The sequence below is a fragment of the Corapipo altera genome, unplaced genomic scaffold (assembly GCF_003945725.1).
Source record: "Corapipo altera isolate COAL_440 unplaced genomic scaffold, ASM394572v1 52b, whole genome shotgun sequence".
NCBI classification, from domain to species: Eukaryota; Metazoa; Chordata; class Aves; order Passeriformes; family Pipridae; genus Corapipo; species Corapipo altera.
The window spans coordinates 57,306-172,515 of record NW_020884922.1 but is presented as its reverse complement, the minus strand read 5'-3'; the positions used below and the strand labels follow the sequence as shown (position 1 = coordinate 172,515).

The following is a 115,210-nucleotide window of genomic DNA, read 5'->3' as shown; positions in this document are numbered from 1 at the left end:
CCTTTCCCTTTCCCTTTTATATTTAGTTCAATTCCAGTGAGGAAGGCTGGAAACAATTGAACTATGAAAAAGGAGAGTGGTATAAAAGGGTCCACCCATGTCCTGAATAGCAATAAAACATACCTGTCCTGGGTCACAAGGAACATTGTGGGTATGAATTGCTAAAACAATTCAAGCCAAAAAGATATTGGGGCCCATCTGTTGTGCTAGCTGAATGTGGGTACCACACATCACCAATCTCCTGAGAACAGGAGGACACAGTGACACAGCTGTCTGCACTCTTGGCACCCAGAGTATCCAGCCAGGTGCTCCACTCCAGGGTTGCTGAGGTAAGCTAAAATTCTTAATCGCTCTGTTTTTGCAAAAGAGTTTTTCCCCCATTGTACATTGGAAATCCCTCCTAAAACCTGGAGGACGTTACTTCTTTATAAAGAATATGTTTGTAAAGTGGATAATTTCCAGATGTGAAATTGTTTGGCAGACCTTGCAATAACAATTCGCTACTCTGGGTTCTCAGCCAGTGCTGGGCATGTGGTTACCTTGGGTATTTTCAGGATCCATAGTAGGGAAAATGACACCTTTAAATAGGGGGAAAACAAACAGCCTAATAGGCACCTCGTGGCAGAGAGCACCTCATCAGGTTTGTCCCAGTACATTCTCACGTCATTGTTCAATAGGGTAACAGGCCATAAAAGAATGAAGCAGCTACTTTCCTTTTCTGTCAGATGTTGCAAGTTACTCATATTTCCTGTTCTGCTATTTAAAGGACTAAGGGCTGAAAATGGGAGTTCATTAACTTGTCTGAAATGAAATATTTTCCTGTCTTTCTACAGCCAAGCTCAAATGAGTGACACTAACACAGGGCTGGAAGGCATCTCTGAGTAGCAGGTGGTGCCTTCTGCCCTGAGACAGGACTACCCCTATGAGAAACTTAGGCTAAAACCAGGTGTAGGTTGCCACCAGAAATCTCCCTTCAGTCTGTAGGGGAGCTGGATAGAGTACACATCAAAGAAAGAGAGACCACATGTTTCCATGCCAGCTGTCCAGTGTGTCCCAGGAGGAGCAGAAGGAACACCTCTCTCTCCTTGCAGCCTGATGGGTTAATGGCTGTATTTTAGCCAAGAACAGAATTACGTGAGAGAACACAGGAGAATTGCAATAAGCTTACAACAGTGGGATTTAGGCACTTGGTGGTATTTTTGACAGTTGTACTTCAACTGAGCACATTCACACTTCAACCATTTAAAAATAAAACATTGCTTCCCACACTTCTTTTCTTTCCTATTGGCTGTTGTTTTCTTTACAGACTTCAAACTATGCTTATTCATCCTTCAGAAAAAATCTTATCTCTGTCTGGGTGGCCTGGGAAAAGCTCAGGGCACGCTTGCAATGCAAACTTTGAGGAAGTAAATTTAGTTTCTCAATGAGTTTAGCCAATTTAACTGTTGTTTCTGACAACCAACCTTCTATACTTTTGATGGAGAAAGAGCTCTTCTCTGGGGTGTGCAGTCTAGTGGTGTGGGTCTTAATGTAGCCTTGGGCCCCAGGAGGTCACAGGCCATATCTAAGGGGCCTAAGAAGGGTAACTAAGAGCAATTCTGTTGTCAGCAGCCTTAAATTTTCTGTGCTGGAGACTGTACTGCTGGGAGAAAAAAAAGCGCAAGTTTGCAGATTGAAAGAAAAGTCCAAGATAAAGGCCACAAGTGGGGCAGCAGCAGCTGTGTTTTTCAAAATACAGAGGCAAATTCTTCCTGAAATGCAAAGATGCTTTCAGGAAAACCTTTTCACTCTGATATATTCTGATTCAGCACCAGTATGTAAACTATAGACTACTAACATACTTGTGTACAAACATCCTCACATGAGTTGCTGCCCTCACTCTGCTAATTATACTCTAGGAAATTTTAACATATGGCACTAACCCATCCTGCCAACTATGGAACTTCATTTTTCTTTCAAGCACCTTAAATGCAAAGAAAGGGGCTCCCAGCAAGAGCTCCAGTGGTTGCGTCCAAAAGAGTAGCAGTGGGTTTGACGAGTGAAGGACATGGAGGATGCTGCCTGTGAGATGAAGGCCCTTCCACACCTCCTCCTCCTCTAAATCCCACAGTGGGAGCAGGGTTTTGGGGCTCTACTATGTAAGAAAAAGGAGTCTGTCAAGGCACAAGTGTGCTGTGCCTCGGGAAGGCAGATGTCAGCAGCCAGAGAGCAGGGGAAGATGAAAGAGAGGAGGCAGGCTTCCCTTTTTTGGAAGTTTGTGGAGTTCAGACAGTGAGTATTCACAGGCATTGCTTGCCTTTTAAAATATCTCCATAAACTGCTAGCTGTTAAAAAAACAAAATTAAAAATCATGCCTCTTAATGAGAAAAGAAAAAAAAAAAAATAAAGGATGTAAGAGTTAGAATAAGCTACAACCAAAGCCTTAAATCAGTGTAAATAAAATGTGGTCCTGACCTAGAGATTTTTACATCTTACAGCCTCGAGAAATTATCTCCCTTTGATTCATAAAATAAATCAACGTGATGCAAACAGCATCAGGAACTTAATAGTTTTGAGAGGAGTTGATGCTAAAATAAGGTATGCCAGGCCCAAAATGCCTCCTAACTGTGGTTGTGTAATAGGGATAAGTACAGTACTTCTTTGGAGCATTAAGCTGAATTAAAGGATGAAAGGACTGGGCAACTGGGCAGGGATCAAGTGACACTCCTGGTCACTGCTGAAGCCTTGATAGAAGGATTAGAAAAACTACAAGATGGTCATTTAAATATGGAAACTCCCACTGAGGAGTACAACAGTTTTCTTAAAAGGGATTTCTGGTCTCTGCAGGAGAAGACTGGCTCTCAGGCAACTGCAGCCGGGGAGGAAGAGATTCGAGGAGGGGTCCAGCATCCACACTCCATCACATCTGCACCCAGTGCTTGGAGGGCACAGCTCCAGTCTGGCCCTGCTCACCCCACAGGTTGCAATGACTCTCCACAGAACACAAAACACAGAAGGCAGATGGATGAAGTATTAGGGACTGATGCAAAACCAGTTTATTTTGTCTATTATGCAGCTGCATAGGTAGTTACAAACCTAAATCCCTCTGCATCACAGTGCTGCTCGTCAGTAATCCTCTCAACTCGCTCTTCAGAATACAGCACACAGCAGTTGCTGCCGTGCCATGGAAAAAACGTGATGTGCTCCAAAGTCACATAGAGCCTGATCTTCAGCTGGGGTCAGGCCGTGTAAACCAGGGCAATGCCTGCCACAGCTGGTCCATCCCACTGGAGGCATTCCTTCCTGTGAGAGCAGAGGCAAGGCCACACACACCAACAGGAGGCTCTGCTTTAAATCCTGAGCCCTCCAATTGAATTATTCCAGAATATTCTTGAGAATCTAAAATCTGAGTTTAGGCAACAGCACACAGATAAATACCATTTGCTTGAGTTAAATCCACCAGCTTTGCTCCAGTTTGCGAGATACCTTGAAGGAACAAACCTCTCCATGTGCATTGCAACTTTGGAATGGGTTTTAAGATGCTGTTGCCTGCATAGGGCCTGTAACACACTATGCCCTTGCAGACCTACCTTATATGTGGCACACAGGACAATCTTAAACCTTTCATCTCCATGATAACACACTAGATACGTTTACTGCAGGGGAAGCCCACTGGGCTAGTATTAGCCTTCAGTAGAGGGAAGACTGGTCCCCATGTAAGTGCATTATATCTGGAGTTAAGAAGGGCAGTCAAAGGTCTTGCCCACTGAATGAGGCTTTTGAGGTTCCCAAGTGTTAGCTCGCTCTTTTTCCTTACTGCACTGCCAGCTCTCCCCTACTGCTGATGTTAAAGCAGCTCCATGGTTTTGTTGCAGTGACTTTCATGCTTAAAACATCTTGATGGGATGAACACACACATATCCCCTCAACCATCACCACTGCTCACTTCTGGGGGCTTCCTCTCTCAAAACCAGCTCCCAGCATTGCAACAGAATATGATCTGAGTCAAATGGTGTTAACAGATAATTGCACACCAGCAAAAGTCTTCCTTGCCACTGATTAAAGGCAACATGAAGACGTTTGGCTGTTGTGTTCCCCTAAACTGAGCTTTAGCACCTGAGCACTAAAACATGCTATAACTAGGCAAGGCAAGCTGACTCTGAAACAGCTCCCTGCTAAGACCGGTTTAACGTGTACTGATGAACAAGTGACAGTGCCTTTGCTTGGTTTCGACCTTGGTGGTTACATCAAACCAGCTAGGATAATTTTGCATCATTCCTTTTAGCTCTGTCTGTTATAGTTATAAAGCCAAAACTAGGAACAGTCAGCCAGACTTTGAGAAAACTAGTTTAAGAGTCATACCTCACGAGCTTATCTAAATGTAGGATTGCATTAATTCAGCAGAAACAAACTAACTGAAGCCTTTGCAAAACACTGTGCACATACTCCCACTTGCATTTTTACCAGGTGTCTTCACACCTGCCCCCACCATTGCTTGCTCCAGTGGTTTTCAGTGTGTGCTTCCTCCACCTTCATACAGGTCACAAAAAGCAGCTGAGAAAAGCAGTTTGGCAGCAGGTTTGAATTCCTCTTGGGTAAGCACTGGAAAGTATCTGGGCAAACGACAAATTTTAAAAGATAAAAAGAAATTGGCTTTTTTGGTTAGCCAAATGTGTATATGGCCAAAGCCTGGGGATGAAATCCACTGCTTCCTCAGATAATGATGCCTCAGGAGTAATCTGTCTGTTTAGATATTACAGCATGGAGCACGAATGCTACAGCAGGGTACTCAGTGGTGTAGCTGCAAAGTGGAATCCCACTCTGTTACTTATTTTCCCCCTGCTGGGTACTTCAAAAATAAAAAAATCACAGCCTCTCATCGCCTCACCTCTGTCAAGCCCAGTGCTCAGGTCTGCTGTGATTTCCAGAGTATCGCTGTCCAGCTGCAAACCTGGGTCACCAACCCCCTGAACACACAAGGCACTCCATGGCACTGCCCTTCCCACTGTCCCCTGTCAACAGATGTGGTTTTACACGTAGGAGTGCAGGGATGTCCCCACACAGCAGTGGTTTCCCATTACAGAGAGCCCTCAGTCTTGCTGGCAGGTGGTGAGTTGAACTGAGCTGGCTCTTCAGGAGAGGTTTTGCCTGTGTTATTTCCAGTTCTGCCACAGCTAAAATACAAAACATTGAGGCTGAAGGGTTTTAAGTCTGTAGCCATGCTAAAATGCATTGATTATTTTATAGAATTATTACTGTATGAAAGTGTACACTTAGATCCCCTCTGAGAAAAATTCTGGGGTAGTGACACAAGGTGGGACAGAGAAAGGCTCATGGAGGTTTCACCCCTTTTCATTCTTTAAATCCTATTTTCAAATTATAGTAATCACAGTATCTGATCATTTTCCAGACTGGCAGAACCATTCCCAACAGAGCTGTTTGCCTTGAAGTCTTTAACCTTTAAAAATAAATAGATTACTTGTAGATAACTTCTGTAATTATAGATAACTTCTGCCCACTGAAATGTCCATTCACTCACTGTACACTCACCACTTTTTCAGTTTGGCATTTTTTTTAGGAACTGTTTTTGCAGAAGTAAGAAAGTAGCATAAAGAATCAAGTACAACATGTTTAACAACCATGACTCCTAGATTCATCAGTTGTAGCAGAACCAATTGATGTGCTTAAATGTAGCTAAGGAATATGGGAAATATAGAGAGAAAAATCTATGAAGTTAGAGAAACTTTGGGATGCTTGTGTATGTATATGTTCAAAACAGTGTTGAGATATTTCATAAAATTTAGAATCTGGAGCAAGGAGCTCACCTATTTCTGCAGTTCTTTTACATTCATTTAAAGCATTATGCACTTAAAATGGAAGAGGATCATCTTTATACAATAGCAGATATTAACCTGCAGATATTTCCTCTGGTCAGTGAAGAAGCCTGAAGCTCACAAACTTTTCTCTTGCTATCAGAGCAGATGGGCATTAAGGCAGGTGAGAAATTGCTTATTTGACACAGAAATAATCTATCAGGACTGTGCTGCCACTGCCACTCCCATTTCAACCTCAGGCACTTGGTGGGGGAAAATAAGAGATGCTGCAATGAGGAAAGATGTCGCTGAGGAGGGCAGGGCATGACTAGCAGCTGTGTAGGTGACAGGAGACTGAATATAAATGATGAAGAAGCTTAAGGAGGCAGCACACAGCAGAGGACCTGAAGTGGGTTTGGAAAGTGCAGGACCCATTCATCTTTTCAGAGGAAACACAGGGAGGGATGGAGAGATATTTGTGCAAAGGAAACCACAAAGGACAGCAACAGATGCAGCACAGCAAAGGGTGACATTAATGCCCTTGGAGAGGACCACCATGCCAACAGCACGGGCCAGAGGAGGAGGTGCTTCATGCCCACAGTGGCATCTTGGGAAAGGTGTGTGAAATGCTGAAGGACTCTGTGAGGGCTCTTGCTGGCTGTTCCACAGTACTTCCTCACCACACGGAGGTCCCTCAGCCCTCGGCCAACAGTTCCCTCCTCTCATCCTGGGCAGGACTGTTCATTTGTAGGAGCAGCATTTGAGCCTTTTACTATCCTTCGTCTCATTTTTCTTCTGCCAGGAATGCCACAGCACTGCCAAATACTTGCCTGTACAACACTGTTTTCTTTCCTTTTTTTTTTTTTTTAATTTATTCAAAACCTAAGCTCTTTTCTGAAACATCAGCCTGCTGAAACACACCCTCTAGTCCCACAGAGTATTCACGACCAGGCAGGTGGGTGTAAAATGGCACTGTGGAGCCTGAAGTGCCCTTCTCTGGTAGACACTGCCTGCCTGCCAGATCAAAATCAACCCCAGATGAGGTGCCATGAAATTGGGTAAAATCACCTGCTGAGCTGGATTACGCTCCAATTCTGCCAGAGATGCTCATTAGTGCCTCTTTCAGAACAGCAAGTTTAGCACAAAACACCTGAGCAAACATCGCTACATTCCCAACCTATTTGCATGTCCCAGGTTTCCAGATGTCACTCCTGTGCCTCTGCGGATGCCTCCGGCTTGGCAGCTTCCCCCTGCGCACACTGCAGAAGAAGGACCCAATCTTCAACCAAATCTACGTGCTTTAGAGTGGTTTTGAAGCAGGTTTAGCCTGACTGTGCTGGTCTTTGATGTTTTGACTGCTCTGCACAGAGACATAAGCACTGCTTTTATTCATCAGGGAAGTGGCTGTAGCAAAAGAAAAAAGATAGCATTTCTTTGGTTTTCTTCCCTTCTCAGGAAGACTTTTAAAAAGTAGAATTTCTGTGGCTTCAGCCTCTAGCCCTTCTAAAGTATCTTACAGTCCCAGTTTCCACAGTGGCTTGCACGCATCACAGGCACCGCAGGGTGGTGTTAATTGGTCTGTGTAAGCAGAACATGAGTTGCTGTATTTAGATTCCATTTTTTGGGTAAGTAGACATGGTGAACAAGGAACATTCCTCTGACCTAGCAGGACCTTCCCTTCATCCCCATCAGTGAGCCACTCAACCCATGCCCTGCACTGCCTCAAAGCTTTGCTAAATCTTGTGCCTTTACTGGTGTGGGGCATCACCAGTGTAAATATTAAAAGAGCCACTCTGGCCTGCCAGGAAGTTCTGCAAAGCATGTGTAGAACACAGCTGCCATGGGTGGGCTACACTTAAAGATCTGCAGAATTGATTTTTCTTGTGCTAATATGACTTGGAGGGGGTAATACAGGTGTCCAAAAGACAGGTCCATACTAGCCCTTGGGAAGAAAATTACCTCAGCTGAAATCAGCACAACTGGGGAGGAAATTCTGTGTGTTTGGAGACAACTGTAAAATCGGATGAGCCTCTGACATATGTCCAAAGTGAGTTTGGCCCAGAGAGGCCCAAGCACCCATACAGACCAAGATGGGGGACCTTCTTTCCCTCACTAGAGAAACTCATTTGGGAGGGGGCAGGAGATGCCAGTGAGGAGCAGGAGGCTGCAGCCAGACACTGCTCCCCATGCCAAGAGTTTAATAATCTCTTTTTCTGTAAGTGCTTTGAAAGACTAAAGATGGGAGATATGCACTTGCTGCGCAGCTGCATGGGTATTTCAAGCTCAGGGGGTCAAAATGCACCCTAGCCTGGTTCTCCTGCCCATGGTTCACAGCAGTGCACCCAGGCAGTGCCCACCTGGGGCTCAGCACAGTCCCTCTGCCCTGAGGGGATGGGATGGGGACAGGGAGCTGGCACTGGTGTCATGCAGCTCCTCATCCCAAAGTGCATAGAGAAGAGTGACATGGGCTGGCCCTGTGGCACCACAAAACTGCCTGGACAGCTCAAGCTCTCAGTCAGTCCCCGTGTCACACATCCCTGGCTTGATGGCCATGATATTTAAAATTACCACTTCCTTCATGCTGACACCACAGGATCTTCCCTGACATCCAGCAGCATCGCTTGCATTTATAGGTCCATCTGAATGTGAGCTCCATGAAGTGCACATCGTGCCAATTAGTACTAATCACTGTTTACTCCCTGCATCCCTCCCCGTCTGCCCACTTGCAGCAAGTTGAAATAAATTAATAATATTTAAATGAACAGTGCATTAGTGATCCCTAATAATTTTTCTTGAAGTAGTTATGATGAGTATATTAACTGGTACTAATTCATCATGCTGCTTGTAATTTGGCCAGGATTCAGAGGGGAGAACCTGTTTTCCTAGCAGCTAATAAATGGTGGTTTATTGCTGCCCTACCAGGTGTCCTGGAGCTCCAGCCACCTTCCCAGCACAGCAGCCATGAGCATCTGCTTCTCTTGGCACGTGCTTCTGGTTAGAGACATGATACTTTACAAATAGGCCAGGTTGATTATGACTCAGCTCTAACCACAAACAGTCCTTTTGTTTCACCAAGGGGAAACCGGATGGAGCAAACATCTACTGGGCGCCGTGCAGCTCAGGTGCATTACACACACCTGGAGCCTAGGGATGAGTTCATAGGCCTTGCCTTAAAATGCAGTGGAGGCTAAGGAAACAAAATTATACCATGCATCATGCTTACAGCTGTTTCAGGTTATGCAGGTGCCTGATGCTCCTGGGGTTCCTAGTGAGGGTGGACTTGCAGCCGGGACTGGCCCAGCAGCACTGTGGACTCCAACCCACGCCCAGGAGCTGATTCCAAAATGGGAAGCTGAGGAAAAAGGGCTGCAACAGGTTAGCAGGATCCCTGGGGTCAGGGAACACTGACAGTTGAGCTCTGCACTTTCCCCACCTCAGCAAGTCAGGAATTAAGTTAAAATCTGGCTTTTGAAGGCTGTCTGAGCTCTGCTGACTCACACCAGAATGTCAGATGAGGGGCCTCATCTTGTAAGCCAGAGAAATAGCAAGGCTGGGAATGGAAGCCAGGGCTGAGATTTCCATCCCACTCTTGCCAACACATCCAAATGCTGTAAGGGACTGCACTCATCTAGTGACCGAGTGGGAACTGGTGACAGGAACAGGGAGGGAATTCATTTTTCAATGAGCCCCTGTAAGCTGAAAGTGTTTATCCCAGTCAGGGCAAGGACAGAGGGCACATACCCCTAGAAGATGCAGGAGGGTTTGCCAAATGCCTCCTTATGGCTAAATATGCTAAGCTTCTGTTAAACCCATCACATAGTAATAGCTCACAGCTAAAAGGGAAAGAAAGAGAATTGTGTTTGGGTGTCCTGGTCAAGGCCATATCAAGACCTGATCCATGGTAGCCCCCAAGCCAGCAATATCCTGGAGTTGCTAGTAGTGTCACTGCATGGCAGCACTGCCCCTACCCCGCTAGGTGCTGGAGCATCCCTGTCCTACTCCTCTACTTGCAGCAGACAACTGTGCTTCATCCCATGACATTGCGCTGCCAGGATGGGGGCAAACCAGTCCAGCCAGGAGCAGGAGGCATCACAGGGTCCTCAGGTTAGGTCTGGCTCTCCTTCCACGCACAGACAGTCTGTCTCATCAGTGTAAAGGGCTTCTGCTGTCTAAGTGAAAGGCAAGTCCTGGTCCATCTGCTTTTGCTCACTGCTGATGATGTACCACCTGTGTAGTGATGGCAAATCTTGTGGGTGTTGACTCCAAGTTAAAAAACGCCTCACAGCTGCATGGCCACAGCAGTGAGCACAACTCTCCCCATGTTCCATCTGACGAGGAGCCACCACCACGCATGGGCAGCATGTGGGGATTGTCCCTAAGGAGCTGATATTTGCAGCAGTGCTTTGCTCTCCAGCATTTCAGAAGATGCATCATGAAAGAAGGTGATTTTTGGATATGGGCTGATTTTACTCACTCAATACTCCTTTAGGAAGATTGCAACCAGGTAAGGGATTGCTGGGGCATGACAACACACATCTAACTTTGCCTCATAAAAGGACAGTTGCTCCATGTCCTTAAGAAGTTATTTTGCTTGGTATCTCCCTACTCAATCTGGGCAAGCAGCAGTGCAAAGCAGGCTGTAGACACTGAGGGGTGATGCAAAGCTATTTGGCATTTAGCCATGTACCAGCTTGCCTTTCATCAGTGATCAGTCCCATAAGAAGGAGGCTAAGTCAGGCCTGGATGTTAGAAACTGCATTTTGATTCCCTATATGCTTTGCCACACCATCAGCAACCATATCTTCATGTTTTAAAAAAACTCAGAAGCAAATCACAAACACAACTGGTAGTTTTAAAGTGGGTGGGGGTGGTTTATCACATATTAATGCAGACTCAGATTCTTTCTCCAAGATGGAGCTAATTTCACATTCATTATACTTGGGCATCTCCCCAATTTGCCAGGTGCAGGTCTCATCTAAACCGCTGTTTTCTCTGTTGGCAACACAAGAGCAGGGCTGGCACTATGCTGAGGGGTGAAAGGGACGTTTTATAGTCTGAAAGGCTACAGAAACTAAAAGCTTGAAGCATTTTCTACCACATTATCCTGATTTTCTGCTGTTAACTCTGGAGACACCTCACCCCTGCAACCTCTTCTGTGAGCCAAGTAATCACAGCAGATAACTTGCTTGGCCATATGACTGACTCATCAGTACTTTATCCCACAGGCAAGGGTAGGAAGGCAATCCTGTGCCTCTCCAAGGGGCAGGCAGTGCTTGCTCCCTTCTCCAACACCTTCCTTCCCCTTGGGCTGGGCTGTGCCAATCAGTAACTCCATGCCCACAGCAGCCATATCCCCAGCTACTTCCTCCCCCCATCACCTCAACCAGCAAAGGGCTGGTTGCAAGCAGCAGCTCCTGGCCCAAGGCTGGCCAGACACTGGCACACACTCCAAAATCATACATGATGAAGGGCTAAAATACATGTCTTACCTTAGCAAGGGAGTTCCCACTGAGGTGATGTAGGGTGCAAGGAGTCACATCTGAGTGGTCAGAATTCCATGCTTAAAAAGCAAGAATTTACATATAATACACTTGGGCTTTTTATTTCTCCTTCACTTTGGGAGCCTTTAGGGTTCTGTTTCACTTTTCCTCCCAAACCACTTACTGCATAATGAAACCTGACATTTTGATGTAGTTCATGTTACCCCAGGGAGGTGGAGCTTTAGAAAAACACCTAATACATCAAGAGCCAGCAGTACTGTTTTCATGGCCCTCTGCAGCTGGCTGCCATGCTAACAGCCAGCAAACGGGTTCCTCTGCTGTGGGCTGCAGGATCAGCTTAACCCTCCTGACTTCTCTGCTGAAGGGGAAAGCTGTGTCGTGTTACCAACCCAAAAGAAATGACAGCAAAATGTGAGAGGGGCAGAATCTCATTGGGAAGGCAACATCACTTGTTCCCAACTGCTTTTTGGGAGGAGTCACTAAAGTAGCACACTGGTCTCACACCGGGTAATGATACAGCATCATCCTGCCAGCCTGCGGACAGGCACCCAGCCTTGCTCTGCATCAGGAAAACAGCACTGTATTGGTACCCAGAAATAAATGCATGGTACTGCTGGGGCTTCCCCCCTGCATGGTCTCCAGCCAAACTCTTTGTGGTGGTTTGGCTTTCTTATAAGAAGAAAGGAAAGAGAGCGAAGGCCTCTCCTCCTTTCTTCTTATAATCTGGCTTACATAAAAATCGTAGGGAATACTGGGTAAATCTGGACCCTTCCTTGGTTACAAACTGGTCACCAAGGAAGGCCTAGCCCAAACCACCACACTCTTGCCTTCTCCAAGGGCTCTTCTCATTCTTGGATTCTCATCCAGTTTGTGTTGCAACATTCAGAAGTACGGCTCTAGTTGGGTCTTCTGAGTAAAGCAACCCTTCTCTCTTACACCATACATGCACGTGCCTAAACAGCTTTTGAATCTGTTCACCATATTTTAACATAATTTGATAAGGAAAAAAAAGTAAAGTAAAAGCCTTGAAGCCTACAGAAGTCTTGGAAAGACAGAAATAGCAAATAAAGACCTTGCCATCAACCTTATGGCAGAACAGGTTGATAAACAGGGCCTTTGTGCTACAGAAAGGACAATGTAAGTGAGGCTATGGCAATGAGCAGGTTTCTCTGCATGCAGCATGGTCTCCCCAAGATGTTCTCAATGTCTAGGTGCCCTCTGAGTATTTGAATCACGAGCCTTCTCTCTGATTTCCTTCCATGATAAGGCTTTCAATAACTAACTGCATATACAACAAAGTAAATATTCAACCAACTCTGAGCTAGATTGCAGATCAAATATCTTTACATCTTTCTTCTTTCCCTTTTAAAAGCAAAAATCCACACATGCAGCCTGCAGGGGAAAAGATCGCTCACTTAGCACTTCCCTCAGATCATCAGATAAATAAGCAGCTCCCAGGTTTGTACCTGGCAAAAGACTAGATGAGGCAGCTGCTGCACTGCATATCATGGTAATGTGATGGGAAAGAGCCAGATGCCTGTTAAAGTCTGGCTTCTCTTCTGCACATGCTCTGTTCTCCACATTGGTGCACTGGTGTCCCAGCATGGGCTGCCCAAGCTGTCTCTGACAAGGAGAGGAGGTGGGTTCCATCTCCTGTGTCCCTGGGAAGACCAGCCAGAGGCCAATGTCAACCTGTTTCTGCAAACCACCAGGGTTTGTTGGAAGCCCCTTCTGCTGGGCAAGGCAGTGGCTTTTGGTAAGAAGGGGTAAACTCTCCTTCCCCAACTACTGGAGTCATTTCACCTAAGGAGGGACACAGTCCCTCGTGTAAAACATCTGCATGCAGAACAGCAAAGAAATCATAACTTCATCGGTGTCCCCACCCTGAGCAAAATGATACCCAGCACACTCTGCAAAGTGCTTTGGAACTGCTGGAAGGTTACTTTACTTTTCCCCAGATGAGAAAACTTCTATTTGTAAGAGTGAGCAACCCGGATCCACGAATGGCAGATGTTTGGTGCTAAGCAGTGCTGCTCTATTTTGAGCAGTGCTTTGTCACAAGTAGCAAAAGTCTTAAAGCTTAAAGAACAAAGTCTTAAAGCTTCTCATCTGTGAAGAGTTGAAACTTGAGAGACAGAGAAAAAAACAAAAATTAACCACATGCTGCTTAAGCATAGGTTTGGCTGCCCACCGAGTGTGAGTGTGGTGACTGTACTCTGGTGGAGTAACACAGCCCGCAGCTGGGTCTCACCAGCAGCTTGGCATCTCCTCTGGTAACACCAGGTCACTGAAAAACTTCCCCATGGGACAAGTATCAAGTGACCATCACTTACCCCAAATGTTTTATCAGGCGGGAGCTCATATCATAAAATTTCATAGAATCATTAAGGTTGGAAAAGATTGCTAAGCTTTCAAGTGAATTGTGCATCTGTATTCACACTAGTTGCACTGCTACCTTACTGTTGGACCCACATGGATAAGGGCTCCCTAAAAGGGCTTTCATTGTTACTTGCAGTAACAATTGTGTTGCAAATCAACTGGCAGCACCTAAAACCTGAAGTTTTCCTCTTTACCTTCAGTTTACAGGCAAACAGCAGAAACTGGCTGCCTTTCCTGTCCCACTCCATACCTTTCCTGCTTTCCACTGCTGCATGCTAGGGAGAAGGGAAAGGGCAGCCAATGTTCTTTCACAGGTGCTCCTCCATGAACCCCTTGGGAAGGAGCCTCCATTTACACACCAGATGCAAGTGTTCCCTTACCTGTGTTGCTCCCCAGGCTGAAGAGCTGCCCTCCTTCACAGTCACAAGGAGTTTCATGCCTTGGTATCAGTGGAGCACATCGAAGCAGCAGCATTGCACGGCCCTCACCTCGGCACAAAGAGAGGGCAGAAAACGGCCCTAGCTCAGCCACCAGGGAGCTCCCCACTTACAAGGGCTGACCAGAGCAGCTCCTGCAGCCCACCATGCTCTTAAGACAAGCTGTACTGGAAATCTATTAAGCACAGCTCCAGTTACTGACAGTGCAAGCCAAGGCACAGGGGATCGCAGCACGTGCGAAGGGAAAGGGAGATCAATGGCATCTTTGATAGATGAGTGAATCCAAGCAGAGCGAGGGACTTAAAGATTTCAGAGAGGCTTTCTGAAGGCACTGAATAGGTCCCTTGAAGGCTGCATCGCACGATGAACTGTGAACTAGGCTCCACTGAATCCCAGCCACGCTGCTGGGAATGGCCTGTGCTCGACCCCACAACACGGCCACTGCCGGGCAGGCGGCTGAGCTCGGCAGATGCCGTCTGGGGACAGGCGGGCTCTGACGCAGCGGGGATTTAGAACATCTAGAGCTTTGCAGAGCATAAGCTGCACCCTTACATCCACCTGCTAAAAACGCCCTGGCAGCTGCTAGCAGCCAGTGCAGCAAGGGCAGGCACAGCCTAGGAAACCCTCTCTTTCCCCCTCCAGGCCTCTGCAACTCCCAGCACAAGCAGTCACGCAAATTACAAGAGGAAAATCCGATCTGCAGCATTACTTCATTACTTAACTTTGGTTCAGCTCCTGCCATGCCATTACATGCAAAACATGCCTGTAATTCTGCATTGACTTCTCCACACATAAAGACAGCCCTGGTTGCTTGGCCACTAACAGGCATTCCCTTTAAATTCTACACACACTACCCTCTCTCCACATCCAAATAACCACAAAATGCAGCTCTTAACGTCCAGATAGCACCATTGTATGTGTCATGTCCAACGTACAGCGGAGGACTGAGGCAAGGAGGAGCCTGGTGCAACCTTCCTGGAACCACAGCAGTGTTGAGGTTGCTTCCAGTGCTAAGCATGATACAGGTGGGGTGGCTTTCCACCCAGATCTCCAGCACTGTCCTCCCTCCCCCTGAGATAGCTGAGGGTGCTGCTTCTGTGAGAAATCGGAGGTCGGGCTTGACTGCCAAGAGAGGAAGAAACTGCACGCGGCAGAGAAGGAGAGCCGGGAGGAAAACAGCACACCAACCTCTCCAAACTCTGCCCTGGGCTTCTCTTGCATTGCCTTGAACCAGTTCTTTCTCTGTGACTCATCTCACTTTTCTCCTTTATCTGCCCTTTTTTATTCCAAACTTGTTAAGAGAAAGCAGGTCTAGGCATTCTTACAAAGTACAGCAACACGGAAGCCCTTATCTCAGCAGGGTTGCAGGGCCATTTCTGTAGCAGCCAGGATGTTGCCTTGCAGAGGCATTACAGCCCCACGGGAGAAGCAGCACTCCCTGCTCCCAGCCTCCCTGCCCACAAGCTGGGTGATGCCTGCACTGGGAGACGCTTCTTCTCCAGGGCAGAGATGAGTGTTTAATGCCAAGGCAAACGTCCATCCCAGTTTGCTTGGTGGTTTCATGCTCTGAGCACCACATCCTCTCCCCAGCTTCTGGATGGTTGAAAATGTGGCAGCTGTGGCAACTGTCTGCACTAGGTTGCTTTGGGTGGTAAGGACAAACACTGAGGTGAGGGAAGCCTCTTCCCACTTCCATAGGCTGTCATGGGACCAACACCCACAGATGTGCTATTTTAGTCATAGGTGGACCCACAGCTGGGGCAAGATGCACCAGGGGCCACACATCATCTGGGACACAACCATCCCAATCGCAGCAGGCTACGTCAAGATGTCTGGCATGTGAACTCGCTGGAGCAAATCAAATCATCGCGCTGTGCTGGCAAGGCCAAATCAAAACAGTGTCAGCACTCCTGCTAGAGAATTACTTAAGAGGTTGGATAATAGTTCCCCCACCTAGAAAGAAACACGGTATGAGTGGGAATGCACAGCAGAGCAAAGGGATGACAACGCTAGGGAAACATCCTTGGATGAAAAACCTGGGTACAAATAAAGAAAATACCAGCAACTTTTAAAATCCCTTCCTTCCTCTTTCAAAACCCATAAAAATTTACCTGGGGGTGGGGGGAGGGCAGAAGGAGAGGAGGAAGGGGGGACACAGGGTGGATCAACAAAACTGAACTAAAGAATCAAGTTACCAAAAGTATAGATGTGTCTGGTACTTTATGATCCAACTTACATGAGGAGCAGCAAAGGCAGAAAACTACCTTCAGCTGCATGAGGGAAAAAATTGCCAGCAAGAGGAGTGAGGCCCTCTGCTTGGCACAAGTGAGGCCACAACTGGATCCAATACTGAGTCCAGTTCTGGGTTCCCCAGTACAAAAGAGACACGAACATACTGAAGAGAATCCAGTGAAGGGCCACAAGGATCATTAAGGGTCTGGAGCATCTCTCCTATGAATAAAGGCTGAGAGAGCTGGAAATGTCCAGCCTGGAGAAGTGTAGGCTCAAGGGGCACCTCATCAATGTGTGTACATACCTGAGAGAGGGCACAAAGAGAAGGGAGCCAGGCTCTTTCCAGTGGTGCCCACTGACAGGACCAGAGGCAATGGGCACACACTGAAACACAGGAGGTTCCCTCTTGATATCAGGAAACACTTACTCACTGTGGAGGCAACCAAGCACTGGAATAGGTTGCCCAGTAAGACCATGTAGTCTCCATCCTTGGGGATATTAAAAAGCCAACTGGACATATTCCTGGGCAACCAGCTCCAGGTGGCCCTGCTTGAGCAGGGGATTGGACCAGATGACCTCCAGAGGTCCTGCCAGCCTCAGCCATCCCATAACTTCACATAGGAAGCAGTAGACAGACACCGTTTTCTTTTTCGTCACGGTTTACACAAGTACAGCAAAACCAAGAGAACAGGTCACAGATTTTTCTACATCCAAGGAGTCAGGTCAATCCCTGGGCTGAGAGCATACAGGACAGAGGAGCAGAAGGGACCTTGTGTGGCACTGCTGGTCCCTTGCTCTTGCCACATTCATCCTGTGGACCAAGAAGCTCCCTGTTAATCCCACCTAGGTTGCCACTGCGTGCTGTGATGAATACCATCAAACCTGGTAGGGGCAGAAACTGGCCTCAGGCATTAGTCACCTGCACACCAGCACTGACACTTGCACAAGCAGGACAACTACCTGCACCCCTGACGCTCTTGTGACACAACCGTAACAGCCACTTAACACAGGCACTGCCAGAGAACACTAGATCCAGGACAGAAACTGCAGATAAAGCCTCTCAGGCAGCAGCTCCAGCGCCAGGTATTTATTGCTGAGCCCCACCTACCCAACAAAGCCAGGTGACACACACGAGACATGCTGATGCTTGCTGCACTCGCTCTACTAACCAACTGCAAACTTCACCCAAACCCCTCTGTACCCTGAGGTGATCCTCCCCACACCCCCTCTGAGCTACCCAGCCCACTCAGGTGAGGTCTGCAGAGGCACAGTTGGGCAGAAAGAGCTCCCCACAATTTTGAAGAGCTGCTGTAGAACAGCCAACAGTGCTGGGCCCTTCCAGGGCAAAACAGGCACACAGAACTTCAGATGAGGCATGGTTCCTTCCTCGTGTGTAGTTTTGGGACAGCATGAAGTTCCTTGTCTCCAAAAGTACACCTAAAGAGCCTCAAGTGTTTGCATCCACTAAGGATCACACATTGCACTTCTCAGCATTAGTTTCTGCATGCTGACCAGCAACAGCAGTAGCTGTTTCTCCTTCCCAAATTGTTCCTGTCCCTTGGAAAAAGGGTGACAGGGTCCATGTTCACACTGTACCCATGTGCTGCTCAAGACCTGCTGTCATCACCTGTAAACCTGAAGCCACCAGCTTCCCCTACACACCACAGTGGGACTGCTTTGTTTCAGGTATGAGCAGAACTGCACTGCGCTGTGCATGTCTGAATCATGCTAAATATCTCCTGCAACACACCAAATGGGTTTAATTCACAGAACGATGCTTTTTTTTTTTTTGACTTATCACATTTAGCTTCCATTAAGGGAGGTAATAAACCCTTTTATCATGTGCATTATAAACACTAGGAAGCAAATACCCCAGCAGAGGGTAACTTTCTTCTGCCTCCAGAGATCTCATGTGAGACAAACTATATGTATCGCTAAAAGCCAAAGAGAGCAATATTCAAAATAGACTTTTTCATGCCCTCCTCCTCTCATACACTATCGTTTCAATGCTGTTAAAAGCATTAAACAACACTCCTCTTTAAAAGCCAGGTCGATCCTTCCAACCTTTAAGCCCATCTATTCAAAATGCCAAGTTATTACACATAACTGTCAGGTCAGATGCACCCAATGAGTAATATTTTTACAGACTTTTTTTTTAAACAGTATCTTTAGCTTCCAGAGTACAGGCCCTCTAAGGCTGGTTGCCTTTCCTTCTGCATCTGGCAGTATGTGCCAGCACTTTGCATGCTCACAATAGGCTGAGAGGTCAGATCTTTCCTCACATACAATGTTAATTTACCAGTGTGTTTGTTTTCTCAGCGTAGCAGTTACCTCTGTTGCCTTCCTTATTCCCGGAGAGTGTACACATCCCACAACCCACCATAACATCACAACAGCACTCACACCATCCATGTCACACCAGAGAGGCAGGATTACCCCTCAGTTATTCATGTTTGAGGGCAATGCCCTGATAAAGCAAATATGAAGCAAGCCAGGTGGGGAAGGAAGGAAATTGCTATACCTATATATTTATAGAGACAGAAGCGGATAACCCAGCTCATTTTGGAGTTGCCATTCTGGAGACAGAACAGACCTGGAGTGAGGCAAACAGATGCCAGAAGGGACTGACTATTTCAAACAGACCAAGCACGTCCCCTTCCTTCGCTGCTATACACCCTTCTCAGGGACTGCTGATGTTATGCAAACCTGATACAAGCTCACAGGATAGAAGTGCTCAACAGCAGCACCAGGCTCTATAAATAAAGTAGCCAGCAAAGCCCTAACTCTTACTACAACACAGCCTCTGTTTAAATTTGCATACTGGTAACAGCTTTTGGAGAGAAAAATCTAAATAGCAAGTCTAGTCAGAAACTAAAATGCATTGATAGCGAGCCACTCACACCTGTAAAAGAGCTGACCACATCTACTTTTCATGAGAAAAAAAACTACCTAAGAAAGGTCAATAGATGCTCTTGAAGGTCTGACTGTTGAAAGATTTAAGCCCTTCAACTCATTAGCATTATGCCTCAGAATATCTGAATAAACGGAACTCTTGCTTTCTGCCTGAACACTATTTAGGTTGGGGGCATCATCTTGTGTAAAAGGATTTGTAAAGGAGGTTTCTTTTAGAGAAGTTCTTACCATTTAAGCCAGTTACCCTCTCTGTTACTGAGAATGACCCTGAAAAGGGCTGGGGGTAGCAGGGAGGTTGAATGTGGAATCAGGTCTCTTGGCATCACCTTGGCTTTTTCTGCTGCTGCTGCTATGTCGTAGCCTGTTATGTTTGCAGAAAATACTAGTAACTGCAAGCTTTATAAAGGTAAAACTTCATCCCAGGGCACAGATTCTCCCACTTACACAAGCTAAACAAGTCAGATGCACTAAGTGACCCTGAAATGCCTTCTGCTCCTTAGCATATTATTTCACTGTCAACTTAACCTATTTACATTTTTAGTTTTAACCCTAAATGTGTCCAAGTGCAGCTGAAGCATTTTGATTGTTACTCTGGGCACATGGTAGTATTTCATAGATAATTAAAAATTTAGAATGCAATGAATCTCTGTTCTGAAGACTGATGTTCAGATTTCTTATTCCTGACTGAATTAAAAAAACCCTGCAGGTAGAAGCAGTACAGCAGAGCTGTCTATCACTGCACAGCAGACCAATGGTCACTGTGCTGTGCTTCACAGCAGCTCCAGACTCTATCCCGGCACGGGAACAGAGCAGAGATTCTTCACAGCGAGAGTGCCAGGAGAGACCCAATGAGTCACAGGAGCCAGCACGGGCAAGAGAGCAGCTGCAGCACAAACAAGTAGCTCAGATTTCATCAAATCAAAGGCAGTAAAGAGCCAAAAGACTTTCTAATATTTACTACAATAATTTGCTATCGGAGGGGAGAGGGGGGACATCTGAGTCTTTTCTGACTGCATCTGCTAACAGAACCAGGCATTCTTCAGGGATTACAGGAAAATACAAAAATCACAACAATACAATCCATAATCTGCTTCCACTCAAACATTAACCAGGAACTACGACAACCACTGTTTCATTTGCATTAAGCCATCAGCTAAAGCCTATCCTCCCCCAGGGGGAAAGCCCCACAGAAATACAATGTTTCTGCAAGTCATTTTCATAATCTGCCTATTAGAGATGAGACCTTAAAACCCCTGCTGCAAACTCACAACTCATTAATCTACCCCCCCATTTTATTAAACTTTTCTTCAACTGAGTAGCAGTGCTTGACCCTCAGATTATGGCTACAGCAAATTCAGCTGCATCAAATCTGAAAGGGAAACAGCTTAATTTGTCTTAACGGCAGTTTAGGTGCAGAGGCTAAAATTAGTAGACTTCAATTAAAACCTTTAAAACAAAGAATCTTTCCTTTCCTTTGATATTTCCAGCAAGTGAACTATGAAGTACTGGTAAACACTGTGCAAACTGTGAATTCAGCTAAAGCAAACATGTACTTATTTCTCCAATACAGAATCTTCTACAAAGCAGAAGCTGACTGCAGAGCCTTACATGAGAGACACACAGGCTGCTGCTTTTATTCCATTGAATTTGGAAAGCTTATAGAAGAAGAGCAGGTTAAATCTACCACAAACCAAAAGTACACAAAATACGCAGAGACTGTCCATACTTAATCACTATTTTAGCATCCAAAGAGTGCAGAAGCTCTGAGAAAAGTACCAAGTTATTCTCCAGTTTGATACCACAAGAAGTTTTGTCCCCAGTGGTGGTTTGACAGGGCTGACAGTCAAGACCTGTAACACTGGAGCTGGGCTGCTCAGCACCCTCTGACATGAAGGGCTGGCCCTCCAGCCTCTTCCAGTGGCTCAACCGTCACTGGTCCAACAAAAGCCAAACTTTGCAACACGTTTGGTCATCCTTGTTTTAAAACGTTACTTAAACGTGCAAGTGGCTTCTAAGTCCATAACCACATTTAGTTCTAAATTAGTCTTAAAACTCCTCCTGTATGCTCATGCTCCCAGCTTATTAATCCCTCCTGACAGCGAATAAACCTGCTGCTAACTTACTTGTCAATATAAAAACCAGCTGCCCTCTTTTCTCTCACCTTCGAAGGCCCACAGTTAAAGAAAATTAAACACATAGGCTTGAAGCTACACCATATATTTGTAAATAAAATAATTTGACAGAACAAAATTACAAAGTACGAAATGAGCCCTTTCAGGAATTCTTAACTACAACAGAAGTCAATGTTAAGTCCATCTTGTAAAGTTTTAAACAAGTATTACTGAGGAAAAAGAGTATTACCATAAAACACCTTTTTTTAATGCTTTTTAAGAAAGCTCTAACCATATACAACAATTTCAGATGAAAAATTCCACACACACTCATTGGTTTGGTTACAGCTTCAGGGATCAGTGCAGCACAGTGCAAGTTTCATTCACAGATAAAAATATATCTGAAGTAGGTACAAGTACATTCTCAAAAAATACAGGATGTGATCTAAATCTCAGCAACTCTTTTCTCACCCCTAAAAGGTGCTGAAGATAAGCATAAGGTATGGAAACAAAGGGGAAAGTAAACAAGGAGATGGACTCATTAACAAGACAAGTTAATATTTGACAGCTTAAGAAAGAGGAAACAATTGCATCAGGAAGAAAATGATTGTTAGTCATTAGAAGGTATGTACAAGGGAGGTTTGTACTTTGATTCTCTAGAAAAACTGAAGCTGACAAGTCTCCACTCCTGAAATAGAAATATCGAGAGGTACAAAAAGTAAGCACTATTAACTCAAAGTGCATTCTCAGAATAGCCCATTTTTCCCTGCTGCAGGTCACCATTCCCCCATCTTTCAAGAAAAAAGTATGCATATTTCAGCTAGCCTTTCAATACATACAATCTAGCAATTTTACAGAATCTTCCTGGTCCCAAGTCTGCATCAGAAAGTGTTTTCCCCTTTGTTTATTTATTTCCAAGTAGAACAAATACTCTTCAGTGCTTTTATAAAAAGCCTTATTTTTAGAAATTGTCTAAGCTAGAAATATTAATGCAATTTTCACCTGAAGCAATGTCTTGCAAACTATGAATGTAGAGTGCCTCTCTAAAGATGCTAAGTGCATCTTTAGCCACCAGAAATCTCATGGAGGGGTACAGCTTTGAAGTGCTCTGCTAATTTCTATTTAAAAATATGACTGACACTTTCAGCGTACAGAATGGGAGACTAGTGCAACATGCAGCATTGATTGTTTATTCAATAAATACTTAACCCAATTATTGCCAACCAAGGCAAACAGTGCAGAAATTGTCATTCAGAGATACAAAAGTTTAACATTTTTTTGTATAAAGTCAGTTGCTATTATATTCAGACAACTATTTCAAAGAGGTCTTTCTGCTTCAAAATTGATGCTATCAGTATAAAAATACAGAAACATATATTTGGGGGTTTAACGTGTCTTTACAAGTCTAACTTTTACATTTATATGGGAACATGATGCTTCGGTACTCAAGAAATAAAAACGAATACTATGATAGAGACATTTTCTGCACTGATGATTCCATTACAGTCCTTAAATACATCTTTCTTGGTCCTGGGTATACATTTAGAATGAAATAACTTGCATCTCACATTTATCCTGAGGTCAGCTGTGTAAAAAGGAAAGCCAGTTTTATAAGGATACTTGCAGACTTTTTGTTGAAAATATGAGGTTATTTTTAAATGAGCCAATAAAATTCCTGGGGAGAAAAACGCAATCTTCTCACTAACGTTTTAAGAAAAAAATCTAGGGTCATTTTTGGGAATTATTTCCAAAAATATACAGGCTATCACATCCAAACACTGTATCACCAAACTAAAATTCCAGTATGCATTTGCCAAATTTGAAACGTAGTAACTGTTCTGAAAAGAAAACGTGTAAATCCCCACAAAGAGTCTCCCTAAGCTTCTCATCTCAAGACCCTGACCCACAACACAACTTCTGCAAGGAGAACCCTGCTGAAGCCTGTGGGAACCTGCAGAGTCTTCAGGTCTGCCTGCACAGGTGAGGACATGTGATTTGGGTCTCCATCGCCCACCACGAGGTACAGTTATGACCTTATCAAAGCTCCACTTTGAACACAGCAGTTATTTTCAATAGCACCAACAATCTCTCAGATACCAGCACTAGGCGACATAAAATAGGTTTGTTTCTTCCTGAATCAGCACAATTGATACAAGGCACTGCTTGGCATAGGAAGTCATAAGAGCAAAACAAGAGTATCCAAGTTTTGTGACATTTAGGTTTGTAAATTACATCACCTTTCAACTTATTATATCCCATGGCAAGAAAAACAACATAGTCTAAAGGATTAACAAAAACATCACCATCCCATGCATGCTCACAGTTTTCCTTCCCATATCCAAAAAACCTCCACATAACATATCAATATGAAACATTAGAAAGTATGGGTTGTTAAATTAAGAAAGTACATTTTATTCTCCGGTCTTCCACAAAAGCCTAACCTAGACACAACTCAAGTATATGAGGTTGGAAAATATTCTGATAACATTTGCACCAGTCTATCCCTGCAGAGGAGAAAAAACCAACTATTGTCTAGAGAATTCATAGATTGAGGCACATTGCAATTGAAGATATTCAGGCATATTTTATGGCTAGAACAGGATTTTTCTGAGGAACCTCACTACAGACTCCCCCAAAAGCAGCTCCATATGGTTTGAAACAACTTGCAACACTTGGAAAAAAACGTTTTGTCCTTAATCGCTACTGTCTTCATCATCATCATCATCAGATACATCGTTTAAAGATGACTTAGGTGACTGGCTGTAGGAGTCTGATCTAGCAGACTGACATGCAGTCATCTCCCCGGTAGAAAGAAGATCATAGCAGAAGTCGCAGATTCTCACTGGCTTGGAAGACTGGCTCGGGAGAAGAAACCTCTTTTCAGAGCAAGGCCCACACACAACAAAGCCACACTTGCGACAGTGATGACGACGGTTGACGGGCGTAAATTTTGCTTTCTGACAGCGCATGCACACCGTGGCTTCCGAGTCCGGTACCCAGACAGCTGCATGTTCATTGCTAGGAGTCTTCCCACTTTTGGAAAGCAAATCAGAAACACACTTATTTATGTGATTCATCCACTCAGATTTCTCTGTAGCAGTGGCAGCGTAAACCGCAAAAGACTTCGTGGGAGTCTTGATGAGCCACCCGTTCCGTAAGTCTCCCTCATCCTGGATGGAATCAATAGTGACGTTTTCCAGTGGGATTATGTGCTGCTTATTGTATTTCTTCTTCTGGATGACAATGTTACCATAAACAAGAATGTCATTGAACAGAAAGAACTGCCTTGCTTTGGGCTTCTTCCTACACAGCTTTGTTAGTACTCCCTCTCCAATGAGAACACGACCAGGAATAGTCAGAGGTTGACCAGCTGCTCCAAAGCAGTTTTCCACTATACTTATTCTTCTAGTATTTGCCTCACTGTTTGCCAAGCGATCCACCATCTTTCACAAGTATCCTAAAATTAGAAAAAAGTCTGTTATTAGAACAGGACTGATTCAACAGCAAGCAGCCTTCCCCAAGGAAGGTACCAACCCCGCATTTCTCAAAATATCTAACAGCATCCGCTGGCTCAGAGGAATCGACTTGGGCTAGATCTAAATAAGTGTTAACACCTAAGAATTTTTAGCAACCAATTAGTCTTTTTTCCAAAAGCAAAAATGTTCCATGCAGCTGACAGCTATCTTTATCACACAGACAGCACCTACGGCACCGCCTCTGAAAGCCTCTGGCAACAAACCAGTTCCTCTCTAGTAAGGCTACTGCATCCTGGTTTAATGCTCATATTTCTCTGCATATCCTCCTATACCTACTCTCCAGACAGCAACAAGAAGTATCATCCATCATTCCAAATTCTAATGCTGCAGAAACATCAACTTAACTGAGCAACCTGAAGACCCACGTTAATTTTAACACAACAAACAAATTACTTAATTGACGTTGACATAGGAAATCACACTCCCCAAGCTCAGTACTGTTCTTTTTTTCCAGTATGTAAACCTCAAATCATGGGCCAAACTCCCGAATCTACCTTCTAGAAACATTTTGTACAGGCCACAACTTGCACCCCCCCACCTGCTTTCACAGCAAACTCTGGAGCCAGGAGCAGGGAGTGAGTCATGCCTGGTGGCTCACCACCCGCCTGCTGCTGCCCTGTTTTTGCAGGAGCCCCACAGTGCCTCCCTTCTCACCTACTCAAACCACATCTGCATCTGTCACACTCAGGCAATGTACACAGGCAGACCTACTCAGAGGACAAGCCACACAGCTCACAACTGCTCTTGAGAAAGACTAGGTGACCTGCACCAGCCCAAAGTTTAGAAAAGAAGACTTCATATTTCACGAAGTGCTAATGAATTGAAGAGTACATATGTTCCAATTAGGGATTAAAACCCCACCTTGTCATTCCCCAAGTAGCAAATAAGATTTTCTCTTGTAAGGGTGAGATATCTAAGGCATCCAACAGTGAAGTAAAAATAAGAAGTCACTATAGTGATTCATACCTTGGCAAATCACTCTTTGGCCTATCTTTTACCCTAGAGTTTCCCAGGCAGAAGTCTGCAGAGGAAACTCTTGCCAGTCTGACCCAGATCCGCTCCCCCCAAACTCCTTGTGATACAGCCAGGAACCTGAACTGTGTGCTTGGTGGAGAGCAGCAAGGCATCTGGCAGAGGCAAGTAGTATGGACAGATGTTTGTCCCAGCATGCAAAAGACACTCTCCAGTGCCATCCACAGGGCTGATGCTCACAACACCCTTTGCTACAAGCACCACTTTGGACAGGTCTGAAGGAGAGCTGAGCAGCAAATACTCCGTTCCCTACTTCCTGCACATCACAACACGATCCCCGTTTGGGAAGTCCTCTACATTACCTACCTTTTCTTTTAGATCTACATTGCCTGACATTAATATAGCATCAGCCTACAACAGAGAGGAAACTGGGCTGAAACAAGGCTCAGACTTGATGCTGCTCAAACTCCCTTGCTCTGCCGCAACCTGATCCAATCAACTTTCTTCCTATGTATCAAAGCACAGATACTTCCTTACAAAATAGGGATGAAACCTCTCATCAGGCCTCATCTAAATAAGTATGTTACTGTGATTATGCAAATCCACATGCCCAATGTTAAGTATGGTCATCGTAAGTTACTGCTTTAAAGGTTTAATTATTTTTACACTAAAAGAGTTTGACAAGTGAGCTTGCACAGATATAACTATCTTTTTTAAGCCCTGCACACAACATCATCTTGTATCAAAGTCTGACACTGAAGAGAGAAGAATCTCTAAAAGTCATTTCTCAGCACTATTTTTGAACTTTCTTTACATGCCTTACAGCTTTAGTTACAATATGTGAATACTGTGTTAACTAGTTTTATGGTTAGGGGAATTACAAAGCTACCGATTCCAAAAGTATTTTGATCTGCAGAAAGTGAAGACAAAACAAAAACTGCCAAGCAGAAAGTAATAAGAAGAGAAGGCAAAAGATAAACTAGCAGCCTTTTTAGGTGTACTTGCTATACTCCTAGTTTTCAAAATCAAATTCAGGTGCCTGACTGCTGAAGCCCAGGACTTCAAATGAGAGTTAATTGCCATTAACTGTCAGGTAAACATGCCCATCTAACAACATACTAGCAATAAACAGCCTTTGCAAGTGTCAAAGCTGAACCAACAGCCCTTCAAACTTAGAAAGCAAAGAGTCAGTCACAGGGTTAGTCTAAAGTTATTTAGTAATCCCATGTTCCCTGTAAAGTGCAGAAGGACATCAGTCAGAGTGCAAAGAGGACAGACCAGAAGAATACACTTTCTGCAGGTACAAAGCAATATACACTACTTCTAAACGTACCCTTTCATACAAGTTATCTACAAATTACAGCAAGTTGAATGTTTTTGGTAGTGCACAAGGGGGAACACCACCCCTGCCCCACCCCTCCCAAAAGAAAACCACAGCCATACCAATGAGTTTCAGCGAAGAGAGCTCTTGGTGTGAAATTACAGCAACCTGTAGGAAGCAGTTGCTGCTCCACAGCTCTAACTCAGTCATTCTGCACTCCTTGCCAATAATCTGCAAACTCAGTCCAAGGTCACCACAAAAGCTTTCAAAATACAAGCCACTGGGAGAAGAAAACAGGGGAGAAAAAGCTAAAAGGTTTTAATTAACTGTTCCCTAGGAGGACCTAAGAGAAAACAACTCTAACCAAGATTGTTTAATAATCATCATGGCTTGAAACCAAGACGGATGACTCCAGAATTTGTGCTGAAGGCTGTACTTTGAGCTTGTTGTGAAAATAATCACTTGCTGGACTTAAAGCAAGAATCCAGGGCAAGTTAAGGACTATTAAGGAAGACAAGATAATCGCATGTCTTCCAAACTGAAACTTTTTGCTATAATATTTAACATTGTCAGCAGCCAGCCTCAATTAAGGCAGTAAATGCCACAGACTGCTGATGGATACTGATTCCACTTTTCCAGGGCATGAATTGTATTTTCCCACACTAACAGATAAGACCTTTTAAAATAAGCACTCTGCCTTTCTTCTCATAAGTCTTTAAAGAATCAAAAATTAAAAATCCATCTGAAATCCTATGCAGGCTAATGTTCATTCATCTTCACTAGGTTTTTCTGAGAAAGAAAGTTCAGAAATGGATACAAAACCACCCAAAACGCATCATGGCTACAAGTAAGAATGAAACATGGAAAAAATAGACCAGAAATACAAAAGAGAAGCCATCTCTAAGCCACAAAAGCTAAAGTTAGGAGAAATGCACCTCTTCCTCTCAAGAGCACCCTGATCAAAAAGATACTAAATTAAAATTGTCTGGACACACAAAGAACTTTTAATCCCAAAATGTCACAGTCCAAAAGCAAAGTTATCAACTACCAGTATTTAAAGACTACATTAATCTTGTCTTAAAGCATATTTAAGATATATTGTAAGAGATAACAGATCATACCCTGGAACTGGGTAGCAATACCCTCCTCTCTTCCAGCTAAGATTTTCTTCTGAAGCTGTTGGCCACCATAAGCAGCAAATACTGGATTACTGTCTTCAAGATGCAGGATCTCAAGAGCTGATCAAACAAAGCAATTCCTAAGTGACAGCAAATTGCTGAAAACATGCCCCATCCTTCCCTAACCAGTGAAGGATAAACCAGAGCCATGAGCTTCGAAATAAGGTTAGACAACTCCACTTAAGGGACAGCATCTTACACATAGTCTCAGTTTACGGGTGCTATGTAGTCAAAAACCTCAAACCTATTGTTCAGACCTTTATCACATTTGATTCCAGTTTCACACATCTGGCATTTGAATTCCCAAAGGTCCCCAGGCCCTTATGCAAGGGCGACTCCATTTGTGATGGACTGATAGTGTTCACAGACATCAGATTCAGTTTTTGTGTCCAGACTGCAGTGTAGTACTAGCTTCTAGACATAACATTGCAAAAAAAAAAAAATCACTTTGTAAGAAAAATTAGCTACATAGAGAAATAAATGTCAACTATCAGAATGCTGCAATACCTTCAGTTTGCCCTCCTCACACACACACTCTCAGTAAGTACATTTCATGATGAAAATGCTGGGCAAAGGCTTTCATCTCCACAGCATAATATGCTATTTAAAGGTGACAAAATATCTCATGACACAAAAAGCCCTAATTCCACTACAACACACAGAATTGTGTTTTACACTAAGTTATTTCTACTTTTATTCAAAAGAAGCTTCTACAGAAAGAACAGTTCTGTTACCAAGATATCAAGATCATCTTGCTCCCATTTCACTCCAGTTTTACACTTGTATCTTGTTGGTGAGAATGGTCACCTTCAAAGTGAGCAAACAGATGCCACTGAAACCTCTAAGAAGAACTAACAAGTTACCTACTTACCTAAAACAGAATCCATGTTGAGGAAATCACATATTTACTACAGTTATTAACTGTCTATACTACTGCAGCAGGAAAACAATTCTGTTAGAGTTGCTGTGCACTGACAAGTCATGTTCCACATAATCCTTTCTTTCTGCCACTGTATCCTGGTGATGATACCAGGATGATGATCTCCCAGGACTGAATGCTTTTTAAGGTCATATTTAAAATAGGAGAAGGTTTATTTTATATGCTAGTTCTGCTCTTGATAGAGGCCAGACTAAACTGCACAGAAGAATAGCTGCAGCTGAAGATAGACATAAGGAAGCAAGTAAAAACAACACGAACCTGACTGACAGTTCCATCTAACTCAATACTGACAGAAAACTTTTCTTCTGCTACTACTACTTTAGCACTGTAGCAGCTGACATTAGCACCACATAGCAGAACAACAAATAACACAGGTGGTGAAGGGGAGAAATGAGATTTAAAAAGCTATTACGGCACAGTGATGCAGACTGCATACAAACTCAGCACAAAACCATTTCCCCACCCCAGCTCAGGGCGTACTACCATGACTACCAGCATTCCCTTCAGCCTGCAGGAGAGGCACAAAGGGTACGAAGCAGAGGGACACAACCCAAATTCCCAAGTTTTTTCAGCAATAGAGCAGAACCAGCAGTGTTCCATTATTTCTTGTTTGGGCCAGTCTAGTGGACAGTCCCTATGTTACACCACATACATTCAAATTAAAGCATTTTCCTTCTTGCCTAATGATAACATACATGCTTCATAAAAGTTTGTGCTTAGAGTCACTTAATAGAAGGCAAAAGTTAAAGGTTTTATCATGTTTGACTCCACAACTTGAGGGCTCTGAATAAAACAAATTTCAAACAGAAATGCATTTTGCTTTATTATACTTAATCACACAAGTGAAACAAACATGAAAGGTACAGAAGATCAAAAAACCCCAAACTTTTACAAGACAAAACCAAGCAAATTGTAAACCAAAGACAAAGGCTATCTGCTGACCAGGTATCTAATGTACATTAAATGACTGGGTTGTAAGATGACTCATTTTTTGGATCTACAGAGGAAAATATCACACTCTCCCTAAAAAGAGTTCATCAGACAGAATCAGTCACTGGTAGTTATGTGGGAGTTTTTCAGTATCAGGTTTCAAATAATTGTTATAAATTACATTATCACAACAGACTCACACAGCTTTCCTCTCACGCTTTGCTACACAAGAAAGACACTGTGTTTATGCAACTCTAACTGAAATTACAGTTGCATAAACACAAACAATCAAGTTACCCAGAACCAATGTACATCCCTCATTTAAAGCTCTGTCTGAAATGGTAATATCACTACTTTTTGTAGACAAACTTCCAGCTATGAAGGCATCTCAGTATTGTAACACATTATGTTAATCTCTATAAATATTAGATGTATTGCTCTTAAGAGCAACACTTGACTTTTTGCACCACTGCCAAGTAAAACAGTAAATTTCTGAAGTGCAACCTGTTTAAAGATTAAACTTATCTACATCTAATGCTTTGAAAATAGTTTTAATGTAGAAAATTGCTGAACTAAACTCATGCACAGCAGATACTCTAAGTTTTTGATACAAGTCAGAAGAAAAATTAGCATAAAGATTAAATCTTACTTTGGCCTCACTAGGTACACCTCCTACACTTCTTCCTTCAGTACATACAGAGAAGGATGATACCATTGCTTGTCCTGGTTGGCAAAATTACCCTTTCTATTACACTTTCTATGCACTTACATCTGATTAGCTGTAATCAGAATCCAAGCATTCATGCACAAGTCACTTTTTGGTCCTTGTTGCTTTGTATTAAATAGTCAAAAGACAAATTTGTGTATAAAGTTAAGTGAAATTAAAAAAATTTCACCCCCAAAAATATTGAGAGGAGATGCAAACATGACAAATGTTTTCTAAGGGTCCTTATTACTGCTAAAAGCTGACATGACAGTAACAACTAAACACCTGTCCTGTGCTGGAGTTAGCTGTCCTGGATGCTATTTAAAACATAAGACGACTACTGTCACTTATAGAGAAATAAAGCCTTCTAATAACCAATTCTCTAATGCTTCTCTTCACAAAAATATTCCCAAAATTGTAATATTTAATGAACTGTCTTGGCATCACTATCAGCTGGTAAGGATACAGAGGATAACCCTGATAATATCTGGTAGATGCAAGTATAAAGAATGACAAAAAGCTTCATCATAATCCTGAAAAGAAAGAAGAAAAGACAACAGATTAAAGAGATTATATCAAGGTAGTAGGAAATGAGGCATAAGGTTCCTCTGAACTTCAGCATAGCCTTTATCCATATGATCATTTTTTACTAACTTGGTTATTGGCTGCAGCATTCAGAAAGGTACTGACAGTGGTACAGAAATTTTGACTTGATTTACAGACACAAAAAAATTTACCTTTTCCTTAAGGCAATGTAAGCTGTTGACTCTTTGCACCATTTTTCACATCCTTTAATAATAACTGGCATTGGATAAAGTCAAAAAAGCTGCAAGATAGAACACTGGAAAAGACGATGGCAATACCAGGACTGCTTTGGATTACTCTGTGGATGCAAAGATGCTTGCAACATTTTCATCCTAACACTATAAAGAAACACAGTATAAGCATCAACCAGTAGGATACCAGCAGGGAAGTGGAACGATACTGTGGATCTCTCCCAAGTCTCATTTTTATGATTCTAAGTGTAGTGTTTTCTACCTGAATGCAATTTTTTCTTCTCCCCCACTGTGAAGACACAGCTTCCTGCATTGTGCAAGCCTGTGGAGCAATGGCTGCAGTGTGGAGAAACACAGATCAGCTCACTCCCTTACTGGTACATCCAGTACCAACCAGCAGGCTTAACCCTTCATTCATCTCAGCCTGTTAGCTAATGTTCTGGCATCAACCACAGACCTGCAGAAACCACGCTGGAAATATGTTAACAGCAACAACATTACTTCATACTGTGCAACCTGTGAATACTCTGCCCTGCCAATATTTTCGAAATATTTAGATTATTTCTCAGTCCATTTATTCACATCCAAATATATCATGAAAGTAAATCCATGCATTGTCTACTTGGATGTCATCATAAACCTATAATTACTATCACAAACCAGACAGATCTGTTTTGCTTTTTAACTGCTGCAAATGATGTCATAAGTCAAATCCCACTAAAGCTCTTCTTGAAAGTACAATGTAGAAATTCCTGTTTCAACTCCCTGACATCTTACAGTTTAGTAATTCTTTTCATACATCACAGTTAAATTTTAGTATACTCTAATTTCCAACTTACAAGCAGGGATTGCTGTTTCACTTTAATTGACCAGTTGTGTTAGAATTTCTCATAGAATGTAAATGATTCTAAATCCGTAACAAAACCAACAAAAAAACCCCTTATTATCAAACCTGCATGGCAAATGGATCGCTCTTCAAATTTGCAATAGCCATTATCCAACTGAGTTAGGAATGCCTGGAAAGGCCAGTTCCATCTTGGGGATGGAAATCATTTCTATGTAGAACTTTCAAGATAAATGACCTTATATTGCCTAACCCACTCAGAAGCTAGTTTGGGTACAGAAAGCTATTTTTAGCAACAGCCTATCTGTTTAGCCAAACAGCATATGCATTACACAGCAAGAACAGAGCAATGCTGTTTTACTATCCAGGCTACTCTGCTGAACAGCTAACACACTGCCCGAGCTGCTGTATGCAGGCAAACCCATCCAAGTTCTGCACTTCAGTTTCTCAGCTGGAAAAAGAACACCAATTTAACCAGCCTGTAAACAGAAACACTACCTCCCACATTCCCAACAAGTTGTAATGCTAAATAATAATAGAGGACGCACAAAGAAAACAAAGGCATGCGGAAGAGGGCTTCCCACCAGACGTGATGGGCTTGTTTTAGCTTGTTTTAAACCAGCCCTGCACGGATGGTGAGAGGAACCACCCTGGCCGTAATGCCACGTGCAGTAACGCCAGCACCCCTGCTCCAAGCAAGGAACACGTGGCACCCATGAAAGACACAGAGAAATCCAGAACTGCTGAGTCCGAAGCTGTTCCCACTACCTTTTCCTGCTTGGTAGTAACAGAAAGTACGAAAGATGGAAACATAGTCGGTACTAAAGGGTTTGTACCACAGGGAAGTACAAGACCAGGAGGGCTTCAATGCACTCCCCTACACCAATTGGAAGGGGTCGTATTTCTCTTCTGTCCTCAACTGCACTGGAAGAAGTTCCTGAATATCTCTTAGGGGAGAAGAGACCTCACTGCAGAGCTCCAGGAGGAACATTCTTGTAAAAAGGCCAGCTTTTTAATGAAGTCAGCTGCTTATTACCACTGTCAGGCTTCTATTTACAATAAACCATGGTAGCTGATATTGTTTTTGTCTTCTGGCATGACAGAGACAGAGCTGCTGCTGCGAAGAAACACGGAGTTCTCCATTCCACACCTGGCAGTCAAGAGTTGGAGCAAACAAAGCATCTATTTACACTAAATTTTCTCTGTGTCCTTACCCATCTGCAGATAAACTGAGCATTTCCCAAGCACCTACACCGACTTACATGGCTTTGAGTAGCACTTGTGAAACACAGTACTGCCAGCTGAAGTGTTGCCATTTAGATGAGAAAATTCTTAACACTGTTCAAGATGTGAAAGAGGAGGTAGCCAGTACATACATGTGCAAACCAAGTGGCTAGAACTAAAGAAAATATTAAAAGGAAATATTAAAACAAACAAACAAAAAAACCCAAACCACAGTACACAGCCACACAACCCTGAAAACTCGAGTTCTGCACAGGTAAAAAGACAGGCCTGATCCCTCATGAACAGCATTTCAAATCTGACAAACTCATCTGCAAGCAGAGGCAACTGTGGGCATATCAAATACTTGCAGCTGACAGCATACTGAAATGGGGATAAGTAAAAAGGCTGATGTTTTGTATATATAAAACTATCTATTTATAAACTACAGAACACATGTACCCTTCAAAAATTAATCAACAAACAAGTGACTAAATAAGCCCAATATTCAGACCACATCTTTGCTGTCATGGGGAAACACCCTAGTATTTTGAGTTGCCACTTGTATGTATTTAGGAATACTAGCAGTGGTTTAGTTTAACCTCTGATGCTAGCAAACTGCATCTTTCATCTTAATCAAAGCACTGGGAACGTACACCAGAATATGGTTTCAAAACCAGTTTCCACAGATCTTAAGCCCAAAAAAGCTCAAGTTCCTTCTGAAGTTCTGCATAGTTCTGGGTACCTAAAAGCCGTCAGAAGAAAAGCAGACAACAAACCAACACCTTAGAAACGTGCATGAAGAGTCAAGGGCAGAGAACAGCAGTACTGGGATCCTGCTCTGCCGCAAGAAGCTCCGACAGACATGAACTCCATGTGCTAGGCCAGTACCTAAACGATCACTTGACCAGGCTGCAATACCAAATACTGGAATACATTCTTCTGTTTACAATTTAGTGTTTCCCTACTCCACTGTTTAGCTGTTTAAGAGTCTCTCTCAGCAAACATTATTTTGCAGTTTGGCGGCAACAGCAGCTTACCCCTCCCTTCCAGGCTGCCTGGACAGGCGCCCGGTGTGTCCTTCCCATCCGATACACTGCGTGCCAAGGAACAGCTTAACTGGTCACAGCCCACTTGGGCAGCACCAGGGCACACATCTGGACATCTGGGCCAGCAAATAACTTGACAGATACAAATACTACCCTGCTAAACATAAATGGACATTGGGTGAGGGACGTGAGCAATCGATCAGAGGGATCTGACCAATTTCAGAGCAAGCTATATCCTGCTGAAGTTTTTCCAACCCAGCACAATGAAGAGAATCCACAGCATCAACATTTAAAATCAAGAAGCAGATCTTCTTAGACTGTTTTGGGGAGGGCACACAGCATCATTAGAATTTAGAAAAACAGATCCAGATGCAGCTGTTCTATAAGAACTATTGCCAAATCCATCTTGCAAGCGATTCTCCAAAACCAGACTGGCCGTGTGGTTTGTTGTTGTTATGGATTATTACAGCACACACGGAGGCAGCTTGCTAATGGTTAGTTAGACCGTCTCTCAGTCAGTGTGAAAAAAGGGATTTGGTTTTCAGTGACTGAAATAAATAGTATTTTTCAGCATGCTTCTTGCAACACACAACGCTTCTTAACCTACAAGTGGAGGATATTTACAACAGGATTTTCGATGTGTATCGCTTACATGCAAGTATACACTAAAAACAGCACCTCCTGCATTTCAGGGCACCTGTTTGTTTTAGCATTTGAGAGCTCAGAACAGCTACATGCTCAAAACAGCTTTCTCAAGTTAACAGAATTTTATTTTCCCTTTTTTCATGAACACAAACCTATGACACAAGTGCTTGTTCACTGGCTTATGTCTTTTTATTATGCACAGGTATTTAAACCAGTTTGTTAAAAAAAAAACAACAACAAATAAACAAAAACCAAAAAGAAAAGCTTTCTGTTTTTCTTTAGTTCACTTTTATTACCATTATGAGAGAAGTTACTGCACTTCACAAACAGTCTAACAAGGACTAGACTATAAGTAAACAATTATAGCATGACCAAGCTAGAGAGTTACCAAATAGTCAAAGCTAGGCAAAAGCCAGAGCCATTAACTTCCTACAAACAACTGCAACACAAAAGGACTTTCACTTCTAGTAGCCATGTTTGAAACAGAGCAAAGTTTTCACATGCAGTTTCACAATTTACAAGCACAGCACCATAACCACATCATTGTTATTTCATTATTATTACTTTTTTTTTTTTCTCGGGCATGTGCTCTTTTAAGTTCAGATATTGTGTTCTAGGAAAAGAAGCTGCACAAAAAAGAGGTTTCTTTCACCAGTTCAGTAATTCTAAGCATTTCTACAAAACTAAACAGGACACAAGCCAAGTAACAACACTCAACCTCCTTCTCCTGTCCTACATAAGTTAAGAAATCTCCACTTTAGGGGGCAACCCTAATACCATATTATACTGTAGAAATACTTTCAGGAGGCCAGGCAGCTGGTCACTACCCAACAGGGTCAGACAAAACACTGCTGGAGCACGTTTTCAATATTGTAGTAAGAAAAACAAAATATACAGACATATTGACCCCCTTAAAATTCTTAACTCCTTAATAAAATAAAAAAAAATTCCAAATAATTTCTACCATTAGTTCACCAGTAATAATAGACTAAGGGCAAACATGGTTGGCTGTAGGGAATCTTCTTCCTACCATTTAAACCTGCTGAAAGAAGTTGCTCGAGTTGGTACCAAAAATGGCTCATGCCCCAGTAACCATGTGCACAGCAGGACTGGCACCAGGATGAAACCCCCAGCCCAGCAGAACCAGGGGCTCACAGGCAGCTGAAACACAGTTTGGGGCTTGAAATTCAACCATATGTGATTTTCAGGAGCTTGACAAGACTACTGCAGTGCTGCAAGCAAGGACCTCTCACTGTCAACCCTCAGAAATATTTAAAATTTATTTATCCAGTATTATTTAAAAACACATAAGCCAATAAGTCAAGTGTTGAATTCTCTTTCTGAGCAAGGGACATAATCCCTTTTTTAGATCAAATGCTGCTACCTAGTGACACATGGGTGAGCGGTAAAGGCCTAGAAAACTGACATCTGACAGCTATTAACAAAAGCCAAAAGGAAAGCTTTAACAATGATACCATAAATAAAATGTCAGTCTTCAATGTAACCAGTTTTTAAACCATACTCTGGGTGTTAAAAGGGCAGTTCACTTGCCTCCATGGTGTTAACCTAGATCAGAGCGGGGGAGCAGGAAATCACTGTCACACGCAGCTTTCAGAAGAGAAGTACACCCAAAATCACTCTCAGAAGTTTTACATTACCAAGTATTGACAGCTAAGTCAGGAGAAATTTAAAGCAGAAGGTTAAAAAAGAAAAGGAGTCATTTCCTGAAAGAATCTAGTAATCACAGCAACTTACTGTAGATGCCTTCTTGGGAAATGCACTCACTGGCCCTTTTCCCTTTTACTGCTTGTCAAATGCTTTTGATGCATTTTAGTTACATGGAAAGCACTCGGAGTACAGACTATCTAGCACACAAAGGTTTGCACTGAAGTTAACCTGCACAGCTCACCGTTCCAAAAAAGATGCTGACAACCTGAACGGCTGTGTGTACAATCCACTGTTAACTTCCATTAACAAATTACGTCTACACTTTAGAAATGCAAATGTCAAAGAACATGCTGTAACTTTTCCTTTTTCAGAAGGCATACTAAGTACTTAAAAGCAAAACGGTTACCTTTAGATGATATGAGATACAAGAAGCATTTAATGAAAGCTTAAGCTGCTGATAAAAAGATCATATACATCAATCTCTACCGACCCCCTTGTATCTGTTTGAGTCAGTAAAACTTCTCAACAGATTGCCTCTCAACACAGTAACTAACAGCCTGCATGGCATCTTACTACCTTCAGGTATTGGAGGGGGAGGATGTAACGAGAACATTCTTGTATTTGAAATCCTTAAGTTTCAACTGTTTTTTCTTCTTTTACACTTGGACAAAATGCCAAAATCCTGCTATATTACATACACAATATGCTTAACACTGTTTTATTGTAAAGCACAATGATGCAAAGAGGAAAAAAAAATAGAGAGCCACTCCCACTTAATTTTTAAAATCCTTAAATTATTTACAATTAATAAGAGGCTAAAACAAAAAGCCAACAAAACCAAAACCCCGAAACCCCACATCATTATGTCTAAGGCAGCAGCACTCTTATCTATTTATGCAACTAAAGTAAATGTATAAGTGTGGTTTTGACTGCGTAGTATTAAAGTAGTAGGCTGAAAAACATGAAATATTCTTCTGTTCAATAATACTTCTGCACTATAACATTTTTTTTTGTAAAAGGAGAATCTTTGTCCCACAACTCTCAGTCAAGTCACTTCTCAAGTGAGCAGATAATATATTTCAACAGCACTGATTATGTGGCCCAGAATTTGCAGGACACTACTTGCTAACACAGTTGTCACCACATTTTGTAACTTTGATAACAATAATCTTCAGCATTGTAAACAGGTTCTACCACACCTATCTGTAGAGCAGTTTTTCATCCCCCCCGAACTGTCCTCTGCTGAACCATGGAGACAAAAGTTATTGTACAACAGCAAACTTGGCATTTGCTGCATAGGGAGAAAGTTTTAAATATATGTTTCTATTTCAAAACCCTGTATTTGCCCTTATGTTTTCTCTTTTGGAACAATCCCCAGATTATCAAGCTTCATTCAACTACTGACTTAATTCTTCAAAGTTTAAAATATACATCTGTAACTTTTTTAAAAAATACTTAAACTAAATGCAAAAGTAAGCTTAAACATTAACAGAGTTTGGAATAAGTCACAATGTACCTTTAGAATCTGAGGTTGTACAGAATAAGGTTTCATTTCTTAATTCAAAAATCAAGAATTTAACTTCCTTATCTACCATCACCTAAGAATCGTATCCACTGTTAAAGCTGGGGTGTCCTTATTTGACATCCCCTGCTAATAAATGCCCTTTAAGAACAAAAACTTGCATGCCATTTGTTTGCTTGGACACCAATTCCAACATTTTCTTACAGATACCTTTCCAGAAAATTAGATCTGCAAGTGCTAAACACTTCAACTCTACCTCAGCTATGTGCCATGCCTTGACCCTAAGCTTTCCCTTTAACACCTCTAGTCCTCTCTGGTGAAGGCAAGCCCCCAAAAATGCTGCAAGGGTACGAAACCAGTGTTTGTACCCTACCTTTATTGATCTCACAGGGTTTTTGGGAAGATAAACAAGATGAGCCAAGCTATATCATATCACACCTCACCTGAGATTGCAGTTCCATCTCTTCACTGCTCTGAAGCCTTCCTGCATCCACCAACCCCAACAGTGAAACCTAAAAGTCATCCTACCTTTTGAGTATAACAATCATTTTGACAATGATAATTTTTGTAAACTAAAGGGCTTTATGATACTATGGACAGATCTTCTTTTAGGCCAGAGACACGTCTAACTACTACAGTTAAGGCTCAGACCATGATTTAAGGGAAATAGAATGGAGATCTTGCTGAAGAATGATGTCAACACTGCATCTAATGAAAACTTGCTTCTAGGTGAAAAGATGCTACTCTCTCTCTTTCTAGAGAATACAACAGAGGAAACTGAACCAGCTTTTCCAGCTCCAAATTTCTATTCACAGGCTTTTATTTATCGTTTTAGGGACTTCCTCTATATGGGTTTCCATGCAGAGTAAAACTCAAGACACTCCAAAAGGCACAGAGCCAACCTGCATTCAGAAGTAAGAATTTGGGACTCAGGCTCACAACACTTCGCTTTCACCATTGTTTTCAACATACTTGGCATGGCACTAAAACACTTGGGAAAATATTATTTAACAAACTGAGCTGATATACAACACATTTAACAACACAGGAACTCTTATCTCCCACGGAATTAGTTAAAAGTATTTAGATTATCAAGGTTAAAAACTGCCTTCTGAGCTAAAGAATCAATTCCATTCTGCACGTTGATGGCTGCATACAAAGCAATTAATCCGTAGGATCTCAGCACTGATTGCACTGCCGTTCTTAAGTACTTCCCTTCTTTCAGCCATCTCTAAAATAGTTCAATATACAAGTAACTTGAGATCTGAGTATTTAAGTTCTTCTTATTTCAAGAGAAAAAGGAATTTGCAATCTCAGTTCTGAAACAGATTCCTGTGTTGTGGGTTTGAGTTTAGACTCACTTTTCTTACTCTACTAATCTCATCTGAACTTAAACTGTCAGGCACATCCCAGCCTCAGATACAGTGTTTCTCAGATACACATTAACACTTACAGTAACTCTTAGCACAGCCTGAGTTAGAACTTAATGATGCTTTCGGAACCACTTGCATCAATTCAGCCAAAAGACAGTCCTTGACCTCTGGTTAAGGATACAACAGGTCGTTTTGGTTATCAACAACTATTGTACTGATGCTTCACGTCAAAACTCGAGTTACAGTTGTTTCCCTTAGCAGGGACAAAGCCGATGCCAGGACGCGCTGCTCAGCAGACTCACCCATCACTTTCTTGCCGTGATGAGCAGTTTTGCCTTTTATAAAAACCGGTGCCCATGCACTAAGTATTTCAAGCGAGGCGAGAGGAAAAACATGCGGCTGTCTTCTCCCGAGCTGCTTTCAGACAACAGCTTATGTGCCACACGTATCTCTGGCAGACCAGTCACATTCTCCTCCAAAATACAAAATATGCGAATTTCACAGGAAAAAAAAAAAAAATAGCACCTTATGCTCGCAGCCGCCAACACTCGCGGTTCCGCTGGTTTTTTTACCACAGCATCAAGACTTCCCAGGCGACTCGCTCCGAGAACGACGAGGAGTTTCACGGGGCGAGCGAAGGCTCAGGCGGAGGGCGGCCCCGCCGGGGCAGGAAGCGCCCTCCACCCGCCCGCCCGCCTGCCTGTCCCGTCCCGCCGCCTCACGGCGCCCCGGCGGAGTCACGAGTCGGGGAGTTTCGGGCACTTACGTAACGCCGCGGAGCCGCCGCCGCTGCTTCTCCCCCTTCCCGAAGTCAAAGTCGCTTCCGAGGCCCCCCAAGTCCCTCAACGCCCTGGGACAAGCCAGCGCCCGCCACCGCCGCTTCCTTCCCCAGATCCTTCCCACCCCGCTGCCTCCCTCCCTCCCGGCGGGACGCGGCGCTGCCCCAGCCCCGCAGCGGGACAGCGGAGCTCGACGCCGCCTCTCGCCGGAGGAGCTCCATCTCCGCCAGGCAGCCCCCAGCTCCCAACATGGCCGCGGGAAAGCGGCCGGAGCCCCGGCGGAGAAGGGCTCTGTGAAGAAAGTTTCCCTCTCGCTCCCCCGGCCGGACCGAGCTCCCCACCCCCGCCCGTAACACGGCCAGCCCGCGCTGCTCACCCAGAGTACCCCACTCCGACCGCCGCCTGCCCCGCTCCCCGCACGGCCGCGGTCATACACCCCGGGCCGGGGGACGGCCTGCAGGACACCGCCCGGCGGGGCGGGGCCACCGCCATCTTGGGCGGGAAGGGCTGAGGCGGCACCGCCCTCCCTCCATTCCCTCAGGATCGGGCTGGCCCCGAGGGCCGTCCTGCGTGGGGAGGGCAGAGAGGAGCGGGGCTCGGCCGTTCCTAACCCTCGAGTGGCACCTCGTGGAGCAGGGATACTCCAGACACGAGACTATTGCCTCACGGGTTTTTTTTTTGGTTTTGTTTTTGGGTTTTTTTTAAACCAACACGTTTCCATTCTTTGTGTACTATCCCGTGTTTATGCTCGTGGTCGTGGCTGTTAAGTACGCTCTCCCAACTGAAATTCAGTGTGGGCACGTTTTTAACTACCTCTCTGTACTTAAAGTTTTATACAGCGCATGGGAGGGAATTAGCAACATTTTTCAGTCTGAAGAGTTGCCTGGTCAGCATGGAGAAAGTGTGGCAGGTCTGCCAGAACGGCTCCCACCAGAAACGCTGTCAACACGAGGAGCCCCTTCCATCTTCTGTGTTAGCATTTTTAATGTCTACACATCAATAGAGCAAAATCCAGACCAATATTTTCCAAATCTAGCCAACTACTCCGTAGCTAACCTGATCCTTCTACGATTTCCGGCCACTGATGGATGGTACAGAGGGGAAAGGTGGCTGGGGTGTTCTGGGGAGCTGCGGAGAAGAGGGCACAGCACCATGCTCTTTGTAGTGCCACGCTGGTGCCAAAATCTGTGCTCTGGAAAATGGCCCAAGGGGCTTTCTTTTTTAAGAAAGTTTCACTTACATGCAATATACCAGTTTCATTTCCCAGATTTCACATTATTGAGCAATAATGTGATTGGCTTTTTTGGGGAATAAAAAGTTTGGTGCTGGAGTAATAATGAACCCAGTGAACTTTCTGAATTTCATCTGAATTTTCTGTCCCTGTTCAGACAGGAACACAGATAGATATGAGCCATATCACTGAGCTGGGTCTCTCCTGGTATGGAAGATGGGCACAGGGAAGGGACCAGGACATGGAGGGCTGAGCAAGTGTGTCCACCCCCCCTACAGCATGGCAGCCTGGTCATCTGCTTCTCCCCAAATCCACCTGGTGTTCAGCCCGAGTTGTCCTGTGATTATTTTTAGTGTACTAATTTATATAAGGTGTGGACCAAGCTGTTCAACCCAAGGTTTTTAGAAACAGGTGCTTGCGGCAGTTTAAGAATTCCAGGTCTGAGAGTGTGTGCAGGATGTATTTGTCAGGTGCTTCACACGTAAAGAATTTTGGCACACCTAATGTTTAAATTGGCCACCAGTGCCTTCATGTTGGGATTGCCAGCTGCACAGAGATCTTCACACCAGAGCATCTTTTATTTATGGGTTGGGCTGGTTCTTGTGAATCAAAATGATCAGTTTATGTTGTGACCTGTGGTAGATTTAATTTGCCCTCTAAATCAATTTTTCTTGACATCAGAAGCAGCTTCATGGTTAATTAACTTTTCTTTCATGCTTACAAAATAATTTTATAACATCAGCTTAAGATACAGCAGAAGGTTGGATGCAGGCAGAGTGAAACAGTCCTAGTGTTTCTGCCTGTGTGTCCACGTCTTAATTCTCTTCGTGAAGTCCAAATTGACATTGTTTTCTGAAAGGTTTGCAAAGCATTACAGCAGTGACATGCTTTTTCTAGCACATATAGTCGCGGAATATCAGCACAAGACTTTAACTCCAATTCATAGAAGAATGAGCAACCTGTTGTCTGAAGAAGATTGTGAACTAAAAATGACTTAATGCTATCATGCAGAGCAACTTCAGTGCTATGAAAGACTGCCATAATTTCTTTCTATTATCTTCCTATAATCTTCAGAATTCTTTTTTTCCTCATAAATGAAGTATTTTTTTTACTGTGTTCAGCAAGAGGGGAAGATAAACCTGATAACAGTGTATGTTTGCAAACCCTCAAACACTTTTTCTTAAATCTCTCTATAAAAAAGTAAATATTTGACCTAATTTTTAAGTACTGTTGAAAAACTTGGCTAAGGGTCAGTGACTCTTGCTTTCTGCTCACTGTACTGAAATGGCATAATGATCATGTGTGCTGGTTTCAATGGAGTTTTTTGTTCTTATCTATCTTTGCTCTTACATATTAACTCTGTATCTTAGTACTGCAGATGCAGTCTTGCAAAAAAAATAGATTCTACACAGAAGACACATAGAAGGCAAAGGGTAGGAGACTGTGGGATGTCCCACTAAACAGAGTATATACTAATTTATTTTACTATTTTGTATAAGTAGGGTATTTCACATAAATTATTTAATTGCCATCTTAATTTAGCTGAAAAAACTTATCTCAAAGCATAGTGTCATCTAAAATAACATTTATTTTTGCTGTTTAATTATAACCTTACTGTTACGGCTTTGCCACAGCTACACTTTAAGGGTGGAGGAAATATATTCTTCAGAAGACATGATATAGCAATGATGTACTGCAATACATGTCCTGTACTATGCTTTCTGAATTGCCTTATGATTTTTGAATGGACACTGTTTACAAAGAGCTGTTTCAGGGCTTGCATTTTCACTTCAGATCTTCACAAGGATCACATGAAAATTGGAGCAAGTCTGTCTGGTGTTGAGCCAATGCAAATAGATGGTTCAGTAAGCATTTTTACTTCATTGTGTCAGTGAGACATTTGCATTATTTATGAAAGCTTCCAGTAATGGGCTGTCTACAACTCTCTTGGCTTACAGGTTTCTCTCAAGCAATTTGAAAATTGCTGTGAACTTTTCCTTTGTGCTGGCATATAATTTCTGATGGAACCTACTGAAGTTATAGCTTTCTTTAACATAAAAAAATGTTTAAATATTGTCGGCAGTGTTGACGGTTTTTTTTAGCAGCACTAAAAAGTAATTTTTAAAAATGTATAGAAGCCAGGATATCTGTAGGTTCAGAGATTTACTGCGTCACAAGACTATCCTTTAAAAGTGTCTTGGCTTTAAAAGCTGGAGGTGGCGATTTTTTTCAAGTTTTCTGTACAAGTGGACTTGGTTAATTTGTAAGTGGGACGGAATTATCTACTGGTAGTCAACTGTAGTTTGTTCCATGGAAGTCAGTTCTCTCTCCCACCAACTCTCTTTTTTTTTTTTTTGTAAGGGCTCAAGTATCAGTTTACAATTAATGGGACTTGCAACTAGAACCTTGCAGCATATGTTGTCCTTGGGCTAAAATAAAATCTCTCTGTTTCTTATACAGATAAGTGAGTTCTGTGTTACAAAAGAAAACTAATATTAGAGATTTAATTCTTAGCTTTATATATTCTTGGTCAGCAAAACTCAGTCATGGCATATTGAAACAGGACTTTAAATTCTTTGCTTTCAGTAACTTTAAAAAGTATTGCAAACAATAAAAAAAAAATCTGTGTTTTGTTTCTTTATTCACTGAAAATCTTTTTTAAGCAGCAGTGTGTTGGCTTTTCTAGTTGACAGATGCAGAAATGCAGAATACCTTCCCAGCTTTAGAATACTTCCACTCCTTAGTCACCCACAAAAGGAGGCCAAATCCAGTAACTTTAAGCTTTTTAAGGGGGAATTAAATGCTTTACTCTCAAATATTGCCTTTTGTGAAAAAAAGAATGAATATTCATTGTATCATTTAAAAATGAACTGGTGATTCCTAAGTTAGCCCAGTCGCAGATTCTGCACTAGAAGTTTGTTCTTGTTTGGCTCCAGTGAGTTGCAACCACCCCTGTTGGTTTGTCAGAAGTTTTGGAAGTGTCCTTCTGGGATGCTGCTATCTTTTCTCAAGATTTTGTACATCCAAATTATCTTCTTGATTCGTTTGGTGCCTAGCTGAATGGAACACTATTGACTTTTCTCACTCTTTAGCTGTTATTGCTGTCTTATTCACGAAGTGTTCTGTTTAGGAGAGCAGAGTTGTGTGTTTTAGGGATGGGAGTTTTAATAGGTACTATTCCATTATGGGTTTTCTTATGTGAATTTTTTTTCTTTTTTTTTTCCTTTTTTAATTGTAGAGGTTGTCTATTCTATGGTCCACCAGGGACTGGAAAGACACCACTTGCTTGTGCACTTGCTTAATGAATGTAGCAGAGATGACAGATTTTAATAGGACAAATTTCAACTACAGAAGAGACATAGCACCTCTCAAAGAGAGAACGTTTTATAGATAGTCATGACTTTAGATAATCATTTATCGTTATAAACAATATGCTCTGAAGAGTCACTCGAGTGCAGCTGCTTCCTTGTACCATACATCTCCTAAGCAGTCAATACAGTTCATGCAGCTGACACTACATGAAACAGCCTCAGCCTTGCTAAGCGGGGATGGAATTATCTCCAGAGAAGCTGTTTTTCAAGAATCACACAATGGTTTGGGTTGGAAGGGACCATATAGAACATCTAGTTCCAAACCTGCTGCCATGGGCAGGGACACCTTCCACTAGACCAAGTTGCCCAAAGCCCCATCCAACCTGGCCTTGAACACTTCCAGGGATGGGGTACCCAGCTTCTCTGGCCAATCTGTGCCTAAAACAGACACTGATCTAGCAGAAAGTAATGCAAATCTGCTGATTCCATAAACCTGAGATTTCATCTAAAAGAATGCAACACAGGGGCTCAACTGAAACACCAAGTAACCACTGCCCCAGACCACCCACTCCAGCTTTCCTTACAGGCTTCCACGGAAGACTTGCTCTGCCAAGTTCAGGGAAAGACAAAAGAAACCATTACAGAAGTGGAGTGAGCTCCTGCCTATAGAGTGTCTGTCTTTGGCTGCAGTATGTGGACAAGACAAAGGCTCCTGAAGTGTTTGTTTTATCCAGACTGACTTGGAAGGAGGAAATTGTAACCACAGCCATTCATTTATATTTTAAAAAAATACCCTATTGAAGCATAATCATCTTCATCAGAACTTGAATGACCATACCACTCACAGGTTTTATGTTCTTAAACTACACAAAAATTACCATGTTTCTACCTGCTTTCAACACAGGACATGAGGAGAAGAAAGAATTCAGATATTATACCATTTCTAGAGCCAAAGTAAAACTTTGGCTTTCACAAATAAGCATTTCTGCAAAATGAGTTGAGATGCATCTCACAGGAAAGACTTAAGAGCACTTTCAAGTTGGAAAGCAGATTATCACCAACTATAAAACTAAGTTTGAGCTCAGTAAATAACAATTTACGCTGCACAAACAGAACTTGAGTTACTACACACAAAGGGCATTTCTGACCGCTTCCCACATTCAGCCTGTGGCTGTCAATATGCTGCCTGGAGCTAATGGATTTTCCCTGCTGCCAGCAAGCGACCTCACAGCACCAAGCCTGCTTGTGTACTCAGCACAGCAATTTGGTTCCAAGGTAAAATGCTCAACTTCAGGGACACCTTGCCCACACCAGTGGTTTTGTGCATCTTGTGACCAAATTACTTTTTAACTCTTATTTATAACACTGTAATATTTCCTCCTTCTTGAAAGAATGATTTACAATTAATCTGTGTCTTGCAGACTCCAGAAAATCCATGTCACAAAAAAAACTGAGCTAAGGAATAGATGCTCTAGTGCCTAAGACAAGGCAGGAATTCACGCTGCATTCTTCCCAACCCTGAAAGGAATCAATAGCATCCCCTCCTATCTGCACCTACCTCTTTTCATAAAACTCAGAGGAAATTCACTATCAAAGAGCTATCCTCACAACTTCAGCTGACTTTGGCTGATGAGCTCAGAAGTTTGGGGACCAATTTAACTAGACAGTGACCAAATGTAATCCTTCTCAGCAAAAACCAGGCTAAAAAGGAATCCTAAGGGATTATCACTACTTACTTTCCTTATGGTCTTCCTTTTTGGGGCCCGATACCAGCTTTGCCAACTGCCTACATTAAGAAAGAGGACAGAGGAAAGGGGAACAGAATTGCTGAATTAGAAGTATTGTACACAAGTGTTGTATCACATTGCATTGTACATTTCTCACTTTAGACTGGGGAACTTCACTGGGTTTATAACTCAGTGCTCCACATCATGCAAAGAAAAGCATGTGGACCTCAAGGAGGATTCAGACCCCAAGTCTGTTGTGTACCATATGCACACAGTTCTTGAAGGACAGATTCTTCCTAACCTGGTAATCTTGATGTCTCAATAGGGCAATAATATCTCAGTAACCAGTTCAGATAACTACATTCTTCCTTCTTTTCCTAGGAATGTTCGGTTTTTTATCCTCCCAGGATATTCCGGTGGAAGAACATGAAAATGTAGTTCAAGGATGACAGAAAAATTGGTCAGAAAATGAGAGAGTGATCTTTGTGGCTAAGTCTCCTACTAGAAAGAAGAGTGTCATGCCTCCTGAACATTCTGACCTAAGAGAGGAGGGTGAAATGCTGGATTGACAAAGAGCTGGAACTTCTGAAGACGGAGGTTCAAATTGTAAGTGAAGGTCAAACAAGTAATTTAGCGCATTTTTCTTCCTGAGGAGGGTTACACTGTTTAAGAGGTTTTAGCCTTCTTGAATTCCATTGTGTTACTTCTGTGGTGTCTCTCAAACCAGCACACAGTGTTTCTTTCATAATGGTGCAGCCCCTCTAGGTGTGCTGGCCAAATTTATGTTTTTCTGCAGCTGCTGGTTTTCTGATTCTGCAGTTTGTTTTTCAAATGGTACCTAATGGAAAAACAATCCCTGACTTTCTTTTCTTGTATATCTTCCCAGTAATAAGCAGCATAAGTTAAAAAGCCATACTTCAAGCAGCATGGACTCAGAGTCACCTATGGAATAGAAGAATTATGTCCTAATGTTTGTGGTGCAAGATGTGTTTCCTAACCTAAATTATTTGGAGTTTAACCATGCAGTGCTATAATGGCAATGTGACTGGTTTTTGCTTTGTTTTACCCTGCCTTTTTTCTCTAGTGCTTTTTTGCATGTCCCAGTTTCTAGTTTTTATGGAGCACTGACTTTTGCCAGAAAGTAAAACTGAAAAAATGGTAACAGTTCTGTTATTGCAGAAGTACCTATTCCAGGTACACGATGCTTCAGTGGTACCATATTCCAGATAGAGAAATCCCAGCTTAAGACATTTGTGCCATTCCAGATTCATGGCTACACCGTATGACTCATGCACAATGTTCTCTGGTGGATGAGCAACCACGAGTACGTGATGGGAGAGCAATGAAAATTTACACACAGGGAGCATTTGTGGATTACTCTGAGCTCAGAGTAAGTCTAATTTCAATTTTATTAATACTGTTTTCTTGCTGTCTGTACAGTTGTAAATTAAGTTGGTTGTTAACCAATTCCAATTCAAACAATTTATGGGAGGTATTTTTAAGCTGTGAAACAATTCAACCTGTAATGGACTATGACATTTCCACAGCTGATGTAGATTGCTGCTCTTGCTTTTGGCAAAGTAAATTTTAGGAGACTGGGTTCTCTTCCTAGTTTTCAATGTAAAAGGGCTTGTTAAATTTTAAAATAGCTCCCTGACAATCTGCTAGTACTGTTGGTTATTATTTTCTTAGCAGTTTTTATGATGGATTTGGAGAGGTTTTGGTTTGCTGTTTGCATGTTCTCATTTACTAGAAACCAGAAAAGGTCCTTGATTTTCAGCAGTAATGACTTTAAACCCGAAGTTTAGTGACCTAGAGCTCATCCTGGATAAAATACTAATACCTGATTTTCTCAAATTCTTTCAAAATCCAGTGTTAGAATTTTGCATTCACAGAGTTATAGCATTACAAGGTTTTTCCAGTCTCCTGTAGGAGAGAAGTTACTCTCCTAGGCTAGAACTGGGGAAAGGGTCAAAAATGGGCCTAGCTGCAGGAGGAAAAGAGATTCCTTTGCATGAATTGGAGAGGGTAGAAGAAGGACATGCCCTTCAGGGGATATTGCCATGAGGAAAATTCAGGAAACTGCTAGGTTGAAGTGCTGGAGGTTGGTCAAAGCAGAAGAGGCTGCTGTTTACCTGCAATGATGAGATGCAATCCATCTACTTGGATGTTTCCCCTGTACGGGAAAAATGTGACCAAAGTGAATCCCCGTTGGTGAAGGGCTTGTCAACACAATTTCTGTCATATTTTTAAGCTGTGACCCAATTTGTAGAGGTGAAACTAACATTCTAAGGCTGCCTTCCTAAGGAAGAGAAGCCACACAGGTTTCTTTAGAGTCAGGGTGCTAACAGCACCTATTCCAAAGTTATTGCCCACTGGTACTTATAGATGTTTCAGCTCATAGATGTTTCAGCTGCAAGGAGAGAGCTTGAGTCATGAAACATATCTTTTGGAAAACTGGTTTCCTTAATGTGGGTGCCGCTGGAACTTGCTGCTTGTACCAGAGAGCCTCTTTGGAACTCACTGCAGTCAAAAAGCTCAGTGAACCTCCAAAAAGGCGTTGCTTGGTTTTGTATGGGGATTTTTTGGTTAGTTGGTTGGGTTGGGGTTTTTGTGTGTTCATTTATTTGCCTGGCAACAGACACTGCACTTGATGAACAAACAGAAGAGCATGCAGTCACCTATGTGGCAGCAACTAGAAATAGTTTCAGACGGGATGTTGGCCACACACCTCTGTCACACCAGACCTTTTGTGTCTGCAGCAGCTGAAAGCATGTATGTGGTTTTTGTGTGTCTTCTCTGCACGTTGTGTAGAACAAAGTTGAGGGGAATGTTCAAATCTCGTGGTAGCTGATCTGAGGGAGGCTGAGCTAACGGCAAGCGGTTGTGTGGCAGTAATATTTTTATTTGGTGTGGCTGCTCTTTTAAGCTGCATCTTGACAGCCTTACATAACACGCAACTACTGAACAGCTCCAGCAGTGCTGTCACTGCGTGTTAGTGTGCTTTTTCAGAGATTATCACATCTTTGGTAACAGAAGGGACTGTCTGAGAGACTGGTAATTTGTAGCAGTCACTCTGCTATTCACTCTTGGGTTGAAAGGTAGGAGCTAACTGCTGCAACTTTGCTTGCTGATCTACTTCAGACTTGAGCAGTGTGTTCTGCCAGCAGTGCTGTAGGCACAGTACACATTCAGCTAATGGCTAAAGGTGAGCACCTAAGGATGCTTCCATTTTTGCCTGGCACAGCTGTATCTGGAAGACCTGAAGCCTTGGCCTCCAAAGACATGTTTTCCAGGGCCCTGTATTGTGTTTCTAACAAAATGCAACCATGGCTTTGCTGTGGCAGCTACTCTATAACAAAGTGGATTCTGTCGTTCCCTGCTGTTTTGGAAGCAGTAGATCGGCAATTATGATTGCTGATGTCATAGATTGATGAGCAGGAAAATATTATCAGAAATTTTAGCCTTCTTTTTTTCTTAAGTATGAAAAATTAACTCATTTTCTCCAGTTAAATCCTGAGAGATAAGTTCTCTGAAGTGCCACTTTTATCTAACAGTATAAGAAAGTAGGGTGTATCTTGCACTATTCTGAACTGTACTTTGCCTTTTTTTCTTCAGCGAGTGTTGCATTCTATTGCTGTGGTAACTGAGCACATCAGTGTACCTCACATGGCAAAACTGTATTCTGTTCTTAGCCATCAGGAAGATGATGATAAAACCTAATTAATGAAGGTAAATTGTTTTGTCTAATAGCACTTTCTGTCACACACTGTTATGCATGTGCATTATGCCTATGTATGTGTGCACTGTGACCATCACACTTATTTAGCATTACTCTTTACTGCTTAGTTGCCTGTGTTACAAGACTTCTTCATTTCAGTCTGGAAGACATTTATTCCTATTGCAAAACCACTGTTGTATTTGGCATAATTGTTGGCAGTTCCAGCAGGAAAAGGCAGTGAGTCCACCCACACAGGCCTCTCAAAGCAGTCAGTCACTAGTCCTTCTCCAGAACCTTTTCAGGGGTGGGGGGCTGCAAAAGGAGGGCACTTTTCTCAGTCTGCTGCTTCATCTTTCTCCCCTTGCAGGCAATCACACATGATAACACTTGTATAGTAGTCATTCCGTTCTTGAAAAGAAATTAAGTATGAAAACATTACAAGAATTTGAGATTTTCCTCTAGTCTCATCAGACTCTTTTTAACTAGCATGGCCCAAGCATCTTAAATTTGACATGCGAGGAGCTTTCTGCCTATGACAGTTTGATGCTAATGAGTCAGTCCCTATATTGTGTTGATTTGGATAGGTTGTATATTCAGATCTTTGAATTAGTTTTGTCTTTCCAGATGCTTGTCCTGAGAATAGATAAAATTCTTTATGTCTGCTAGTCTGCCTTAAAAAAAAAAAAAATAGAGGAAGCCTCTTCTCTTTGGCCCTGTTCATCTCGATCTCTTCTTCCACATCCAAGAAAGAGCTAGAACGGATGCTCTGTCCTGATTGTGCAGCAGTGAAGATTATTTGATTCAGAAAGGCCATTCCTGAAAATGCACCTTTCATTTAGCATAATGATGTGTTTTAGCATGAGAAGGGATTTGTTTGTTATCTCAGGGCTTGTGAGCTTTTGTGACTACACTTGATTTCTATGGTTTTCTAATTCCACCTTTAGCTTAAACCAAAAAATATCTCCTATTCAGCGTGACTGTGTGAGCCGGTCAGGAGCTGCTCTACTACATGAAGACAGAGATTTTAACAAGTACTTATTCACAGTGCAGAAAAGAACAGTTCCAGCTTTCAATTGTGGCTCTTCAGGAACTGTCTTCTTTCTCATTGTTGAAAGTACCATTGATAGAGATCCACAGTCCTCTGACATAGATTCCTGCAGTCTCTCTAGCCTACTCTCTATTTTGGGTGCTTAAGGACACATTTGAAGCTAGTGGTCTAGAAAGATCTTGTGATGGCATAAGCCTAAACATATATTGCCTAAATATTACTAACAATTGTATGTATGTACAGGTTCTCGATCCTTTTGATGAAGAAGTAAACAGGGTTCTCAAGCTGTATTCATGCTGACTCCTGATTTGTCTTTTCTTTTTTTTTTGGTCAAGCAATAAAGAAAGAAATTGCAGCCCACAGTTGTCTGAGATACTCGACTTGACATACGCAAATGATGTACAGCTCCCACATAGATAAATTATCTTTAACATATCTCAGTAATTGTAGCAGCCATAGAAAAAAAGAACAGAAGAAAGAAACTTCTTTCAGTACATCAACTGAAACCAGGCATAATGCAACGCTGAGCCAGCAACAGTTGGTGAAAACAACTATAAGCCAGATTACAACAAAGAGGAGAAATAGGACATTTCTTATATGGCACCCACTTCCATCAAGAAATAAAAGGAGAAAATACTAATGAAAGCAGACTACCTTGTTTGACAAGTATTTAATGCTTCCATTCACAACATTGTCCCTAAAGGAAGAATCAGGCATGGCCATCTGAGGGAGAGCTGTTCCCTGAAGGATATGAAGGAGACACAGATTGCCTATTTAAGCAGCCTCCTGTCATTTGCAACTCGAAATGCTGCTTTACTTTCTGAGGTCACTCAAAACTCTTTTTGTGACTGAAGTCACAACCTGAATTTATTTATTCCATATCCTGTTTACTAATTCACCGATAAGTCCTCCTTACCATGCTAACCAATCACTGCATCACATGGTTTCTTTCTACACAAGAACAAATCAGCTCATCCATTGATGCCTTTGTGAACACATTGTCAAGATTTGTTCCACTTCAACACCAAAGCAAAGCACTGGCCTTGTGGCCTAGAAGGAAGATATTACTGTAGCAACTTGAGGTGCTGGTGATACTGCATGGTTTCCCTTCTCTTCCTCTTTACTGTACTGCACTCCTGCCAAAAGTTAACTTTACAGGAGAGTGATTCCTTTTGAGAAGACAGACAGGGCTGCCTCAATTATCCTGACTCATCACGTTTGGAACAAAACAAGGACCAACTGCAGAAAGAGACATTTGTAACGCTTGCTCCAGAACACAAAATAAACAGAGCGAGCGCGCAGCTGGCCTGGTGGCAGCTACAGAGCCTAAGCCTTTGCTTGTCGTTTGGCAGGAAGAGCTGCAGTGCCTGCATAGGAATGAAACATTTTCTTTTCACCAGATCTCTTTGCCACATTCAAGAACACCAATAAGATACAGCAGCTGACTGGAAAAGAGGACAGAGCCTGTTAGGATTTCACGTTAAGAAAATAGCCATTATACTCCCAATCCAGTACATACATTCTTCTAGGTTCGTATCACCTCGATTACTGCACTTCCAGTAATACAGAAACCAGGATCCTGAGCTGAACAAATTCAAAAAGAAATTTCTTAATTGGGAATAAGAAACTGAAAAATTAACCGAGATCTGTATCACAAACCAACTTCAAACAAGTAAAACAAAACCACCAAAGATTTCTACCATGCTGAAAGTTTGTGATTAAAAAAGCCACAAATCTTGCTCTCAGAAGTTCATTATGTAGCATTGTACACTGAAATACAGGATGTTGTTATGCAGCCAAGCATCTGGGGAGATTAACCGTGATTAAAAAAAAATCTCTGGGAAAAGCAGTTATTTAATAGAACAAGGATGACGGCAAAACAAGCTACCGGATTTGTGCAATTGAATCAAGCTGGATGTTAGGAACCATTATGTTACCATAAAACAAATCAAACAGAAATATTTACCTTGATCCTAAGAGATGCTGAGTACAAAGCTCCCAGCAGTTTCCCACCACAAAAACAGAGCAGTACCTTACAGACAGGGCGGTGTAAAACGACCTGAAGCGTTCAGGAATACGTTTCTTCATAGTACCGAAGAAAAGGAATTCGGGGAAGCCACGTAGGAGGGTGTCCTGAGAGACATGGTAAATACCGAGCAAAGGGGATGTTGAACCCATGTTGCAATGACAGCTGTGGGCAACAACAGAGAGACTAAAGGCCAAGAGGAAGACACAGCCAAGCCCAGAGCAGAGAGAAAAAGCCAGAGACAAAAACTGTATAGGGTTCTATTCCTATGTTGTAAAGCTATCCTCCCACTACCTACAGTCACATCAATGCTCAATCTCAACACACAGTTAAACTCTGCACTACAGCTGTATTTCACCATTCTGAAATGCTACATAAATACTACATAATTAAAACAGCTAAAGCTTTTCCTGACAGTTTTCTTGCATTCAAATATACATGCTCTTTCTTCCAAGTATGAAGCATCATCACTACTTGGAAGAAGCCTGCTCCTTGTACTGAATAGAACTGCTTAGCTGATTTACAGGGCATTTACTGTAACTGCTCCTGGGCATAAAGCAAGCAGTTTTTGTTTGTTGGCTTGGTTATTGGAGGGTTTTTTTTGCTTTTTTCAGTGAAGAGTGACAACTGTCAGAAGTATCCATTAGCACAGAATTTGTCCAAGAAAAATTCTGTCATATTGCTGTTATTACAGGAAAGACAAGAAAAGTAATCTCCAACAAGGACATATGACTTGGCAGACGTGAAACAGAGATATCAGCCTCAAATTCCAAGAACAAACTTAACTACTGCCAGCAAGCTGACAGCTACAGTTCATGTGCATCTGCTGTTTCCCAGAACTGCACTTTGCAGAAGCGTGAAGTTAGACACTTCACAATTCTATCAAGTTGAGACATTAAAGAAAAAAACTCATATTAAAACCCATATTAAAAAAAACAAACAAAACAAACTTTAATATGTTTTTTTCCAAGACCTAATATACAAATGCAACGGTAATAATGTACTCTTCTTTTGTAAGCTTGGATGAAATATATTGAAGTCCACTTTTTGCATGTTATGTAAAAAATCATCTAAAGCAACCTAAAAAAGAAGAAAAAAAGCTTAATCCATATGGTGCATACAAATAATTGGGCATTAAGTTTAAAAAAACAATACATGAAACCAAATGAGAAACTGCAAAAAGGCTTGACAGTTTGTGTTAATAAGTGGTAGCGGAACCATCACATTCCAAGCATATAAAAAAATCAGGTTTTGTGAAGAGAAGCATTATCTTTTACTAGACCAAACAGCAAATTATAAAAATAGGCAAGATTTGGGGCTCTTGCATCAGAATGGCAGTCTATGAATATACAGACATCTTGGGTGAAATGATGTAGTTAAAGGAGAAGGATTAAAAGTGTTGATCAAAACTGTAAGGTTCCACAGTCAGGCACACATTATGATTGATCTTTGTGAGTTTTAGGTATTACATCCTCCCAAAACAGACACACGAAGCAGGAGTTAACCATGCTTAATTTGATACTCTTCACAAACATTAGCAGAGGAATGAGTCCATCACTTAAAGAGTGCATGATATCACACCCACCGTACAGAAAAAAGCAGGATACGCCTTCGCGGGAACTTTCTTACTGAAAGATCTAGCCTAAAAGTAAATGGGGTAAGGTGGGGGGGAAAACAAAACAAAAACAAACGTACTTATCAGAATAATTTAACATTTCAGATTAAACATCAAGTACTATGTAGAATGGTTAGAGGCAACAAACTGTTTTATGAGCTTCATCCCTTTTTATTTTGACATCCTGAACGTGTAACTTTTCCTTATGTGCAAGCCAGCACCATCCCTCACTGTGTACAAAAGCAGTTACACAGTAAGTATGTAATACTGGGAGAGGCCTGCTAAAATATTTACGTGGTTTGACAGACTTAAAGATTACATATTATAAATCATGTAAATTAGCATCCCTTGTTCCAACAAAGTCCCAAGTTGCATCTGGTTTAATAAACAATTTAACCTTTCCCCCACCCCACAACCCAAATAACTCTCTTCATGCCAATAGACAGAAATTATGGAAGACCACAAATGTACTTCTCTCAGTTCATCTTTTTGGTCCAATGTTGCCATCAGCCCCAGGAGCCCAGTTGTAAATGCTCCCATTTAACTTCTGGGACTTCAAAATTATCTCGGTTCCTCAGTATTTACATATCACATCTAAAGTAAGGCTGAATCAAATCTACAATTTAAACTCGTGTTCAGCTCAGGTTCCTCTAACAGAGCTGAAGCAAGTCTTCCTGTAATGTTTATTTATAAACACAAAATCCCTCCTTGTTTTGCCTTTTCTTACAGGTTAAAACAAACCAACCCTTTACAAATACTGAAAAGAATGTATAAGTTGCTGATAGTTCTTCACAAATTTTTCCAGGCAACTGAGAAAAATCAGCCTGAAACCTTGGAAGGAAAAAATACTTAATCTTTTAGAAGGCAAATTATTTTAAAACTTTTTGTATGTCTATCTCTAAAAAAGAAAAATGTTCTTCCCTGATCTAACATCTTGCGTTACTATTATTAATTGCGAGATGAAAAAAAAAGTAGTCTTGCTTGACCTTCTTAACCCAGAATGGGTTGCAGGTCATTCAGAAAGCATGTTATCTTCCTTGGTAAATTGAGCCCATAATGATGTAGCATAACTGAGATAAATGCAAAAAGCCAAAAGAACACTCTCTTTTAACAAAGAGGAAGGAGGAGAACATGTAAATGTATTCACAGGCTTTCAAAGGGCGACTGTGGGACTGACAGAATGTTTATTATATGTTTTTATTCTAATAAAACACAGAACTCCTAAGGAAAACTACAATCTTCATTATCTTATTTTGCCCTCTGCTGGTCATCAGTCCCTGACCACACTCCAGAAATTTTTCTGCCAAGGTTAAGGGCCACATTACTACGATATGCTTCCTGTAATTGCTGAGACTCAATTCTGCATTTTAGGATTATATGTCTTCTAGCTGTGAAATGGGGCTGGTAACTGTCCTCATCCTCTAAAATATGTGGTTTGTGTAACAAATGCTGATTGTTGAAACCTGTCTTCAGGTTTAAACTTTACCCTACCCTGTAATTCCAACTAAAACAAAGCATAAGTCGCTCAAAAGACCCTCAGGCAAAACAAGATGGTGATTTTATACAGGAGGACAGATGCATTTAAAGGCACCAGCCCACTACATTCACCTTAAATCTTGAAATACCCAGCAAACCTTGCCAGCAAAAGCCCATTTCAGCCATTAGGGGAGAAAGTACCTTTGTCCTTGCATTAACAAAGATCATCTGATTATTAAGGAGGCCAATATCCTGTTAGTGCTGCCAGTTACAGCCAGTTCAATGCTTTGAACACTCTATAGAGATTCTGCACTGCCAGCTATTCTTCACTGATGATGATGGAGGCAAGTATTCAAAGAGGAATTTTTAAATTTTAATTAAGGTGATATAACCCATCCATTAAAAGAAAAAGGGGAGAGGGTGCCAAGGCAAACATTCAGTTGAATGAAATGCTAATGCTGCCCTAATCTGGTTTCCTCCTGTTTATATATTCTGTATAGTCTCCAATTACATGATCACATTGCATATTTTCCTCAGGACCCTCCCAGTGTATAACATGGGCAGGGCTCTAGGAATGCAGTGGGAAGAAAAGAGGCCTGTTCTCTTCAGAAGCTGGTAGGCATTCTGGAAGTGAGGGGACCAAGGCAGTATGAATTATCAAATTATCTGAAAAGTTCTGAAGAATTGAATTCTCTTCCTGCTTCTGTCCCAAAGTATCCATACAATACCAGGAACCAAATTTTAAAGATGTAGACCATAAATACACATTACTCATTTTCCATGCCTCCCATCCCTGATATGAGGCATTTCAGACCAGGCACTTGGCATTTTTGTAAGCCACAACTGCAACCAAAGTCAATGGGTTTTAAATGCTGTGCATTATGGGATGACGGGTGGAGAAGAAAAGAAGAAAAATCAAAATATTTCAGCTTGAACAAAGGTAGTGGACAGTTCTGATGTTGCATTTTCTTTGTTTCTGTTCCCTACTTCTAAATGGAATAAACAGTTTTCCTGGGCATGTGACCACAAAAACTGAGACATCAGAAGAAACAGTGTGAACAGGAATGCGTTAATGCAAATTAGAATTAGTCTATAAAAAATAAAGCTCAAGGCTACATAGAATCATAGAATGGTTTGGGTTGGAAGGAATGATCTGGTTCGAACTCCCACTGCCATGGGCAGGGACACCTCCCACTATAGACCAGGTTGCTGAAATCCTCATCCAAACCGGCCTTGAGCACTTCCAGGGATGAGGCATCCACAGCTTCTCTGGGCAGCCTCTGCCAGTGCCTCACCACCCTCACATTAAAGAATTTCTTCCTAGTATCTAATCTAAACCTGTCCTCTTTCAGTTTAAAGCCACTCCTCCTTGTCCTACATGCCCCTGTAAAAAGTCCCTCTCTGGCTCTCTTGTAGGACCCTGTAGGTACTGGAGAGCTGTTATAATATATACATACCATTAACATAAAATAAAAACATTAATCAATTAACTAACATCTGACTGAACAAACCAGAGATCCCTCCTCATTTTACCTTCAGAAAAGGGCTCTCCTATTTATACTGCAAAAAAAATCCTGTGATCACAGGTAATTGAGGATTATATCAATGGTGCAAATGCAGAGATAAATCTGGCATTTCTTTACTCTGAAGTGGTATCTTTCCAGACTACCTTGACTGGAAGCACTGAGGGCAATACTTAAAGTATACACAGACATGTACTCGTAGACATAAGCAGCTCTTTACAGTGCTTCTTGCAAGTTTTGTTTTCCAGATGGAGGCAGACCAAGCATTGCTGATGAAACATTCTTTTGCTTTTGTACTATGCACCAACAAGCAATTCAGAGTGTAGCTAAAATAAAAACATGAAAGAAAAAATAGAGTAGAACTCTGCAGTCCTTCAGGGCTCATAATTCACTGTTCCAAGCAAATAAAGTCTTTCATAATTCACTTGGCTGTATGCCAGAAAAGATATAAACAGAAAGCACTTTTCCCAACATAATTCTGGGCATGGCTGGTCATGCTAGGGAATGAATCCCCTCTTCCACACACACTAACCAGCAGTTAAAGGCAACATGCTCTGTTTTCCTGGCAGCCATTCCACCGTGCTGCGAAATACCATATGCAGAGGTGCTTTCTATGGTGCTGGTCCCATGCTGGCACATAGCTGCATTTATGAAAGTCTGCTTGAAGTTTCTCTTCCAGTAATAAGTCCCTTAGGCAGCATTTATATATAACAAATTGGACCTGGCTGTGAGTAAACTGCCTCCTGTACATAAAGATAAGTATAATATTCATAAAGAAGTAGTAATACTTAAAGTTGGGGTTTTTTTAATTTAAACTCCCAAAATAATTAAAGGCAAAATATTAGAAATTAAGTACGCAGTTTTAAGTCATCTAACAACAAATGCGTAAGAAGACTAGCATCAGTTATGTTTATTTCAATAAATAAAAGGAAAGGAATCTTACATGTTCTAGATGAATATGGGCCTGGCTGGCAATGTCATAAATTACATCTCTCACATTTTTCTCTTGCTTGCCCCTTATGAAATCCTCTTGTGAAACTCCATGCTAGACATAGGAAGGAAAAACAAAATCAAAAAGAGAAAAGAACCACCATAAATATCAATCTTCCATTTTAACTTCTCAAAAATATGTTCCAGCAACCAAACTAAGGACAAAATACTAAAACAGCCTAAATGTTTTACTACTGCTCCCTCCTTTTTTAATTCCTTTTTTTTTTTTGGTCAATTGCTTAAAAAAAAAATTCAAGAAATCACAGAGAACAGTTGGTACAGATTCTTTCTGCATGATTTTGCTCCCTAAATCTTTGTGGTCAGTAAGACGACCAAGTTAGATTTTAAAGTTTGGGGAATTTAGATCAGTTTAGATACCCAGTTTTTAAAACCATGAACCAAGAATAGATATTAAGCAGAAGCAAGCCAGTAACAGCTAACACAAGAAGCCATGCTGGCTTTTGAAATCTTGAGATTGGTGTGCACCATCAGGCTTGCAAAAATAACCCCAACCAACCAACAAACCCATCCTCAAAAACCAAACAGCAAAAAACCAGATCCACTGGAAAACCACCCCTCCAAACCTCAAAAGAAACCAACCCCAACCTTATTCTTTTACTACAGATACCAATGTGAGACACAATATGGCATATTCAGAATTGCACCAGCTGCCTGTTCCTCTCAACAACAGTGAGGCATGTGAAAGCTGTACAAATGTAGGCTGGTGGGCTTCACAGGAGGTAGAGGCTCCAGGAGAACTCTGCAATACTTGCCAGCAGCTGAAATGCTTACAGGATGCTCAGTCTTCACAGAAGGGATGCAAGCTTTTTTTAGTTTCACTGCAAAACACCTTCCATGGCAAGGAATGACTGTGAATTTTCAGGCTATGTTTGAAAAGCTGAAAATTTGGAAGGCCACCCATACCATGCAGTCCCAGAAGGGCTGCAAGCAAGGTGCAGCTCCTTTTTGCAGTCTTATAACCCTGACCTATATTAGCATCTACATTTTTTGCAACTACCTACATTACTAAACTTCAGATCAAAACTTTTAATTGTATTGAGATTATATTCAGAAAATACTAACACAACTGCCTTAGTCATTACTATAATTGCAAAAATTTTGGTTAAATAGAAAAAGAACAGCATTAACATTTAGAAATAAAGACTGGAAATGAAGGAATTACAGTTGAGATGCTGCAGATCGAGCCACAGAACATTAATGAAAAATTCTGAGCTTTAATCCCATCCTACTTAAGTTGCACGATCTGTTAAATTCCAATGCAAATTAGGTGTATAGTTTAAACTGGAGGACTATACCATCTCCTACAGCAATGTATGGAATGTGTGCCTATAGCTGTCAAATATGGAACAAAAAAAAACCCAAAACCACCAGCACATTTATGAAAAGGTAACAAAGAAATGCAAGAAGATTGTTCAGAAAAAAAATTTCTCACAGTGCTTCCTTTATGGTCATAGGAAAATTTAAAAAAAACCAAAAAACAAAAAACAAAAACAAAAAAAAAACCACACAAAAAAACAAAAAAAAACAAAAAAACAAAACAAAACAAAAAAAAACAAAACAAAAAAAAAAACAAAACAAAAAAAACAAAACACAAACCAAAAACAAAAACAAAAAAAAAAAAAAAAAAAAAGAAAGAAAAAACCCACATCCAACCCCAAACCACAAAACCAAGGCCCCATTACATAGTTGCCTTTTTATACATTAATGGAAAAATTCCTGAAAATTAAAATATTATATTTCATAGAAACAAACAAATAAAAGAAACACCCCCCCTCCAAGAAACAAACACACAAAACCCAAACCCAAACAAACAAAAAACCAAAAAGAAACCCTAGAGTTTCTTGAAGGTCACTTCTCTCACCTCCCAAAGGACACAAAACCATGACAATGGCATATTACTAGGCCACAGCAGAAAGTTAAATTAAAGAAAAAAAGTCCTGTTTCTTTCTGGCAGAATAAATCATGATCTCATATCTAGCACTGAGAAACACAGTTAGAAGAAACATTATACTGTTCAATTCCAGACAAATTGCTTCTCTCACCAACATACAAATGTCCATGGGAAGAAAGACCTTTTGTCTTGTACTATGATACGGAGTTGCTCTTAAACAGGTAACTATGCCTTGTGCTTTCCCAATGTGACTGGCTGCATGGTCAGCATGGATGTCCCTCACACCTAAAATTGCAGAAATAATATGTTTAGAAACATGCAGTCAGACCTTTTGAGGAGTATGGTCTTCCCTGATGTGTATCACAGTCATACTTTAGGAAAGCTAAGTGCATTGGTCCATGACAGAACATTCTGTGCATAAATTGCCTTGCGATCTCATCTCAGAGGTGCAAAGCAGCAGGAAAAGTCATTGATTTCCACATTCAGGAGTAAGATGCCTATTATTTTGTTGCGGTGTCTGCAAAAGGTATACTTAGCAGAGCAGCACCTATTCAGACAGAACACATCAGTACACAAACTCATTTTCATTGATATGTCCTCTCCCAGGATAACAGTATCCCAAGAACTGTTTTTCGGGCCAAAAAAAGTCATTAAAGTGTGAGATTCCTGACAGGCATTAATCCTTACAGTGTGGTTTCATGATTAACTGCAGCTGATTCATCATGGTAGTGAAGCCATAGAGAATGATCCTACACTTCACCCCCCTAACCCATATTTCTGCCCCCTCCCTTGTGCTGTTTCCGGCAATGAGGAAAACTGAATCAGATCAGCAAAACAACAGAAAAGTAATTTTAGTTACTGCACAGTCACACAAGTGTGAGAACTGAAAAAGGGATCATAAAGCTCTAATGTTTTCACAGGACTGACCCAGGATAAAATGAAACTTTAAAGGAAAATTGAAATTAAAACTCATAAAAGCTCTAGCAGAAGCAGCATTCCATAAAGAAAGAAATGAGGATACAGGAATGACAGTCAAAGAGCCTAAGTAACTTCTGAAGATTGTACCAGGCATACCAGATTCCCAGCAGAAGCCTGTCTGGGCCTTCAATGGGTCTCAAAAGCCTCTGCAAAACAGTGGCTATAAATTAACCACAGAGAAAGCAAAGTATGTCTTGGAGGAATCAATGGATATAACTTACTGATACTGACTGGGCAGCTCAAGATTTACATATAAATAGGAATTTGGGGGGAAAAAAAAAATCTCAGAGTTAGCAGTGACTCATGCTCAACCTGGGAATATATCCCAAAAGTGACATTCTTAAAAGGTTTAACAGAATTATTTAGTAATATCAAACTCCTAATTACTGAGGCAATTAATCAGAGAGCACAACCATTGATATTTTTAAATGACAGGAGTTGAGAGGAGGTACGAGGACTTTGGCTGACACAATTACCAGTCAAAATGAGAGATAACCTGAAACCAGTAAGAATAAAACAGCACTAGTACTGGGAGAGATACACACACAGTGGAGACTGGTTAGGAATAAAGAATCTAAAAAGGACAAAAAAATTTAGCAAACATGACCTGCAATGAAGCCAGGTCCACCTAGTCTGGAAAAGATTGCTGACAGGGAACACCAAGAAAGGGTTTGATTAGTTTCCCTGTTTATGGAGAAAAAATTACAGAAGTTAACTGTTTAATATGCAGTGAAGGAGACTTTTGCTTAGATACTTTATTACATTCATATAAGAGAAGTTAAACATGACAATAGAACACCTAGAATAACCAGAGCCTCCATACCCATTTTCAAAAACAGATTTATCTATTTGTACCAGGAGTGACCCAAGCACGACTGAACTTATTCAGGATCAAAAACATTTCCCAGAATGAAAGATTTTGACATTTCTCATACTCCTACATTTCTTCAATCAGAGGTTCAGAAAGACATTTGCAACATTTCACTGATTTCCTACTGAGGAAGCAAATATTAGATGTTAAGAGATAAGTTCCTCATTTCTTCCAAAGAATAAGGTGCTCACCATATCTCTTTTTAATTCTTTTAATTTCATTATTATTAAGTCTTTTAGCCTCAGTATTGGCCTTCCATCAGACCACTCTGATAGACAAAAAGAAAATACTGCTATACTAAATATTACTAAATAACAGTTTTTTCCACCTTTTTTCTACATCTGAGCTCATATAGGGAATACTTCCATAGTGCAACAGACACCTAAAAGAAAATTACCCTTTTCTTCACTACAGATGAACAGTTCTTTTGCAATCTGTAACTCTTATATTAGACATGAAACTAGCTCTTGACCACAAGGATCATCTTTGTTGCATTTTTTCTAGCTATTCAACTACTGATAGTTAACCTACTTCTAAGAGGATTCACACCCAAATTTAAAACATCACCAAGGGAAGTTTATAGGTTGGGAAGTTGGCTGTTTCAAGATAATCAGTGTACATCACTGCAATACAGAACAACAGCTGCAGAATATCTACAGCACCTTGTGTTCTGTAGGATAATCTAAATATAGTGAAGAGTTGAATTTACCACACATAAGAGCAAGAAGAGACAAAACAAAGCAACAAAGAATGGAACAGTAGGAAACTGCACTTCAATGAGCTCTGCTTCCAAGGAAAGCATAGGTCTAGGACAGCTGTAGTACGATTCCACATTCAAAAGATACATGAAGTATTACCTAAGGCAACTTCTATGAAAGTAAACTCCAGTGGGAAAAGAATGGGCTTTTTGAAACATCAATAAATATTGTACCTGCACTAATGAGTCAACAACAAAACAAAAAGGGCAAAACACCTACCCAGCATTTCCAAGGTGAGGTACAAGAGAGCACTCTGAGTGTTCTCAGCATACGTTTCGAGCTCCTGGATGTTACGGTATGCCCTATCATCCAAATTCTTCTCCTGTAATATAAACACAGAACTTCAGTAAAACATAACTGCTATTTACACAAGTTTATTACTACGGTCATGTCAACCTAATTCACTAACAAAACAAAAAAAGGACAAAAATCGAGAGACAGAAAAGTACAAACTCAGATAGAAGCAATCGTTAAAGCTTATAGCAAGTCTAACATAATCAACTACATGCAACTGCAGCCATGTCTGCTTACTGGAGCAAATATAACTTTCTGCAGTAATATGAAATCAGAATTCTTCTTTAAAAAAAGATACAGCCAAAACAAAACATCATATGGTATTCTTACACCATGAGGTTTTCAATTATAATAGTTATTTTGCAACTGAAGCACAGAGAAATTTGGGTAAATATGAATGTATGGTTTAAAACATGCATAAAATCTATCAAATACACACGAGTTTCATAGTCATAAGCAAATCATTGACTCTTAGAATCACGGAATGGTTTGGGCTGAAAGGAACCATCTAACTCCAACTCCCCCTGCCATGGGCAGGGACACCTTCTAATAGAGCAGGCTGCAGAGAGTCCCGTCCAACCGGGCCTTGAACACTTCACGGACAGTCCACAAACTCTCTAGGCAACCTGTTCCACTGCCTCACCACCCTCATAGTAAGGAATTCCTTCCTAAGATCTAATCTAAACCTGCTTTTCTTCAGCTTAAGGCCATTCCCTCTTGTCCTATCACCACATGCCCTTGTGAAAAGTCCCTCTGCAGCCTCTTGTAGCCCCCTTCAGGAGGGTGCTATAAGGTGCTATCCCCCAGAGCCTTCTCTTCTAAGGGACCAACAGCCTCAAATTTCTCAGCCTGTCTGCATAGGCAAGCTGTTCCAGCCCCCAGATCAACTTAGGGCCTCTAATAAATAATATAGCCAAAAATAATAAAATACACCCAAATAATGTAGTATCTAATAAAATACACCAAAAAACATAACATCCTCCAGCATTCTTCCTGTCCTAGTGGTTTCTGTGGTTAAAACATACTAGTCATAGGATTAAGAACCAGTTTTAAGATTAAGAAACTCTGAAGTCTTTCATAGCAATGACACTCTGCAAGTAACTGACCATCAATTTTCTCAATGTATAACTTCATTAGACACTAACTTTAGCAATAAAAATAGTTTAAGAAATTCCTGCCCCCCGCTTTTCATTCTTGCCCTTGTGTCAGAGCTGGTAGCAGCATCACTGTACCAGTGAAATTCTTCCTCATTTTTTCCCAGAAAAGGGTGGATATTTTAAACTTCATGTGATTTGAATGCTCCAGTTTACAACATTGCTTAGGAAAAACTCCACAGCCATGATAAGAAGTGGAAAAGTGTGGCAGAAAGGTTCAGACAAGTCATTTAATTTTTGAGATCCTACATCTATGTGGACTCACAAACTACACCTATTTTAAAGCAAAAATAAACAAAGGATTCTATTAGCCGTTCTGGCCAGAAAAGAGCAGAAACTACGGAGAGTGGCATCAAGGGAGAATTAAAAAGAAATATAGCAGTATCATTTTTAAAGAGAAATACTGCTGTCTGGAAAAGATGAATTATATAAGCTTTTGTTCTACACATAAGCACATAAAAATAAGGAAAAGAAAAGCCAAATACGACTAAAACTAGAATCAGACTCTGAATGGTAAATACTTACTCTTTCATCAATGATCTTCATGAACCACATTTTAGTCAAATTATGCCTCTTGACAGCCTGAAAATTATCAAATAAAACCTCCATGTTAATGTATACAAAGTGATGGTAGTACTGCATTCTGAAGGCTGAAATATATTTTAGATATTTAATACAATAATACAGAGATTCAAATACAGAAATTTTCAAATGACATTTACTTCAAGTTGCTGCACACAAAAATGAAATACTGGACTAACTAAAAGCTTTTCTTTAAAAATGTTTTTGCAAGTAATTTATTCTTGGAGTCATACATTCCCACAAAATATTTGCAGATAACTATGTTCACTTTCCAAAAAGAACACAGTTTCCTCCAGAGTCAAGCAATAAAAAATATTTCTCCTATACATTTTCAAGAAAACATCAGTACAACATACTGATACATACTGTAAAGACAGCAACCTAACAAAGTATTATACTGAATATTCTGGGATTGTTTAAAATGTATCCCACAGCATCTCATATTCATACATTCTTTTGGCTTTTATCTTGTACTTAACTTCCTTCCTGTACCACTTCATAACTTACCTTCAATCCTCTTAATTACACACATTGAATTTTCCAGAACACATTGTCAGAAAGGCTATATTCACACATATAAACATTTACAAATAAGATTTGTGGAGCAGATTTCTCACCATTTAGCTTAATAGCTCATTTTCAATTTCTTCTTTACATCCATCATATTAGTAAATATTTTTTCAAGGTTTGACAAGACCAGATCTTGTTGATTCAACAAATTCTGCTTGAGACAGTACTCCGTATGTGAAAAGACAAATTTTAAGTTATAACTACAAATGTCAGGTTTGATTCTCACTTGTTCACCTCAAGTATCATTTTGTAAACTAAATCCTTTAAACAAGTCAAGACTTAAAGCTCCAAAATGAAATCTGCTAAATTATGCAATTTGAACATTACATCCATTTTAAGCTACCTTCATTCAAACACACAGGTCCTCACTTCTCAAGCTTCAAAAACTGGCTTCTTCTACCAGAAACAAACGGAGAATTAGGCCTCACTCTTCATATGTTCAAAATGGACAGGCAAGTAGGAACAATTTATACAGCCACTGTATAAATTTATATTAAAGTCACCAAGAAATGAGCTATTAATAATTCAAGAAATACTATTAAAGGCTATTTATCTACTTTACTAGTGCATAAAACTTTAGGAATCCAAATGTGAGTATTCTGGGATATACAAAACTTCAGGAACACATTTAGCATGATAAATTGGAATTTATTCTGGAAAATCAAATTGTCCTCATATAAACTCAACAGCAAAAAAAGAGTACACATTGATTATGTTGTGCAAAGACATGCTAATTCTATTAACAGTTCTGCAATACTTGTGAGTTCAAGTGTCTTTCCAAATGCTTCTTTCTAAGAATTGCAAGGACATTCCTGGACATTTGTGAAGACATGATCTTCAAATAGGTCATTCTTGGGGTATTTGCCAAAGTACAGAAATAAAAATCACACCTTGACTGAAAAGGTCACCAGGTAAGGTTGAATTGTCAGCTCATTCCAGTGCTCTGCAGTGCTCAGAGCTTTCAGAGCTCCTAGAAATACCTTCTGAATTATTTTTCAACATCTTATTTCGCAACCAGTTCTGTTTGGATTGTATTATATTGGTCTTCCTTTAGAGAAATCACACGAGGTGAAATCTTATTAGAGAGATAGGTAATCCTTTCTTCCACTTCAAAATCAATTTTCTGTTTTGTGAGAAAGGAGCATGACTGGGCCCTTGCTGCTGGGAAGGGTTGCAGTTGGTATCCCAGTATCTGAATGATTTATATCTGAATGCTGTACTGGTTTTGGCTGGGATAGAGTTAATTTTCTTCACAGTGGCTTTTATGGGGCTATGTTCTGGATTTGTGCTGGAAAAGGTGTTGCTAAGAACTGCTGCTATAGTTACTGCTGAGCAGTGATTACACAGTGTCAAGGCATTTTCTGCTGCTCACACCATCCCACCAGGGAGGAGGCTGGGAGTGCACAAGGAGTGGGAGGGGACACAGCCAGGACAGCTGACCTCAGCTGACCAAAGACATATTCCAGACCATTTGGCATCAAGCTCAGCAGTAAAGTAAGGGGGGAGGTTGGCAGGTAGGAGAGGGCACCTCTGCTAAGAGGCTGGCTGGGCTTTGATGCACACACCCCACATTGACACACATATAAGCAGCCTGAAAATAAAAGCGGTTGAAAGAAAAGATACAGTCGTATCCACAGCTAACTTGTACCTGACCCGCTCAATCAGACAACTAAATGAGAGGATATCTTCAGAAGCAAAAATAAGTTAGGCTACACTAAAGTTGCTCCTTAGAAAGGAGACAAAAGCATTTTGGGAGAAAACCATCTTGTACCTGGGAAGTTTGCCATTTGTTGGAAGAGAGACAGAGAGAAGGAAATAAAAGGTAAAAGCACAGACAGATTGACATGGTAAACAAGTGATTCTGCACTTTAATATCTGCATTAAAGTATAATGCTAAGTACATCTTCAACTCCCATAATCCCGTAAAAAGGTTCACAACATTTGCCAGTCTTCATTCTAACTGTACAAAGACTATGCTGTAGCTAAAGCACATGCTATATCTGAGCTGGAGACTCCTAGAAAAAGCTCTGGTCTTCCCTAGAAGTGACTGTAACATTTTATTTCCTGGCATTACCTATGTTTTCTCTTAGTTAACAAAGTGTATCTTAGTTTAAATCTCAATTTTAATCTAAACATGAGTGTTGACAGACAGGAACAAATGCTCACTTATGCTTTAGGTCACATTTGAAGGAGAAAGAGTCAGGGAGAGGCCAAGGTTCTTTGTAAAGGACTAATTTTTGTGGTCTCGGAGGTGCAGCAGAGTTGCATCCATTCCTGAAGGTGTTCAAGGCCGGGTTGGATGGGACTTAGAGCAACGTGGTCTAGTGGAAGTTGTCCCTGTCCATGGCAGGGGCACTGGAACTAGATGATCTACAAGGTCCTTTCTAACCCAGGCCGTTTTATGAAGCTGAGTGAAACCAAAACTGCAACAAGAGAAATGCTCTAATCCTGCAGAAACTGCATTGTTCTAATCCAGAGTTACAGTGAGTGTCCTGCTTTTCCCAGGATTTTAACAGGAACAATGCAGATAAATATTTGGACAAAGACTCCACATTTCACTGCCTGTTTTTCAGCAGGTCCACAAACCTAACTACCTATGGATCTCTGTCAACTGTATTCAGCTACTGAGGTTTAGACAAACTGCAGCTTTTCCTGTCCAGAACTCAGAGATCTTTAGTTGAAATCCAGGTCTGATCTTATAGAGTAAGAGTAGCTGTTCTCTTGGAGCACTTGTGGACTTGCTGCTCCAAAGACTTGCTGTGGCCCGTGGCCCTAAGATGCCAAGTTAACAACATATGGAATTTCCATCCCTGAAAAAATTCAAAATTCACCTCAATGTGACCCTGATAACCTGATCTAACTTTGATGTTAGATCATCTCTGAATGGCAAGCTGGACTAGATGACAACCTACCAATGAAATCATTGTGGTTTTACATCAGCATCAAGGGGATTTACACTGCCATTTACACTGCCTTCAGACCTTCAATCACCCATTGAACATATTAAGGACAGTCCTAAGTAGAAACAGAAAAATTTGGAAGAAAGCCTCTGTCTCTTTGGCTATGGTCAGCAAAGGGATAGATATGTAGGAATACTTCATGTGTGATGTTCTAGTCCCTGCAGAACTTGAGCATCTTGGTAAAAATAAACTGCTAAGATCACAAGTACATCCTTGTTACTCAGTGCACATAAAAAGATCTGTGCAACACATAAACACAAGCCACCATGCAGCTCTTGATGTGAGGAGAAGACTGTATTAAGATTTTCCCTATTATCCAGTAACTGCATAAAGCCTTGGGCCTTTCCTCATACCTATTTGCTAATTCACCTTCTGCGCTCAACTTTCTGTCTTTTTCTACAGCTGAATCTCTTCAGACGTAACTAGCACTGGCTTAGAAAAGTACACTTTTGCACTTCAACTATCAACTTATGGCTTACCACAATTTACTCAGCCCTTCACCTAAACAGAAGAGAAAAAAGCAGATGGTTCAGAGAAGTCTGACCTTTCAAGCAGGTCCCACATAAATATCCTCCTTCTCCAACTCAGCTCTTTGCTTGTAGGTAGCTTACACACAGAAACACAAACACAATTTACATTATCTGTTTTATATAAAATAATGCTGTTAACTATGTAACACAGCACACACAAAACACTGACATTATTTCCCACGGTAATACTAAAGTTAAGTGAATTTTAGGACAATAAAGGCATATTTTACCCTCCACAGTTCTGTAGCAACTGGCTGATGTGGTGGGTTATCGCAGTATATGTCTTCCACAGCCTCCCTCCAGAACTGCATCCGCATCAAACCCGTAGTCTTCTGAGTTATGGAGTCTTTAATCTGGAAAGGACACATCTGGAGTGAAACTCACAGTGTCTTTAAGACACTTGGTCTATCTACACTGAAAAGAGACACAGGACATAGCCACACTCAGTAGGGAAAATGCTCAGTTTTCAATTGACGTTTATTCCCAATACAGCTTGTGAACACTACATAAACTAAAAAAGAAATCTTCCCCACAACCTGAACTTTGAAACCCATGGAGAGTAAGTCTCGGGTGACTGTCACCCTAGCGTTCTTCCCAGAAGGAAAGGAAGCAGTGGTGCCAGCAGTGCAGGAGAGCACATCATGGGTTGCCAGAAGCGCAGCCTACAGGAGCTGGTCAGGGGTTTAGCCTGGTCAGCTTATTTCCTGGATCACTCCTTTCTGGTAAGCTTTGCCAAGTTTCCTGGCTGCACTGGCAGTTTCTGGCCACCTAGCAAAGGGAAGAGACTGCAGCCACTCCTCTTCCACTACACTGACAGCAAACTTCCCTCCTTGCAGCCTTTCCCTCACCTTGCTTCTGCCAACAAAGACCTGGTCCTGGTTATCCAAGTTTTTGACAGACCTTCTACAGACAGGATTTAGCTGCACTTGACTGATTCAGTCACTGCATGTGAAGCCAGGATGTGGATGCAATCACATAACAGTATCAAGGACCACTGCCTGTTATAATTTAATTTTAATTTTAAAAAGCACGACAAAGAGGAAAGCCAGAAAATCTATACACATCAGCAAAGTAATTGGGGGAGGCTGGCTACTTTCCATGGGCCATTCAAAACTAGAGGTTTGTATTGCACTAGTTATTCATTGCCCTTCACAATATAAAAAGTTAATCTTGGCAAAACACAACCTGCTAGTGTAATTTAGAATATCAAAATTGTTATTTTACATTTCCAGAGTTCACAAATATATTTTAATACCTGCCTGAGCCAGTTCCACATTGAAGGCTCTCAAGGCAAAAGCAGAGGTTCGAGATTCCGCAGGCAACAGCAGAGAACACAGAAACCCTTCATAGTCACGCTTTCTATAAAAGGATGAAAAAATATATTTGTTACTTATAGCTCTATGTACATTGGGTGTGTTACTGCTTAGCACTGACCTCCTGAAAGAGTAGCAATAAGTTATAGTTCAAAACTTTGCAAAAGTAACAGCTTTTAGGCTTAAAATAAGACAAACTCCAAGAGAGGGGAGGTTGTCTGAACTCTCAGTGCACCTCTGAAATCCAGATCTCAGATATCTGACTAAAGGCAGAAGAAAGGCTGTGGCAGAACTGCAAAAAGAATCCAGCTTGTCCGACCTCCGGATTTCTGTTCCAAACATGAAACCACATTTCTTTAAAAGATTGTGCTTTGGAGCTTGGCAGAATAGTGCTCACTTAACCATTAAGTTTTTGTTTATATAGGCAATTATATTCAAAGCATAAAAACTGTGGGAGCTGGCAGTTTCGCTGCAGGCAACCCACTGTCACCCTGGAGTGACATGCCATCGTTTGGCCACGTGGGTGTGCCACGAAATTAAAAACAACACGGTGCACAGAATCACAAACTGCAAAATCAGACATCACTGCAGCTAATAAAATCACCTGGCCACTTCTGAAAAGCTAAACTGCTTGTTTTGAACAATGTTTTTGTGTACTTTCTGATGAGCCTAAAACCTGATTCTTTGTTAGAACAAGTCCAACAACTCCAAGTTTCATCTCGGAAGTGGAGAAACAGGTGTTAAAGAAAACACATTTGCTCATTTTCATGAAGTTTGCTGTTCTTCCATGTACTCATATTTCTTTGGAATATGAGCTTAAAATAGCAAAGCCAAACTAAAACCAAGGGTTATTACGGTTACTACTTTTAGCATCAAACAAAAAGGAAGTGAGCTTTAACAGAGGTTCTTAACCCTACAGCAGCTGACAACAAACACTTAGAGTTTTCACAATGGTTGTGAAACTTGTTTTAGAGCTTGATGCAAATTCACAAACATAAACAAAAAAATTTACATTTGTGAATTTTAGCAGGCTTTAAGGGTCACATTCATATTAAAGAACAGATGCATCAAATTTCCCTCAATTAAGACAGTTTCTGAAAGTATTATCACCTCAAAACCTAGTATTTTTTTTCAAGACTGATTGTAGTAATACCGAGTTTTGCCCACTCTATGCAGAGCTGCAAGGTTTACAGCCACATTTTCCCAGTTCCAGTTTGCCTGAGTTGTTCACGCAACACCTCTATTTTCAGGAAGAAACAGGTTACACAAAGTACACAGCAGTACAATAGAGAAATTTGTCTTCCCTAGAGTAATGGTGTTGACGTGTTGGTTTTCAATTATTCCAAGCTTAAAAATGAAGTGTAGCAAATCTATTAAGCCACAGTGTGTAAAATAAAACTGATATTGCTACAGATCATGTTCTATCTCAACATCCTTCATGTATTAGGGTAAGGAATGAAGAAAGAAGGGAATGACCTTAAGTCAGGTATTGAGTGTTTTTCGTAGTTTTTCTCTCACATAAGTATATTTTATGTATGAACACACACACAGAAAAAAAGCTGGCTATGAACATTATTGGACTTTCAGTACAATGAATTTCCTCCATATTATGAAACTTCATAATACCATCAAGCCACATGGTTGTCTTCCAGAGCAGACATCATAAGCAGCAAGAGACAGAAAACATACTTACTAGGGATACATATTTTTAACTAAATAGCTTTAAGCAACTTTTAAAAGAGTTGCTTAACATAAAAAGGAAAGCCCAAGAGAAAGGACATCTTGCATATTGCAAAAACTTGCACAAATGTATATCCTTAAAGCATAACTCAGTTGTTCTTCCTAGTGTGTGGGAGAATCAAATTCAGGACTAGGGAATTGCTGATGCTTGCACAGCCACAGGTGTTTTATTTCTGTTTGAATAATAACTCCTTTCTCTTCTTTTTATAGTTTATTATTTCCATGCAATATATGAGCTACTGGGAACAGCAGCTTCAATTAAATGAAGCCAAAAGCATAACCACCTTTCATTTTGCTATTTTGAATGGTCATGTATTTTTCTAACTAATCTTTTTATCATTTAACAAAAATGTATATTAAAAACGTTTTAATTCAACCATCTCAGCTTCTGTGCCTTCGAACCTAACTATTCTGTTCACACTTGTTTGTTACTGAAAACATTTTACCTGTATACATTACCTTTATTTGTATATTAACTGCACAAACAGCCTCTGGGCTCTTGAGTATCAGGTGAACAAATCCTGGGTAGAGTAACTAGGAAAAGCAAGCTATATTCTGAAGCTTTGTCAAGGAAACTGCAACCTGGCTGTGCACTCTGCTGCATCTGTATAGATCTCCTGGTTTTTGCTGCACTGAACATTTAAGATTGTCCCATTTCTTTCCATTAGTTTTCCTACCTCAGGCATTACTGCTGACTACACACACCTTTCTGTCTTTTACAAGCATCAGTTTGGAAAAGATGATCCTGTTCCACTCTTTCTATACACACCTGGAAGCCGCCCTCCTGCTTTTGTCAACCATCTAGGACAACAGTATCCAAGGAGAAATTACTTAGGTCTTTAAAAAGAAACTTGTTAAACGTTTTACTTTGAAAAGAACTGAACTTCTGTGGATTAGAAAACAGCCAAGGGACTCTGCACGTTGTTTACAGCGCAGAAGCCCAGCAGGAAACATGGCTTGGCCTGGAAGTGCCTGAGCTGTACTCCTGCTCCTCTTGGAGCACTTTGGACTTGACAAAAAAAGGTATGCATGCTTCTGGAACATAGCCTCCCTCCTGCATTCAGGACAGAGAAGGTACTGAGCTGCCTGTCCAGCTATCGGATGTCATCTGCTTTTGCCCATTTTTCTAAGAAGCACTCCGGAAGCTTGGCTGTTTCCCAGCAGCCAAGAAAATCTGACAAAACCCATTATTTTTAAACATCCACTTCGGTGATCTCTCTCTCCAAAATGCCGAGGCAAAGAAACTGAAATATTCAAAATATCTGAAGAAATGCAGCAGTGAAGAGGCGGGGGTGTGCGTGGATTGCCGTGGGAGGCTCCCCAGGGAGGTCGTGGGAATCTCCTGGAGACATTCAAATGTCTCTCCGAGGACATTCAAAACCCACGTGGACGCGTTCCTGTGTAACCTGCCCTGGGTGACCCTGCCTTGGCAAGGGGCTGGACGAAACGCCTTCCAGAGGTCCGTTCCAACCCTATCGGTTCTGTGATCCTGTGTGCAAGGTAAATCATCCACGCAGGTTAAATATCCGCCTGCTTTCCGCGCTCCCAACACGGCGCGGTCCCGCCGGCCCACCGCCGCCGGCCATAGGGACCGTTCTCGGGGCCAGGAGAGGCCAAGGGCGGCCTGGGGGAATCCCAGTCACCCTTTCAGGGAACTCGCCAGCTTCCCCATCGGGAGGGAAGCGCTGTCGAGCCCTCCTGGGACAGACTCGGAGCCTTCCCCTGCGGAGCGCGCACCGCCGCGCCTGCAGCCCCCGGCCCGCGGGCACTCACCGCACCAGCTCGGCGCAGTACTGCACCGCTCCTCCGGCCGCCGCCCGGCTCCGGCTCCAGTCTGCCGCCGCCCTCCCGCCGCCGAGCCCCGGCGGCCGCGCCAGGCGGTGGCGGAGGCCGATCCGGCCGCGCCGCAGCGCTGCCCCCGCCGTGGTGCCCGCCATGGCCATGGCCCCGGCCCCGCTCCGCCCCGCGCAGCGCAGGGGCCGCCGGCAGGTGGCACCCGCGGAGCCGCGGCCGGGGCCCTGCGGGAGCCCCGCGGCCCTTTGTGTGCTGCAAATGGCGCCCGGCAGAGAGCCGCCCTCGCCTGGGTTTCCAAAAGCTCCTTGGGAGAATTCCTCTGCTCCCTAGGAAATCGGGCACTCTGCTGGGGGCGGAGTAATTGGAAAGCGGACCGGCGGAAAAGGACCTGGAGGTGCTGATTGACAGCCGACTGAAAATGAGCCAGCAGTGTGCCCGGGTGGCCAAGAAGACCTTTGGCATCCTGGCCTGTATCAGGAATAATGTGGCCAGCAGGACCAAGGCAATGATTGTTCCCCTGTACTCAGCACTGCTGACGCCCCACTTCAAGTGCTGTGTCCAGTTCTGGGCTGCTCCCTACAGGAAGGACATTGAGGTGCTGGAGCAAGTCCAGAGAAGGGCAATGGAGCTGAAGAAGGATCTGGAGCACAAGTCTTATGAGGAACAGCTAAGGGAGCTGGGGTTGTTTAGCCTGGAGAAAAGAAGGCTCAGGAGTGACCTTATTACTCTCTACAACTCCCTGAAAGGAGATTGTAGCCAGATGGCGTTTGGTGTCTTCCCCCAGGCAACAGGATGATAGGATGACAGGATGAGAAGACATAGTCCTAAACTGCACCAGGGGAGGTTTAGGTTGGACATTAGGAAGAATTTTTTCACAAAAGGGGTAATTAGACACTGGAATGGGCTGCCCGGGGAGGTGGTGGAGTCATCCTCCTTGGAAGTGTTTAAGGAAAGACTGGATGCGGCACTTATTGCCATGGTCTAGTTGACATGGTGGTGATCAGGCTTAGGTTGGGCTTGGAGATCTCTTCCAACCTAATTAATTCTGTGATTAGCTTTTTAAATCTGATGCCCCAAAAATTTGAGGAAGCTGAGTTCTAAAAGCTTCCTCGCTGTGGACAGTGGGGCGTAGGAGCAGCTGAGGGACCTGGAAAAGTCTCAGGGCTGATCTGCTGTGTGAGGGAGTAGAGCAGAGCAATTCTCACTGGGCAGCAAAGCTGGCCCTAGGGCTCTGTCCTTAATAAAATGCGGTGTTTTAAGGTTTGCATCAAAAGCCCTATTTCCTCCGCTTGGCTGGCAGAGGGGATCCTCACACCTTACAGGTTGGCTGGACTTTTATTTAGAGATGGAATTAGCCTCATAGTCACGGATAGAGCAGCTGTGCTTCCTCAAAATTTGGCCTATATGGGAATAAGCCAGCAGATTCATACAATAATGCCACCATGCTTAAAAGCAGTTTCATCTTGAAACTACACCAGCCCAACCTATTAGTAGCTAACCCAACCTAGGTGTTACTACTAGAAGAGACACAACAGCAGTCTGGCTCTTCTTTCTATCCCCAGCCATGCCATCCTCTTCCTTGGTGCCACCTTTGACCTTCGTTTTATACTACAGTGAATTGATTCAGGTAGTTAAACCAGCAGAAACCCTCCACTGCTCACTTTTGTTTTTCACAAGTTCTTTATCTGCCAGTTTGGTGCCTTGAATCAGTTCACTGCATGGTCAGCTAAGCGTCAGCATGAGCAAGGGGCTGTGGAGAGGGTAGGGTCTCCTGGTTTGTGCACATTAATACATATGTTCATTAACTTAACTGCAAAGTGAAGCCACACAGTAAATACAGGGAGAGTTTTGAGTGGGCAGTGATGTTCAATGGACAAGGCATCTGTTTGGAAATGAGAGCAAGCCCTTATTTTGTGTCACAGAGGCAAGGAGGAGCGGGAGGTTAGGGATCACTTAAGCATTATTTATTTTATTGATTAGTGGCTCTTGTGGGTTTACCCTGAGCCTTTCTTCTTCCCTTTCCCTCATCTCCAAAGTTCTCTTTGTCTTGAAACTCTGAACCTTGTTTTAAATCCTTGCTATGCCTTGAGCAGGATTTATTGTTTGTCAGGAGACCCAAAGGAGGTCATTTAGCTTTGGGTGGAGGCTGAAACTGCTTGTTTAAGTTTTCAGAGAGAACCCCTAGATAAACGAATCCAGCTCTTTCAGCTGCTGCCAATTCCTGGCAGAAGGGTTACATAAACATACTCTAAACCTCAAGGGTATTATAAATAAATCTTTTAAAATATTAACTTTTTTTTAGTCTCTGAATGAACAAAAATGGTGCTAAACTGATTTAAACCTGTAATTAGAAAAGAATAAACCAGTTGTTTATAAAAAACAATCCCAAACTCATTCTCAGTGTGCTGACATTTGTTTCTTATTGTTCTGTACCTTTACTGTTCTTACTAAATTACTTTTTTCTTTAAAAAAATATTCCATGTGTCATGTGTAGTTATTGAAAAGCTTCTTCAAGACTGTACAGATTCTAATAAGTTACCTTTTTGTGCCACCAGCTCAGTGGAAGTAAGGATTTGGCTTAATGTTTTAGTGAGTTTTGAACACTATATAAAAATTAAAGTATCGTAAGAGTCAACCACAAACCTTTTTTAATTATCTCCTTGTGTTAAGGAGCACATTTCATCACCTTTTTCAATATTTCCCTCAGAAGCTGAGAAGTGACTGCCTCTCTGATGTGTGCTTCTTATTGAAGTATTTTGTCCCTCTGACTCCTCAGACAAAACTCTGAAATCCTTGGGCAGCAGTGCTAGTGACAGCAATGGCTGGTTTAGGCAGAGATAATTCAGTTATTACTCTAACCTGGCATTTCTGAGGAAAAAAACCCAAACAAACAAGTTCTGGACAAGGGAAACATGGAAACACTGATCAGTTATAGCTGACTCTTGTTAAAAGAACATCCAGATATTATTTGTCAACACAAAAATGAGAAAAAAAGACCCTCACGGTCAAATACAAGTGGAAGTTTAGGAGGTCTACATATAGTCATGTGTTTGTACCAAAAAACTCTTCATGCAGAGGAGATCAGAGGGGGAGAGAGAGAGACCTGCCTCAGAATATCCAGTGACCAGAGGCTGGAGTGTTCACTGGGATGTAGGATGGTCACTGGGATCCATCATCTCTAGCGAAGAGAGCAGAAATATGCACAATGATCTGGCAGATCTGTTCTCTACATTTACATGGGCAAGGATATATTCTCCCTCTCATTTGCCTCATCTGAATAATCCTGGATTCAAGATTATCAGAGTTAAGGAAAAATTTGTGTGGGCTAACAATAGTGTTTCCTGCCTAGTTCCATGCCACAGTGAACAGGCCTATGCAGTTATTTTACCTGAACTACTAAAATTATTCAACCAAAAATCTTTGTTTAAAGGAGTGCACTAAGAAAATGTGTTTAATGGCAGTTGTTTCAGTCATGGCCATGGAATAATACATTAATACATGTGCTAATAAGCACTAGGCCACTTTGAAATGCATTTTTCCCATCTTCCATGGTTTAATCATCTCAGTCTTTAATTACAAGGTAGATGAAAAATTCCCAAAGGATGTTGCAGTGAAAGAGTTTCATCTTTGTTTGCAGCTGCGTTTTTTATTTTTTGTACGTTTGTCTGTAGATAAATTGCTGGTAAACTTTTGTTTATTTCTTGTTACTATTGTACTCTTTCACTCCCTGGTTTCAAGCACAAATGAGGTTGTACAAGATGGTATGCTAAAAGCAGAGGGACACAAAGGTCTTGGTGATTTATGGAGCGTGAGGACCACTGCATGCTTCCTTGGCTTTGTGCTACAGGACTGAACTGGAGCGACTGTCCTTCAGAGTGAAAGGAAATTGCAATTTTTCCTTATCCACTGGCACCTTTGCCAACCATGGGCATACACCACTGCACTAATAGGAATTGCTGCTCATCTGACATTCTCAAGCCTCCTGTGGTTTTACCTGGGATTGAGGTTTACTCTTATGAAATGAATGGATCTATCAACACACTTTACATATACCATCAAGTAAAGGCCAGGTATTACCAGCTCCCAATTACTTCTGATTCAGATTGCAGACTTGTGAGTGAAACAGTGGATGTTCAGGTCATGCAACTTTTCGATACCTATCTTTTGTTAGGATAGTCTCTTATCTCTTTTTAAACAGTGGATTAAAATAGGACTTCTACAGACAGTAATTGAGAATACAGACATAGCTTCAGCACTCAGATCATGCTAATTGACCTTGGCCTCTAACTAACTCTTTCCTGGCTGTATGTTATGGATGATCTCTGACCAGGAACCTCTACACAGCTGTGCCACATTCTGTGATCACACAAGCAGGCAAAAGCAGAACCTGGGGCCAAGTTTTCAGGTGTTTAGTGCATCCTAACTGCTCAGCTTCCATTCTGAGATCAAAATAACACCTTTAGAATTAAGAGGCCTTTTCTATTAATCTAATGAGTGCCTTTGAAAATCCTGCGCTCTGTGGAGACAATGTAATCTCTTCAGAATTTTGTCTCTAGTTTTTCAAGACCCGTCCTAAAGCCTTCGTGCTGCCATGAGAAGAGGTGACTTGCTTGGCTGCCCTTGCACAGGAGCTGAAGCCCACACAGACACAGTTTAGTTCCATGTTGTTGGCTAGTGTGACACACTTACAATATCGGATGCAAATACAGTTAGTATTTGAATGGAATTCACAAAGTGTGTGCTTTTAAGATAAAGTAAAGCCAAGTCCTCCTGCTGCTGCTTTGGATGCAAATTTTTTGTAATGAATTCTTGGGTTTGTCTGTATCCCTTATCTTGCACCTGTTATCATCTTTGTTGTAAAAAGCTTAGGGGTGAGCTTGCCAAATGATATGCCCCATCTGTGCTACCTGGATAAACAGTATTAGCAAGAAACATGCAAACTGAAAAGCCACAAGTTCTTGACATACAGGTGCCAGCACTTTTTCTCTGCCTAACAAGGACAAGGTGTTTGTGTTCTTTCAACCACTTGCCAGTATTTTCTTTGAAATTGTTGTGAAGTTGTTGGGAGGGAGATGAGAGAGAGAGAGAAAGAGAGGAAACTGGGGGTGTGCAAACTGGTTTTTGGCATGTGGATGAAGTCAACTGCAAATATAACAAGGATTTTATTGGAATTCACCAAGTGAATGTTTTTTCCCCCAAGCCAAAATTGAGCTAAATGTTGTGTCTGCTGTATTGAAGGTGGGTGTATCTGTTGTGAACCCTGCTCTTGTTTATATGTCTATGCTTGGACCCCTGCAAACCAGACTAACACTCAGAAGGAGGAAAGGTGAATAACAAGAAACTGCATCACTAGGACTTGTCCCTGACAGGTCTGGAAAGAAGTGACAGCAGATACAGAAGAGTGAGAGAGGCCTCAGGCATTTGGGCAAGGAGGCAACAGCAGAGAACAATTTGTTCCAGAACCTTATCATGTTCTACTGAGATCTCCACATTTCTCTATGTTTTCTTTTTTAGAAACTTACAGGAGGGACTATTATTGAGTAATTAAAGCACAAGGTTGGCAGCTGGTCTTCTGAAGTCCTGTCACTGAGTTCCTGTGGCAACACGTGTACTGTCTGCAGTAGTCACATCTGAGAGAAGCTTACACTTCATGAACCAGGTCATTTTAACTGACTCGTATCTTTAGTGTTCAGATCTGAGGGCCTTTTGGGTGCGCAGGGCACATCACTATGGCATGTTAGCAGAGACACAGAGTGGTATGAGACCTGTCCCATTGGGGAAAGTTCCACAGGCCTGTTTCCAGCTTCGCTACCTGAGACAGAAGGGATGAGACCAGCAGCACTCGCTGTGGCTGGCTACAGACTTCTCCCTCTTCTGCCATTTTTTGTGTGTTAGACTGCAGAATTTTTTAGAGGGTAGAACTTATGTGTTGGAGGGTAGAACTTGGCATGTGAGTGCCCTGCAGGGGAGTTTACCCAATACCATTTCAACAAGAGACAGACTAAGGACCTGCATTCCTTTTGCTGCCTGCCACACGGGTCTGTATCTGCAAAAGCTAGGAAGGATCTCTCACCTGATCTGCCTGAGCCTTGTCAGTCAGTGAGGATAATTCAAAAGCTGGTTACCCTGGCAGAGTCCAAGATGACAGCATCTTTTGGCATTCGAATATGTTCCACCAGACACAAGCCAGAAACTTCTGCTGTCTTCTCCTTTTTAAAAAACTGGTGGCCTGAGGGGATCCCTTTTTATTATGGTCAATTCAGCCTAATCCCTAACCTGTCCAGGTACTTTAACCAGACTCCAAACTCTTGCAGGGTTAAGTGTGCTGCCAGGCAGCTGGGCAAAACATTACAGATTTGCTGGCAGTGCTACAGCAAGCCACGAACCCTTGCTGCCTCCAAGGCCCTTATAACAGCTTGTAAAAGGGCTCAGAGAAAACTTTCCATCAGAACAGACACTCCTAGGGTGTTGCAGGCCAGGCAGTGTGCCAGTTGCCAGGGATGAGACAATACTTTGGGAAGCTCACCTGTAACCAGTGACTGGCAGCAACATGTCCAAAAGTTGTAGAGCTGCAAGGACACAGACAGATTCATTACACCTTGACTTTTACTCTCTGCCTCCCAGTATCAGGCTTCTTCCCTGAGCATTATACGCAACTAGCCTCTTCTGCTCTCTCTTTCCTTCATCCCAGACCCTCATGGCAGGTGCCAGGCAGTCCCAGTGAGAACAGGCTGTGGAGTCAGCTGCTTAGCAGGAGAATGCCCCAAACCCTGCAAGAAACTTTTTGAAAAAAGTTTCTTTTTGAAACCCATTGTGCAAGGATGCAGGGCTGTCCACTCAATTGAAATACCCTTAAATGATTTGTCAATTTTATACAGTGCAGACCATAGGGAACAATTGTAGGGACAGAATACTGCAGTGTAGAGACACCTGCATAGGCTCCTGGGATTCTGCAGCACTTGTTCTATTTGTACCTATTTTAAAATGGTTGTTAAGAGGACTCAGGTTTTCTTGGGTTGGTTCATGAGGTGAGTAAGGGATGCTGATGTGCCAGAGATGCTGTGGAAGCCAGCTCTACTGAGATAATGGCACCTCCAGCCACACGCAGAAGCAGGATCTTGGGTGTCTAAGTATTTTTCCTGACAAAGACTTGGGTACTTCCAGCTCTTCAGATCAACAAACTGGGCCTGAATGTCCAGTTAAACGGCTTTCTGCCTAGTCTTTACCTCAGGCAACTGTGTCCCCTTCTGAAACTCAGCCTGGTTCCTCAGAAGTCACACAGAGTGCTTCCCACCCTGTCACATTGGTCTGCTCCATCTCACAGTGGGATCCTGCTCTTTCAGCTGTCCATGTGAGCATTCCTTTTTGAACATTTCCCCTTACATGATGAAAGGAAGCCCAAGAACAGCTCTAGTTGGCTCTGCTTTGAGCAGCAGCAGCAGCGGAGCTGAACTAGACGATCTCCTGAGGCACATTCCAGACTGACAGAATCCACTGATTCTGTCAATCTGTGACTGTGAAAAATGTAAATGATAGTATCAGTCCTCACTGGATAAACAGAAAACACTTGAGTATCCTCAGGAAGAGTACTTACAATGTAGTAGAAATAGAAAGAACTGCAGAAACCTGCAGAGGAAACAGGGAAGTTGACATTCTGGTTGTGGACATCACACTGAAGTAACTTACAAAGTGCTTCAGGGAAGCGGACAGATAGTAAAATATCCATGTAGCCAGGAAATAATGCCAATTTTTTTTTCCCCATCCCCTGACCCTGAGCACATGAAGAACCTAAAAAGCAGAGCCATCAGAGATAGGGAAGCTTCACACCTCCTTCAGCAGTTAGCATCCTTCTTTGTTTACAGATGGTGTTCTTACTCCTCAAAGAGAATCCCTCCCAGCTCTGCTGGGACAAAACAATTTGTCAGATCCAGGGGGCCTAGGAGAGGGGACACACTTGGGCAGGAGCCAGGAGGATCTTCTGCACGGGGCTTCAGGACACAAGCATATATAGGAATTTTGATACCGAAATCTGCAGTCGCAAGTAGAAACAATCACCCCCAAAAGCGCTCCTTATCAGCCAACCATAATAACTAGAAGAACATAGCATTTGCTGGAAAAAATGTGATGCCTAGCTGCTGCCCTGCTTCTCACTTCCCCACATTTTTCTGGTGATGTGCGATCTCAAAGCATTTCTAAAACACCTTTTATAAACCAACTCTTTTCAAATACACAGACAGTCCAGAGTTCAGTTCTGAGCATTATAAATGGTCATGCTAATTAAATGCAGCTAAAATAGTGAAAAGAGTTGCATGGCAGACGAGATCAATGACAAAACCTTAAAGAGCACAGAAGGGGATAAAGTGCCGATGTAGAAAGGTGATTTATGGTGATTCTCTGGTTGCTGAAACGGAACAATTATTGAGAACCTTAAGGAGAAAGGAGCATTAGGTTGGAAGATTGACGACAAAAAACCATAGGGAAGGAATCCTTTCAGCACCAGTATGGCAAAGCTTCAGTTCTGGGAGGCAGGTCAATGTAGGTCAGCTCTTGCACTGCAAATGCTAAGCTGGGGAACTTCTCTGGTTGCCGTCTTACGCTATGTTGCCTCCACCCCACCTCTCTTTGAAAAAGGGAAGCATTTTGGTGTTGTCATTTCACGGTCAGCTCCTCAATCTAATTCCTAACCAAAGGCTGCAGCACTAGACAGCCTGATGCAAGGGTAAAATAAATTGCTCCAATGTGGTAATTCTTACTTTAGCCTACAGTTAGCAAGTCTTTAAAAGTAGGTGGCATTGGGATTTGACATCTATGAGTGTAAGGGGTCCTTTTGCCATCTTTTATCCTATATAAGCCACTATCATCTTTTAACACAAAGATATTTCAAGTTCTATCTTCTGTGCATACACAACTGTGAGTTAATTTGTGGCCCCCAATAACTGCATTAAAAGTAAAGGGAACATGAACTTTTATTCAAAGTGCCATTTTTGTATACTTTCCTATAAAAAGGTGTCCCTGTCCACAGCGGGGGGGGGGGAGAGGGAGTAACTGGGTGATCTGTGAGGTTCCTTCCAACCCAAGGCATTCTATGAATCTGTAATTCTATAATCTGAAAACAAGGTGTGAAAAGACCTGTCACTCCATATTCTACACAATAAATAATATTCCAGCCTGGCCAGTAAGTCCATCACAACACAAGATTAGAATCGGAGTCAGAATGTTGATTTTTGAAACTTTTTAATTTCTTTGGATGCATGGAGTTACATATTTGAACATTCATACTGTTATGTTTGGACTGTTATTTTATGACCATTACAGGCTGTAATTAGACATAGTTGTCTCATTTTAAAGATACCGTCTTCTTTGTTTCAGGAGGTTTCAGCCAGCAATTAGTGCAATTGGATGGTGTTTCAATAGCCGGTCTCGAGCAAACTCCTATGATGAGTCACACCATTGGCAAAACATGTCAAGTGTGATGGGGTAGTGTCATGTAACAGCAAGTCAGTGTCTTCTGCTAATATTTTAATGACAACTGTCTCAAGTAGTCCAAGTTTTCAGAAAGTGTTTGTTATTCACACATAATGGTCTGGTTGCAAAATACCCCTGGAGGATAGAGCTAATAAAATAAACAGCTAGTTAGTACAAACTTCTTAATTTAATTGTATTGTGTGGAAAGGAGCAGTTTTCTTGCATGAGAAAGACACTGCTGTTGCCTGGAAAGTTTCCATATGGGCCCTGCAGCTTTCACATTGCTCCAGTCAAAGGTGTCAATCAGACAGTTGCTGTACTTTCACTGTTGCTGACTTGTGCATCTATATGTTCTTCACAGGCTGGCTTTATTCAAAAAGAAATGGATAGCTGTAAAGTATTAGTCATTAATCTGGCACCACTTAGATGTGAAGTATTAATCATTAAGCTCACCTCTTTACATGCTGGGTTTGCATTCTAACTTAATTTGCTTGATCATAAGATAATGTTTGCAAACAAAATGCAAGCTCACTTTCTTCTCTGTTTCAGAAATGCATTCAGAAGCTCCCCATTGCGCTCCTTTCCATCAGAGAGGCAAACAAACCTGCCCAGCTCAGCGAGCCACTGCACTGCTTCCTGCTCGCCATGACTAACACAGTAAACCAGAAGGAAGTTTAAAATAATTTTGTTAGCATTTGGAGCACGAGGTTCATCTTCAGCCAGACCTCAGACTGTGTTTCCACAGCATTTGGCTCACTGAAATACCTTTATATAAGCCTAATTGGCATGATTAGAAGAATGAGTCCTTGCAGATGTGTGTTGCTCTAGCAACCTAGGGGGAGGGCGGCCAAAGTACCCTCCATGTTTAGCAAAGTAATATTAATCATAGTAGGTAAAAGCACTTTATCCTTTTTGTAAAGCACTTGCTCGAGATGTAAGTGCCTTAGCGTGTCACAACAAGGATCACTGTAATGGAGTTAAATAGTTTGAAAACAAGCTAAAATTCTTTCAGTAATAACCAAAATTACATGGAGACAGAAACATAGTCAAATGTTGCCTGAATCTTCCAGAATACAGGCAGGAGGATTAGCTGTTCAATGCTTTGATTACACTGCTGTAGGAACACTGGAGGAAGAAAAACATCAAAGGCATCATGGAAGTAGGAAGAGGCCTATGTTGCTGAGCTTGTCTCACTTTTTTCCTACTGAAGGCCCCAGTCATCCAGTGGGAGCACTGTGGGCAGGCTTTAAATCGACCTGCCCCTTCCTTTGTATTAGAGGGATTCTTTGTTGTTGGCAGTGGATATGGATATGTATAGAAGTGTCGATGGTGCTGGAAGCATAGTGAAAAGGTGATAGATCTCCTGCTTCCCTTGTCTCGAGAGTGGGAATAGCTGCTTGGCAGAGTGGATCCAAATGTGTTTGTTCCTGACTCCATCTTACCTGCCCCAGTAAACTTATACATCTCATCCAAGCAACCTGGTCTCTTTGAAGTGTCAAAAGGACCCCATGAATTACCTGAGTCTCATGACTTAGGACTTGTTTTCATGAACTCTTTTGATTTGATGCCAACGATAAGTATTTTGTATGGTATGATTGTTGCTTCAAAGTTATTAATTTAACACAGTTTTAAACTTTGTCTTGATGTCTTTTCACCTTGAACAGACACACTGTGTTGCTATGGAGTACAAGAAAAACCTGAAGTCAGTGCTGACTGGGACTGAATAATGGGATTTCCATTTCTAAGCAGATGAATAGCATGAATAAACAAGCAAGTCAGAAAAAACCCAAACACTCATCTTGTGGATGATCATGGAAAATAGGGATGAAAAGGGATCTCAAGAAGTCATCTATACCATCCCACTCTCTACACATGGATAAATTTTATCTCTGTCATTACTAAGTTTTATCTGATCTCTTTTTAAAAGATTTACAATCCCCAGGCAATCTAGCTTAATGTATCATTAGCTTTATTTTTAGAAAGTTTTTCCCAATGTCTAACCAAAGTCTATTTCTGCTGCAATGGAATGTCTTATTAATCTGCAGTATCTGTATTTTTGAAGACTGCTGTTATGTTTGTGTTCTCTTCACTAGAGCCAGCCCCCCCTGTTTCTCCAATCTTCTCATGTAAGTTGTGCTTTTCTAGAGCTCTGATCATACACATTGCTCTCTTCTGTAGCCTGATGAGTGTTTTATCTTACTCAAGCATGGTGGCCCAAGCCAGGCTTGCTGAGTTTCAGCTGATCTTTGCCAGTACTGAGGAAAGTGGAAGAATCACTTCATATTGCCTCTATTTATATTTGTGCCTCTCAATATGTAGTTTGCTTTTTTTGAAACAGTATGCAACATCCAGAATATTTCTTCGGAGCTGCTCCCCATTCATTTGCTCCTCAGTCTGTGTTTTTTGCAGTGGGTTATTCTGAACCAGACATAAAATATTGAATTTCATATTCTTAAATAGCCCCCTATTTTTCTTCACTAGCAATCCCAGCTCTGTAGTTTAATGTGAAATTGCTCAGTTGAATACTGAGTCGAATACTTGTATTTCTTCCAACTTAGTTTCAATATTTTTTTTAGCTTTATCATGTTGATTTGTGCCTGGGATCTATAAACCTTCTGCTTTGCTCTAACTGTAGTCCCAGAGCCCAGGTACAGTCTGTTCATGTGCAGCCTGGACATGGCTCCTTCACTTATCCTGTTCCAGGTACAGTGGTGTGATTATAGCTGTTTGACCTGTTGCACTATTGGAAGCTCAGCTTGTCCTGATAATAATGCAGTTATGTTTACTGTCCTTGCAGCTCTGGCCATTACATCTCATTACAACACCTTAATAATTCAAACACTGACATTTGAGTGATAATATGTCCAAAATTTAGGCACAGAGAAAAAGGGTTCTTTCAATTTCAGTGTCTTTTATTTAGCTGTTCTCTTGAACTGTGTGTTTTCTCACAGCATATTCCTCACTCTGTCACAACCAGTCATGATGTTTTTCCAAAAATCCTGGAAGACTCTGTAAGGCCCTGCTTCTGCCAGGAATTTTTCATAAAAAAACATTTCTAATACTTGAGCACTTTCACCACAGCAGGATGAAAGATGTATCTTTAAAACATATCAGGTAGCACGTGTTGAAGCACTGGCACAGGTGAGGCAAATGGCTCTTAGCACATCAGCTGTTGGGGTTGAGCCCTGGGGAATACCAGGATCTTGGAGACTGAGGGCATCAGTGTCACATTCTGTCACTCATAGCCAAGAAAGTGCTGTTTTGGTGTATATGTTTAAGAATTTAAGCATACTAACTTACTTTCTCTGTGTTTTGGACCACACATGCTGAACTATCAGCTGGAAGAATACCCCAGGAGCATCTCTACTTCACCTTATCCAAGCACCCTTACAACACCTTACTGCCATTTGAAAAGTTCTTAGACAGCCTAGAGTAAAAAGGGTTAAGTGCAAACTACTCTCTTGCATCATCCCAGTGGAGTGCCTAACTACCAGACCACATCCTACCTATGAGGAACTTAGGCTGAGTTTCGTAGTCTGCCCAAAGCCAGGCAACAGGTTAACAACTAAATCTTGCTCTTGCTGTAATGGCTGGACAAGATGACCTTGCTGGCAAGTTTTACTACAATCCTTGATGTCATCTGGGGAGTTATACTGTTGTGTAGGGAAGCTAAACCTTTCTATGAACACTGACTTTTCCAGACTGGAAGGGCATGTGGTACAATCTGTCCCTTGCCTGGAGGCTTCATTAGCACAGATCTTGAGACTGAGACCTCATTAATTTGTTATTGTGCAGAGCCAGTTTTAAAATGCTACCTGAAAAGAGCTCCTCAGATGACTGTAATACCAGATCCTGAGCTGCAGCAATTCAGTATGCAACGATGACGCTCGCACCTGGCTCCCATTAAATGCTTAACCCCACTGACAAGACCTCCCACACTCTTTATTCATTCAGCCATGCTCAGCTGGCACAAAGTGCTGGCATTCATATTTCTGAGCTACATAAACATTCATATATACTGTAATACACTGCAAAAATTATGAAATACGCAGAGGCACAGGTATCTATTTGTATATATAACATGCTAAAATGAGGTTGAAACATGCAAACTAAGAACGTTGTGAAATGTTTAGTGGTTTTGTTAACAATGTGGTACCTGAGACCTGGGAGCAGGAAAGGTCACATCTTTTTCATCCACCATGATCACCCCAAGCTTCATTGCAATAGACAGTATTTGATCATCTCTCAGAAGTACTTGGCCTTTTTTTTTTAATCTATTGGGACTGATGTCAGCTATGTTGAGAAACACTGGGCGCAGTATTTGCAAGAAACATCCGTGGCTGAAAAGAATAACAATGCAGAAGTATGTTGTGTGGCTTTGTACCCTGAAAAGACTAAGAATGCTTTCAAAAATACTGGTAATTTGCAATTAGATGGAGTCTTACAGTTGAAATCCAAGCACATCTAAGCATATGATGGGTTTCATATTACTTGGTGCTAAACTGATGTTCCTAATTCTTTTGTAACTCATCACAACAGAACAAAGATAGTGCTCACTATTTTAGGAAGCATATGAATCAGTGGGAGAGCTGAAAGGAAACAAATGGATCACTGGTGAGACTAAAAATGCCTCAGAGATGTGAACAGTGTGTCTGCTGACTCTGTGGTTGTGCAGAAAAAATTCAAGGAAGGGTTTTAAGCCTGGCTAGCCACAGAACAAAACATGTTTTGGGCCGAACAATTTAAGGAGGAAGCACTCTTGCACACTGTCCGTCCTTCCCACGTGATTTAAAACATAGATATGCTACAGACAGAGATTGCTTATTCTCTCAGTGGACATTAACTGACAATCATTAAAAAGATAAATCCAACATAGGAAAATAAATTGTATCATCAAGGTAAGTGCCTTCTAAACTCAACCTGTAGTAGCTTATCAAGCAGACTTGCCTATATGTTGGCTGTGGGGTGCCTATCATCCTAACATCACCATTGGAACGAAGAACAAAAAAGATGAAGGGTTAATAACCATGGTAATAATCTGTCAACGTCTGAAGCATGCAGGAATTTCATAAATGTAACAAATGCATGTTCAATGCCATAGTAAAAAACTCATGGGTCATTTCCCTTTTAGATGTTAAGAACACTATGCTTGGCTGTGTTAGGAGGGAGGTGTGCTTGGGGAAAGGCTCTCTAATCGCATGGCAAAGAAAAGAACAGTGAAGATCATGATTCCTGGCTGTACCCAGAGGTACAATAGGGTCTTCTCTTACTGAGTACTGAAGGAGAAGACAAGTTCAGGCTAGAATAGTGAAAATATGCTGGACTTCTCCTAGTACAAGAGACAAATATGAGAGAGGACAGAAAATCCTGTTGGAAAATGTTTGATGAATGCCTCTGGGCTCAGGAGAAAAATCATTCACATAATGACACAAGACAAGGCATCTGTCCCTGGCTCCTTGCTGGCTGGCACTACCTGCTGAGATGCCTGGCATGCTCCAGCCCGAGCTAACAATTCACATGCTGCCACTGAAGGTGCTCTAGAAAAAAGCAGAGCTATTCAGACCATCAGAATCTATACTGACTTCTGAGAGGATTTTTGTTTTGACGAAGTGGAGGAAAAGAGCTCAAAGTGTGTCTAAAACTTACCATTATTTTTTCAGTCTGGCTGTGATTTACAATGGCTTCCTGCCAATGGCAATTTGAAGACAGAGTTATACCTGGTTTTGCTCTCAAACAATACGAAAAGCAGGATTTGTGTTTTGACAGTTTCAAAGGAAAAAGAGGTTTTTTTCTAACCAGCAGTCTGCTGAAAAGGACAACAGGTTGGATGTTTTAAGGTAATAGTTCTTCCACAGAAAATGAAATCCCTTAACTTTTTCAGTCTGGTTTAGAGGATCATATCCAGTAATTTCTGCCTCCTTGGATCTTGCTCAGCCAAATCATGAGGCTCCTAGTCATGTCAAAATTGGATTCTTGAATTTGCTGAATTCATGCTCTAGAAATACAAGAAACAGGTCTCTAACACCTGTTTTGCATAAAAGTCTGGAAAGGCCTGCTCTTACTCAAAATTGTAACTCGCTGTTTGGGAAAATAGCATTAGAAACTTGTGACTTACAGCAGAAGCAATCAATCTGTCATCTTGAAGCCAATGTTGCAGAAATCTTTGCACTAACTTAAGTCAGGGGAAGAAGAGCAGTAAAGGAAGTGCCTGTTTTAGTTGGGATTGATATTTAAATCTAGAAGTCCGCTTAAAAAATAGGATTGACATTTGTACAAGGACATAAATGTTAGACTGTGCATTTTTAAGCTTGGATCTCTTCAGGCTATTCATGCTTTAAACAGCAGGTTTGAAGTGTTTGTACCTAAATTCGGACAAAAAAGCTTGGGCTTTTTTGAACAGCAGCTAGTATCTTTTCCATAGGAAAAGAAAAACCAAGCCAACACAACAGTATTTCATTGTGGTTATTCATAAACATGAGATATTTTTAAAATTATAAACCCCAGATATTTCTTCATAACTTATTCAGTAGGACAGACCAAACTCTATCTGACAGCAGTGACCTTTCAGAATCACACAGAATCTCTTCCTATACAGCACAGGGCTTTCTGCCACAGCCAGATGGAAGCCATGGAGCCGAAGGCTTTAGGCTTTGTCTTAATCAGGGTTAGGTTTAGGGCATCAGGTTTTAACTGAACATTAAACTGAAACTTTGGTTTTGGTAGCTGTGCTGCACTGACCTTAAGCCAATGACACATGTCAGCAAAGGTGAATGGTGTGGAGGTTCCTGTACAGATATGCCAGGTGCTTTCCACGTGAGCATGATGGATGTGTTTGCACAAATCACTCAGAGTGATACCAAGCTGGTTTTTACATATTGTTTGGAAGTATTTTTATTTATCTTTATCTGGAGGATATATCTTGTCCAAAGTCTAGAGGGAGTTTATTTTTTCAATCTGTGCAAGTTCTGTTTGGTGTGGTTCTCCCTCCTGCTACTCGGTGTTTCCAATACAGAGATAGATCTGTATTCTCACCTACCATTTAAACAGGCATGTCTGCAGAATAGGGCCTCTCCAAGAGACACAACACATGGCAGTGCTTTGTTATAAGCTCAATGCACTCATTGTAACTCGCAAGCCTTGTGGTAGGAAGGTCACTCTGTACTCCACGGCTAGACATATATTGTGCCTGCTAAATACTGCTGTAGTATTTCATCGCAGTGGGAACCTGGACAATAGGTCATGCCTTGCATTAATGTGTAGGATCTTGAAAAATCAATACAAATAACAGAGTACTGCTGCACAGTCGTTTACTATTCCCAGGACACACAGAGCAGCAATGGCTGTGCCATTAAGCTGCCACTGAGCACACAGCACAATGGACACTTCTCTAACTCCTACCAATAAATTCAGAATCATGCAAGGGCATGTATTATTGGAAATATGAATGGTTCCCTTGCTCCAGAGATCTTTTCAGAATATTTTTCTGTAATACAAATATAAGAGTCAAATTCCTCAAGGGAAGGCCAGTTTCTGACTCAGCTTTTGTATCTAGCAAGCCCCAGACTTACTGTATTTCTTTTGCTGTCTGAGGGCCTGATCTAACAACCATTAGAATCAATAGAAAGGCTAATTGATTTGAAAGACTTTGGATAAAGCCACAACCCCCACCATGACAATCACCAGAAAATTTATCATTGACCTCAGTAAGTCCAGGATGAAATACCTGGGCTCTTGGTCAGCAGGTATTTGAGTCCACACACATAATTTATTTCATTGTAAACGATTTATATACCTAAGTGCTAGTCAGATATGGAACAAAAGCATGCTGGTTGCCAGGCTGAGAAGAGGGGTAGCTTTTAGATCTGCCTTTTCCTGCCAACGTTCTTTGGGGGAAAAAATAAGCAAGTTCATTGTTTCCACCATTTTGTGGTGACAGAGAATTAAGAAATAAGTGAGATGAAAAAGAAAGATATTGAGAGCAACACTACAGAAAGAGGAGAGGTTCTATCCCTTCAATTACTCCTCAGGGGACTTTCAAAAATATAAAGAGTGACTTTTTAACTTCATGAGAAGTCTGTGTCTCAAATACAACCCAAGCTTTCCTAGGGCTTGCCTATACTGGAAAAATACATTATGTTAATTGATTAACATGTAGTGCTTAATATAACAGTCAGTATAAAAAAAGACTACCACTTTAACATTTTTTGTTGTTGTTGACCTGAGGTAACCCAGCTGCCAAACATGACAGTTCTTGTCTACACTAAGTGGTTTGTATTGCCTTAATTAACGTGCTCTAACACAATGTAATTTTGCAATACAGATTAATCCTTTGGGGCATTTATTCTATACATTTAATTTTCTGTTGCCTATCTTGGATTTGCAGACATGCGCTGCTTCTGCCACCTCCCCTCCCCTTTCTATGCTGGAGCCACTATCACTGAAAATTGAAGAGACTTTGTAGTTGTTCTTGTTTGTTGTTTCAACTTATAAACTGAAAGTTCAATCAAACATACAATCAGTTTATGCCCCTTGATAATGCTGTCATTGTAAAAATAAAGTTGATCTCATAATTCAGGAAGGATTAGTTCAGCCTAGAAAAGTATCATCAAATACCAAACATTTGAAGTTTTTGCAAAAATATTGCAGATTGTACAGCTAGACAGTTTCTCAGTCAACTTATATAGCCTATTCCCAGCCAATAGGAAGGCACTTTGTGGCGTTTTTCCAAAATTTACTTTCCCCATTTTGTTTTACATAGAAAAGCTTTGTCCTTACAAGAAAATAAAGAAACAATAAAGAAAGAGAGAAAAAAAGTGGACAAAAAAAGATAATTTTAACACCGATGGTTAAAAGCTCAAGAAGTTTATCTGGACTCCAGCAACCATAACACTCTCATACTGCACAACTTGTATTTTAGTACAAAATGTTATTTTTTTGCCATAAGTCATTCCTCAGCACTACTGAAACCATGAAAAATCCTAAATTGTTATGGCTAGACATCACTGATTCATTTCACCATCTTCTGAAGGACACAGTTATTTGCCTGGCCAGCATTCACTGCAATCTGAAGCGACTATTAACTGTCTGATATATTCAGTTGTATTAAGTGACTGAAGGTGTGCAGCACGACCACTCCAGCTCTCCTGGGCAGTAACTTCACTGCCTGGAAATTCCTTTCAGAGAGATGTGCAGTTAAAAGGAAAAGTGCTGCATTTACATTCATTGCCTCTTCTTTTTCGTAAAAGAAAAGAAGGGGGTAAGTGACCTAATGCACAAGTTTTCTAGGGCTTCAGGTGTGTGACTTGGAAACTTTACAGCCCGACTAAGGTGCTTCAGCCTTACAGATGTTGAGGGAGGTGATTCTTTTCCTCTATTCTGCTCCTGTGAGACCCCACCTCGAGTGCTACGTCCAGTCCTCAGAACAGGAAGGACATGAACCTCATAAGAGAGATATGGAACTCCTGGAGAAAGTCCAGCAGATAGCTACAAAGTTGATCAAGGGACTGGATCATCTCTGTTATGGGGACAGGCTGAGGGAACTGGGCCTGTTCAACCTCAGAAAGAGACAGCTGAGAGAGAATCTCATCAATGTCTGTAAGTATCTAAAGGGAGGGTGTCAAGAGGAAGGACCCAAGCTCTACTCATGGTGCCAAGCAATAGGACAAGGGGCTAAGGGCAGAAACTGATGCATGGGAAGTTCCACCTGAACATAAGGAAGAACTTTATTGTGCAGGTGACCACACAATGGAATAGATTGCTCTGAGAGGTTGTGGAGTCTCCCTAACTGGAGATATTCAAGAACTGTCTGGATGTAATCCTGTGCCACGTGCTCTAGGATGACCTGCTTGAGCCGAGAGGTTGGACCAGATGCCCCACTGTGGTCCCTTCCAACCTGACCAATTCTGTCATTCTGTGACCTGTTGGAGTGGCTCCAGAGGAGGGACACCAAGAGGATTAGTAGGATGGAACACTTCCGGCAAGGAAAGTGTGAGAGAGCTGGGGTCGTTCAGCCTGGAGAAGGCTCCAAGGAGACCGTATAGACTTTCACAATGAGAGTAGCGAGGCACTGGAACGGGTTACCCAGAGAAGCTGTGGATGCCCCATTGCTGGACACGTTCATGTTGAAAGGAGCTCTGAGCAGCCTGGTCTAGTGGAAGGGTGTCCCAGCCCAGGGCAGGGCTTGGAATGGGATGATCTCCAGACTCCCTTCCATCCCGAGCCCTCAGCGCGGGGGCGGGGCCGGGCGGGCGGAAGGCGGGTCTGGCCGGGCTGGCCCCGCCCCCTCCGCTGCCCACCCGCCCGTCACGTGCGTTAGCGACAGGCGGTGGCGGCGCCCATTGGCGGAGGCGCGGGGGGCGTGGCCGGCGGCCGGTCCGTCAGCGGCGCCGCGGCCGTGACAACAAAGGGCTCCGGAGGCGCCGGGGACGCGGAGCGGGGGAGCTGCGGTCCGGTGAGTTCGCTGTGGGGGCACCGCGGGCACCGGGCACTGCCGCTGACCCGGCTGTGATGGTGTCCTGCGCTCTGAGCGCTGAAAACCAGTAGCAGCAGCGGAGCTCCCGTTTCGCCGTGCGTCCAGCCCGGCTTCTCTCTGCCGGGAAGGCGCCGGGGCCGGGAAGTGTTTGGCGTTTTCCCGGCTGTGGAGCAGCGGCAGTGCCTTCCGTGCCTCCCGCCCAGCCCCGGAGCGCGGCCGGGAAGGTGCGCAGCTGCTGCGGGCGCTGCCGGGTCACCCCCGGCGCCGCTCGGAGCGGCTTTTTGGAGCCTCCTGGTGGTGGTGGAAGAGCTGTGAGGTGGGGCACGGGGGGATCAGGGTTCGGCTCGCTCTGGCAGAGAACTGCACAGTGACTTGACGATGTCATTTTTGGGTTTTGTTTGATTTTGGCTTAGCACGTACCGCATCTCCTTTGTTAGGTTAGGAAAGAAAAGGAAAAAAATACTTCTTTTTAGTGCAGTGATACTGTATTGTTGACATTCTTTGGATATGTTATCTATAACAGCCTCTTAATCATTGCTACAGCTGACTCAGTTCTTCCCAGCTTTATGTTTTCCTGCAGCTGATAGTTCCTGCCTAAGAACTTGAAAATCTCTCTCGGTCTCTGTCCCGTTTTCCTCCCCAAACGGTGGCCCTGGATAACACTGTAACTTCTTGGTTGCCTTCTGACTTGCACAATAGCACATGAGCGTGGCCTTTTTAAAGGCACTTGTCCAAAAGGATGTCAAAACATCAACCGGTCTCTGAATGATTCAGATGTTTTTTTGGATCCTCCTTGGGGTGGGGGAAGGGGAAAATGGGGCAAACTGCTTTTGATCTATAGAAAGACAGTTGTGGGTCAAAAGCTGATGTTTGTTTAGCTTATGTTTTCAGGAACAGTGATCTCTCCTTTGCTTGTTAGAAGCTAATTACTTGATGCTGCTGTGATGCCTCGAGACTTAATATAGGAGTGTCAGCTCTCATCTTTCTACACTCTGCACAGAACAACAAAAAGACAGCCTCTGCCTGAAGGTACCTTCAGGCTTGATCTAGGAAGGAGGCAGCACATGTGTGTGGGAGTACAGGGAAAGCCAGTGCTGATCAGCAGCTGTGCGGTGGCTTGCTAGTTAGCCTAAAAAAAAACCAAACTCTTTTCTTCGTAGGCCTTGTGCCAGGAGAGTGTTAGGGAAAGAACTGGAAGGTAGCTGGAAAGCTACAGACTTCAAGCATTCACTCAGAGTTCATTTCCGTATCCTTGGTAAGCTCTGCCTATAATTGAAGCACTCAAACCTTCTCAAGAAGGTGCTTAGGAACACTGTGGGCATTTGGCATTTCCTTAGGTAACCCATCCAGGGCTTAGCAACCTTAATGGTTAAAAGTGTTTCCTGCCGGTAACCACTGAAAGCTGAACTTTACTGCAGTTTAAAGTCACTTCTGCTTGCTCTGAGTGTAGAAGGCGGCAGTAAATGTTTGCCTCTTTCTTCACGTAATTTACTACTGTTGTAATTTTTGCCTTCCCTCTGTTAAGCCTTTCCATCTTTAAAATTTTATCAGTTTTCTTTAGACTTCTGATTGTTTTTGTAGCTCTCTTAAAGAGAGCCCTGACGTTTCATTTTTAAGTGTGGTCCTTAAAAATAGACTTTTCTCACAACTGCAGCTGAGCCAGTTGTTTCTGGTCTTGTTTTTTCCTGTAGTTGATAGTTTCTGTTGAGGAACTAGTGTGCACAACTTCTTGAGTTTTGCTGTACCTTTCCATATTGCTGCTGAAGACTACTTTAAATTCTACTCCTATTCTTTTGTGCTATTTGAATAAGGAGGAAGCTGCATAAATGTGTACAGAAGCAGTACTGTATGGAGCAGGTGCTTGTCCTTGCATTGAAAAAGTAGGTGATGGGGTCTGGTGTCCTGGATAAGATGACACAGGAGGCCCAAATGACCCTTTAGTGTGGCCTGAAAGTTCTAGGGTGACACAGAGATTACTGGCCTTAAGTAATAATCTTAATGGGTATCTTCTTTTAATGGTTGAGTTTGTCTAGTGTAGTGTGTTTTCTCTCTCTTTCTGAATGCAGACACTCATACTCTCTTACCTGCATATACTCTTCTCTGTTAAATTATCTAACAGGTATTTAATCTGTAATAATTCTGACATACTGTGATGATTCAAATATTACTATGGCAAAATTAACTTCAGTTAAATCAGTGGATATATTTCCCATAGTCTTTACTTTCTTAGCTACTTTAATGGCTTCTCCTTATTGGCTCATATATAAATATCAAAGGCTGTAAGCATGCTGATCTGAGGTGTTTGAACATTCAGCTTCTTGGTACTAATGGGATTTTTCATCTTAATTGCCAAATGCAGAGTTCAGGCTTATGGTGACCAATTACATGTAGATTTAGGGAAATGTATTGAGAAATAAACATTGGGTTTAGTTAGCATACATGATACTTTTCCATGCTCCTTAGACTTACCATACATGACTAGTTGGGCGGTTGCTGTGAAAACGATCCCACTGGTAACTGGTGCACTTTGAACCTGGAGACAGGATGTGCCTTCCTACTTTGTTAACTTGTAGGCAGTGGCCCTGAACTGAGTGTGATGGGAGAGAGAAGAAACACTGCCTTAAGGTTCCCTGGGAGCCTTCACAGGGGCTCCTCTTTGTCAACAAAGGAGATGAGTTGTCTGGAGCAGAAAATATGCACTTGCCCTTCACATCCCTCTCTGACCAGGAGGAAGGCAGGCAGGGAGCTGGGAGAGCACCTTGGTGAGCATAGACACAAGGCTCCTGTACAAGAGTCCTCCCCTCTCTTAGGAGAAGGTGAGACTGACAACTGAACAGACCTTTCCATGGGGAGAAGGATTGAGGGGAAGTCAATCAGCTCTCAGGGGAGACCTTTTTGGTGTTGTTGGTTTTTTGTCGGGTTTTTTTGGGGTTTTTTTTTTATACATATCTAGCTGGAAGGGGATTGTGAATACCAGTGAACCTGCCTCTCCTCTTTGAGGAAAATATTCACTGGTAGCTCCGACTACACTAGCAAGGGGGCTTTTAACTTGTTCCCTAGGGTTGTTACCTGTTGCTTTGTCATTAAGACCCTTGTCATCATTTTTTGCAGGTTCACATAAACTGTTTACAAGTCATGCCTCTGCATGTCCCGTACCTAAGCTGATAAAGCATCTATGCACTTTAATCTCAAGTCTGTGCCACTCTGCTAGTACAGTGTTAGCTGTGCCTTGAACCTTGGATGTAACGACCTACCAGCCAAAGTTTTGTTCCTGCCTTAGTAATGTTTCAGAGGTTAAATAACATGCTCATGGGAGAGATTGATAGCTTGTCCAGCCAAGAGCCAGAGTTCAGTGAGAAAGAAGACGACGAGTGGATTCTAGTTGACTTTATAGGTAAGATGTCTGTCAGACATAAGCTCTGCCTTTGTCATGCTCTGGCTTTTGTTTGTCTTACTTCCAGGTGAACAAACCAGTAGCTTGGAGAACCTTTATCTAAGCAAAACCAGTGTGGGATTAGAGTATAGGGTGTCTTCCAAACAAATGTACTAAAATATGTTGAGTAAACTGGTGAGAAGAATGATGTCAGGTTTATAAGCCTGACACAGGTTCAGCAGAACCACCTGTACAGATAAAGTATATTTGACTTATTACGCAATTATATAGCTTTACTGATAACAGTTGCTTCACATGTCTAACATGGCTTGCCTTTTTTCCTCTCTTGCTTTATAAAGTAAAAACTTGTGTATGTGCTAATAAGAGGTTTATTTCTGTTTTTTTCTTGTTTTTTTTTTTCTTTTCATATTCTGTTTCTGACTACATGCAACCTTGTTGTTTTTGACCTCCTGTGATCACCAACATCCATGGGTTCCTCTCCACTGACTAATGGTCACCTACAGCAGACACTTGCACTAATTGTTCTGTGGAGGAAGCAGACATTGTTGAAGAATCAGCCACGGATGGCTCACCCGTCTTCTCTTGTTTATCGTCTCCCTTGGAACACTTGCCGGAGGCCAGCGAGTCTTGCTTCATCCAGTTTGAGTCATGTCCTATGGAGGAGAGCTGGTTTATTACCCCTCCCCCATGTTTTACTGCAGGTGGATTGACCACTATCAAAGTGGAAACCAGTCCAATGGAGAACCTCCTAATAGAGCATCCCAGCATGTCTGTGTATGCTGTCCGTAATGCCTGTCACAGCCTTAATGAGACTGGATGTGGAGATGAGGAGTTTCACAGCCCAGGTAGTCCCAGGTATGTGTGAATTCTCTTGTCAAGCAGCTCTGTTCCTGAAAATATCTGGTTTCTACTTGATCAACTTAGACACTTAATACTGAATTTTCCAGCGTATTTCAGAGCAGGTGAATAAAGCATGAATACTACACAGGGTGGTCAGGGCTGCCTGCCTGCTTAGAAAAATGTTAATACAAGATGACTGTCAGGAAACAGCTGGGTATGCTATTTTGATACTACAATGAATATTGATGGAGCCTAATTACTCCCTTGCAGAGTATGTTCCAGTCGTGTTCAAACTGCTGGCAGTTCACTGTATATCCAGTAATGTACATATGAAAGCACTTTGCCCCCTTCACAGCTCTATGTTTCTTTTATAACTGCTGATTAATACCCATTCAGTCACCTTGTGAGGTGAAATCTAGGGGCTTGGGTTTTGGGTGAGTTTTTTGGGTGTTTTTTGTTCCTCAACATAGTGATAGATAAGAATGGGATTCAGTTTTTCCACAAGCACCTTGTGAAACAAAAGCAACCCAAAATATTTCACAAAACTTTGTGCTGTAAAATTCTACTTTTAGCAAAGTAAGAAGTTGTACTTTTTGGTTTTGGGTCCTAAAAATCTGACCATGTGGGGTTATTGCAGAGGCATGTTTGCCATGCACTGCTTCTTTGGTGTTTGTGTGTACAGCTATACAAGTATAGTATACGTAGATGTATACAAACACTGTTTCTTTGCTATTATGACCCCTCATGTGCCCATGCATTCATTGATTTTGAAATAATTGGGTGTTTTGCGAATCCCAGTTAATAACAAAGACTGACTTTTCATCCCAGCTTATTTTTGCTTATGTCTAGAAGCAATAATAAAAAAGAGAACAAAATAAACAGAGAAAAATAAAAAGAGACAAGATCATAGTATACTAAGGTTTGATATACAGGAAGAAATGAGTGTAGGGTGAAGTTGCTGCAGGTAGAGGCCTATTGACTTCTCTGATCAGCTCCTTGCTGTATTTTAAGTTCTTAGTTCAAAGAAACATGACTTTGAGATGATGTGCTGCTGTATAATGTTGAAGTATAGTGCTGATATTATTGGTCTTTGGGTGGAGGATTTGTATAATTGGGGAGGGCAGTTCATGATGTTAAGCATCAGGGGTCTAGCTTAACTTAAACAGGGAGAAACCATGAGCACACAGCACCTTTTAAAGTGAGGGTCTGAAGTAATCTGCAGAAGAACTGGAGGCTGCAAGTCATGCCCTGGAAAAAGACAGTAAACCAGTTTATCTAAAATACCAATTTGCAGTGTAACACTCAAAGTTGGATACTGACTTTTCAGTGACTTGAAGTAGGGATACTGGTATAAATTGTTCTGGAGAATAATCCTGTCTCATATTATACAGTACAGTTAAGCTGCTTTAATATGGGGGTAAGCTAAAGGTATGATGATCTTCAGCTGGCATGTAATTAAGTTTCTTCACAGTGAATTCTGTGCTGTTGCTTTGTCAGAAGATCTAGGCTCTTATATTGGTTACTTTGGGTGGCAGAACTGGGACAAGTCTAAAGCTGAGGTAGACTGCAGAAACTGGGAACATTGATTACACTGATTTTGCAGTAAGTTTCAAAAGCTGTTTTGAAGTCTCTAGTGGTTTAATGGTTGGCCATTTAACATTATAGGGCCAAGAAAAGCTGCTTAAGGCACACTGGCACAGTAAGTACTACTGTTTTGGGACAGTGCTTTTTGTTTGATCAGGCTGCTAGCAACACTGCTTCCTCTAGAGCCTTGTCTGCCAAAGCAATACTGGTTTTAGGACTAACCTTTGTGCCAAATGATGTTACTTGATCAAGCCTAACTACATCTGCTTTAACAAGCCAAAATGCTAAGTGCAGAAAAATTACTGAAATATTAATTGGGGTGGGGTCTGAAGCCTTTAATGTTTCTTGTGAGGTCTGGCTCTGTAGTGCAATTAGCAGAACACTTCTGCTTTCTAGCAGAATAGATGGTGGGAGTGCAGCAGTGAATGTATATAGTGATGGTCTGGCTTAAGACACAGCCCCTCTAAAACTCCATTTTGACAATATCAATGGAGACTTGTCAGCCCTGTTCTCTCAGTGCATAGGGCTTGCTAGTGCCAGGCTACCAAAGGCAACTAAGGTACAAAATGCTACATTTTGGAAGAGTATGTGGCCTTTTAGCCAATTCAGACCACCTGTGCTATCCCAGTTTCACTTTATGTTGACAAATAGAAGAGTGTTGGTTTGCAAACCAGTGCTGGAAGGGTATTTGATAAGCTTAAGTATCTACCACCTGCAACTTTAAACCAGTTTTTTTCCTTTTGTGGAGGAAATCTATTTTCTCATTTTAAATTCCTTTCAAAGCAAAAGGATGTTGTATAAACTTCCCCCTGTTTGTCAGATTAGTCATATTTTTCCATAACAAAACCACAACAGTTTGTATTAGCAGTTGCTGCCCTTTTGCTAGCTTAAGAGTTTGCTTAGGAAATATGGGTTGCAATAATTGTGCTGTGGCTTCCTGGCTCCTTACAGCTTTCCCCAGAACAGCTTTGCTTGAAGTTCCACCTCCAGCACTGTTGATTGTGCTAAGGGATTGCCCCATATAGAAAATAGTAGCCCCATATTTGCAGGTACCCTCATCTATATTAAACTGGTGTAATCTGCATAGAACATATTTACAGTGCACTGTGAATTGATTGGTGCTGTGTATTCACTTATTTCTTGCTTGATATTTTAAGTGCTAGGTTTAGGACAATATCCAGTGAATAAATGGGAAAATCAGCATGTCATATCTGGCTCATATCTGGCTGTTCTGCTGTGTCTAGTCTTCAGTCAGTCATATCTAGCTACCCAAGGATCTAAAAGCAAGATTAGGATATTTAAAATAAAAAAAAAGGTAGAAGGCAGGGAGTATTCCCTTGCTGACAAGGAGTAATTCCCTCCAGTGTGGAGTGGTGGGAGGCAGAAGAGATCACTTCTGTGTCAGCCCCCCAAGAGTAAAGCTGCAAAGGGCATACCATGGACGTGGCAGACCCGATTTATGTCTACAGAGACTGCATAAAATAAATGCAATTTAAGCTCTTTCAGAAGAGACGTGGTAGTGCTGAAAAACAGACTTCCCAAGAGACTTCCTGCTCATGCCTCAGCAAGTTCCTGGTCTTGCAGACATCTTTCCTAAGCACACTTGCCAGTTGACAGCTGGTTGTTGGGTCCTGGGTGGGATGAGAGAAGGCAAGCAACTCTGATGCCACTGGTCTTGCACCAGCTGTAGCACTCAGATTTGGGTTTTGCTTTGCTAAAATGGCCAGGCTATTTTTAACTTTACTTTTGAAGTTTCAGGAAGTGCCAGTGATTGTTCTGTCAAGTAGGGAAGTCCTTTTTCAATATGTCAGTCCCTGCTTGCATAGGCTGCTGGTTTGTTTTTCACTGTTGCATGATGAAGGAAGGGTTTTTCAAAACTACTGACTGTCTGCTCATGAAACTTAGAGGGCTGGTTGAGGAACAATCCTTCTAAGTTATTTCCTGTGTGTGTCACAACTGATCTATCTTTCCCATTCCTCTACATGAACATTGTTTGGATTTACTTGTGTGGCTGGCAGTTGAAATGCACTTTCATTAGTGTGCTTCTGTTTTCAGGCTGAACCACCTATGTTCAAGATGATTTAAAACCAAACTTTGCCTGATGGATAACTCCAAGTCTTCTAAAGCTGGAGCAGTGTGACACACATTGCCTTGTGTTTCTGATGTGTATTGCATCTTGGGCTTAGGGAGCTGGGGTGGGTAAGGAGGAGCACGATAGTGTAAGATGGTGGAAGTCCAAAGGCTGTTGTGGAGCCCTCACACAGAAAGTGAATTGGCAGCACTACTCATTACTTACCAGCGTGGTAAGTGGCTTGACCTTACCTCAGCCCAAATCTATGTCCAGTAGAATAAGGGTGCCCTTTTGAAATGCTAGGTGTTGATCTCCACGTTCTGCCCTTTATTTTACTTGTCTTTCCAGTGCACCTCTGTAATGACTGATACCTGTTGTTACATTTCTAGACTGGAGGCCCGAAATGAAACAGGACAGCGTGTTCACTGCTACGTCACGGCTCTTGCTACTCGTTCAACTTTTCTGGAAAAAAACAAGAGCTTTCGTCCTACCCACTGGATAAAAGAACATAATGAAAGACACTGTCTCAATAGAAACAGTCTCCGTCGCCAAAATCTTACCAGGGATTGCCACTCTCGGCAAATCAAGCACAACGGACTGTTTGTTCACCAGCCTTGCCAGCGTCAGTTCAATTACTGATGGTTCTTGTGGTTTTAATCTATGGTCTAATTGTTTTTTAGGTTGCTCTTGTTTTCATGTGTAGGTAAGTGTAGTCAATCTGAAGCTGATTGTCAATCCCTCAAACACAATCATAACTAGTGTTGCATTGTTTTGAAAAGACACATAAATCTCCAAACGTCTTGCAGCGAGTTCTGAATGTTGATGTTAAATATCAATGTCTTGGAAGCCTATCAGTACGATAGTTTGTGTGCTGTTTTATAAACTATGATGTATAGATGGGTTCTTAGTATTTTAAAGAAACTTAACTGAGATGGAAATCAGTTACATTTTGCATTAATCAAAATGGAGTTAGAAAAATTGAGGTTAGCTGTATGCTTTAGTGACCAGTACTTGACAGCTTGTGTATCTGTCTGTATTCAGCATATATGATTACTTTCTAACAAGGAAATTCTATAGCTGCCAGTGGATATTACATAGCTGTGCTGAGCTGTTGCAAGAAGGACATCTCATCTAAATTGCCTAGTACCTACTTGTGTTAGTGGAGTCTGTGCAGGTGTGTTGGGTACTTGATATGGATATTGGAAGAGGGTTAAATGTCCCCCCAATATTGTTGCAGTATGATATGGCACCGGTGTTACAGATGTAGTACCTCACAGTGGAGTGGAAAGATAAGTGGACCTATGGGTAAAGTCCAGATGCACGACACAGAGAACTGAACTGGGTTTTACTTGGTACAGTTTGAGTTCTTACTCCTTTCTCTAACTGTTTCTGTCTTTGATACATGTATTTCCCTTACCCTATCTCATTTAATCTCTAGTCTAGTTAAAGAAAAAAGATGGTGGCTTGACTGTTCTTTTAGTCCCATCAGTAGCTGACTGCTGATGGACAGCTATTTCTGAGCTACAAGTTGCTGTTAGATTGTCTTGATATTTACAGATTGAGAGTAGCCCAAAAATAGCTAGAAGGAGGCTCTCATTAGAAGTTCTCCTAATTTTCTCTCTTTCTCTCTATGAAAATGAAGTCCAAGTTAATGGGGACTTGAAATGAAGGGCAGTGTGAGGCAGGGAGAAGCAGATGCTGGAAAACAGTCTTACAGAACTAAACACAGCGATAACAGGGTGTGTAAAAATTGATCAGCAGTGGTGGTTCTCCTAGCCCATTGGAGGCAGGACTGGGGCCAACAGGAAAGAAAAGCCATTCAAAACTAACAAGTAGTTTTCTTAAGAACACTGTGCAAGATGTTTTGAAGTTGGGAGGCACTGCTAACTACAACTACAGGTGAAGTAAAGTTCACCTGTAAACAAAAACTGTGTTCCACAGCAGCCATACACCGTGCTGAACCCTGACAGATCAGTCTGGGAAGTGGATTAAATGAGCGTGGAAGTGAGGAAGCAGAAATCTGCACTGAAAGAAGGGGGGAATGATAAGTAAGTTTATCCTCCTTTCTTTCAGTGCTTAATGTGACTTACTGTGTTTTCCCTTGTGTTTAGTGCCTAGGGCATTAAAGTGTTAACATTACACTCAACTGTGTCTTCCAGTAGTCCTTATACAGAAGTTGGTATAAGGAGTCACGTGGGGAGTCTTTGAAATCAGGTGAGGTTGATAATGTGAATTATTCCAGACCTATGAAGTATTTTAAATTCAGCCAAATGCTTCAATTTCACTGAAGCAAAACCCCAGCAATTCAGATTGACCTTGATACAGTGGTACTGTTGCACATTCTGCAGCAGGAATTGTAGTGGAACCTACTTGGCATACAGGAAACAGCATTTATAACCTCTGTTTCACTGCAGATGTGCTGCTTCACTGAAACTAGTTAGGAGTGTTGCAAAGGGATGTTGAAAAATAGTTAAATGTATAAAAGCAAGAGGTGCTTTCCTGGACACACTAGTCTTTTTTTTTTTTTTTTTTTTTGACACATTGAATTCACATGGACATTGAAAGAAATAAAATAGTCACATCGTGAGTTTCCAAAACAGAAATTTTGTTACTCTTCTTTTCAGCAGTATGTGCCCATGTCTATACAACAATTCTGTTCTGGTCCAAATACTCTGGTTTATCTGCAGATAGCTGTAGTTTCACCAGTCTGTTACCTGTTCACAAGTACTCTTACTTGCCTCAGATTATCTACCTTTATCACTCCAGCTTTTTGTCTGGCTTAAACTTCCGTCTCCTCACTGCCAACTTTCTAGCTCAGGAAAATTCTTTGCTTTCCTGTATTACTTTTCTTTATATAAAGTAAATACTTTCCTTCAGCTTTAATTTTCTTAAAGTGAAATGAAGGAAGATGGAGTCTCCACCTCCCTATGTTGGAAGGAGTAAGTAATTCCTTAGCTCTTAACAGGGAGATGGAGTTGAGGGTAAAAGGCTCCCAGGCATTACAATGAGAGCCTTGGTCTGTTCTTCTCAGCAAGCAAATAAATGCAACTTTAGACTGCTCCTAGAATTGGGAGATACTGATCTTTTTATACTACATTACTAGATGACTTTCTGGTGATGAAAACCTATATCTTTCAGGATATAAACTATTTTGTTGCACAAAGCTGTGCTTCTCAATTTGTAATATTGGAAACCATATTATTGTGTGAGATAGTACTGCATCAATGGCTTTTTGTTAATTTGTTTTACATATTTATGTTGGTCTAGCCCTGTTTTGTGCCTGGAGCTATTGGGCAATTAGATTTGTTTTGGTTTTCTGTTTTAATAGTGAGCTGTGTGGCTTTTTATATGGTTTTTTAAGTTGTATTAAAGTATGTTTTTTCTTGTAAAAGTGGAGGCCTTGCACTGTCTCATACTGATTGATATTCATGAATTTTGCTGAAATTGTATTTTCACACGTATTGGTCAATGGACAGATTTGCATTTTAAACTGTGCCTTCTACGCAGCAAACTTGAAGATTCAAAAGGGACATTTCAGTTAGGATTAATACTGTACATCAGTCTATGCATATATGGCAGCTTCTCTCCAGAGCCACTTCTCTATTTGTAGCAGTCCTTTTGATATGGAAGAATGTCTGGCTCTTATTTTTAATAGTTTAACACAAGCTGAAAACAGACGAAATATAGCACTTTGCCAAAAAGTAGCATTGCTTAACCAGTGTGTATTTACTAAAGTGATCTTCTGTATTTTGTTTTCATTGTGCATCCTGTGCACCATGGGGAAACATGATCTTAACTCTCAATAAAAAATGGCCTATTAAAAATTGTCAGTCTATTCTTTAATATTAGAGGTTGGTCAAAATCCAAATGCCTGAGCACCCCATTCAGGTAGCAGGCACAACTACTGAGTGTCTCAATGTGTGCTCTAGTACAGAAGTTACTCTGGGAATGGGTTTGCATTGCTGATCAAGTGATAACGTGCATCTGAGCACTGTTACACATCTCTGCCAACTGCTGTGTTTCCTGATCAGCATGTGGGAGCTCTGTAGGAGAACAGAACAGACATAAAAACACATGAAGCAGGCATGGGGTGGGTGGAAGGTTTTTCCTGCCATGCACCACCATGAAAAAGTCTGTGTGGAAGGCTGCTGGTACGGGTAACCTGTGAGGGATGTAGAGATCCTGTGTAAATGTCCAAGGATGGGGCTAGGGAAGCCAAAGCAGATCCACCTAGCTGAACCTGGCGAGGGATGTGGAGGACAACAAGGTGTTGCAGCTGCAAATGGAATATTAGAGGAAGTGTGGGCCTGCTGCCAAACAGGACAGGAATCCACATGACAAAGGACATGGAGAAGGCTGAGGTACTTCCTGTCTTTGCCTTGGTCTCTAGTGGTAAGACCAGCCTTTAGGATTGCAGGACCCTGAGGCCAGTGGAAAATGCTACAGCAAGGAAGAATAACCCTTGGATGAGAAGGTAAGATCAAGGTAAGACTGTCTTGTAGATCCCCCTATTCTTCATGTCTGTCTTTAAGATAGGAAGGACACTTGTTTTCTTCCATCATTCAGGAATCCTGTCCATTGCTGTAACCTTTTAGATAATTAAGAACAGCTTCACAATGACATCAGCCAGCTCCTTCAGCAGTCATGGATGTGTGCTGTAGATCTGTGTATGGCCCACCTCTTCAAGCATTTCTTACCTTGATCTCTGGGCAGGTACTGGAGCAAATAGTCCTGGAAACCAAAGATGAACAATAAGGTAATTAGTAGTAGCCAGAATAGATTTATGGAAGGGGAAGGCTTGCCTGGCAACCTGACAGCCTTCACAGTTAGATGACTGGCTCAGTGGATGAGGGGAGAGCACTGGATGTTGTTTATCTTGACTTCAAGGCTTTTAACACTGTCCTCCATAACATCCTCCCAAACTGATGAGTTGTGGACTGTAAAGTAGATGGTGAGCAGGTGTATTGAGAGCTGGCTGAACTGCTGTGCTCAAAGTTGAAGCCTAACCGAAAGCTTTTTTTTTTTTCATTGGTGCTCCCTATCAGTACAGGTTCTTACATGTTAAAAACCTTCATTAAGGACCTGGCTCATGGGGTAGAGTTGTTTATGCACTGGAGGGCTGTGCTGTCATTCAGAAGGACCTTAACAGACTGGAGAAATGGGCTCACAGAAACCTTGTGGAGTTCGACAAGGGAAAATATGAAGTCTTCTATCTGGAGCAATAGTAACCCCAGGCACCAAGCCAAATGGCTGAAAAGCAAGTTGGCAGAAAAGCCCCTGGAGGTCCCAGCGAACACCAAGTTGAGTGTGTTGCCAGCAGTGCACCCTCGTGGCCTCAAAAACTCAGATTCCTGGGCTGCATCAGGCTGAGTGTTGCCATCAGGTGGAGGGAAGTGATCCTGCTGGTCCACCCTGAGCTGGTGAGACATCTGAAGGCCATGTCCATTGCTGAGCTCCCCAGTACAAAAGAGACATGGACATACTAGAGAGTATCCAGCAAGAGGCCAAGGAGATGATAATAGGATGGAAGACTGAAATAAGGGGGAGAGGATGAGAGTTAGTGTTTAGGCTGGAGAAGAAAAGTCTCGGGGGATCTTGTCAAGGTGTATAACCTGACAGAGTGTAAAAGACAAAAGAGCCAGGCTCTTCTCTAGTGGTGCCTGACAAATGGCAATGGATTCAAGCTGAAATACAGGAAATTCCACTTGAATGGAAGAAATAAGCTCAGTGATCTCCAGGTTGTTATTTGGGCTTTTTCTGAAACTGTATGTGAATGTTTTTTTTCCCTCCAGTCATCAGGGATCCTTGATCTCTGTGGCTTTCCAAAAATCATGGAGAGTGGCCTTGGAAGGACATCAGCCAGCTCTCTCGGCATACTGGATACAGGCTTCTGCACTGCATGGATTTGTATGGGCTCAGTTGTTGCAAGTAGTTCCTAACTCACCCACCGAACAAACTGGGTGACAAAATGATCTATTTAACTGACAGCAGTGAAAAGGAATTTGTGCAACAAAGCATCCATCTTCCCAGAGTAAGCACTGAGTAAAATCTTTCCTTTTCAAATGTAGGTTTTGTCCCGTACATTTATCAAAACACCAAATCTGTGCTGAGAGCTGTACAGTATTCTTCAGAAGAAAGTTTGATCAATTATGCTTGTATAACAGTATCTGTGCAGATAACCTAACTCAACTAAGTTGATACTGTTCCTCTTGAGGGTTCTTAGTTGAGGCCTAATGCAGCTTTTTAAATTTAGCTTGGACACTCTCCAGCACACCGTGAACTAGTGTTTTTCAAAACTTCTCTGTGCCAAGACAAAAATATTCGTATCAATGTAACTCTATTGGTTAAAGTTCTCGCTTCACATTCTAGCATTGCTGTTTATATAAATTCTTGTATGTCTCTGATGAAGATAATGTAGTAATTATGGTTCTCGCTAACATTTAACACTAATGAAGTCACTCTTTCCTCATCAAGTTGTTCAGTATCTGCTTTCTTTGTCTCATTGACTTCTGGTGCATGTTTATAACCACAAAATGTTGTGACTTCTGTTATTGCATGATACTTGCAAGGAAGGTTCAGGCTTTTTGACACATGTAGAAATAATTCATCAAAAGAATATGTTGGTGTTGCTGTGGCACTGTTGTTCCCATAGTGTGGTCATGATATATCAGTCTTAGAGTAAATGAAACTGAACTGAGACTTAACAGGATGTGTATAACATTTTGTTTCTGAGCTAGCCTTTTTCTATATGAAAATTCTGTCCTGGAATTACTGCTGTATAACTAATACTTAAAAAGTTCATCTCTTGACTTGTTTGAAAGTTTTGTGAACAATTTGAACACTCAAATACCTTAATGAGGCAGATAACTATAGCATAACTTCACGAGCAAGCCAAGGAAAAGGAATAACAGAAAAAAAAAACAAACAAACAAAACACAAAATAAAAACAAACAAACAAAAACACACAAAAAAACCCCCACAAAAAAACCCCAAACCAAAACAGATAAGAGTAACAAAACTAGGCTATGGGCCAAAAGCAGGCTTCAGATCTCAACTTGCAGACATGGGCTGTGCCATAAGTCTACATTTCTCCTTTATAAACTTCAAATTGTTGTGTCCAAGCAAGATGACCTAGTTAGACAGTATAATAAAAAATATCACTATGCCCAAAAATAAGTCTGAGTGCTAAAAGAATTGTAGATTCCCTGAAACAGTGCTCTGTAGAGAATTAGTAGCAGCAGAGAGAGGTGGGAAAGAGGAGGGAGGCCTCAGGCTTTGAGTGTTTGTGGGTATTGGCCAACAGCTGTCAATTTTTGCAAGGTGAATAAAGAAGATGAGATTAAGACAGGGGGGACTGATATGGGCAGAGGTATCCCCTTGTCTACTCCTAGCAGTAAATTTCAGCTCTAGCTCTTCTGTCTGTGGTGCAAGTCTGAAAATGATTCATGGGCCAAGGCAAACAGTATGAGGTTTGATAAGGTGAAAAGCTGGGTCCTTCACTTGGGCCACAACAACCCCATGCAGCACTACAGGCTGGAGGAAGAGTGGCTGGAAAGCTGCCTGGAGGAAAAGGACCTTGGGGAACTGGTTGATATGGCTGGATGGTTACAGGTTGTTTAGGAGGGACAGACAGGGCAGAAGAGGTGGAAGCATGGCATTGTATGTATAATTACATTGTATGTAATGAAGGGGCTGGAATGTATGGAGCTCACAGTTGGCAATGGCACAGTTGAGAGCCTCTGGGAAAGAATCAAGGGACAAACAAATAATGCCATTGTCATTGTGGGAGTCTGCTATAGACCTCCCAGCCAGGACAATGATGCCAATGAATTATTCTCTGAGGAATTAAGGGACACTTCAAAGTCAACTGCCCTTGTCCTTCTGGGGGACTTTAAATTGCCAGAAATTAGCTGGGAGCATCACACAGCTGGTACAACCTGGGCCAAGAGATTCCTAAAAAACCTGGACAACAACTTTATGGAACAGGTCCTAAGGAAGCAGACTTGGAAAGATGCCCTCCTTGATCTGCTGCTTGTCAACAGAGCAGATCTCGTGAGCAAAGTGGAGATTGGTGGCTGTCTTGGCCACAGTGACCATGAAATGATCAAGGTTAAAATCTCTGATGGGAGGAAAAGTGCCAGCAAAACTTCAACCCTGGACATGAGAAGAGCAGACTTCAGGCTCCTCAGGGAACTAGTAATTAAGGTGCCCTGGAAAAATGTAATTGCAGGAGCTGGGGTCCACCAGTGCTGGTAACTTCTTAAATATTGCCTGCACAGGAGCAGGCAATTCCCAAATGCTGGAAGTCAAGCAGGTGAAACAGAAGGTCAGCTTGGCTGAATAGGAATCTTCTCTTGGAGATAAGGCAAAAAAAGAAGGTCTATGCCCAGTAGAAGCAAGGTCAGGTGACATGGAAAGAATACAGAGATGCTGCTTGCCAGGGAGATGCTGCCTGTAGGGAGAAAATTTGTGCAGCCAAAGCTTAATTGGAGTTGAAGCTGCCAGAAATGTGGGTGTTTAATGCATTCTTCTCCTCTGTCTTCGACATGGATGACAGACTGAGGGGTCTCAGTGCCCTGTGCTGGAGGGCAGTTGACCATGAACTTGTGTGGGCTCTACTGCTCTAGCTGGTTCCTTGTAAATCTATGGGGCCTGATGGGATTCATCAAAGAATCCTCAAAGAACCAGCTGATGTCATTGCAAACCCTCTCTCTTTCTGAGAGATCTTGGGAATCTGGAGAGGTCCCAGCTGACTGGAAGCTGGTAAACATTGTCCCGACTTTCAAGCAGGAGGACCCTGAAACTACAGGCCTGTCAGTCTCACTTTAGTACTCAGTAAAATCATAGAAAAGATTATTCTGGGAGGTATTGGAAAACACCTGTAGTACAACACAGTCATTGGTCACAGCCAGCACACCTTCACAAGGGGAAAAACCTGACTTTCTTCTACAACAGTGTAACCCACCTAGCTAATCTAGTAAGGCCAGTAGATGTAATCTTTTTGGACTTTAGCAAAGCTTTTGATACTGTCTCTCACAGTATCCTTCTGGACAAAATGTCCAGCACATAGCTGGATAACAATGTTACACAATGGGTGAGCAACTGGCTCACAGGTTGGGTACAAAGAATTATAGTGAGTGGGGTAACATCAGACTGGTGACCGGTCACTAGTGGGGTTGCACACGGCTCCACCTTAGGCCCTGTGCTTTTCAACATCTTCATTAATGACCTGGATGCAGGACTCAAAAGAATACTACATAAGTTTGCAAATGCCACTAAATCAAGAGAAGCTGTTGACTCCCTCGAGGGCAGAGAGGCCCTGCAGAGAGACCTTGACAAATTAGAGATGGGCAATCACCAACCACATGAAGTTTAGCAAGGGCAAGTGCTGGATTCTGTACCTGGGATGGGACAACCCGGGACGTATGTACAGACAGTGGAATGAGATGCTGGAGAGCCGTGCCGTGGAAAGGGACCTGGGGTCCTGATCGATGGCAAGTTGAATGAGTCAGCAGTGCCCTGGCAGCCAGGAGGGCCAGCTGTGTCCTGGGGGGCATCAAGCAAAGCATCACCAGCCAGTCAAGGGAGGGGATTGTCCCACTCTGCTCTGCACTGGGGCGGCCTCACCTTGAATATTGTGTGCAGTTTTGGGTACTGTAATACAGGAAAAATATTAAGCCATTAGAGAGCATCCAAAGGAGGGCAATGAGGATGGTGAAGGGTCTGGAGGGGAAGCCATATGAGGAGTAGCTGAGGCCACTTGATTTGTTCAGCCTAGAGGAGACTGAGGGGAGACCTCTTTGTGATCTTCAACATCCTCATGAGGGGAAGTAGAGGGACAATTACCATTCTCTTCACTCTTGTGACCAGTGACAGGATTCGAGGAAATGGCATGAAGTTGAGTCAGGGGAGGTTTAGGTTAGATATCATGAAAAGGTTTTTCACTAGAGAATAGCTGAGCACTGAAACAGCCTCCCCAGGGCAGTGGTTCCAGCACCAAGCCTGACAGAATTCAAGAAGCTTTTGGACAACACTCTCAGGCACATGGTGTGACTCTCGGGTTGTTCTGTGCAGCACCAGGAGTTGGACTCAATGATCATAACAGGTTGAAAAAAAAACCCAACCACAAAATAAATCAATCTTTTCATGTCTTAAAAATATTCCTTAATGTGTATTAAACTGGATCATGCCTTGGTTGAAAACATAGAGGTTGTGGAGTCCTCCTCACTGGAGATATTCAAGAACCATCTGGATGCAATCCTGTACCATGTTCTCTAGGGTGACCCTGCTTGAGCAGGGAGGTTGGACCAGATGCCTCACTGTGGTCCCTTCCAACCTTACCAATTCTGTGAAAGAGTCTCTGAATGAAACAAGCAGGAAAGTAGAATATTATAGATTCTAATAGAAAACAAGAGTTTTTCAAACCTCAGAGTTTCCGATTATCTCATGATGTTCAACAGAAAAAAAAATACAGTTTGGGAAGTGTGCAACTTCCAACTAAAGTATTCCTCTGTAGGAGGGGTATAAAGTTTTAATGGTGCTTAGGCTATGTAGCTGTAGCTGGAGCCTGTAATAAATAACCTTAAAATTCCTCTTAAAAACAGTGAAGTTCATCCACACAAGAGTCCTGGAGCAGGCCTTTCCCCTAACTAAATTACAGAATAGCTTTGACAATGTGGATGTGACTCAAAAGGACAAAGCCTGGCAGCACAAGCAGATGACCATATTTACTGCAAGGCAGGAAGAATATGACAGGCAATATTCCTTGTCATTTTGTACCCAGATCACAATGGAGCTGTGTGCAAATGTTATAATTAAATACCGCTCACTCTCTTGGAAACAACAAAGTGGATTCAAAAACTCTGGGAGAAGAGCAGTATTGAGCACAGTCAGTACCTGGATTGATCCTCATGGCTTCATGATCTTCATTTGTGCTTTACAGATCCTTGGTAGATTCCAAGCTCCTTGAAATAGATCCATAAAAGGATAACCAAGGAAACCGACATCAGCTGTGTAAACTTTTAAGGAAGGCCTTCACACCTTATCTGGAATATATATAGAAGTGGTGATTAGGGAAAAAAAAAAAAAAGAAAACCACTAGACTAATCTAAAAGGATTTGTCAGATCCCAGCATAAATACAGCCCAGCACTTGTAGTGTACTTCCAGAAGCTTAAAAAAAAAATCTTCTCCCTTTTACGCTCATCCCCACTAAGGAGGCATCCATTCTCTTCTCTTACCCTTTAAAATGGCAAAGCTACAAGAAAATAAGACCTGGTTATTGTGCTTAATTACTGTAATCTGGAGGTGAAAACTATGTTTACTCTTTAATAGTGTTACACTTGGGAAAAGAAAAAGCAGAAGTGAAAAAAAGATGATGAAAGCGTGGATTTACTTGAAGGCAGCCATGGCTTCTCTTTGTGCTGTTTTGCAGCACATGTGCTCTGCACTGCGAGAAAGCACCAGTTCTTCCTCATCAGCAAAATGGCTCCAGGTGCTCTATCCTGGGTGTTTTAAAGAAAAGTGTGGGCTTGAAGCATTGCTAAGTGTATGGTGCTGTGGGGTTTGGTTGCTTTTGGGGTAGTGAGGATTTTTTTTTTTTAGGATATTTGTTACAAAAACTCCATGCAACTCTTGAGTGATGTTAGCAGTGACTGGAAGGCATGCCTGGCACTGAGGGTAATTTCTAGCATTGTCTTCTGCTGGAGAAGGGCATTGCAGGGCGGGTGCTCCCACAGTGGGCACTGCAGCCTTGGGGCTGGGTGGGACCCCAAGGTGCAGTGGTGGGCCTGGCTGGCATTTGTGGAAAGCTGCTGGGCAGGGGATAGAGTTTGTCCATGGGAGACCATGGAAGCTGTGCTCAGGAGAGGCCTGTGTTCTGCCAGGATGAATTTCTCTGTGGTTAAACACAGTGCAAAAATGGGAAGGGGAGAGAAGGGACCTCAGGGAAATCTTTTGGACAAGAAGGTCCAGACCTGTGGGGGCAGAGCCCAGGCCCCTGGGAGCACAGTGGGGTGAAGAGTCACAGAGCCACAGAATCAATCAGGTTGGAAAAGACCTCTCAGATCATTGAGTCCAACCTCTGACTAAACACCACCATGTCAGCTAGACTGTGCCACTCAGTGCCACATCCAGTCTTTCCTTAAACATGTCTAGGGACAGTGACTCCACCACCTCCCTGGCCAGCCCATTGCAGTGTATAATTACCCCTTCTGTGAAGAAATTTTTCCTCATGTCCAACCAGAACCTCCCCTGGTGCAGCTTAAGACCACGTCCTCTCGTCCTGTTGCTGGTTGCCTGGGAGAAGAGGTCGACCCCCGCTTGGCTACACCCTCCTTTAAGGCAGTTGTAGAGAGTGACGAGGTCACCCCTGAGCCTCCTCCTCAGCCCACCCGTGTGCGGTGGGATGTGACAGCCGGCGGGGTGTCAGGGTGCCGG

General features: G+C 42.1%; 3 protein-coding genes and 1 long non-coding RNA gene across 16 annotated transcripts; 2 read left to right on the top strand and 2 right to left on the bottom strand.

Moving 5' to 3' along the window:
• Positions 1–21,455: 21,455 nt before the first annotated feature.
• PLEKHF2 (pleckstrin homology and FYVE domain containing 2) lies at positions 21,456–41,295 on the bottom strand. 4 transcript variants are annotated; one of them, XM_027656960.1, is made up of 2 exons: positions 41,202–41,295; positions 21,456–24,822 (listed from the first exon to the last, which is right to left on the bottom strand). In XM_027656960.1, exon 2 carries the CDS (start codon positions 24,806–24,808, stop codon positions 24,059–24,061), a length of 750 nt encoding a protein of 249 aa, XP_027512761.1. In that variant the 5' UTR covers positions 24,809–24,822; positions 41,202–41,295; the 3' UTR covers positions 21,456–24,058. The 4 variants fall into 4 exon arrangements, with proteins under 4 accessions (XP_027512761.1, XP_027512764.1, XP_027512763.1 ...); XM_027656963.1 differs by lacking the exon at positions 41,202–41,295 and adding an exon at positions 40,813–41,163; XM_027656962.1 differs by lacking the exon at positions 41,202–41,295 and adding an exon at positions 40,572–40,752.
• Positions 38,591–75,019, bottom strand: NDUFAF6 (NADH:ubiquinone oxidoreductase complex assembly factor 6). 6 transcript variants are annotated; one of them, XM_027656966.1, is made up of 10 exons: positions 74,929–75,019; positions 71,358–71,461; positions 70,333–70,455; positions 65,986–66,042; positions 64,232–64,334; positions 61,557–61,690; positions 59,447–59,548; positions 55,475–55,531; positions 54,831–54,969; positions 38,591–38,605 (listed from the first exon to the last, which is right to left on the bottom strand). In XM_027656966.1, the coding sequence occupies exons 2-9, from the start codon at positions 71,376–71,378 to the stop codon at positions 54,841–54,843; spliced, it is 726 nt and encodes a 241-aa protein (XP_027512767.1). In that variant the 5' UTR covers positions 71,379–71,461; positions 74,929–75,019; the 3' UTR covers positions 38,591–38,605; positions 54,831–54,840. The 6 variants fall into 6 exon arrangements, with proteins under 6 accessions (XP_027512767.1, XP_027512766.1, XP_027512771.1 ...); XM_027656965.1 differs by lacking the exon at positions 38,591–38,605 and having other exon boundaries at positions 54,814–54,969; XM_027656970.1 differs by lacking the exon at positions 38,591–38,605 and having other exon boundaries at positions 54,814–54,969; positions 71,362–71,461; positions 74,929–75,014.
• On the top strand, positions 45,718–55,000 carry LOC113953637. 2 transcript variants are annotated; one of them, XR_003529959.1, is made up of 5 exons: positions 45,718–46,642; positions 47,476–47,700; positions 48,360–48,484; positions 50,713–50,826; positions 51,760–55,000. It is a non-coding gene; the product is annotated as an uncharacterized LOC113953637 (long non-coding RNA). The 2 variants fall into 2 exon arrangements; XR_003529958.1 differs by having other exon boundaries at positions 45,718–47,700.
• A 19,744-nt stretch (positions 75,020–94,763) lies between the features above and the next one.
• On the top strand, positions 94,764–106,598 carry TP53INP1 (tumor protein p53 inducible nuclear protein 1). 4 transcript variants are annotated; one of them, XM_027657069.1, is made up of 5 exons: positions 94,764–94,864; positions 97,997–98,279; positions 98,786–99,134; positions 100,785–100,818; positions 103,164–103,239. In XM_027657069.1, the coding sequence occupies exons 2-5, from the start codon at positions 98,168–98,170 to the stop codon at positions 103,179–103,181; spliced, it is 513 nt and encodes a 170-aa protein (XP_027512870.1). In that variant the 5' UTR covers positions 94,764–94,864; positions 97,997–98,167; the 3' UTR covers positions 103,182–103,239. The 4 variants fall into 4 exon arrangements, with proteins under 4 accessions (XP_027512870.1, XP_027512868.1, XP_027512867.1 ...); XM_027657067.1 differs by having other exon boundaries at positions 98,783–99,134; XM_027657066.1 differs by lacking the exon at positions 100,785–100,818 and having other exon boundaries at positions 103,164–106,598.
• The last annotated feature ends 8,612 nt before the right edge of the window (positions 106,599–115,210 follow it).

What these genes read in the sequence shown, in the direction of transcription:
- PLEKHF2 (XM_027656960.1), bottom strand. Translation starts at nt 24,808, where the DNA reads ATGGTGGATCGCTTGGCAAACAGTGAGGCAAATACTAGAAGAATAAGT.
- NDUFAF6 (XM_027656966.1), bottom strand. Translation starts at nt 71,378, where the DNA reads ATGTGGAACTGGCTCAGGCAG. An exon ending in TGAAGATCATTGATGAAAGA is followed by an intron (nt 64,335 to 65,985) that starts GTAAGTATTTAC and finishes TTTATATTACAG; the next exon opens with GAGAAGAATTTGGATGATAG. An exon ending in ATCCTGCTTTTTTCTGTACG is followed by an intron (nt 54,970 to 55,474) that starts GTGGGTGTGATA and finishes CTTCTTTTTTAG; the next exon opens with GTTGCTTTAGATGATTTTTT.
- TP53INP1 (XM_027657065.1), top strand. Translation starts at nt 98,168, where the DNA reads ATGTTTCAGAGGTTAAATAACATGCTCATGGGAGAGATTGATAGCTTG. An exon ending in GATTCTAGTTGACTTTATAG is followed by an intron (nt 98,280 to 98,782) that starts GTAAGATGTCTG and finishes GGTCACCTACAG; the next exon opens with CAGACACTTGCACTAATTGT. An exon ending in CACAGCCCAGGTAGTCCCAG is followed by an intron (nt 99,135 to 103,163) that starts GTATGTGTGAAT and finishes TTACATTTCTAG; the next exon opens with ACTGGAGGCCCGAAATGAAA.